General features: G+C 39.5%; 7 protein-coding genes across 15 annotated transcripts; 5 read left to right on the top strand and 2 right to left on the bottom strand.

Moving 5' to 3' along the window:
* The first annotated feature begins 10,714 nt into the window (after positions 1 to 10,714).
* LOC131688443 (protein tamozhennic-like) lies at positions 10,715 to 27,623 on the top strand. Of its 5 annotated transcripts, none has more exons than XM_058972689.1 (8): positions 10,715 to 10,894; positions 11,530 to 11,763; positions 12,358 to 12,436; positions 12,500 to 12,620; positions 12,677 to 12,856; positions 12,924 to 13,011; positions 13,068 to 13,148; positions 25,695 to 27,623. In XM_058972689.1, the coding sequence occupies exons 2-8, from the start codon at positions 11,616 to 11,618 to the stop codon at positions 27,293 to 27,295; spliced, it is 2,298 nt and encodes a 765-aa protein (XP_058828672.1). In that variant the 5' UTR covers positions 10,715 to 10,894; positions 11,530 to 11,615; the 3' UTR covers positions 27,296 to 27,623. The 5 variants fall into 5 exon arrangements, with proteins under 5 accessions (XP_058828672.1, XP_058828668.1, XP_058828669.1 ...); XM_058972685.1 differs by having other exon boundaries at positions 25,254 to 27,623; XM_058972686.1 differs by lacking the exon at positions 10,715 to 10,894 and adding an exon at positions 10,941 to 11,095 and having other exon boundaries at positions 25,254 to 27,623.
* Positions 27,624 to 28,859: 1,236 nt separating this feature from the next.
* Positions 28,860 to 30,040, top strand: LOC131688444 (protein tamozhennic-like). The gene has a single exon (XM_058972691.1). The coding sequence runs from the start codon at positions 29,062 to 29,064 to the stop codon at positions 29,710 to 29,712; it is 651 nt and encodes a 216-aa protein (XP_058828674.1). The 5' UTR covers positions 28,860 to 29,061; the 3' UTR covers positions 29,713 to 30,040.
* A 34,333-nt stretch (positions 30,041 to 64,373) lies between these two features.
* On the bottom strand, positions 64,374 to 67,011 carry LOC131691358 (transmembrane protein 18). 2 transcript variants are annotated; one of them, XM_058977680.1, is made up of 5 exons: positions 66,865 to 67,011; positions 66,608 to 66,814; positions 66,276 to 66,393; positions 66,063 to 66,211; positions 64,374 to 65,998 (listed from the first exon to the last, which is right to left on the bottom strand). In XM_058977680.1, the coding sequence occupies exons 2-5, from the start codon at positions 66,668 to 66,670 to the stop codon at positions 65,882 to 65,884; spliced, it is 447 nt and encodes a 148-aa protein (XP_058833663.1). In that variant the 5' UTR covers positions 66,671 to 66,814; positions 66,865 to 67,011; the 3' UTR covers positions 64,374 to 65,881. The 2 variants fall into 2 exon arrangements, with proteins under 2 accessions (XP_058833663.1, XP_058833662.1); XM_058977679.1 differs by having other exon boundaries at positions 66,608 to 66,886.
* Positions 67,012 to 71,192: 4,181 nt separating this feature from the next.
* LOC131690653 (elongation factor Tu) lies at positions 71,193 to 72,713 on the top strand. The gene has a single exon (XM_058976585.1). The coding sequence runs from the start codon at positions 71,289 to 71,291 to the stop codon at positions 72,660 to 72,662; it is 1,374 nt and encodes a 457-aa protein (XP_058832568.1). The 5' UTR covers positions 71,193 to 71,288; the 3' UTR covers positions 72,663 to 72,713.
* A 70-nt stretch (positions 72,714 to 72,783) lies between these two features.
* On the bottom strand, positions 72,784 to 74,059 carry LOC131690654 (S-methyl-5'-thioadenosine phosphorylase). The gene is made up of 2 exons (XM_058976587.1): positions 73,900 to 74,059; positions 72,784 to 73,844 (listed from the first exon to the last, which is right to left on the bottom strand). Exons 1-2 carry the CDS (start codon positions 73,915 to 73,917, stop codon positions 73,026 to 73,028), a joined length of 837 nt encoding a protein of 278 aa, XP_058832570.1. The 5' UTR covers positions 73,918 to 74,059; the 3' UTR covers positions 72,784 to 73,025.
* A 4,216-nt stretch (positions 74,060 to 78,275) lies between these two features.
* On the top strand, positions 78,276 to 98,021 carry LOC131686696 (RNA-binding protein spenito). 4 transcript variants are annotated; one of them, XM_058970600.1, is made up of 4 exons: positions 78,276 to 78,400; positions 80,838 to 81,183; positions 81,463 to 83,222; positions 95,570 to 98,021. In XM_058970600.1, exons 2-3 carry the CDS (start codon positions 80,905 to 80,907, stop codon positions 83,188 to 83,190), a joined length of 2,007 nt encoding a protein of 668 aa, XP_058826583.1. In that variant the 5' UTR covers positions 78,276 to 78,400; positions 80,838 to 80,904; the 3' UTR covers positions 83,191 to 83,222; positions 95,570 to 98,021. The 4 variants fall into 4 exon arrangements, with proteins under 4 accessions (XP_058826583.1, XP_058826582.1, XP_058826581.1 ...); XM_058970599.1 differs by having other exon boundaries at positions 80,838 to 83,222; positions 95,842 to 98,021; XM_058970598.1 differs by having other exon boundaries at positions 80,838 to 83,222; positions 95,703 to 98,021.
* A 25,029-nt stretch (positions 98,022 to 123,050) lies between these two features.
* Positions 123,051 to 143,709, top strand: LOC131689358 (uncharacterized). Its single transcript, XM_058974387.1, has 5 exons — positions 123,051 to 123,192; positions 141,910 to 141,977; positions 142,047 to 142,247; positions 142,317 to 142,445; positions 142,506 to 143,709. The coding sequence occupies exons 1-5, from the start codon at positions 123,163 to 123,165 to the stop codon at positions 143,239 to 143,241; spliced, it is 1,164 nt and encodes a 387-aa protein (XP_058830370.1). The 5' UTR covers positions 123,051 to 123,162; the 3' UTR covers positions 143,242 to 143,709.
* Positions 143,710 to 144,179: the final 470 nt, after the last annotated feature.

Genomic DNA, 144,179 nt, shown 5'->3' with positions numbered 1-144,179 from the left:
GTATGTGTTATCAAAAACATCGCGAAACATCATGTCCTAAATGTTCTCAAACGATATAATATCCGAAGAGAGTGATAAGTTATAAGAAATGTCTCATCACACTGTTAGGTGGATTAAAAGAGTTTTTACATTGTAACGACATTCAATTAGCTAGAGATTACTGGGTAGGGAAAGTTATGAAAATTGGAGCCATAGTACTCAAGTGAAAGCAAGGATGTGAAGTAAACAGATCGGAAAACTAGAAGCGGCAGGATCATTAGAACAGGCTTAATATCGTACGGGCTTAATTTTTGTCTTCTGCTAAAAGTTAGTTTTATGCTTTCAGTTGAGCTGTTGGACTGAAATCGTAGTCACGGTCAACATCTAAAAAAAAAATGCGTTTTGCGGAAATTGCTATAACTTCAACAATTATTAATAATTGTTCATGTTCTCAAGTAGATTTTGCTAATTGGACATTGTACTACGCTAGACGTATAACAAGTATTTCCTAAAAATATTATTACATTCCTTCGGAAAAATTTCAACTTTTCTCTCTTTTTCCGCATCTCAACATATATAACCCCTTAATAAATTGTACAAACTCATTTAATCAAATTTATTTTTTCATTGTCTCCAATTTTTATTTTTACAGTGTAAATCGATAATATCAATATCTGATTTAAATTCAAACGTGACACAAATGTAAACCTAGGATAGGATTCGCCAAAGAGAATAGGAAAAGAGACGAATAGTGTGAAGCCAAAAATACCTTATTGAGCAGACCAATCGTGCAATGTAAATAAACATTACTCATGCCTGAGTTGGAGGAGATAAGTATTGTAAATCTATCAAAAAAAATTTGAATTTTCGTCAGAATTTAGTGCAATCGTGATTGTAAGGTGCATTCTAGAGTCTATGTATGAGTAAAAACAAGTTTTAGAATCAGTTCATCTCTTTGTTTCGAAATGCACATCGTTTGATAAACAAATCCAACGATCGACAAAAGGTTTGTTTTCAAAATATAATAGGAGTCATTTAAAGTGCTGCCTTTGGAAACGGTTGCCAAATTCTAGTGTTGAAATCATCGTAAAGGGAGTGTTGCCGTTTTGACTGATTTTCACTCTGCGTCTCTTTCACTATTCTCTTTGGGATTCGCCAGCAGGCTTCTTTTTATATTTTACTAATCCCTGTTGAAAACGACATACCCCCACTCGACCAATGTTGCCAAAATATTTGTTTTGTTTCGGTCGTATATTTGTTCTGATTAAAATATTCTATATTATGTACCAATTTCATGCTTCTGGAAAAATCAAAGATTTAGTCTTCATATCCGTCTTCAAACGATCATAACGTTTTTTTTTCCATCGGAATACAGCAAAACAAAATAATATAATCCTATTTACACCGATGATCGATTCAGTTGAAAACTGTAAAATTCAACTGTATAGATAATACCGAAGGAAGAACTAGAAGCGACTTCCGGGATAACTTTCTCCCTGTTTGCTCAGTACTTCCAATTTACTCGGTACTGGAACAAAGACAATTTTTACATGAAGTTCAAAATCTTTTCATACTTACGCTACACAGCCTGTTGATTTCGAAAAGAGGCTGGCTGGCGTATTTCCGCTTTTTTCCGCACATAGAACAGAATACACGATAACCGCGCTACCGGATCTCTCGGGAACTTCAGTTCTGATTAATATGTTTGATTTCGTCTGCCAAATAATGCCTGCACTTCATAATTATAGACGGATGTTATAGAAAGAAAGCGGTATCTCGAGAAAACAAAAAAAAATCAACACAGTTAACAATCGTCGTTTTATGTTTGATATTACAGTATAACATCACTTCCAAGCAGCCCTTTAGTACTTCTAGTTTCCAAGCCGAAGGTTTGCCTATGTCACTTTCGTCCAATCACGAGCTGGTTCAGAATTGGTTCAAAAACAGGGGACAGAGCTGGCGGATCCTATCCTAGATGTAAACTACAGACACTGTACACGCAGAATTTTATTTATGCATCGATAGCATACTTTTCTATCTGCCTCTCGTTTCTTCTGCTGTAAATTTTATGCATTGGACATATTCGGTATATCCACTCATTGAATGCTTATTAGAAGTTTATGCATGAAAATGCATAAAAATCACAGTAGAAGAAAAGAGACGGGAATAGAAAGTATGCTAACTATGCATATTTTTGTTTCTCAGTGTATACACAGACTAGCGAAGTGTCAAAAGTGCAGCCAAACGAACTATCAAAAAGAGCTGCCAAACGAGCATGTGGGTATAGCTACAGACACTTTATGCACAGATTTGGGGAGACACCCGGTCTACTATACTTACACACGATTCCACAATATCCCACATTCGTTGGCTTCATAAAGTACACGAAACAAACAAAATTCAAGAAAGAACATGCCAATTGTTAGAAAAAAACAATTTTAAGATTAAGCCAAACATGAACCACCATGTTTGAAAAGCGCAAAACAACCAAGTCCATTTCAGCCGCCAGAAAATTTGTGTTGAAATTGCCTTTAAATCGCATTCGCAAATTGCATTTGTTCCTAGGGGCAATTAGCACAGGCGAGTTGAGTCAAACGTCAAACTGTTTAAATCGCCTGACCATGCTCGTCCGCATTTTTTTTTGGCATTGGAAAAAGATGCTAACTACAGTCGACTTGTAAAAAAATCACAACGCAAAACATCACATCTACAAAATATTAGCAAAACTTTGATGTACTATATGTGACTTAAGAATAAATTAACATGTAAAGAGTTTTTATTTTTCTCTATTATTTGTGGACGATTGGCGATTCTACGTTGAAACAGCTCACAGATAGCGCAGGAAGCAAAGTGTTGCTGATTTCATTCTGTTCTGTCATAGTGCATATATTTTCTGTAAACATTGGTAAAAAATAACTTTTAAACACCAAATCACCGAACAATTTCTTGATAATTGTTTATGAAAATGAAGGAAAACCATCATTTTATAAGATGAAGAGTAAACATCTTGCGAAAAGAGTGTAAAACATGGTGATTTCTAATATTATTCACAAAGCTATATGTGCGCTGTTCCGAAATGTAATTTGTTGAGCACCGTAGCCGCCGCAACATCATTTTCCGTTCCTCTTAAGTTAAGCTAAACCTTTATGAGATGGTGTAAATTCATGAAACTCTCCAGATCACGCGAGGAAAAATATATCCGGCTAATAGGAGCTTTGTATCATACACAGCCGATCCTTCTCTCTGATAGTCTTCACTGAATCTCCTACGTAGTCCAAAATATGAAGGAGTTTGGCATTGGAACTGATTGGGTCTCGGTTTCGAGTTGGAACTCTATTTACAGAACGATTTTTTATAACCACAATAATACCCCGATTACATTTCGAAGAAATGTATGAGCCAAATAGTTGCAAATGGCTGTTATTTCAGAATAGTTGCAAATAAAACTAACTTTCTTACTCGTTTCATTCATATTTTGGCAGGGGTAAGCTTTTTCCGAAAAGAAAATGAAGTTTTAGTAGTAAGCTACGACTCACTTGCGGGTGAAAAAAAGCAAACTGTATCACTTTGCCAGTTCATGAGCTGAATCATAGGTGTCGCATGACTAATTTTGGTTTTGCCGCAAATCGCCAATAAAGAGTCAATGCTTTTATTTGGCATAATAAACTCAATTTGTTTACATTTGTTAGATATGACGTTTTGAATAAACGGTATAGAAATGGACAATTCGTATTGTTGTTCACAATTCGTGATATTGTGATTCGACAATAAACACGCCTTATTGTAAATTCTTTCCTGGTGTGCGGGATAAGGCATTTTCTGATACAGATAGATTAGTACCGTGAGTTAATATCTCAATCCTTTTTCTGCTTTTAAGCCCGAAACTTTTGAAAAAACATTCTTTAGTTTGTTTGCTTTTAGGACAATAACACATCCAAACATTCGAAACATTAGCATGGGCATCAATACGTACGATACCACATATGGTGGTTACATTACTGGATATTGTTCCTACATAATTTAACCATTCAATTTGTCGTTATTATTAGGGATATTGGTTTTTAACCTTGTTGTTGTGTCTCTGACCCGCTTGTTTGTGATCTGAGATGCTGTCGATTATCGTTAAAAATCATTGTGTGATCGGTCCCTACACTGTGCTTAGTGTCATCTTTCATTAATATTTTTTTTTCTTTTTTTTATTAACGACTTATAGTGAGTCAATCTTTTTTGTTTTTTTATATTGTAACGACATATAATTAGCAAGGGACTGTAAAGTGAAGTATTTTTCAAATATCAAGATCCATAGTACTCAAGGAAGAGCAAGGATTTGAAGTAAGAAAGTTTAGAAAAGCGTGGAGTAGGGTAAAATCAATTTAAATGACTCACGCTATCGGTTCCGACAGCATAAGTCATTAAATTGACTTTACGCTTGTCCGGACATGCCGCAGACTCAGGTGATTCGCATTTAATGCCGAAAGATCCGGACTCCTGCGTTGCAGATGACAAAGAGTTAAGTAGCTGGGAAACTCTAAGCTTGTTCATTGACCCTACTCCACGCTTTTCTAAACTTTCTCACTTCAAATCCTTGCTCTTCCTTGAGTACTATGGTTCTTACTATTTTTTATGCAGTTCGTTTATTTGACAAATGCGTTAGCTTGGCGGTGCCAAATTCTTTTGTTTTTTACATTTCAAATACTTAAAACTAGGAGGTTACAATGTTCAGATATTTTTTTTTATATTGAGAGGAAGAATTCTACAGCTATCTTAAGACTAGAAATACAGTTCTATATACAAGAGTAGGCGCAAACGATTTTTTAATGAAAAATTTTAAAGCAAAAAATCCAGTTTGATATTCAAAAGGGGAGGAATAGTTTTTTACGAAACATTTTACAGCTATCTTAAAACTAAATATACAGTTTGGTATATAAAAGGGGGAACAAATATTTATGAGAAATTTCACAGATATCTTAAAACTAGGGATACAATTCTATTTACTAGATGGGGGACAATATAGTTTCAGTGAAGAATAAAATTAACAGCTATCTTAAAACTAGATATACAATTTACAAATTTGATTTTTTTGAAGGAGACTTATGCTTGGTTAAGATATTCAAAGGGGGTTTATTTCCATCATCGGTGTACAACTAGGGCAGCAGTTGTATCAAGGACAGGGGAGCAGAGCTTGAAAAAGTTGACATCGCTGCGTGAAGTTGAAAGAAAACAAAATTCAATTCATGTCCGCCTCGATGAATGAAATTTTTGATTCGTTTCCCTCGTCATTCGTTCTCCCGACACAGCGCATTCAGGTTCGGACATGTTTGGTTTCAGAAGCAAACTGAATTTTGTTTCTATTCTACCTATGAGAAGGATTATTGAGCAAAATTGCACCAGATAGAGATTACGCAGTTCAATTATGCTCGAAAATGTAGAATATTCCAACTTCTGTCTTCAAACTCTCCACATAATAACAAATGAATGCTTTGGTTGGTGAAGGAATTTATATTTCCTCTGCACTCAAGCATTCGATTCTGCATGAAATTTCAGTCAGTCGGAAAGTAAATGAATGAGGGAGGCGGTGAATCTGAATGTCGGTTTCGGAAGAGGTAAGCAGAAATAGGTAAATGATTTTGAAATTTAGCGGCACTGCAGGGGAGAGAAGGCGTATATGATGACATGGATAGAAGAGCAGAACTTGTAACTTTCGGGCAAAAGGGAGATCAGGGACACACTGCCATGTCAGTAGGTCGTCGAGTACCGGGTTGTCGGGTGGTATTCTTCAGACCCGCGGGGAAGTTATCAGACCATCGGGTCGCTCTCGCTTCAGCTTCCTTCTATGCAGGCGATTCCGATCGCATAGTGGCACTGGTCGGGTCGACAAGGAAGGACAGGGAGCTTCTGGAAACGAGAAATAAGAGAAGGGCTAAAAGCTCTTAATATTTGAAAAATACATCACCCTCCAGTCCCTTGCTAATTATATGTCTTTCATTAATGTTCAAGTGCACTCTTTCCGGATCAAATATTTGCATCATCGGTAGTAGTTGATGAGAAAAATTCGACTTTCTGTCTCGGAAAACGAACGGTTAATATTTGCTACTATTCGACACTACTACATTGATACGGTACTTCAATTAGACGCTACAGAACGTAACTTGCCACCTGCCTAGTATTGTACAAGATGCCGTCGTGCTAGCCGAAGATGTTTTGCTGTAAATGTGCTCTATCTATTGCGCCCGGTGAAGCTACTGTGTCTGTTAATGTGGACACTCAAACAGAAAAACCCAGTGCTGATTTTATGAAAGATGTGGATTTTATGGATCTTTACTGGTTATTCTTCACTCATGTCCAGAGCTTGGAAAACGAATCAGCTGAAAAAGAACGAACACTCTTCATTCGTTCTTCGCTTCACGAACATACACCCTATTGAACCATTCACCACTGAGCTGCGGAGTTGACGGCTTTGGTTCACCACCACCGAGGCTGGTGAATCATTGCTGTTCTATAGTGTAGGTATATGAGCATAGCGTAATAGTACCCGTTGCTCATTCTCTCTCCCATTCGAAGAGATATCAACTGCTATGCATCATTCGTTCTCCATAGCAAGCTGTACATAGGCACCCAGATTCTCTTTGCTTGATGGGTGCGAATGTAGGTACGAAAAATGATGCCGCCCAGCTGCCCCGGAGAACAGCGCTCATAATGAGAATGTGTTTGTTGTCTTTTATTATTTTTTTCGAGATAGGTAGGTACATGTTCTGTGCGCTTTTCATATGCAATATTTTTTAGTTTTGTCTTCAACCTATTGAATCTGTCGAATTGTGAAAATACAAATAGGGTTAAGGGAACATGGGGAGACTTTACCAAGCACGAAATTCAACAATTATTAATAACGTGTTCCATTTGGTACTTAATTTTTTTATATTTTTATATTTGTTTCGATCCCATCAGCTAATTTTTCATCTTCTTCATTTCGTTTTTCATCTTGCTCCCTTATGCTTATATTTGAATCTTTAAACGCGATTATCACGATATTTGCGGTGACTACGAGTGCCGAAAGAGTTTGCAACGCATTTCAAAACTTTATTTTTGCTTGTTCGTAATTTAACTGCCGTGTCCTTGAATGATTCCATTTTTTCGTCAAAATTTTCATATTAATGTTATGGATTTGTTAATATTTTTTTCCAGGTGAAAATGGTGTTTTTTGGAAAAATCGTTCCCGTTTCCAAAAAGAGGAGAAATTCTTTTCAATCAATCGTTCAAGGACACCACAGATAGATACATTAATGATTTTTAGGCTGATTTTGTGACACGTGAACCTGCAATGTAATCAGTGCAGTTAATCCAAAAAAGCAATGCATTAAAAAAATCAAAGCATGAGCTTTAATACAATCGTTTTATATTTTTAACTAATACTAAGAACCTCAACAATATGGGAAGAAAAGATAACAGCATGTTATATGCCATTGGTTTTTGTTCTGATATTTTAAAATTCTCTTGGTTAAGCTCCCCAAGCCTTGGTCAAGGCTCCCGCGGTGGGTAGACTTGACCAGAAAAAACGATCACAGAAAAACTTTTGTAACTTTTTAAAAAGTAAATTATCAATTCTGAAAAAAATCATTAACACGCAGAATACTTTTGCATATTACATTTCAACGAGTTTTGGAAGACATTCAATTATTAAACCAAAAACAATTTGTCTTATGGAATACAATATATTTTTAAATATTCATAAGCCAGTCGTTGTTCAAGTTCAACTCAGGGGTTTTTAGTATTACACAGAACTAGAAAAATCGTAAAAATTTACGTGTTCTGCTCCTGACATATACGAGCATCAAAAATGTTTCAGATTTAATTTTAATTTCACATGACTATGAATTTCGTAAATCATGTTTGATTTAAATGTCAATGAACGCAATTTGTTAAATTGTGTCTAGTTTTTATTAACCAGTTGACAAATTTTGAATGATAGGATAGTAATGTTGATGGAATAGGAAAAAAATATTGTGTGATTTTTTTCATTTACATAAAATTTGAAAACATTTTTGGTTGCCTGGTTGCAATAAAAATCTCGGGTAACTTAGAATTAAGGCATTAAAGTCAACTGTCAAGATTCATTTGGAGGATATTCCGAATAAAACTTTATTCGCCAAGCTCGGAATAATTGCAGCGAACTAATCTGTTCAGATTACTAAAGCATTAAAGCGGGATACTAATTTCTTCCCAAAGATTAAAAGGCATATGTAATTATGCTATTCCTGCTCAACTTTAGACGAAGCTCGAAGTAATTTTTTGATTATTAAATATTCCACAATATGACGTACATTTTAAACGCTCCGTTAGTAGGTATCCAATTTAATCAGGAGTCATAAATCTTGCTCATCGAATTTGTAGTTAATATTATATTTGTTAACATTTAACCTGTCTGTACAACATTTAGGAAAAGAATGTAGTACATCATAGTTGTAAACATATATTATCCTTGTTAAATGCGAATAACTTATAACCAAGCTTGTAACCACTTCGTATTGGTTCACGATTATAAAATTCCAAATATTCGTAAGCTAGAGATATAATGTTAGAAAAAAATGAACCTATATGTGTTGGGCTGAATCATCTGAGGAACCAACATCCAAAAAACTGATAAATGCATATCGATGTTTGAATATCTACGATTTCCCTAAATTTATAATGCTTCGTGAACACAAGTTCAATTTTTTTCCCCTCAAACCTCAGCAGAATCAAATAAGCGGTACCTGTTGCCTAATGTCCGCTCCACAAGCCATATGTTCTTAACTGACGTAGCGAAAGACGCTGAAAACCGCTAATATGGCCAGAAGAGTTTTATATTCAGATTCAGCATTACACAATGAATCTGAATGGTTCAACAGCTTGTATGTTCTTGAACGAATTTCACTAAATAATCAACCAAGCAAAGAGGAACCACTATTCAAGAGAGAAGAGAATACTGATATCCTCTCTCTCAATGATACTCACAACTGTTCATCATTATAATGATACGTGCTTATGCAAGCGTGTGTGGATATATTCGTTCCTGTTTCTGTTTCCTCGTGTTGTTGCTTCGGTATCCATAGCGGTAATTCATTCGGTAGGGGTGAAGGCAAGCGTTTTACTGAACTGTATTGTGGTTCGTTCGGATTGAATTTGAATGAATGGTGAAAGCTCTGCTCATGTCAAAAATACAGCGAATGAAAGAGATATTTCTACCTTGGCCACCGAACTAGGGGTAGATCACTCTAGAAACGTATAACAAATTTTCATCAAATTAGTAAAAATCTCGACAAACATATGATTACGGCTTAAAAGCCAACTGTCAAAATTCACTTTTAAAGGTAATTCTGGACAAACCGTTACCAAATACAAATATGTTAATACGGAATGCTCTGATGATTTTTCGAGGACTTGTTTTACGCTACCCTGTACCTGGAAAGGTACAATGTCAAAGTGACAGTGTGCTTTGATGAATTATCATTGGAACTGGCAACGCAGAACGCCAAGCTGTTTATTATTGTATCCTAGTGATATTTCTGTTATTCGTTTTTTTATATACGTGAATTTGAAGTTTTTCATTCGTCGCGCTGTTATTCGTTTGCATTTTCGACGTGAAATGTACAGATGCACCGAGGTTGAGCTGACATTGGGTTGCCTATTAGCGCTGGTCAGTTCCGGCCTGTGGCTACTGGTAGCAACCTTCTACAATCTGCCGATTTCCGGAACGCATAGCATTGTAGGTTCGACTATCGGTTAAGTCTGGTCGCCGGTGGAATGCAGTGACTCAAATGGAGCACACTCGGAACGATCGTCGGATCGTGGTTCATTTCACCCGTGTTCAGTGTTATGATGAGCGTGATGTTGTTCTGGTTCATTGCCATTGCCATTTCTTATCATTTTTCAGTATTTGTTACTTGTCAAGCAAAATTCATGCATAGGGTTCTTTAAATCTAGTTTTCGGTGAGTCAAAAAACGATGACCCTTTTGTATGGGACCTTGGCGTATTTAATTTGTATTTGCCGTTACTCACCAATCACATATATTGGTAGTAAACAAAAGAGAAAAGTTTTCTCTTTCATTAACTGCTATGAACTGTGTTTAGCCGGTAACGGTTTATCCGGAATTTCCTTTCGAAGAAAATTTTGACAGTTGGCTTTTAAGCCGTAATCACATGTTTGTCGAGAAATGCATTTAATTTCCGTTTTTGTATCAACTTTGCACTCCCTCGCAGAAAAGTTTGTTTAACAAACGTCCTACGCTGATTAACTACTTTGTTCGACGTTTTGTTGAATGTAGGGCTAGTTTTTTGTAGGGTTTTGACGTCTTACACGCAACGCAAAATACATTGCACGCAACGCAAAATACATTATGATTTTTTTTTGATGGAAAGAAATGCATTTAATTTAGCTGATTTTTAAAAATGCATCACAATTGATCTGCCCCTAGTCACCGAATCACCTGGGACAAATGCTGCATTCGTGAAAAAGCTCGTACCTGAATGGAAGGATTAGTCATCGATGCCATACATTTCATTCAAGGTAGGAATCGACGCGAGATTGAAAAAAGACGAAGGAATAAATGAATGCGGATTCCGCTCAAGTGCATTTTCAAGGTATGCTTATTGGCCCTTTTCAAAGAGCAGAAGGAGAGAATTGAGTATCGCTTTAGTGTGTACTCCGACAGTTGTCGTCATTCAAGGATGCGTTTTCTGATTGAAAACGCAAATTTTGACAACGAAAGAATCACGAACTGTTGTACACAAGAAAGTGGAAGAAAAACTAGGAAAAAACTGTAAATGGTGGATCCGAGAATGGATTTACTGCTGTAGTTATACGCAAACATAAAGCAATCCCGTTTCAAACGGCAGAAAACAAGAATCAAGCTACGAACATTACACGCTGGAAGTGAGGTATGGTGAAAATACTCTTGGTAGAATTTCTGCACGAATGTTTCTGTTTGCAACGAGAGATCGCATTCCTGTGATGTAGATTCCCGATATTTATTTTCGCTTGAAATTTCTTCACTCTTGTCGCTGATCATATTGACGGAGTGGCGAAATCATATTCGTAATTGTATTGGGAAGAGGCTGACAGGAATATATAGAGCAGAGGTACTTATGCAAATCTTTTAATAGAACTCATCGTGACTAGCTGTGGTAGTTGATCAGTGAGAAGAGTAAGTTATGATATTTATAGCAGTCACAAGAAAAATGTGCAAATTATAGGGCTCAGTTGATCGATTAGTATTGTGCAGGGCCCCTTGGCTGCGGATCGCTTATAGTGCCATTTAAACCGAGAACAATAATATGTGGTGTGTGTTCAGACTGATAGGGTTCTTCGTTGTTTATGCTTTGTCCTTAACTTGTTCACCTTCGTTTGATGCCAATTAGGCTTGATACGATAGCTCTGTAATGTTTCAGGAATCTGGCTATACAGTCGCAGAGATCATATTCCTAATTCAACAAGTAATACTTTTACCAACAACCCATAATATCAACGTTTTGAAATTTTAAGCGTGTGGTAACGTAATTTCGGGTAATTGCAGAAATCGATGATGAATCGCGCTTCGATTTTGGCAACAGCAAAAGGAAGATAAAAATAACATCGAAGCAATTAATTGGTACACAACCAATGACTGACAATCTGTTGACGATGGCATCTGTTTATGATCAGACCGGTGCCTTCAACAAGCTTTGGAATGATATAATGCACGTGCACTGGAAGTTCCTGGACGCGGACGAATCGATGGAGAAGATTCAACTGAGAAGTAAATTGGAAGGTGAGTGAAGAATCTTGTTTTCTTATTATCTGGACTATAGTCGAGATGACGGACGTCCATTTTTATTATATGATTTTTGGCCATCTGTCCAACCAACTAAAACGTGCAATAATCTACGTTTGTATTTTTTACTTGGGGAATCTTGATATCAGTGAGTTCGCGATGACTCATGATTTGTTTTGCTTCCGCTTGGTCTCTTATCCATCCGATCGTCGCCGACGCCTCGTCATCGAACTACGGAGATGGAGCTCAAAGTGTCTTTCGGGAATTACTGTGTACAATAATAACACTTAAGCGGATACACAATTATTATTAGAGGCTCTTTAAAATTATTGCATTTTTGTGTAAATTAGAAGACAACTTTTCGAAGAAAGGGTAATATTGAGAGTCACATACCAGAAAAATAACAGATTATCAACGGTTGGATTGACATGCGGGTATTTTATCAATATTTGGAACGACGGGCAATTAAGTAAAAGTGTCATCGATACCTGAATTGAAGTTGACACTTTTACAATAGCTATGTCGTTATGAAATTTTTGCTTGTACCCCAATATGATGTCAAAAGTATTAATTTTACTTGTACTATTCCAGATCTAATACTCGAGTACCTATGCATTTTTCCACACTCGCGCAAATTCTTCCATGTGGAAACGGTGCATGTGCTCAAAAGGTAAGCGACGCATATATCAATATTACTACCAGCAATATTAATTGAATTTTGCATGGTGTGCAGTTCGATTGCCAAATTGGAAGATTTTTCCGCGTACAAAGCATCCCTCGGATTTGAAGCTATAAGCCAGTACGCCAACAATCTGTTTACAAAACCATGGCGAAAGGAGTACAAGACAGTTAAGGTATCATTCGTGGAAATGTTTGAAGCAGCAGATTCATCCTGATGTGTTGTTTTTAGATGTACTCCGGATTTTATCGACACGAGATCGCAGCCAATCTGGTGGGCGCTGAGGTACTGTTCGAACAAATGGGCTATCGGGTATTGCCGAACCAAACATTGGTTTTCGAAGGTGCAATCTGCCCGGACCGTGTTACAAACGTTTCGAGAGATGCCATCACGGCGAATGTGGAGTGCCAGGTAATCAATCCTTGTTGCTGTTGTACATTACTCAAGGGATGCTAACAATTATTTTATTTTTTCCTAGATCATGAAAGAAATCTACAACCAGCTGACGGAAATGTCCCTACCAGTCGACTGGAGTGATATTTTCTGTTTTAGAGAAAATAACACGAGTATGAACAAAATCGAAAAGTGTTGCACAATCTAATTCTGCTTTTTTTGGTTGCAGTGAATATTGAATCATCTGTACAACAGATGGCAGCACTGATTAAAGAAAAGCACCAGAAGAACCAACAAGCACGACGAGAAGGTATTTTAAATTTTTATTATACTGATGGTTTTTGTTCATTTCTTTCATATAACCATGTTTGAATGGAATGAATTGTATGTAACGTTGTTGTTTTAGATATTACTCGTGTTAAATTTCTTGAACTAAAAGTAGCAAGTATTTTACAATTGTTTAACATTACTAAATTTTCGCCACATTATTAATTTCCATTTCACATGTTGTAGTATTAGTGGACAATACGATCCTTATAGGTTGTACCTAATAGCTTCTAAGCTACGATCCATCCATCATTTTTTGTGTAATCAACTAATTCCTCATTTTGTTATGCATCGGTAATTAATAAACTAAAAAAAATGATGCTTCTGTTTTGTAAAACAATGGTTTTGTATTTGGTTTCATTATGGTTTGTTTTAGCTTTCATAATGCTCGAGAACTGTAACTGTACTGTGGTTGCCAATTTTGTTGAAAAAAAAACGTTACTAGCGGGATTTTCGATTGATGTGCACCGGTGTAGTGGAGTGCACTGCTTTTGCACTTTCTAGCAGAAGTGTCAATGGAACATACCCAGTTTTCTGCACTTCTGCTAGAAAGTATAAAATGGTGCAGTTCCAATGCACTCCATTACACCGGTGTCAATCAATCGAAAATCCCATAGGTTTTACACCAACCGATATAACCCCATAAAATGAGCCGGATGAACTTCGCTTGTCAATTCTCGGTGGTTTGTTTACATGGACGTCACGTGAGTTCTAATGTAACAGATGAGCGCCCGTTGCACTCGCGCTCATGCAACTGAGTTCTACAAGATGACGACACGAATGAGCACATGGTGAATGAAGTTCATGTTTGACAATTCTCAGCGGTTTGTTTAACTTGTCAGTTGCGTGCAACGGTTGCTCATCTATTACATTCGAACTCACGTAACTTCCATGTAAACAAACCACCGAGAATTGTCAAACATGAACTTCATTCATGATTAGTTCATTCGTGTCGTCATCTTGTAGAACTCAATTCTTGAGCGTTTTTTCAAAACGTCATATCTGCAATGAGTTACTCTCTTTGTTTACTTTCTCTTCTGTTAATAATTCGGTCACTTTAACTTTTATCCCTCAGCTCTTTGCATAATATGCTAGCTAAAACCACCGTCTTTCGATCTGTACTGTAAAATAAGTGAAAAGTGTTATAGTGACGCCGTAAAAATCGAAAGAGAAAGTATAAACAGAGAGTAACTCATTGCAGATATGACGTTTTGAAAAAACGCTCAAGAATTATGATGTGTTTCGATTGGCTAGTCATGTTGATGTTCATCTTTCGTTTCCTGGCAGCCATTGTATACTTTACGGTAATGTCACAAATGAACTCTAGTTTATTTTTAGCAGTTCACTTGTACTGTTCACACGGACTTAGCAAAATGCTTTGCGAACTGCTTCGAGCGAATCTAGTTGTCCACAACATTTTTTTAAGTCGATGAAAACAGTACTAGTAAACTGTCAATAAAAGTAATGGCATTTTCGTTTTTGACAGTGCATTACACCGGTGTAGTCGATGCTACACTCATTCAAACTTGGGTGTAATCAGTATATCTCTTTCTTTGCACTACACCGGTGTAGTACCAAGAAAAACGAAAACGAATTGAGGAATTGAGGCCCTCAGTAGAAGATTGCTATTTTTGCATGCCTGTAGTTTCGTTTCTTGTAGACCTCCGAGCAGGTGAATATTGCATATGTTTCTGTCTGGAAAACTGTAGGCCACTTTCCCATTCATATCACTTCTTCTATTCCTGGTCCGTAGCCTCCCTAGTCAGTCAGCTATCCCATTTGAAAACTATTCCTATAGAATGATACAGTACTTTGAGGCAGCATGGAACCCTATACATTTCATATCTGATACCTTGTTGGCTACAGCGTCATCTCGCCAATACCGGATGTATCGTAGAGCTCCATCTTTGTCGATCTTGAGCGGCGTCTTTCCCGTACTCCCAGCACGTTCAGGGATAACAGGTCCTCTTCCACTGTGTATAGCTAACGTGCTTGTGGCCTCCCACAAAGTCGGCCTGCTCTTCCTGGCTCCCTGCTGAATATTGTTTTCGAAATTCTTTCTTCCGACATTCGTACCACATGATCAGCCCATTGCAGTCTGCCATATTTTATCAATATCCGCAGTTTTGTATACTTCTTACAACTCATGATACATGCGTCTGCGCTACACTTCATTTTGGCATTTCCTGCCGAGTATTGTCCGCTGCACTTTACGCACGAAGACTCCGACTGTTCCCTCAACGTCAACGCTTCGTGGCCATAAAGAGCGACAGGGAGGATCAGTGTCTTGTATAAGGCGATTTTTGTTGACGTTAGCAGATTGAGGGACGTAAGCTGGTTACGTAGACCGTAAACCCTAGCAAACGAAAAGCCCTTAATGCCCCCATGCTCATGTTCCAAATTCATCCCCATTGCATGGCGTTTGTAATGGGTTCAACTATCAAAAACACCATCACCATGGTCCGGAAGATCCTGTTTAAAAACCATATTCTGGTGTCTTTATGAGCTTTCGAGACCATTTCACAGTATTCATAGTAGTTGTAAAAGTTGGCGCGGACCATATACATGGTATTTTTATGGGGTTGTACGGTATTTGAACCCATGAGAATTTGCTCGGGAAAGGCCTTGTTGGCTGCAAGACGCCTTTTTACCTCACATGAAACATCGTTGTCGCAAGTCACAAGCGCACCTCGTTGTCTCCTTCTTAAAAGGCCTCTTCCACTGCTCCACGATCGATTACAATTACATCAATATCATCCGCAAAACCACGATCGTTCCCTTCCTTTGCACGCCAGCTCTCCTGATATCTCCTTGAAGAGCAATATTGAATAGCAAATTTGAAAGTGCATCGCCTTGCTTCCAGACATCAAAGGTCACAAATGAGGTTGAGATCTCATCTGCAATCCGAATACCGTAAACCGGGGTGACATTGATCACTTTTCGCATTAATCATTACATATTTTTAGACGCAACACATTTTTTTCAAGTTTAATATTTTTAAACCATGTACTGATGTGTGGTAACCAAGATTTGATGGTTTTACCTGAAATTGTCCGCTTACAGCTATTTTTTCAAAAATGATTTCAAGTTGAAGTCCGTTTTCGTATTCCGGGGTGACTTTGATAACCTGCATGTTCACCCACATTATGTTATTGATGTCAATGTTTTTCATTCAAATGTTTGTTTAAACTAATTCAAGAAAGATACTCATTGTTAAATAGATGTTGATTGGTATTATACAAAGTATTTCAATGCACTGTAAAATTCGAGTAACAAAAATTCGTAAAATTGTGTCCAACTAGAATAAAAGATTCTGAAAACCTTTAAAACTGCTAAAATTGTTTTATTTCAGTGCTTTATCAAGGTACAAAAAGTTTCATCCATTTTAACATATTGGAATATTGAACAATAAAAAAATGTTGCGAATTTAAGCTTAAAATAATTTAAAATAATTGCCAACTAGTTTCACAAAAAAAATTATTTTAAATTAACAAACTCTAAAAAGTAAATTTGGCACGTCCCACTCTAAAGGAAAATAAAAACTTGTAATTTATTACTCTTGCTCAAATCTGAGATTGATTTGTTTTATAAAAAATAGACACTTTACGAAGCTTCGTAAAAATAAGGTAAAGTCAAATTTCGGTTTATGTAGTTTTTGTACACAAAAACCGAATAATGTACTCAAAAAGTATAACAAATCAGTATTTTATACGTTTAGAGTAAAAATCATTTCAAATTAAAATGATTCGGTAGACTATTCTGGTTTAATAAGCGATCTACGAAAAAAGTTTCGAGTGATCAAAATCAACGCGATGATCAAAGTCACCCCGGTTTACGGTACTTGGTTTTGAACCATCGAACGTCGCACGTATCGGTCTAATCAGTTTCGCCGGAAAACCATGTTCTGACATAATCTGCCACAGCTCATTTCTTTTCACTGAGTCGTACGCCGCCTTAAAATCAATGAGCAGATGGTGGGTCTGCAAGTTGTACTCCCAGAATTTGTCTAGGATCATCCGCAGTCTGAACATCTGATCCGTCGTTGATCAACCCTCTCCAAAAACTAGTCTGGTATTCGCCGATGAAGGGCTCCTTAGCGGTCTCAGTCTGCTAAACAGGATACGCGACAGTACTTTGTATGCCGAGTTTAGGAGATATATCCCTCTAATTAGCGCACTCCAGTCGGTGTAGATGGGGGAAATTAGTCCATCCAGCCAACTAGCATACACATCCCATATCTGACGACCCACGATCTGATATGCTCTGAATTTTAGTTAATTTGGTTTGGTTGGTCTTTTCTTTAGCTTTGGGCCACCACATAATGGAGGAATAAGTTGATCGTGGTCTGGCAATAGTCGTGTAGGGCCAGTAAGCCAATCTCGGTTTGAGAGCCCGTGTTTACCAGGAGAGTTTGCTGCACGCCCACAGAGCTGAAGTTATTTATTAGCGGCGTATGTCAGGTGCAAGTTTCAATTAGTTTTTTTTTGTTAGGATATCACCTAGGTGTTTCGCTTCTTCTTCGTTGTTAATTGTAGTTCCACTGAGAGTTGGGGGAACCTACATCAGTTTCTTCCTATATTCCTATTCCGTTTTTGCAGCGTTCACACTGAGTCCCTCTTTGAAACACCAGGTCATGGCGAAGTTCAGGGCTAGTTGAATCCGATCGCTTAGTACAGATTCATGTTTTCCCCTCACAATAAGAACAATGTCATATGCATATCCAACAATATCGAAACCCATTTCAGTCAGATCATTGAGAAGATCGTCCACCACTAGTGACCAGAGCAGAAGTGATAGCACACCTTCCTGGGGACAGCCTCTATTGGCTGTGTGGGAAGAGTCAAGGTGAAACAAAACGACAGAACAATACTCGAAGAGCGAAATGAATGACGATTTATATTTTTACTTGTCCTTACATGTTTTTACATAACCTCATACCGATGGGTGCGCGCAACTGTTTTCAGGTAGCCCCTTCTTACACCAGAAATCATTGTGTCCTGATGGGGTAATTCGTGTTTTTGAATTTGGAAAATGTATACAGCTATATCCTCTTCACATATGAAGGTAGGTTTGATGCGGTTGATGGAAATCCTCCCCCTCTTTTCGCTTATCAGAATGTCGAAGTACTTGTTGTGCCGCTCGACGATTTTGTATGGTCCAACGGTTGCACTAACGATCCTTTTACAGCATCGAGTCTGATGAAAACATAAGTGCACCCTGCCAGGTTTTTATTGATGAAAAAAAATGGTTTATCGTGATGATGAGTTTCAGTTGGCTTTAGTTTACCCATTGTATCTCGTAGTTGCTTAGCAAATTCAGAACGGTCAAGGTTGTTGGATGCTACGTGCCCGAGCTATTCCGAGCCGTAGACATAGCGTTAAAAAACTTCGCGGAAAGCTGTACGGAGTCCCAGCAGTATCAACAGCAAACGGTCGCTCCAATGTAATGAGTCTACCGACATGATGGCTGCTTTTAAAGTTTTAAAACGTTCCATCGGATCCAAAAGCTATCGACAGCCCACGAAACAGTTCTGACTCAAACTGCTTGCCTTGATCAGAAGTAATAGTTTCAGGTACGCCAAAGCGGGAAATCCAATTTGCGCACAGGGCTGTGGCGACACTAACCGCCGTCATATCCGGTAGAGGTACCGCTTCGGGCCAACGAGTGAATCGATCAACTGTTTTCAAAAAGTAACGATGCCCACCAGACGGTGGCAGAGCTCCTACTAAATCAACATGAATGTGTTGAAAATGCGCACCAGGAACGGAAAACTTTTCAAATGGAGCCTTAGTACGTCGGTGAACGAGTTGTGGACACAGGATACAGTTTCACACATATTTGTTAACATCCTTGTTCATATTTGTCCACGCAAAGCGACTTGCTATTAAACGTCGCGTGGAACGTGTAAAGGGATGTACGGTCTTATCACATTACGCGAAACATTACAGTAAATTAACTTGCGGGCCAATGGGGTTTGGCGGAGGTAAATAGGGAATTTCAATAAGCACTGCAGGTCATCATCACTTACCTGGTCCGAAGCGATTTCGTCGAAATCTATCGGCGAAGGAATACCTACTGCATCTGCTCTCGACGATGGATCCGCAACCATATTTTCCTGTCCGCTTATGTGACTTATATGGTTGGTAAATTGCAAAATATCTTGAAGGTGCCGTTGCTCATGTGGTAACCTGCTGTTTGGGTTCGACATAAGGGCGTGTGTGAGTGGCTTGTGATCGGTGAAAATAACAAACTGCCTACCCTCAAGCATATGTCGAAAATACTGAACCTTCCAGCATATGCCGAAAATACTGAACCAGACACCTTCATTGCAGTGAGCTTTCATCCGTATTTCGCCTGGGTTGGCGAAATTTTGTCTGAATAAAAACCAAGCGGTGCCCAGTGTCCGTTGTCGAATTGCTGAAGTACGGCTCCCGCCGCAGTGTTCGATGCATCCATAATCAATCCCAGCGGCTTCTTTGGATCAGGGTAATGTAGTAAGACTGATTTAGCTAGTGATTGCTTACACCGTTCAAACGCTGCAGTGGATTGAGTTGACCAGGCTAGCTTCCTCACATCGTTCTTTCGGTTATCGGGAACTAATCGTCGCAGTTCAGCTTGGATATCGACAGCTAGAGGGATACAGCATTTGTAGCAGTTGACAAGAGCTAAAAACGTCGTAGTTCTTCAATGGTTGAAGGCAGCGGAAATTCTGTTACAGCTCGGACGCGCTCGGGAAGTGGTAGAATATCTTCTTCGTTTACCAAATAGCCCAGAAACTCGACGCTACGCTCTGCAAATCGACTTTTGCTACGTTGATGATAAGTCTATACGATTGCAATCGTTCGAGAACGGCGCGAACGTACACGTAATGCTCCTCTTCGGAGGTCGACGCGACCCATATATCATCCGAAAAGACAACTACGAAGTCTAGGTCAGCGAACACTTTGTGCATGAACCGTTGGAAGGTCTGACTTGCATTGCACAGAATCTGGTGGTATGCTCTTTCCAGATCCAGAGTTGTGAAGATCGTTTTGCTCAGAAACGCGGAAGTGACAACCGTGATGCTATGTGCAGGAGTATGAATTAAACCACCTCTGGACGACAACTTAGTCGCACTTACATCTGCTACCAGAAAACACCAGTTGAATCTTCGTCGTGATCCCAAATCAGTTGACTGACAGACAACGTTTACCGTAAACTTTTATTTTAGTTCCGTTTGCAGCGTGGAGATTAAATTAAGTAGTCCCTCTTGATCTATTATTATTTGTAGACGGTACGAAGGATGCGTCGAAACCGGTGTCAATAAACAATTTAAAATTGCTCGTGCGGTCATGAAGAAACATGCAGCGAGTTGTAAATGAATCGTTTTGAAGGGTTATACTTGCAGAATTCGCGGCACTAAACACGTCCGCCATACTTGCGATGATACCAGCATATTTCCTCATCCCTTGACGATCTAGACGCCAATCTAGTGCGTTGTGAATCCTTCCGTGATGCTCGTATATGCCGTATCTCGGTCGTGAGAACCGCGATTTGGTTCCGCATATAGTTGTACTCGTTCACGTTGTTGACATCCGTACTACTTGACATAGCAGCAGTATAACTGATTGGAGATTCTAACATTTTATCCGCCACCTCCGCTAGTTTTCCGATTGTATCGTCACTCTGATAGAAAGGATTGCTTTAACGTTAGGTGACATTCTTTGAAAAAAATCATCTTCAACAAGTCGTCTGTTACGTTTAATCCTGCGGCCAGTTCTTGCATCTTTGCAAGTAAGTGAGTCGGTTGCATATCACGAAAGTCACAGGAACCTAGCAGCCGCTCGAGTTTGCTTTGCGCAGACACTTGAAATGTTGCAATGAGACGATTTTCTATTGCGTTACGTAACGGTTACGTGACAGATTACCGAATGTTCGATCTTGGCGATGATGTGGTAAAACTTTGAATGGTCGCGAACGACGAACTGTACTTCCGCCTGGGCGAACTGCATTACCGGATCATTCTTCAAAAAATCTGGAAACTTGACGGCGACACTTGTAGCCTGATTTGCGTTTTCTAATTCACCGGGGCTAGATATTTTGATTTTTATTCTTTTGTATTTTGTTCAATCGTGGTTTTTGTCGGGGTACCCAATGCGGGAAGCGTCGAGGTGAAATAAAACGAACGAACAGTATTCGAAGCGCGAAACGAATGACGTTTTATATTTTCTACTTGTTCTTACATGTTTTCACATAAGCATACCGAAGAGTGCGCGCAACTGTTTTCAGGTAGCACCACCGCAGCTGTTGCTTTCGTGTTTCCCAACGTTGCTGTGATCTCTCGACTCTTGGGCATTGCAAGTATCTAGTCCCCTATCGATTTTTCCACTTGCCTTTTTGCCAGGGCCTTGTGAATGAATATGTAGGAGGTATTATCCAAAGCACTCTCGACGTCAAGGAAAGCGCAGATTGCTATTTCCTTGAAATTGAGGGATTTGTGAATAAGTATCATTAAGGTACGTAGGACTGTTTCCGTAGAATTGCCCTTTTGATATGCAAATGGTATGGTACTTGTTTAGCGGAACTTTCGGTAAGTACTCCGTTCGAATATAGTGGTTCAGCAGTTTTTCCATCAGTTTAAGAAGTGTTGATGTCAAACTAATAGGTCCAAAGGCCTTGGGTAGTGTCAACTTTTTTACCTGTTTTTAAGAAAAAATATTACCCTGACTTCTATTCAGCATAAAGGGGGTGCCCACGCATACGACGAATTATGTCTACCGATTTTTGTTGAAATATTGGAAGCATGTAATCAGGGCCGGGAATTTGTAGGGTTCGAAGGTGCTGACAACCCATTTAATTATAGATGGCGTGAAAAACTCACAGGCCATTTTTAGTGATGTCTCACAAGTCCAGTTAGGATGGAGTCCTTGACCTGTCGAAATCTCGTCTTTCGCAACCGACCCAGGAATGTGGGTGTTCATTAAAACATCCAATGTTTCACTATAGCCAATTGTGAGAGAACAATTGCCTTTTTTCGCTTGCCATTTGTGTGACTATTTGATAGGCTTTTTGAAGGCAAACTGCCTCTGAAAGTTTTTATAAAACTCGCGCATTGATTTTTTTAGCATTTCTCAATTCAGCGTTGTATTTGGTAAGAGCGGCCCTGTGGTTTGACTAGTTACCAGGCGCCTAGCTCCCTTTCTGAATGTTGCTACATTTTCGTTCCACCAAGGAATCTCGCGACATACAGACCTCGTTATCAGAGGGCAACTGTCATTATAGACGGTTATGATCCTCTTTTGTATGTCGCTGGCCGCATTATCTAGATCAGCTGGAGATTAAATTTTACTCTAAGTTCTGTTCGACTGTTCCAGATGTGAGCGGAATACACACTAATTTGTATTCTTCATTTCTTTATGTCTTCGCACTGTGAGTTTATTGGCTTCTATGGCGAACATTATGTGCCTGTGTTCCGACAGGCTAGGTTGGCATCACATCCATTGATAAAGGGCTTGTTTATGCTTCTGCAGTACTTTATGAGGGTATCGATTTCAGAAAGTAGTGCTGTATTCGCATTACCAGGGAAGTAGGAAGATACGATCACAATTTCCTGCTTGCACCTAGCCGTCGATGCCTCCACTGTTGCAACGACGTCTCGTTGAATGAATTGTGTAATAGGAGATAATTTTATTGCTCAGTTTATCAAACCAACTTGGTCTTTACAATATAATAACTTGTGAGATGAGAAATATAAACCAAAGATTTTGTGTTTGTTGGCGCACGACTCCTGTAGAAGAGCTATATCTAGGCAATTTTTAATAAATCTCCGGACAGAGACGCTTGTAGTACCTTTTTGCGTGATGAAGGTTCACTTGAATGCAACGAATGCTGCACATTTTTGGTGTTTTTCTGCCGCCGATTTTTGGGCCAATACTTCGTCCCATTTATTGTGCCGACGACTAATCGCAGGTTGTGTGCCGTTTGACGTTCCAGTGATCTTCTTTGGCTCAGTATTTGTTTCAGCCGTTTGCGAACCTTCGCCTGCAGAAGGTTTTCGATCCTCTCCTTGCGTATCAGTTCATTACCCCATACGGTAGGGTGCTTTTGTATCTAGCTCGTGAGACTATGATCATAATGCCGTCGTGAGGTATTCCGTGTTGGGTCACCCACAGGAGCTTTTTCAGTCCATGCTTACCTACAACTTCCACGTTCGGCGAAGACCGGGGCACCCTACAACTGGCGCATTGTAGCCTTTTCGAATACTTAGTTCAGTTGGTTGTGTTGGTAGGTTATCCGTTTCACAGAAGCCTCATCTACCGCCAACAGGAGCTCTACCGTTTTGAGGACCGTACTTCTCTTCACGACCGTCCAGTGTTCTGTGCAACAATTGTCGTTCTGATTCAGCACCAGGCGGAGGATGTTCCCATTGGACCTGTTGATACTGTCGGAAAAATACTCGATGCAAAGCGCTTCAGCGGCTCTGCTTTGCGCTTCAACGGCTTCCAATAAAGCTCTTTCCCAGGGCTTGATCGCAGCGTGGCATCCTGCAGCCAGTTAGCTACATCTTTGTCTGCACAGGCGAATTCGAGATACCCTTGTTTGTAGGGGCACTTCCTAAACATGGGTTTCTTATTGCTTGAGCTCTAGCCCTTGACACTATCGGCTTAGCCATTTCATTGAAGGTTGGGCACAACTCAGTTTTTAGTGTCTGTCTAAAATCCTGCCCATTGATCTTTTTCGGTTGGGGTTCCTTACTGCAGCCACTATTGTTCGGTGACTCAGCGTCCGTCATACGCTGTCGCTTGGCTGGTGCCTTCCCTATTGGGGACTCTAGCGCTTCAGCGGGTTTGTGGCCCTTTCTCAGCGTATCTTCGATGCTCCGGTTAGGTGACGAGTTCCTCATGTTTTTCTTGTTCTATACTCGGAGCCCTTGCGACCAACTGGTTGCTACACCCAACTGGTCTGTGTCCTCCTTAACTACTGTACGATCCTCGTCTCTAGCTGGAAAATTGAGAAATGACGAAGTGTAGGGCACAATACCCATCTACGAGCCACTATTCAGCAGCTCCCCAAGTTTGCTTTCCGCGCAATCCTTCTCTTCCACCTGTATTGCCACAATCTCCTCCAAACACATGTTGACAGTGTCCTCAGTGTTTTTCGCTCTGTTCCACCAAAAGCTAGGGAAAGAAAGTCACCCTGTCAGAGGCTCGCTTGACAGGGTAAGGGCCATGGTGCCGTACAGGCTCTGTGCGTGGCTTGGTATGTGTCATCACTTCCTAGTCCTAGTTTTACGTAGGGCTGGGGTTCGCAGTGTTGATGCCCCACCCCCTCCGCCATTCATCCCTCTGCACGGACCGCGTCACACCATAAATTTTACGGTACAGGCTTTAAGGTCCGCCCGTTGGCACTCTCTCATTCCGCTAGTACAGCAGAATGCTTATAGCACTTAGCCGACGCCGGTCAAGCGACCAAGTGTCAGCAATAGACTGGCGTGAAGGCATGTGGTAGAAAACTTGTGAGTACTGTGTTATTTCACCATTTGACGGCCAGCGCTTAACTGCTTGGAGTGAATGTTTAAAAAATTCTCGGGTGTCGCGTTGTGGATTTCCCTGACTAGTTTAGGCTCCTTCAGCCTTTTCAAAAAGGGGCTGTGTACTACACTAGAAGTACTTGCTCTAGCTATTTTGTTTGTTAAGAATGCTGTCTCTTTGACTACCGAACGGATTTGTTCATATTTTCGTGGAATCCATGAAAGAATTGGAAGGTTTGTGTTAGGCTCCTGAAAGCTTCACCGAAAGGATAGATCCGAACCGGTTTCAATCATGCGGTTTACTATGAAGGCCTTGGCTTTGATAGACGGCGAGTGTAAGTTTAATCCCCCTAGAAATCTAGGAAGTATTAATGATTCTAAAGCAATTCGGGTAAAATTCTTCCCATAACGCAAAAATGAGCCGATATAAATATTCAAGCGTATTTTTTCTGTTAACAGCGTGAGTAATTATTTTTTGTTGACAGTTAGTGAATCATCTCATCTTTATGTAATGATTTTTATTAATTAATAAGTGTAGTGACTGCAGGTTACGTTTTTATATTTTTTTCTCTATTGTAGAACCGTATGGCAACCTACAAGCACCAGCAGTTAGCTCATGCAACTCTTGCAGTGCCTATCAGTTTCATCCACATATACAACAACAGCAACAGCAGCATACGTCTCTTCCGCTTCCTCTCATGGCTATGCACACACAGCAGCCTCAAGTAATGCAGTACTGCACTCCTCAGCCGTTGTACAATGCCACCCCTTGTAGTATCCATAATCAGACTCCGAATCTACCTTTTGGTTATCACAATCATAACAGCTATCATAACTACCTACCGACATCTCAGTCTCATGTACACACGTTAAATCAGCCCAATGTTATCCCATCTCATGCACCTCCTTCGCTAGGAGCAATGCCCCACTCCAAATCTTTGGAGCACTATCAAGATCCTGCCATGTACAACCTTACTGCTTGCATGCAACGTCACTCGATTGATCAGCCCTTTGCTACAGCTTCATCGGCGTCTCACTATGGAGGTCCGATGGGAGTGGCGCCGCCGACTGGGACATATGATGCCGTCGATAGTTGCAATATGGCCTACAGCAATCATCCTTACAACGTATCGGGTAATCGGTTTCCCATCCCGTATAACATTTCGGCAAACATTGGACCTTGCATCAATGGCATGGCGGGAAAGTCGGGCTTAAACGAGTCTTACTATCATCATCCCAGCATTATGAACTATCCGCAGATACCCCAATATTACCACCACCGTAGCAGCAGCAATGGTCAATTATACGGTCAACAACCCCAGTCACACAGGCATACACCAGACATCTACATTAATCACAACTTCGATAACACTGGAACGCAAACACCTCCATCAATTCTGAGCAAGAGAAAAACTTCCTACGGCGACTATGATGTTCCTTCAGTGAGACATGGCAGTGAGAATAAACATAAAGAAGAGTTGATGTACATGGATACCCGGGAGGAAGCCAAGAAAGAACGAAAGAAATCCGATCGAGGAGTGAAAACTGCGGATTTGCTGGGTGACTATGAATGTGATATGTTACCTGATGCCTTGGTAGAGAGGCATCAACAACACCAGCAACACCACCACCAGGTACAGTCGCAGCATCGTCACCATCACCTACACCATCAAGTATCTAGGAACTCAAGACAATCGGACTTCGATAGCTACGAAGATGAGCAACTGCAGGCGGAAGCCTACCAGCGAGCAAGCAATGTGAACAGGCGCATATCAAGCAAAAATCAAGATGGGATTGGTTCGTACGAGACATGGAATTATGTGTTCCAAAATCTGGAAAAACAGGGCTACAATAAGGATTTGGGCGAACGTGGAGATTTCTTAGTCAACGCCGAAGAGGACGAATTTCCCGAAGGTAACACCAGTCGAGGAAGTACCCTCAAACGAAGCAGCAACGACAAACTGAAAGCAATGAAGGCTAAATCTGCGGATAAGGTAGATGGTATCCGGGTAGCATCGACGAGACAGAGTCTGTTGAGTGCAACGAGACATGATCGGGAAAACGAGCGGAACGAAATGGTTGCAAGGGCTGGACAAAAACCGTCTCTAGTACAAAAACTATCGAAACCTATTAGCAATAATCAGGCAGACAATAACCATAAGGCAAACCACACCAACAATGGCAACAGCACTAACAATAACGAGGCTTCCGGCAGTAGACGAAACTCCATTACACGAAAATATTTGACATCCACTAAGGAGACAGTTACTTCTACGACGAATGCCACCAACAGCAGCAGCACATCCACTGGTGGAGGAATTCTAATCAGCCACAACAGCTCAAACTATCACGATATGCCCGCTGTTTCAAATCGAAAGAAAACGGCCAGTTTCGATACAGCTGCGGCCACTATCATCAATCCACAAGACAACCGTGATCGGATCCGAAACTCGAGCAACGGGGGAACGAAAGTCAGCGAATGGAATTGTAAATTTTGCACATATTTAAATCCCGATAGCGAACGCATATGTGAGATGTGTGCAAAAAGTCGAGACTTCAACAGTAGTGGAGCAAAGGCAACGACAGCGGCGACTAGCAACGGGACTGCGACCTGTGTCTAACAGAACAAAATTGTGATCAGTTGTGAGTAAGAATGGATTGGAAGAGAAATCGACAATGTAATATGGTTATCATTTGAGAAAAATATAATGAATTGACCACACACTACATTGGTCATCCCTAACTAGTCAGAGAATACAATATTTGGAACTTATTAAACATATATTGACATTGTTATACCTTACACTATTTTTTAGATTACACCAGGCAGATGAGAAAGGCTAATGTCTAACATTTGTAGCAATTTCTAAACTATCTAATGTAAGCCCATGTTTCCCAGAGTATGAAAATTTTAATAAAAATAAATTTTCTTTGTTTGCTGTTGACAGATGAGAAGATTTAATTTTCAGTTACTTGCAAAGTATTACATCCCTCAGGTTTTGATTATCTAACCAACGTTGATCTAACCGTTCTATAACGTGGCTTCTTCTGGAAAAACAAATAACAAGCGTCGTATTATTTTCAAATAACCAGTTGTTGTACCCTGCATTTCAGACAGTTGCCCAAAAACACACCTCGTTTTTCCGAACCGTAGTTCAACCAGGATAACACCGCGCACTAGTTTTGCTTTTACTTCATTAGCAATTCGCCATGTTCTTTAGAAATCCTGCCCTCCACTACTGTCATCCCGGTTCAGTTTGAGACCGTATGCTTTCTTGTAACTTAACTGTTTTTGGCCAATAATCAGCTAGACTTTTCCCGCTTGACTAAGAAATTGCTACTACTGTCGAAGTAGTAACGAGTTCACTGGCAGCGCAGCGTGATTTCGAATTTTATCTACGTCAGACCCCTCATTCATATATAACTAATATTACGAAAGGGAATCGAGGGTCTAAAAATTCGGGAACAAACTGAATTGATCGGGAGTTGAACGCAATGTCTTGCCATAATATGCCAGGTTACTTAGTCTCGGATTGCCATTCTCCAGTCACAGCCAGCTAGAGCGGTATATGCTAGAAGTTAACGACCTATTCCAACCACTCCAGCATTTGCGCTACATGTCCAGTCCACTGTAGTCTACTATGTTCCAATATCAACATGTTTGTATACCTGGTACAGCTCGTGGTTCGTGCGTTTGCACGATTCTCCATTTTCTGTTGAGCCGCCGAGTATTGAACAGAGTATTTCTTTCGCAAACACACCGTGTCTTCCATAGTTTTTATCCTTCAACGTACGCGCCGCATGGTTGTGCATAGCAGCAGGGAGTGTCAGTATTATGTATAGGACGATTTTTGTGCGCGTCTGTAGGCTTCGGAGCTTCAACTAACTACGAAAACCACAGGAAGTCCTATTCGCAGCCGCAACAGCCTTTTTATTTCGCGGTTAACATCGCTAACGCACGTTCCTACGATATAGGAATTCGTCGAAAACCTCGTATGGTGCCGTCGCCTAAAAATCGACAAACAGGTAGTGAGTCTGCAAATTGTATTCCGGAAATGTATCCAGGCTTTGAAGTAGTGTAAACATCTGGTCTGTTGTCGATCGTTCTTTTCTAGTATTCGCCGATAAAGGATTCAGCTGACAGTTCTCAAATTTGGAAAGCCGATTGTTTTGAGTTTCGGGGAACTCAACCTTATTTGCACCCGTACACTCTCTTGCTCTTGAGACATGGAATTATGTGTTCCAAAATCTGGAAAAACAGGGCTACAATAAGGATTTGGGCGAACGTGGAGATTTCTTAGTCAACGCCGAAGAGGACGAATTTCCCGAAGGTAACACCAGTCGAGGAAGTACCCTCAAACGAAGCAGCAACGACAAACTGAAAGCAATGAAGGCTAAATCTGCGGATAAGGTAGATGGTATCCGGGTAGCATCGACGAGACAGAGTCTGTTGAGTGCAACGAGACATGATCGGGAAAACGAGCGGAACGAAATGGTTGCAAGGGCTGGACAAAAACCGTCTCTAGTACAAAAACTATCGAAACCTATTAGCAATAATCAGGCAGACAATAACCATAAGGCAAACCACACCAACAATGGCAACAGCACTAACAATAACGAGGCTTCCGGCAGTAGACGAAACTCCATTACACGAAAATATTTGACATCCACTAAGGAGACAGTTACTTCTACGACGAATGCCACCAACAGCAGCAGCACATCCACTGGTGGAGGAATTCTAATCAGCCACAACAGCTCAAACTATCACGATATGCCCGCTGTTTCAAATCGAAAGAAAACGGCCAGTTTCGATACAGCTGCGGCCACTATCATCAATCCACAAGACAACCGTGATCGGATCCGAAACTCGAGCAACGGGGGAACGAAAGTCAGCGAATGGAATTGTAAATTTTGCACATATTTAAATCCCGATAGCGAACGCATATGTGAGATGTGTGCAAAAAGTCGAGACTTCAACAGTAGTGGAGCAAAGGCAACGACAGCGGCGACTAGCAACGGGACTGCGACCTGTGTCTAACAGAACAAAATTGTGATCAGTTGTGAGTAAGAATGGATTGGAAGAGAAATCGACAATGTAATATGGTTATCATTTGAGAAAAATATAATGAATTGACCACACACTACATTGGTCATCCCTAACTAGTCAGAGAATACAATATTTGGAACTTATTAAACATATATTGACATTGTTATACCTTACACTATTTTTTAGATTACACCAGGCAGATGAGAAAGGCTAATGTCTAACATTTGTAGCAATTTCTAAACTATCTAATGTAAGCCCATGTTTCCCAGAGTATGAAAATTTTAATAAAAATAAATTTTCTTTGTTTGCTGTTGACAGATGAGAAGATTTAATTTTCAGTTACTTGCAAAGTATTACATCCCTCAGGTTTTGATTATCTAACCAACGTTGATCTAACCGTTCTATAACGTGGCTTCTTCTGGAAAAACAAATAACAAGCGTCGTATTATTTTCAAATAACCAGTTGTTGTACCCTGCATTTCAGACAGTTGCCCAAAAACACACCTCGTTTTTCCGAACCGTAGTTCAACCAGGATAACACCGCGCACTAGTTTTGCTTTTACTTCATTAGCAATTCGCCATGTTCTTTAGAAATCCTGCCCTCCACTACTGTCATCCCGGTTCAGTTTGAGACCGTATGCTTTCTTGTAACTTAACTGTTTTTGGCCAATAATCAGCTAGACTTTTCCCGCTTGACTAAGAAATTGCTACTACTGTCGAAGTAGTAACGAGTTCACTGGCAGCGCAGCGTGATTTCGAATTTTATCTACGTCAGACCCCTCATTCATATATAACTAATATTACGAAAGGGAATCGAGGGTCTAAAAATTCGGGAACAAACTGAATTGATCGGGAGTTGAACGCAATGTCTTGCCATAATATGCCAGGTTACTTAGTCTCGGATTGCCATTCTCCAGTCACAGCCAGCTAGAGCGGTATATGCTAGAAGTTAACGACCTATTCCAACCACTCCAGCATTTGCGCTACATGTCCAGTCCACTGTAGTCTACTATGTTCCAATATCAACATGTTTGTATACCTGGTACAGCTCGTGGTTCGTGCGTTTGCACGATTCTCCATTTTCTGTTGAGCCGCCGAGTATTGAACAGAGTATTTCTTTCGCAAACACACCGTGTCTTCCATAGTTTTTATCCTTCAACGTACGCGCCGCATGGTTGTGCATAGCAGCAGGGAGTGTCAGTATTATGTATAGGACGATTTTTGTGCGCGTCTGTAGGCTTCGGAGCTTCAACTAACTACGAAAACCACAGGAAGTCCTATTCGCAGCCGCAACAGCCTTTTTATTTCGCGGTTAACATCGCTAACGCACGTTCCTACGATATAGGAATTCGTCGAAAACCTCGTATGGTGCCGTCGCCTAAAAATCGACAAACAGGTAGTGAGTCTGCAAATTGTATTCCGGAAATGTATCCAGGCTTTGAAGTAGTGTAAACATCTGGTCTGTTGTCGATCGTTCTTTTCTAGTATTCGCCGATAAAGGATTCAGCTGACAGTTCTCAAATTTGGAAAGCCGATTGTTTTGAGTTTCGGGGAACTCAACCTTATTTGCACCCGTACACTCTCTTGCTCATTTCGGCGCGTGTCGCAAAGATTTGATTTATTTAGGTACTCGTTCCACATAAAAGATTAAAATCGCGGTTGGCTAATTGATTGCTGCGTATCGAAAATGCTCCCCAATTTACCCAGTCTGAGTATATGTCCTGCCCCACGTATTAAAATAAAACGGTTCTAAGCGTGTTTAAATTAAGCTACAAATAGAACGGTGGTGTATACCAATTTAACTTCAAAACTGTTTTAAATTATGAAACAAACCGCTATCCTGGGGATGTAATTGTTTCAGTGTTAGTTCCACATTGAAACATCTATATAAAATAAAACGCTATAGAACATGCACTAAGCCAATTGTTTTAGTTTCAAATTGGACTGGTTTAATAACACTACCCTCGGCATGATACTGTACCTTGATGTGGTCCGGGGGCTTTTCCACCAAAGCAGTATTACAGTGGTTATATCACAGAAACTTGGGATACAATTATTTTCTTTTTAGTTAAGCTACATTGTGATCAATTTTAGTACTTAACTTGGCGACCTTCATTATCCACTGCCATGGTCAAATAATATACAATGTTTAGGTTTAGGGCCCAATTCTCTCTGCAGGCACCCTTCTTTTGTTGCTATATTTTCAATTAGATCCATGCTAACACTCACTAGCACAAATTGCTTATTCTTTCATATACACTAACAATCTCTCATTCCAAACGTACAAACGTGGCCTACGCGATAACACAAACCTGGTCACAAATACGAACGCCCGCGATCTCGCCAATATTCAAACACCCCGATTGATTAGGTGAATGTTGGAACCTAAGAACCTAAGCTCGCGCAGTCATGAATCGGTCACGTCCGGAAGTCTCCACCCTTGATCCTAGCAGCCCAAATTCACACGCCACACGCTTATAAAAATAATGTGTCCACGCGAAGTTACATACATACTAGCACACGCGACAAAAACGTCCACATACAAACGCTCGAGTCCTTCGCGATCATCCACGCACGACCACACCCACGATCTCGTAAAAGTATAACACCTCGGTGACTAAGTGAATGGTTTAGCACTTATAAATTAACAATCATGGTCTCGAGAGTGAACCTCCAAATGCCCGTGTTCGCGCGATCATGAATCGTTTTCGTCCGGAATCCCCTATTCTCGGCCCTAGTAGCATAAGTCCAATGCCTTCAGGTGGACCAATCAAAAATATAATGCTCATATCCACCAAACTACATAAAAATCGAATGTATACAAACAAAGTCACATACACGCGACAAACAAATATAAAAATGTTCGAGCCCTTCGCGACCATCCACGCAACCTATACCCGCGCTCTTCCAGATATAACATCCCGGTGATAATATGAACGTCTCAGCACTTGGAATCACTCAAACGCAGTCTCAAGCGTGAACCTACAGTCCCCCGCACTCGCGCGATCATGAATCGTTCACGTCCGGAAGTCTCGATCCTCGATTCCAGAAGTCTAGGTCCATGCCTTCAATTGAATCAATTAAAAAGAAAGCTCTCATACTCACTGGACAACACGGTCCATGTCGTCATGGGACCGGGAAATCTAGTGATATGGAGTAACTCAGTCCCTGTCAGAATGTGATCCGTACACCGAAAACTAAACATCAGAATGACGGTCCGTGTGGCACATACACACAAGCACACGCGACAAACACGTCAACAAACGATACTTCAGCTCTTCGCGATCATCTACGCACACCTACATTCGCGATCGCAACACTCCGGTAAAAACGTGAACGTTTTAGTACTTACGAAGTTACAAACGCGGTCTCAAACGCGAACCCATAAACGCGCGCGATCATGAATCGGTCACGTCCGGAAATCTTTATCCTCTATTCTAGTTACTTAGGTCCATACATTCAGTTATACCAATCGAAAAATAAAGCTCATATCCACAAGGTAACACGTTCCTTGGCGACATGACTGAGAACTCTAGTGATATGTAAGAACCCCCTTTTTTCTAGAATCTGAACCGCACATGAAAAATTAAGTATCAGATTCATGGTCCACGCGCGATCATTCTAGAATACACGCGAATATGCGAAAGTAAACGGCGTTTATATAGAATTTATGCACGCGAAGTTACATACACGTTAGCACACGCGACATACAAAGGCACACGCGATCGAACACGTTAACGTACTCGAGCTCTTCGCGATGATACACGCAATCGCGAGGCCCTACGCCCGCATATACCTGAACCGTACAATGAATATCACATTCAGAATCACGGCCCGCTACAATTGGCCTAAAGCAGTGTTTTAGTGGGCTACATTGCCTGTCTTGTTTGCAAATTGTAGTATATGATTCTGACGGGGAGCCCTTCCGAGAACCTAGGTCTACAGCTCCAGTAGGACAACTCTCGAAAAAAAATCGACAGTTTATTAATACTCAATAACAATACTAACTCTTCTCTTTATTTTATTTTTATTTATTTTCGGTCTCATACGTTATATTCTTGTGATGACCTTTTCGAGCTCATACATCCAAGAAGAGCAACATTGCTGCCAACAATGATTCTTCTCTGTCATCAGACGTCGCCAGGTCAGGTTTTAGAACAATCATAGGCGACGCGTGGTTCCACCGTCAACCTGTTCAATATACCACCAAGACCCTTAAAACGTCACAATCGTCTCTATGAGACGTTTCTGTTCAGCTGATTCTTTCGTCGCCGATTTCATCCAACATCTAACGAATAGGACCAATGAAAAATGTTCGTTGACATAAAATTTCGCAGGAGCTGACCAACGCAAATTTGTTGTCAAATCCCACCAGTGAATTGTCCAACAAACTTCTTGTAGAATGCTTAATTTACCGTAGAAAAAGAACAAAAAATATATAACATATCCGAGAAGGTTGCCACTTAATTAGAATTGAAAAAGATTTCTTAACAGTAGCATAAGCAATACAATCATGTATAACCTTCCGACAGTCGCGCTAGTGCACTGAGTGCACGCTGCTCTGAAAATCTAGCGAAATCGTCTTAGAGTAGCTGTGGCTGCTCGTTCAGTGAGCCGTTTGCGCGACTTCCGGAGGGATAAAGAGATTAAAACTTATATATCGTTATATGATTTGAATAAATTTGTAATGTAGAATCTTATTTTCTATACACTGAGAATTATTCGTCATTCTGTTTAAGATAGATTGAAACGCTTGTCAACCGGTTTAAGAAAATACCTTAATTCCTTCAAATTTGATAGAAATTTGAATGTTGTATTTTCCTCGCAACTTATCGTAGCAAACAGGCATTTAACATCCACGCGTTCATGATTAGAACAACCCCTGATTTGAGTTTGTCTGTTTTACACATTCAGTAGATAAATTTTAACATGTGAATGCAAAGATCAAGAGATTTCTTTGGTGCAAAAGTGGACGGTTCATTATTATAATTGAACCAACCAAATACATACGCGCTTGTAACTAGTATGTCCCAGGGGCAGAAACATCTTGTTAGGCTACCCAAGAAAAAAAGCGTTCGACCAACAGCTACGAACGTATGGTGCAAGGTGTTCGAAAATTATAAAGCGCTCTCGTTTTGCACACAGCTCCAACGCCCATATGTACATGGCAGCAATGCACGCTGGTTCAATATTTGATTTGAACCGGTGCAAAAGAGAATAGAAAGAGCCTCGCCCATGACACTCATTCCAGCCGTCGCTCATGCAACTGCTCCCTCTAGAGCATGCGGTGAGAGTACGAGATGCGTGCATGTTTCTGGTTGAACCGGTCATAGGAAAGCACTGCTGGGGACGCTAGGTTGGTTTATCGTTCAGATCAAATTATCGAACTTCAAGGTTCGGAGATTATTACTTTCATTAAAAATAGTTTACGTGCTACTGTTTTAATGTTAACGCAAAATTGGTTTTGGGTCGTCTGATTGTTCCTACCTGTTCAGTGAACAGGTTGAACGTACCGACGCGTCGCCTCTGAGAACAATGGAGATGTATTCTCATACTCGATGGAATCAGATAAGTAGGAATGATCAACAAACTGCAAGTAGTATATTACACATTTCTTATTTTAGCGTATAAAATATTATTCGTATTAAAATATTATTTACAGGCTCCACACATACCTCAACACACACAAATACACAAATGCTTGAAGGGTGACTGGGCCAAGTGCATTCACTCGTAGGATCTATCATTTCGATGATCGCCTCGATTCTACGAAACCAGTGCACAAGTAAGCTGACATAATCTAGTCTCATCTGGTGAATGCATGTAACCTGGAAACCCCAGACACGACAGGATGAGACGGACAGACTGGACTCGACGGGGCCTAGTTCAGAGTTTTTGGGCATTCTTCAATGCACGGTTAGTGACCTAAAAAAAGAAACATTCGGCATGTTATTTTTCCTTTTATTACTATATCTTAAGTTAGGTTCATACTCACACTCACTAACACAATCAATTGCATATTCTCTCATATATACTCACATCCAAAACACCCAAACGCCCCTAACTTTCGCGATAACACAAACCTGGTCAGAACGCGAACTTACATTACAATTTCAATCATTCACACACACCTACGCTAACTCCGCTAGCGAATGACGGATCTCAATAGTGGCATGTCTGTAATGATATACGTACATGGAACTATTGAGAACCAGAGCTACAGGTCCAAAGTCCTGGTAAAGGAGGATGGTTGTGATGATCTGGGCCGAGGTCACCACGTAAAGCAAGGTAGGTCATAACCCCAATTCCAAGGCGTGAAGCGACCCGTGCCGAGGGATGAGTGATCGAGGGGGTGAAAAAGATGCTCGATCGTTAACGGAGCCTGTGGGGTACCTGGGCAACCCCCACAGTAAGCGTCCCTTACCACGCTAATGCGGAGCTCTGCGGTGGCGGACATTTATTTCTCGCGCGACTCGTGGGATTTTACATGGAGTTAACAAAAATAAAAACAAACAAACGGAGGTGCCAAACCCCTTCGCTAGAGGTGGCTTGGCGAGGTCTCCCCCCCTGGGGAGAGTAGTGCAGCGATGAGTGCTGCATCTGAAAGCACCAGTGACCCCCCAGCAGCGGCAGGAAATAGCCCTACCAATGCACCGAAGGGGCCACTATCTGCGATGCGCAAAGTAGCGAAGCAACTCGATTCAATAATCAAGTTCACTAGCGCAAAGCAGAATATAGCCAAGGAGTTGAAGTTGAGCCTCCTGGAGCTCCGGAAAGCTGTTCGTGTCGACAGGACAGGAACAGCAGGCCTATGCTAAGAGGGTGGAATGTCGGGAGAGGCCCGACAGAGAAACCCAGACATTGGCCTCCAATAGGGAGGAAAGAGAGAAGGTCGATAGAGGTTCACAGACAGTGGCCTTCACCTTCTATGGAGCAGCTACGTCGATCGGAGCGGCGACCGAGTTCCCCTCGAAGGGAAAAGGCAAGGGCAATCGCAAGACGGCATCGAACGCGAAGCGCCCTAGGAAGTCGCCAGGCGAGGGTGCCAAAACCGACACCACTCGGCGTGCAACCGTTAAGGCCAAACGCCGTTTGGCCGAGGTAAGCGAGAGCGAGAGTGACCTCGCTGTGCAGAGCGATGGTACCAGCAACCCGGCACGACCGGGGCAGGGGGGCTCAAACCCCTGGATGCTGGTCACCAAGAAAAAGCCGGCACCGACACCGGAAGTACCGCGGCCTGCGAAGAAGGCCAAGGACAGAGGCGAAGCCTTGTGGTTAAAAACCGACAATGACAAATACGCCGATGTCCTAAAATCGATGAAGGCGGCCGAAAGCCTCTCGGCCCTTGGGCAGGATGTGCGTAGCGTAAGACGCACCAACACGGGAGAGATGCTTCTGGTGCTGAAGCGAGGCGCACAAGGCCTTGGCCCAAGGGGTCCTTGGTGAAGGCGCCCAAATCAGGTCGCTAGGTGCGGAAACGACTCTCCAGTGCAAGCACTTGGACGAGTTCACGACCGCAGAAGACGTCGTCGCAGCCGTTAAGGAGCATTGCGACGTCACAATCGAGCGGGCCTCTGTGCGATTGAGAGATGGACCCTTTGGCACCCAAGTAGCCTACCTCAGGCTACTGAAGGCGGATGCCAAAAAGGTAACCGAGAAAGGGAAGCTGAAGATTGGCTGGTCGGTATGCCCTATTAGTATACCCCAGCCGCCTTCAGTGGATAGGTGCTATCGGTGCCTTGAGTCCGGCCACAAAGCATACGAGTGCAAAGGCATAGATAGGAGCAAACTATGTCGTCGCTGCGGCGAGGAGGAACATAAAGAGCGGGGGTGCACTAAGGCACACAAGTGCCTTATCTGCACCGCTAAGAAGCAAGCCCATAAACATGCTATGGGCGGACCTTCGTGTCCCTTCGGTGAGGTAAATAAGAAGAAGCCGTGAACGTCACACAGCTAAATCTTAACCATTGTGCAGCAGCCCAACAGCTGCTGTGGCAGTCGGTCTCGGAGTCGAGGACAGATGTCGCCCTCCTCTCAGACCCATCCCTGCCGGCAACGGCAATTGGGTGTCGGACGGGACGGGAATGGTGGCAACCTGTACAACGGGAAGGTTCCCGGTTCAAGAGGTAATACACTCCTCCGCCGAGGGTGTTGCGATTGCCAAAATCAATGGCGTGTTCTATTGCAGCTGCTACGCCCCACCAAGGTGACCAATAGAACAGTTCAACCAGATGATCGACAGGCTCTCGTCGGACCTAGTGGGCCGGAAACCGGTAGTCATAGCGGGAGACTTTAACGCTTGGGCAGTGGAGTGCGGCAGCCGCTGCACAAACAGCAGCGGTCAAGCGCTAATGGAGGCGCTTGCGAAACTCGATACTGTGCTAGCTAATAATGGCTCCGCTAGTACATTCCGTAGAAACGGGGTGGAGGCGTGGATTTATGTGACCTTTGCCAGCCCGAGTCTGGCTCCAGTCATGGAATGGAGGGTAGACGAAGGCTACATCCATAGCGATCATTTAGCAATCCGCTTTAAGATCAACTATGGTGTGCAGCATTCGAGGGCGGGAGATCCCTGTCAGGTACGCGGGTGGAAGTCCAATCACTTCGACAGCGAAGCTTTCACCGCGGCCCTGGGACTGGAGGCCAACACCGACAGTCTAAGCGGGATGCGCTGGTAGCTGTTCTATCACGCGCGTGCGACGCCACTATGCCGAGAAAAACACTGCCAAGAAACGGTAGATGCCCAGTATACTGGTGGAGTGCCGAGATTGCAGCTCTACGGTCAGCCTGCCTCAGAGCTAGATGTAGGATGCAAAGAGCTCGCACCGAGGATGCAAGAGAGAACCGCCGTGAAGTGTTTCGAGCTGCGAAATTAGCCCTTAACAAGGCTATTAAAAGCAGCAAGAGAGCGTGTTTCGACAACCTGTGTGGGAGTGCCAACGCGAATCCGTGGGGTGACGCCTACCGGATTGTGATGGCCAAGACCAAAGGGGGCTCCTCACCCCCAGAACGGTTTCCGGACCGATTATCGAAGTACTCTTCCCGTCTCGAGCCACAAGCCCCTGGCCACCTGCACTACGAGACAGTGCGGGCACGGTCGAAATGGTGGCTCCAGTGACGAATGAAGAACTACTCGCAGTGGCTAAATCCCTAGCAATGAACAAAGCTCCAGGGCCGGATGGAGTTCCAAACAACGCTCTCAAGGCAGCGACCATAGCGAACCCGAACATGTTCAGGCTAGCTATGCAGAGATGCCTTGACGAGTGCCATTTCCCCGATAGATGGAAAAGGCAGAAACTGGTGCTGTTGCCGAAGCCCGGGAAGCCGCCAGGCGACACATCGGCGTACAGACCAATCTGTCTGATAGACACGACTGGCAAACTGCTTGAGAGGATCATCCTCAACAGGCTCACCCCGTACGCGGAAGGTACGGACGGTCTGTCAAGCAACCAGTTTGGCTTTCGGAAGGGTAAGTCCACAGTGGACGCTCTCAACTCAGTGATAAATACTGCCGAGATAGCGATCCAACGAAAAAGGCGAGGTATTCGATACTGTGCGTTAGTGACACTTGACGTGAAGAACGCATTCAACAGCGCAAGCTGGGATCCCATCGCGCTCTCGTTACACCGGCTTAGCCTACCGGTGGGTCTGTACCGGATCCGGGAAAGTTACTTCCAAAACCGCGTACTGCTATACGAGACCGATGCCGGTCAGAAAAGGGTTCCGATTACCGCCGGAGTCCCGCAGGGCTCGATCCTAGGCCCGGTGCTATGGAACCTCATGTATGACGGGGTTCTGAGACTGAAGTTCCCTCCTGGGGTCAAGATCGTCGGCTTTGCCGACGACGTAACCTTGGAGGTCTACGGGGAGTCAATTCCTGAGGTAGAACTAACCGCAGAACACGCGATTAGCACGGTGGAGGAATGGATGAGCGCGAGAGGCCTGGAGCTCGCTCATCATAAGACGGAGGTAGTTATCGTCAACAACCGCAAGTCGGCACAACATTCAGCTATCCATGTGGGAGAAGTCGCGATCACTTCACAGCGAAGTCTGAAGTCTCTCGGAGTCATTATAGACGACAAGCTGACCTTCGGCAGCCATGTCGACTATACGTGCAAGAGAGCGTCGACTGCTGTTGCGGCTGTATCGAGAATGATGTCCAACAGCTCAAAGGTGTGCGCCAGTAGACGTAGGTTACTGGCAGGCGTTGCCGTATCTATCCTCAGGTACGGCGGCCCGTCATGGTCAAGAGCACTGAGGGTAACCAGTTACCTACAGAAACTGGAGAGCACCTACCGCGTGATGTGCCTCAGAGTGATATCTGCCTACCGCACGGTATCACACGATGCATCCTGCGTGATAGCGAGCATGATGCCAGTCGGGCTGGTCATTCGGGAAGATGAGGAGTGCTTTGAGCTACGTGGAAATAGGGGAGCCCGCGAGCGCACCAGGGTAACCTCGGTCGCCAGATGGCAGCGTGAGTGGGACAACTCCTCGAAAGGTAGGTGGACCCACCGGCTGATACCTAGCATATCGAGCTGGGTGGAAAGACCCCATGGGGAAGTTCACTTTCACCTGACACAATTCCTGTCAGGCCATGGCTGTTTCCGTCAGTACCTCCACAGGTTTGGGCACGCGGAGGTCCCAGTCTGCCCGGACTGCCCAGGTGTAGATGAAACTGCCGAACACATACTGTTCGTATGTCATCGGTTCGACGTCGAAAGAAGAGCAATGCTTGACGACTGTGGCTGGGACACAACCCCTGATACCCTTATTCAGCGGATGTGTCAATCGGTGGAGAAGTGGAACGCAGTCTCGGCTGCTACCATCCAGATTACCAGTAGGCTACAGGTAATCTGGCGAACCGAGCAACAGACGACGGGCACGGCTAACTAGTGATTGGTAAGCTGGAGCGAAAAAGGCCAAGCGCAAAAAAAGGGAGTGAATGGTCTGTTCATGCCGAGGCAGGTTTGGCGCAGCGAATGGCAACCGCGTAAGGGGTAAACCCAGCCACCCTGAAGCAAGACAGAAGAGTGAGTGTATAGGCGTATAAGTGGACTGCCTCATGCCAAGACGGGAGGGTCGTAGCGTAGTATGTTGGAACTTAGCTATCGATGCCCCATGGCGTGGCAGAGGAGTGAAAGGGTGAGCATCCAAGTCAGTCTCACACGGCATGTTAAGGGTGAGCATAAAAGTCAGCCTCACAGGTATGGTAGAGGCTAGCACAAAAGTCAGCCTAGCAAGGAATGAAAAAGGTGAGCACACAAGTCAGCCTCGCATGGTATGTCAGAAGTGGGGCCTAAGAAAAATGTCCCACATGGGATGCCAGGGGGAGTGACAAAGGTACAATAGAGTGGCACGATTGAGAGTGAATCAGGTGATAGGGTGAGCACCCAAGTCAGCTTCACATGGTATGGGTGGGACGAGCACAAAAGTAAGCCTAGCAAGGAACGAGTAAGGTGAGCACACAAGTCAGCCTCGCATGGAACGTAAAAGGTGAGCACAAAAGTCAGCCTCGCATGGAACGTAAAAGGTGAGCACAAAAGTCAGCCTCATGTGGGAGTGTTTGAGAGTGAATCAAAGTGCGATTGAGAGAGCACCCAAGTAAGCCTCATACAGGATGTATGAACGCGTGAGTGAGAGTGAATGAGTACATTTAGTACAGCCATCCCCCCAGAAGTAATACCGAGAGGTAGTTCCTGGGAGGAATGATGGCGGAGCCCAATGGAGTTTAGTCGGTATTAATGGCTGGTCACCATTCGAGTCCGACACGCCCCCAGTGCACCCCGTGTGGTAGATTGGACCCTACCAATAGCACGTGTACTGGGCTAGGACATAAAGGTCTTCTCCATTGTAAAAAAAAAACACACACACACCTACGCTCGCAATTTCGCCAACATTAAAACACCCCCTTACTTAAGTGAACTTTTCAGCACCTATAACTTTACAACCGCGGTCTCAAGCATTAACCCACCACTCGCGCGATCATAGACCGGCTACGTTCGGAATTCTCTACTCTCGATCAGCCTAGACTCATGCCTTCAGTTGGACCAATCAAGAATGATGCTCATATTCACCAGACAACACGTTCCTCTACCATACACTAAAAATTAATTATCAGATTCACGGTCCGCGCGCAATCGTTCAAGAATACACGTGAATATGCGAATGGCCAATCTAAAATCGAATTTATGCACACAAAGTTAGAGACACGCTAGCATTCAAATGCTCGAGCCTTTAGCGATCACACTATTACACAATTAGTAAACGCCCATGCTAACCCAGACAGATATGCACTCCTGGACTCGAACGCTAAAAATCACGCCTTCCACGCATACACCACCCAGGACTGAACATTAGATTCATACATACAAAGCAACAAGTAATAATTACAGGTATTCGTCTGGCAACCGGGGGAAGTACATCTCAAACGCAGAACTTATCATTTCAATGATGGCCTTGGATCTGCGTTGCCTGTGTTCAAGGTACCATAGCTTTGTCCGTTAGGTCAAGAATGTATGAAACCCACTAGCCACCACCCTCGGCCCTAGCTGCCCATAAAGGGATAAAAAAAAATTGGACCGGTTTAATAACACTACAATTTAACAAATAATTTCATTTTTTTGGCCATTAATCGATTAAATACTTAACCTCAACATAGTTCATTAGTACATTATTGAAAATTAAATTGGAAAATGAAATTTCATATTTCGTAGAAGAATTGGATATTTCTTCCTATTAATTGGTTAATTAAAACAATAGATTAGTATAGTAGAGAGCGTGGTGTTTTACTTCATTTAAAGATTTTATTACTGTTAAATGACCTTCAATAAATTATATTTTAATGGGAAGGATGCATAGCAAATTCAACATATGTATGTAAGTAGAAGAGTAAACTAGAACGCGTGTCAATAATAGTGATCGATTAAAATTCAATCGCGAATTATAATGCACACTACATTTTCAATGTCACCGTGGTCGTGTCCTACACACAACCCTTTTTGGCGTTTTTGCTTGAACTCGAAACTAAGTCAGGTTCTAACCCCAACCGCTATCTGTTCATACATTTTGACAGCAGTTGGGGTTATAAACCAGGGGGTGTCACTCCTTTCATCCGCTATGGAGATATACAGACTTTGACAGTAGTCAACATATGATGGGCCTAGCCGCATCTAGGCCCATGTCGTTCGTGCAATAGCACTGGGTTGTTTTGATTTTAACAAAGGCAGATGTTAGCTAGGACAAAATGGCTGCCTAGCAGGGGACTGTTAGAAACTGACTCAGTTTTGCTTCAAGCAAAAACGGCTTTAGTTTTTCGCCAAGTTGAATATTGTTTAGAGCCGAAGTATCATTCAAAATTCTTTATGAGCGGGGTCTGAAATCTGTAAAAACACTCCTCCAAAAGGGGTTGAGATTAACGTTGGATGCTCCATACACTAGAACACTCTCGCAGGCAGGGTGGTGTGGTGTGGCATATTAAAAGATCTGGCTCAGTCGTATAGGTAGTGCTTTTATGAAGATGATGCGTGGGAGGAATCTGCTGATACTACATCGAAGAACACTGATGAGTCGTTGCTAGTCGAGACTACACTAGCAAGTTCTATTAGTTCGTTGATGTTGTTGACCATGTAGGAGAAAGGAGACGGTATCGTTTCTTATGAACACGGACTTGACGACCTTCTTATGTTTAAGCCTAAGAGCGAGGTTCCGTATACGAAAAATAGGAATTGATATAACTTCCTTCAGAGTGAACCGATAGTCTAGAGGAAGACCATTGTCAAGCATGGATAGTTATGCATCCCTGTGCATCTTGTAATACGAACGAAGAACGGAATTTCTAGTTTCGGTGCTGTTCAGCACGGTGATGATTGTTGGAGTAAGCGATTGATCGGACCATTTTGAAGCTTTAACAGGCAATCTGAAGCAATTGTCAACACATGATGTGAGCTGGGATATCTGGAGGAGTTCGAAGATTTACGCTACGATGTTTTTTAAGATTCTCATCGGATCGGTAAGGAATCTTGTTGGCAGCTATTCTGACGCTGTTGATGTTTCGGGCGGTTATGTTGGTGAGTTTGGCTCCAGATTCGAGTGTCTCAAGTTTTTGCTCGACGTTTGCGAGCAGCTTGTTTTGCGTAGATTGTTTTTTCGTATGCTCTATCCGTTTCTCAAACATAGTTTTGAAGACGTTCGAGCAGTTTCTTGCACCATGAACGAGAGACCTCAGCTTCTTCTCGAAATTTTATCAGCTCTGCAGATAGCTCGTTGATTTGCTATGTTGTGGGAGGTTTTGTCAGGGGGGAGAAGTTGTTGCATTTGGTTTGCAAATAAGATTGCCTCGTAGGCAACATGTCAAGCAAAAATACCAGAAGTTTTTAAGTTCTGGTACGATAAGTTTGTCTATTGAGAGGCATGTTGTGTGAAACCAGTCGCAGCATACCCAGCTGACTGCATCCGGTTTTGCTTGCTGCTTATTCTTCCCCTTTCTTTTCCTTGTAGGTGGACTTTCGGGACCACAGCTGCTACCGATATCTTCGTTGCTCATGTTGATATTAGCACTACCGTACGACGACCTTGACGATTTTCGCTCTAACTAGTGTTACATCATAAAGCAACACAGGACAGGGCCATACCTTTCGCGAATTAGGTCTTACACCAACCGACATAACCCCACAATATGAGCCGGATGAACTCCGCTTGACAATTCTCGGTGGTTTGTTTACATAGGAGTTACGTGAGCTCGAATGTGATAGATGAGCACCTGTTGCACTCGAACTCACGCAACTGACAAAGTAAACAAACCACCGAGAATTGTCAAACGTGTACTTCATTCATCATGAGTTCATTCGTGTTGTCATCTTGTAGAACTCAATAAGCGGTACACACCAGCAGACAAACTAATTCGTGTAAATTACTGCGGTAGCTCTGCTGACTGCCTCCATAAACGACGCCGCCTGAAAACCGACGTCTCTAATTGCAGATACCGGAGCCGCGCCAAGCGTACTCGGAACTCGCACTGAAGCAGATTACTTTACTTTCCCGTAAAACAAAAGCGAACGTATCCGAAAAACACAGGCTTGAAAGTCGGAGGGAAAAAAATCACTGTATTCAGCTACTGGCAGCTCTGCTGACCGCCGACCGAAAACCGACGTTTTCATCCTATAGCACACACAGGAGCCGCGCACTCCACCGGACGCGCACTTGGAGCTCGCACTAGAGTAGATTACTTTTGCGCAGAACAAAAACGAGCGCATTCTAAAAAAACAGGCTTTAATGCCGGAAGGAAACAATCACTATTTGTCGTTCGCAGTATTGCGTGAACTTTTAAAAACAAATATTATTGATTATCCGTTGGATCTTGTGCTCGCAACTTTTTATTGCGCGTGCCTATTTTTTCGCGACGGGGAAACATTTGTCTACTTAGGGGAATTGTGGGAAAAACCGACACTTTGAGTAAAACCGACACCCCACAACATTTCCTAGAAATCAAATTGTTATTAATTTCATAATGATACATTATTATTAGTACGTTTATTTAGAGCATTTGAAGAAAAATTGGATTTACGTTAGTACGCCGAATGTCATAAAAATAAACAAAACCTACGACAGCAGCGTTCATACTCGTCTGGATGTTAAATTTCGTTGGTAGATTTTAAGGTTTTAACCGAACAAAAGCTTTTCAAATCACCACATTTTTCAGTACCTATTATTATCGGTCTGTCCTATGATCAACTAGGTGCATTGAAGACGAAATTATTGAGAAATTCAATATTTTTAATTGCTTTTATAAAAAAAAAAATGTGCGCTGTTGGGGTAAAACCGACACCCTATGGTAAGGGTAAAACCGACACGCTGTTAAGATGGTTGTGTATACTTGCGATTCATTTCAAAATACTGGGGATCTTTGTGACACTTCAATTAGCCTATTAGAACACTATAGTATTAGCCGAAATACACAGAAATACTTTTATTTTGTTTATTTCTTGTAAGTCTCTTTAAAAATCAAAAATTGGAATTTTTGCTTATCTGATTCTGTCGAAGCTTTTGCTATTTCTGCAAAAAGCTCATCAAACCGAATTTCTAGTGTTCTCTTGGTTTGTCATAGACGAACTTTATCACAATGAGACAATGATCTTATGTATACCCCAATAGATCGCTGATGATCCGAAAAATCAAATCTGAAAAAGAAAGTTTTACTAAGAAGTGTGTGTGTCACTTATAAGTGAATGAATCCAATTAGCAGAACGTAGAACGCTTGCAAATCTTCTCTTACGAAATAAAATGACACTGGAGGTTGCTATGATGTGCGCAAGGATTATTTGGAAATACTCATATCAATAAATAATCCTATAGCATAAAATACTCTTATTTATAGTACTACGCTTTCGAACTTTCTTCCCCTCACTACATTATGTGCAATAAAAAGCACATATTTGCATCATACATACTCACACTTTATTAATCACGCATATATCTCATTTTTAATAAAGATAAAGATTTTAATAAAGTGGAGAGAAAATAAATTAAAGGGGGTGTCGTTCTTACCCCTATGGGGTGTCGGTTTTACCCGCAGTGCCAACAAAAAGTCACTTTGTTTTCCAAGTTTTACAACCAATAATTTTTAATGAAATTAATTTTTTGAAGCGCTGAAAAAATTAAGTCTTGTTAAGAATTTTCTGAAGAATAATTCTGCATAAAAACTATAATTTTATTGGTTTTATGACAACTTAGAAAAAATGTTAAGCTTAAGGTGTCGGTTTTAACCATAATTCCCCTACTTATCATGGGGGTAATTTAATTCTCTTTTGCCTTTCACGGCAAGATTATCATCGTTAAAGTTGTCTTGGTACCCGCGATCAAATGCTCCTCCCTGCTTATTGCATTTACGGGTGACCAGCGTAAATCCGTCTTCAATTGTTACTAACTTCTTCGCCGATGTTGCTTAGAGTAGATTTTGGGGTGCTGGATGCTGCTTTTACAGTTGTTATCATTGCCTGAACAACTGTTACAGATTTAGCAACCGTTTGTAGTTGGTTGGAATTGGTATAGAAAACTTTTTGGATTGGTTGGTCGTAGAGGAGTTGGCAATCGATTGAGATACATTGTTCTCTGCAATTTCCGTGCAATGTTGTCCGTAGTGTGCTGTCTGATAAAAGTACTTCTACGTATAAGTTTGCCATTCGTGGATACATAACGTAGTTTGTTTAATAGTAGTGCCGTGAGTTTTATAGTCAATTGGGATGGAATTGGTCTTTCGACCGCCTACATCCTCATAACAAGAACACCGCTAGGAAGAAGTTTTTATTGGGACATGCATTTTGCCATTAGCACAGTAGGTGTACGCGGTGGTAGGTCATCTAGTCTTACATCTACATAGTCATTTTCCATATACACAGGTATCTTAATTCCAACATTGTCACTTTCAACCACGTGTTTTATGTTGTTCTACAAAACGAAACGTTCGGCTTGGGCTAATGTAAGCCTATACGCCATTTTTTTCATCTTCAGAAGTTATACTTCACGAAAACTTGGTTGTATAGAATAAAATTTAAAGTCAACGACCGTTGAGTGCTAGGTCATAGTCGAGATTTTTTGTTAACTTTTCTCATGATGTTAAGGATAAATAAAATGATTGCTTTGTCCTCGATACAATGTAAACCAATCGCGAGGCTGTTAGTTGTCGCTTGGAGACTGGTTCAGAATTGAATGTTGCCAAGATCCATTGAGCAGTTTTTGACGCTTTCAATAATTATTTCCAGTGAAGTCATTTCGTTTCCAAAACCAAGAGGAACTGAATATTTAGTTTATCTAGAGAAATTATGATTTCCTTGCTTGAAAGTTTATAAAGGGAGGCTCGGGAGTGGCTCATTCCACGCATCATTCACATGATTCCTCCAAAGGTAAGCCAATAGAAATGACTCAGATGAACAGTAAGTCCTTTACTCCTCATCGAGTGACAATGTATGCAATTTGTATACTTTTTTAAGTATGGTGTCCGTGTAACAACCAACACAGTGAGAACTTGACTCGGTAATAACAACATCAATCTCAACCTCGCGCGTTGAAATGTAAACGGGACACTCTCCCACTAAATGGAAGCTTTGATAGCAGACGTTTAGGCTCGCAATGTATGTAAATACCCACCAATGAAATTTGAAATAAATCAGCCGCCTGAAACACGTTTATAGGTGGCGCAGTGATTGATGCAATGCAGTTTGGGCGCAGCTGTCAAATACGTGTAGCAAACAGTTGCATAGATGGCAATAGTGAAACACTGATTTCCAACACTCAAACAATGTAAACGTTATGCCTATTCATTTTACACATAGATTTCTGCAATTATCGGAGGCATATAGATATTTGCTGGCACATAAACCTAATGTGTGTATTCACAAGAAATATTAATCTTACATTCACATTTCATAACTATAAGGCACATAAAACCCGATTCTATAACAACACGCACATATAACTTATGTGTGTGCATACATAACTTATACAGTTGACACATAGAAGGTATGTGTGCGCGTGATAACATTTGCATTTCTTCATATGGATTTTAAGTAGTTTGAAGCAAACAGAATTAACGTTTGGATTTTTATCAGTGAACGTTTATCAATTTGAAAATTTATACAGGTTTTAAAGAATTTTTTGACATTAAAAATGTCTTACTCCACTATCTGGTGCTAGGTGTCATTCTAAAATCTAAACTATCTCCCATGTAACGAAACTATGTAAGGTTTGCACGCTTATAGCTCCGATATTACTAGATGGATTTTAATCATTCATACACCAACCGATTCAGAAACGCCTAGCTTAAATATTGGTATTAATTTAATATCTCCCCAATAAAAGTAGACTTTTGGAAATTGGTAAAATTAAAAAGTTCACGAAAAACGGGAAAATTACCATTCGTGAGGCAGATTTCTCAGACACAGCTGTCAAGAGAGGGCAGCTTAGTTGCTCAATGAAACACGAAAAGTCATAAATAGAAGCAACGCATGTCCGTTTGAATCAGTTGTTGCTCTTATCCCATACGAGCAAATCGTCTCCGGGCGATGCAATAAGCGCTATCGATTTTCGGTAACGTTGGCATTCGCACACACTCGCACCTAAGTGACTAAACCATATACGGTTAGTTTATAAATAGAGGTGACGCGTACCCGTTTGAATCAGTTTTTGTTCTTATGTCGAACGGGTAAGATCATGGCTGCAGCGTCTGGGCACTACACTAAGCGGTAGACGCTATGCATTTTTGGCAGCGGTGGCCGTGTGTGGATTTTTCGGGTACCAGCACGGTGTCACCAGCCCGGGGACAACTTGACAGCTCCCATATATTGAACTCATAAGCAAATTTTGTGGTGATTTGGTGATGTCATGGCAGCTCAAATGGAACAAAATTTAAAAAAGGCGCATCCCATCTATTATTTTCTATAACTGTAAAAAATGAACAATTTAAGCATTTCACCGAATTTATTCGCTGTTAAAATTAGAAACTGTCCTCGTTCCACCATACCTTAACAGAAACATAGATTCCATTTTGGATCTAAAAAATCCAAGAAAAATAAATCGATTTTTAGAGATACAAGAAGATGGCTTTCAAAATCGAGCCACTTCCACTTATATTGAAATTTCCGAAAATCTTCGGGATCGAACCAACATGAAATCTTCCGGTAGAAGCCGTTCAATTAGTTTTCTGTCGAGCTGGAGCTGAGTAAAATGCGAAATGAATATTGAAGGAATCCGTACCAAAACCATCGCAAAATCTACCGGACAGAATTAGTGCAAAAATCGAACAAAATTCTGGCAAGAGTCGAGCATAATTGTACATTCCTGACAGCATTCTTGCTAAAACCAGGCACTACCGGTTTGCTGCCAGAATTCTGGTAAAAGCGCACAAATTCTATTCAAAGCCAATTTTGCTAACAGTGTAGAAAATTCTACATATCCCAAACAAAATTCTAGAATTCTTGACGTTCTAAATTAATTTGAAACAAGATGTCATAGGTTCACGAATTGTTAGGCTTGGTGATTTGATTTCATTGGCCAAAATGTTTTTCATTCATATTTCTCGGGCAAAAAGCACCAATGATTTAGCGATTACACACTTCACACAATAATAAAACTAAAAAAGATGGGTGGGTAATGTCAGAGACATAACCGGAGTGAAGTAGAATACACTTTAGACCGGTAAATTCTGCTCTGGAATAAGCAATTTCTATGCGACTTTGTCGACTTTAGCACATTCATAGTTGATTTGGAGTATTTTTGGAATTATCAAGTTGACAATTTGCAACATTCTTTGAAAATATTGTTGAACTTTTATGAATGAAGGCACGCAAACGAGCGTTTGACCGTCGTCCTACTACCAGCATCAGAGAAGTAGCAGATCAGCATTTTTCGCTACATGGCCTGTACCAAACAAACCGCTCGTAAGTCCACCGGAGGAAAGGCTCCCCGCAAGCAGTTGGCAACAGCCCCCTGGCAACCCTATACCATCATATGGAGTTTGACAGCGACCGACATATATGGGGTGTTATAGCTATAAAGCCCCAAACAAAGAATTATGTTCGGCACTATGCTCGATATTCAAGCATTCCACACGACGTTTTGCATCTTGTGGGATGATTTAATAATTTAATTTAATTGACATTTTGTAACTAAATACAGCTTCTAATCATTCGGTTCAAAATCAATGTTTTGCCTTTCATGGCAGTGATGATGGCTGTACAGAGACGTCGTCCTTGACAGGGGGCTGGTTGGCAACGAAGGCCGTGTAAAAGTGCCCCAGTCACGGTTGGCGTTAAGAAGCCTCATCGCTACCGAACAGAAACAGTCGCCCTGCGAAAAATTCACAGCTATCAGAAATCGAGCGGGCCTAAATTGTGACCCAAAATAAACCACAAACCAACAAGTTCTTTTCAGGACCAGCCAATTATAAAGTATTATTATTATAAATGAAATTTTCCATTGCCTTACAACCTCCCTCCCCCTTTCCACCCGGCTTGAATAACTATCAATCTTGATGATGCTGTGCGGCGGGGGCACTAGTTTTTATTATAGTGAAAAATTTAGGTTTGCGCGTTTTTCCCAAAAGTTTTTTAGCTGTGCGTTTTCAAGGAAGTTGTAGTTGAATTCAAAATAAAATAGTTTATTTCTATTGTCAGAGATGGACCTTCCAACGAAAACTAGTCTGGCTCGCTTTGAATCGAATTGTATGGACCAACCACTGCTTTCACAAAATCTGTTATTTTCAGTAATTGAACATTCTACACAACTAGTCACAACTATTTCCAATCAGCGCAAAAATCGAAGATTTTCATTCAGTACAATAGCAGATTTTCACTTTTAGAAAAACAGGCAACGTTCTGGCCGAAACGGAGCACCTATATCGAAACGTTAGAAAACGTTCGATTTTTGTAAATTGAATCATTACACTAACCTGTCTACAAATCACACAAATAACTTTTTTATTTTGTGCCATTCTACTTGAAAGCGACGGTATTGTTCACAAGTGGCTCACTTACCATCCAACGCCCTTGGCAAGCCACTTTCTGATGCTTGTAATAACAAAATTTCAATTTCATTCTTTGTCGATAAATTGATGGCCCTGAAAAGGGCCTTTTGTTTGGGCAGTGTTCGGAATTTACTTGGAGCTGGTGTATATGGTAATAGTTTTGGTGCCATCGAAGACGGCGTGATTGGCCAACTCTTCTAGCAGCAGCAAACGGACGACGGTTTGAATTTTGCGGGGATGCTGCAAACGAACTGCTGCATGCTGATGCTGCAAACGAACTGATCGTGAACAACAGCATGCTGAGTTTTTATACCTGACTACAGCACAATGTAAGCTCGTCCTTTTTTGTGTTGTCCTCAATATGTGTTTTTCGTAGCTCCACCCCTTCGTTGGTCGACCACATATTTTTGATAAAGAACAAAATTGAAATTGTGTTTTCAATACGGAGGTTATCGAACACTCAGGGTAAAAAAGTAATGTAATACGGTACCTTGGTAAAATGTTTGAGAATTGAAACCTTTTTTGAATGCACCTAGTAAACACGAAACTGTAAACAAACAAACAAATGATAACTTTTTCTTTTGTGAAATACGTGAAATCGACGATATTGTTCACAAGTAGCTCACTTGCCATCGAACGCTCTTAGCAAGCTACTTTCGGATGCTTGTAATAACAAAACTTCAATTCGATTCTTTGTTGATAAATGGCCCGTACCAAACAAACCGCTCGTAAGTCCACCAGAGGAAAGCCTCCCCGCAAGCAGTAAGCAATGAAGGTCGTGTAAAAGTACCCCAGTCACGGTTGGCGTTAGGAAGCCTCATCACTACTGAACAGAAACTGTCGCCCTGCGAGAAATTCACAGCTATCAGCAATCGAGCAGGCCTAAATTGTGACCCAAAATAAACCACAAACCAACAAGTTCTTTTCAGGACCAGCCAATTATATTCCAGTAAGATATAAATGAAATTTTCGTTTTCCATTGCCTTACAACCTCTTTCCTCCCGGCTTGAATTACTATCAATCTTGATGATGCTGTGCGGCGGGGCACAGGCAGTTTCCATTATAGTGGAAAATTTAGGTCTGCGCGTTTTTCCCAAAAGTTTTTTAGCTGTGCTGTTTTCAAGGAAGTTGTAGTTGAATTCAAAATAAAATAGTTTATTTCTATTGTCAGAGGTGGACCTTCCAACGAAAACTAGTCTGGCTCGCTTAGAATCGAATTGTATGGACCAACCACTGCTTTCACAAAATCCGTTATTTTCAGTAATTGTACATTCTACAGAATTAGTCACAACTATTTCCAATCAGCGCAAAAATCGAAGGTTTTCATTCAATACAACAGCAGATTTTCACGTTTGAAAAAACAGGCAGCATTCTGGCCGAAAATTTTGAAACGGAGCACCTATATCGAAACGTTAGAAAACGTTCGATTTGTGTAAATTGAATCATTACACTAAACTGTCTAAAAATCACAAATAACTTTTGATTTTGTGCCATTCTCGTGAAAGCGACGGTATTGTTCACAAGTGGCTCACTTACCATCCAACGCTCTTGACAAGCTGATGCTTGTAATAACAAAACTTCAATTTCATTCTTTGTCGATAAATTGATGGCCTTGAAAAGGGCCTTTTGTTTGGGCAGTGTTCGAAATTTACTTGGTGCTGGTGTATATGGTAACAGTTTTGGTTTCATCGAAGACGGCGTGCTTGGCCATCTCTTCTGACAGCAGCAAACGGACGGCGGTTTGAATTTTGCGGGCGATGCTGCAAACGAACTGCTGTATGCTGATGCTGGAAACGAACTGAGCGTGAGCAACAGCATGCTGAGTTTTTATACCTGACTACAGCACAATGTAAGCTCGTCCTTTTTTGTGTTGTCCTCAATATGTGTTCTTCGTAGCTCCACACCCTTGTTGGCCGACCACATATTTTTGATAAAGAACAAAATTGAAATTGTGTTTCCACTACGGAGATTATCGAACACTCAGGGTAAAGAGAGTAATGTAATACGGCACCTTGGTAAAATGTTTGAGAATTGAAACCTTTTTTGAATGCGCCTAGTAAAAATGTTTTCCACTTCACACCAGTTTGTTTCTGACCATATCTGCAATTTGCGTACTGAAATAAATCATAATTTAGGGTTTAACATAAATTGCTCTCCAGGGAGAAACAGTCCATGAAACAGAAAATGCAAACTTATTCTTTGAAATGATTTTGGTGGCCCTGAAAAGGGCCTTTTTTATAATGATACAAGTGAGTTCTACCTTTTCAACTTCCAAATCCATACAAAGTGCGTCCCTGCCGCTTCAGAGTATAGACGACATTCATTGCCGTTTTGCGCTTGGCGTGTTCAGTGTAGGTCACGGCATCTCGGATGACATTTTCTTGCACACCATCATCATTCGTAGATTAAATCGAAGATGCATTTTACACCACCACGACGAGCCAGACGCCGAATGACGGATTTGGTGATTCCCTGCATTTTATCACGAAGAACCTTGCGATGACGCTTGGTACGGGAACGCAAACATGATACCGCTCATTGTACCGTCCGGACGAGCATGTTGCTCGTGTGGTAAGCGAGCACCCACTGATACAAAACAAGCTCGCGTGACCTGTATATATAACATTCCCGTATGTAATGAAACGCTTGCATGCTCCTTTTTGACGGCTCTGCGTGGGATATGCTGGCAAATTGCGCATTTTCCTCGCTGTTTTCTGAAAATCCTTGTTTTGGTTTATTTATAGTAGTCACAGTAATTCCGAAATTTAATACGAAATACGTGCACAAATTTCCGATCAGATAGTGCAAAAATATTGCGATTTCGTCCAGTAGAACGGAAAATATTCGCATTTCAAATCTGGGAAAATTTCTCAACTGAAATTTTTGAAACGGGACCCCATATTGAAACGTTAGAAGTATTCTACTTCAAAAAAACAACTTCCAGTTAAATTTATGTACCTTGCTGATAGTTTCCAGTTAGGAATAAATTTATTCTCCAATAATTGTTTTCTTTATCCACATTTTGGAATACGTTTTTTCTAAATGTTGTTCTTGCTGCATTGACGGCGTTTATAACACACGTAACGAAATACGCTTTTCTCTTGAAACTATTTCGTTTCGTTGTTCATGGTACTCGTACAGAGAAGGCATACTAGCGCCACCATCAAAACGGTGGTACATATATGAAACAAGCACTATCTGTCAAGTTGTCCCCGGGCTGGGTGTCACAGAATGGTTGGCAAAGTGGGTGGGCGGGGTGGTTTGGATTTAATTCAATACGGTGTGTGCTGCTTAAGAGTGTTGCGTTTGAAAAAAATATATTTATTTTTATGCATGCGTGTGCGTTGTAACTTGTTAATCCATGTTTACGGCGCTTTGTAGCTGCGTAGGGTAAAGAGCCTATTGGTTTTCATGTTTCATATTTCGGTTATATGTTTTTTATCAGTAAGGCATCTGACAACGTGCTTCTGTAGTTATTGCACTGTTCAGCAGCGTAGTATTTTATATAGGAGAGTACACTCAGGTTTCTTTACGCGGATTTTGAAATTTACGCGGTTTTCATTAACGCGTTTTTTTTTAAATTTACGCGGTTTTCATTTACACGGCCTGTATCCCCTGCGTGAAAAATCTGAGTGTAATTGCATCGGAAACAATCATATTCCCAGCAGAACTTTTTGTTTTCTAATTTCAAACACTTTTGTTTCGTACTGCACACAACGGAAAATTTTAAAACAGAACTTACCGTCCCAGCAGCAGTTGAAGCGGGTGTTCTTTTTAGATTCAAATTCAAGCCATGTCTTAAGCGTTACTGGACTTAAAATTGTTTTCCCAGTTTATCCAGTTAGAATATCTGTCCTACCCTATGTATTTAAAACAAAGTTCTAATTGCGTTTTAAAGTATGCAACAAATAGATCGGTTGGGTATACTAATTTAAATTTTAAAATAAATCTGTTTTAAATTATGAAACAAACCGCTGTACTGAAGATATAATTATGTCAGTCCTATTACCGCATAAAACACCTATATAACATAAACATTTTTTTTTTTTTTTTTTTTTTTTATATAATTTCACATAACATGGCAACACTAGAACAAGCCACAACACGCGTAAAAACCGCTGCAAAACTTTTCCGGAATTCAAGTGAATTACTTTGAAAATCCACTCAAAGTCAATCCTAAAGTGATTATAAGTGGCAGAAGATTAATTTTGTTGTGCTCATGTGTTACTTGCCACATTTTACTTATCAGGAAATAATTTTGTATAATTTAATAAGTGGCCCTAACCTCAACCAGAAGTAAAAATTTTTGTTTCGTGTGCATACGTGTCAATGTCAGTCTAGATCCATATTTCATCAGTGTAGTGCAATTATCACCATGGGGAAAGAAGACACATGTGGTTCCTGCGGATGTGCGACTCCGCCTGCCAAAGGAAAGGCTAAAAAATCGAAGAAAAGTGCAACTATCGGATGGATCTCCTGCGACAGCTGTCTGATCTGGTTTCACTCTGCGTGCGTCAGGATCAGTGAAACACAAATGTCAACCATCCAAGGATTTCTGTATCTCTGTGAGAACTGCTCAATCCGTGGAAACCTCATCCCTAAACCTGCAGAAACCTCCAAACCAGCCTATGACAGGCAAGTTATCGACCAGCTGGAGAAAATGATTCAAGATTTGTCAGCGCAGCTGTCGAAACTGCAAACTGAACTAGAAAGTGCTCGAGTAGCTAGTAAGCGACAGATCGATCTCTTCAATCAAAGCTCAACGACGCAGACCGACTGCAGAACCAATGCAACGCTCACAACGGGATTGTCAACAACATCGGCAAAAAGCTAGAGGCGATCGAAACGGGTGCTAAGCTTGCCAGCACATGTTCACAAGCCGTGAACTCCTGCAGGATTGCAATCAACAAAATCCCGTACAGTAAAGGAGAGAATGTGCGAGCTATAGTCGGGAGTGTTCTCCTTTTTCTGGATATTCCGAATGAATCAGCTCACGTGACTAACTGCTTTCGTCTGCAAATCAAGCCATCAAAATGGACAGATCGCGCGCTTACTCCAACGATAGTGGTGGTCTTCGACAGCCGGGACACAAGAGCAAATGTTCTGCGGAAATACTTCGAGATCCACAAAAAGGCCAAACTATGCAATCTGCAACATGGTCTGGCACTCGAGTATCGATTCACAATAAATGAGATGCTCTCAGCTGATGCCTTCAGGATCCGAAACCTCGCACTGCGTCTGAAGCAGAAGAACCTCGTGCGGTCAGTATTTGTCAGGAACGATAGGATCTCCGTGCGTCTAAACGGACAAGAGCGATACACACATGTCGACAGTACGGACCATCTTCTTCAGCTTTCTGGTCAGGGACCCAGTGCGGATGAGTCATCCGTCTTCTTCGACGCACAGTCGGTAGATCTTTCCACTTCCCCAAACATCTAACCATCTCCACAACAATACTGACGAAATTCAACCACTATGCCTCGAAACAACTTCGCAAACCTACGCATCGGCCACCTCAACGTACGAGGTCTTGAACACCACATAGACGGTGTTAAGCTCCTGCTCGACAGTAACCAATATCATTTCTTTGCCGTTACTGAAACCAAGTCTAAGTCTTCGTCACCTGTTGGACCAGTTCGAATACCCGCCTATAACTACATCAAGCACTCGTTGCCAGCAGGCCGTGGAAGAGGCACTAAATCTTGCGGTGGTGTCGGTTTATATGTACAGAAAGGAATTAAAGCCGTCCCAATCATGAAATCAGAGCTCAACCTCGACCTACCTATCGCATCAAGAGTCGAATACTTAGCAGTTCAAGCCAATATCAACGGACTCAACATCTGCATTGTTGTATTTTACAATCCATCCTGTTCGAATCAGCAGTTTAGCCAGAGCTACGAGAAACTCTTGATAGATTTGCTCGATTTTGGTTTCGACCGGATGTTCTTAGTGGGCGATTTTAATATTAATATAACAGCACTACAACCCTCAGTAAATCTAGCCGCATTAATTCAGCTTAATCGTACGTTCAATTTGACAGTACTTCCCACAGGTGCCACCCGTATCACCGATAACAGTTCTACAACAATTGATCTCCTAATAACCGACTCACCGCAAAATGTTGTCAAGTCCAAAACTGCCAGCGCAAACAACATCTCCGACCACGAGATAATCTACCTCCTCACTAACGTTCGAATACAGAAACCTCCACCACAGTCCATCCGTATAAGAAACTTTCGTAATGTCAACCAACTACAACTACAACCTGATTTTCAAACAACAGATTTTCAACCCATCTACAATACAGAAGATCCTCACACTAAAGCAGATCTTCTCGCTACGGAGCTTAAGAATCTTCTGCAACGGCATGCCCCTGAACGGACAATTACAGTACGTGACAAACGCACACCCTGGATCACGAATGAAATCAAGCAAGCTGCAGCACTTAGAGACCTCGCATTTGTACTGTACTCACGTAACCCAAATAGAGCACGAGGTGATAATCAATGGGATGATTACGTCAGAAAGCGGAACAGAGCCAGATCTCTTATCTTTTCGGCCAAGAAGCGGTACGCTGAGCTACATTTCGACCATAACCTGCCGGCGAAAAAACTTTGGAGCAACCTACGAAGAGAAGGAATCCACAACAACGTAAAAAAGAACACACCAGTCGACCACGTTGATGTTGATGAACTCAATCAGTTTTTCTCGGAGGGACATCTTCAACTTCAAACTACGAGCCCGGAACCAGCAGTAAGTGAACCACACCACCGCTCAGTTGTTGATCGAGGTGCACCCGAGTTCCGTTTTCGACTAACCAACATTGATGAAATATGCCGAAAGATACATGAAATTCAAACAAACGCCGTAGGATCAGATGGCATTCCCATCTCGTTCATCAAGCTGCTCTGTCCGTTCGTTCTCCCGCTGCTGTGCCACCTTTTCAACACAATAATCACCACTAACACCTTTCCAACTACGTGGAAAAAAGCAATCATTACACCAATACCTAAGACCTCTAATCCCATCCAACCTAAGGACTTCCGTCCAATCAGTGTCCTGCCAGCAATATCAAAGATCCTGGAGAAAATCTTGCTTTCTCAAATAACTGAACACCTCGAGAGTACCAACCCACCATTATTAGCAAATCATCAATCTGGGTACAGGAAAGGCTACAGCACGACAACAGCACTGACGAAAGTAACCCACGATATTTTCCGCAGTTTTGACAGCAACCACTGCACCGTCATGGTGCTGGTAGACTTCTCGCTGGCTTTTAACTGCGTGAATCACCGTATACTGAAGGCCAAATTACGCGACGAATTTCATTTCTCGCAAGCTGCCCGCAGCCTTGTTTCATCGTTCCTTGAACAGCGCAGCCAATCGGTTCGCATCGGAAACGTTTCCTCACCTAGCCGCACGATCCCCGATGGAACACCGCAAGGTTCTTGTTTAAGCGCGTTGCTGTTCAGCCTCTATATAAATAGCCTACCAGCAGCACTAAAGTCTAATTACCAACTTTACGCCGATGACCTTCAGATTTATATCTCTGGACCTGTAGCTGAAATAGACAGACTTATAGCCAATATTAATGAAGACCTTGCTACGATAGTCCGCTGGGCTAAAACAAACCGCCTCTCTCCCAACCCGAAAAAGACACAAGCAATCATTTTCAGCAGAACTGGCACTATAACACCGCCGAATGCTATTAAATTTAGTGGAGAAACGATTTCATTATCCAGCAAAGTAATAAACCTCGGTCTACAGATGGACAGCAATCTCTCCTGGTCCAACCAGGTCAACGATGTGGTTCAGAAGGTATACAACACCCTTCGAACTTTCCGAAGATTTGCTCCAGTTCTCTCGCTGCCAACAAGACTTAAGCTGGTACGATCTGTGATAGTTCCAATTTTTACCTACTGCGACGTAGTTTATTTTCCCGGACTGTCAGCATCACTCAAACAACAACTACATCGGTGCTTCAAATCAGCTGTTCGCTTCGTCTATAACCTTCGTCGTCGTGATACAACCGCCGCAGTCAGAAACACGATCCTTGGACACGATTTACCAGCGAACTACCACGAAAGAATTTGCTGTTTCCTGAAGCAAGGCCATAACGGAATGTTACCAAACTACCTCTTACAACACCTACAACGAGGCCAACAAGAGCGGACACGATGCTTCATTATTCCACGACATAGTACATCCAGCGGCAAAAGCTTATTAGTGTATGGAGTATCCTGTTGGAACGCCCTGCCACTAAACATTAAAGAAAAACCCAGTGTTGCATCGTTCAAAAATGCTCTAAAACTTCTGGCTTAACCATTTCATTTCAATTTACAATTAGTTACACTCCTTTTTGTTTTGCTTTTAGTTTGTTTTTTTTTCTTTTTTTTTAACTAGTTTTTTTTCTCCTTTTTTTTTTTTTATCCCTTTATGGGCAGCTAGGGCCGAGGGTGGTGGCTAGCGGGTTTCATACATCCTTGACCTGACGGACAAAGCTATGGTGCCTTGAACACAGGCAACGCAGATCCAAGGCCATCATTGAAATGATAAGTTCTGCGTTTGAGATGTACTTCCCCCGGTTGCCAGACGAATACCTGTAATTATTACTTGTTGCGTTGTATATATGAATCTAATGTTCAGTCCTTGGTGGTGTATGCGTGGAAGGTGTGGTTTTTAGCGTTCGAGTCCAGGAGTGCATATCTGTCTGGGTTAGCGGGGGCGTTTACTAATTGTGTAATAGTGTGATCGCCAAAGGCTCGAGCATTTGAATGCTAGCGTGTCTCTAACTTTGCGTGCATAAATTCGATTTTAAATTCGTGTGGCCATTCGCATATTCACGTGTATTCTTGAACGATCGCGCGCGGACCGTGAATATGATAATTAATTTTTAGTGTATGGTAGAGGAACGTGTTGTCTGGCGAATATGAGCATCTTTTTTGATTGGTCCAACTGAAGGCATGAGTCGAGAGTAGAGAATTCCGAACGTAACCGGTCTATGATCGCGCGAGTGGTGGGTCAGTGCTTGCGACCGCGGTTGTAAAGTTATAGGTGCTGAAAAGTTCACCTAAGTAAGGGGGTGTTTTAATGATGGCGAAATTGCGAGCGTAGGTGTGTGTGAATGATTGAAATTGTAATGTAAGTTCGCGTTCTGACCAGGTTTGTGTTATCGCGAAAGTTAGGGGCGTTTGGGTGTTTTGGATGTGAGTATATATGAGAGAATATGCAATTGATTGTGTTAGTGAGTGTGAGTATGAACCTAACTTAAGATATAGTAATAAAAGGAAAAATAACATGCCGAATGTTTCTTTTTTAGGTCACTAACCGTGCATTGCAGAATGCCCAAAAGCTCTGAACTAGGCCTCGTCGAGTCCAGTCTGTCCGTCTCGTCCTGTCGTGTCTGGGGTTTCCAGGTTGCATGCATTCACCAGATGAGACTAGCTTATGTCAGTTTACTTGTGCACTGGTTTCGTGGAATCGAGGCGATCCTCGAAATGATAGATCCTACGAGTGAATGCACTTGGCCCAGTCACCTGTCAAGCATTTGTGTATTTGTTTGTGTTGAGATATATGTGGAGCCTGTAAATAATATTTTAATACGAATATTATTGTATTTGTTAAAATAAGAAACGTGTACTACTTGCAGTTTGTTGATCGTTCCTACTTATCTGATTCCATCGAGTATGAGAATACATCTCCATTGTTCTAAAACCTGGCGACGTCTGATGGCAGAGAAGAATCATTGTTGGCAGCAATGTTGCTCTTCTTGGATGTATGAGCTCGAAAAGGTCATCACAAGAATATAACGCATGAGACCGAAAATAAATAAAAATAAAATAAAAAGAAGAGTTAGTATTGTTATTGAGTATTAATAATGTGTCGATTTTTTTCGAGAGTTGTCCTACTGGAGCTGTAGAGCTAATTGATTCAATTAAGGCATGACCTAGACTTCTGGAATCGAGGATAGAGACTTCAGGACGTGAACGACTCATGAATGCGCGAGAGCGGGGGACTGTAGGTGCACGCTTAAGACTACATTTGAGTGATTACAAGTGCTGAGACGTTCATATTATCACCGAGATGTTATAATGTCTGGAAGAGCGCGAGTATAGGTTGCGTGGATGGTCGCGAAGGGCTCAAGCATTTTTATATTTGTTTGTCACGTGTATGTGACTTTGTGTGTATACATTCGATTTTTATGTAGTTTAGTGAATATGAGCATTATATTTTTGATTGGTCCACCTGACGTCATTGGACTTATGCTACTAGGGCCTAGAATAGGGGATTCCGGACGAAACCGATTCATGATAGCGCGAACACGGGCATTTGGAGGTTCACTCTCGAGACCGGGATTGTTAATTTATAAGTGCTAAACCATTCACTTAGTCACCGGGGTGTTATACTTTTTACGAGATCGTGAGTGTGGTCGTGCGTGGATGATCGCGAAGGACTCGAGCGTTTGTATGTGGACGTTTTTGTCGCGTGTGCTAGTATGTAACTTCGCGTGGGCACATTATTTTTGTAAGCGTGTGGCCATTCGCATGTTCGCGTATTCTTCAATGACCGCGCGTGGGCGTCTTATCTAGTTTTTATTTCTATTGGTCCAACTAAAGGCATGAATTTGGGCTGCTAGGATCAAGGGCGGAGACTTCCGGACGTAACCGATTCATGATTACGCGAGCTTAGGTTCTTAGGTTCCAACGTTCACCTAATCAATCGGGATGTTTGAATATTGGCGAGAACGCGGGCGTTCGTATTTGTGACCAGGTTTGTGTTATCGTGTAGGCTACGTTTGTACCTTTGGAATGAGAGATTGATAGTGTATATGAGAGAATAAGAAATTTGCTTGCAGAGAGAATTGGGCCCTAAACCCATATTGTATATTATTTGACCATGGCAGTGGATAATAAAGGTCGCCAAGTTAAGTACTAAAATTGATCACAATGTAACTTAACTAAAAAGAAAATATTCGTATCCCAAGTTTCTGTGATATAATCACTGTAATACTGCTTTGGTGGAAAAGCCCCCGGACCACATCAAGGTACAGTATCATGCCGAGGGAACTAGTTTTTTTTCTCCTTTTTTTTTGTAACTTTATTTGTATCTTATGTATTTACCGCTATCCAAGTAACTTCCTTGACCTGATTCAAAGTCTGTACTAACAGGTTATCGTGCTCAATAAAATTACAAATTACAAATTACAAAACGCTGCAGAATTGGTTTAATAATACAATGTTTGCACTACAGAGTTATAACACGTTTTAATAATTAGCAACAAGAAAAATGTCACCAAGATAGCATAAAAACCCGTTTTAACTGGTAGTGCGAACGTTGCATAACAATGTAATTTATCAAATAATTTCATTTTTTCCACCACTTATCGATCAAGAAATACTTAAACTTAAGATGGTTTACTTAAGTTCATTAGTACATTATTGAAAATTTAAATGGAAAATGAAATTTCATATTTCATGGAGAATCTGTATATTTCCGTTGGCGGGCATGGGCTTCTTCATCACAGCTCTCAATATGGAACTTTTCTTTTGAATATATTTTCTGGACAAACCAGCTTATTTTTACTAGATGGATCAGCCAAATAATGCCAATCACCTAGTGAGATACTTGATTAATTAATAGATTACCGTTGAAAGACCTTCAATAAATTATGTTTTGATGGGGAGGGTATATAGCAAATTGTAACATATGAAAACAGGCGAGTGAACAAGAACGTGAGTCGATATGTGTGATAGATGAAATTCATTTGCACGCTCTTGAAAAAAGCTACATTTTTAATGTCACCGTGGTCGTGTCCTGTACACAACCCTTTAATTTTTTTCGAACCTTATTGTCCGTTATCTGCGGGTGTACATTGCAAAGTTTAATACGCATGGTTATATTAACCATAGTAACCTATTAAAGCTGCTTCACAAAAATAGAAGATAAAAAAATTGTGTGCTTCTATTAGTAGAATCTTGCAGATTATTTGTCATCAAGGTAAAATATTTGGGAAAATTAAAAGTGGGGAGAGATGACTCCAGCATCTGAACCCTAGATATCGGCCCATAAGCTCGCGGATCGCGGCCACCGGCTGGCTTTACACCCCTTTTACCTCAGAAAAGCTTCTCGGCTGGGATTGAACCAACGACACTTACCATATTGCTAACGGCTTGTTTTGTTCTCACATATTTTTTTCACTGCGTAACCAGGGGTTGCACCAATAACAACGAAAAAATAACAGTTTTCGTCAATGTTGCTAGTTTCATACATTTTCATATCAAATGTCAAATTTGACTTTTCCAGTTACCTGAGTCACTGAGGGGTAGTCATATTTATGATACAGTTTTGAAATGCAAGTGTCTAGTCGTGTCGTTGATTGAACCCAGATCCACTGGTGTGAGAAGCGGCCACGCTTGCCACTCAGCCACTGGCACCGTCTGAGCTCGTCGCTTTACAAGCCTTATATCGTGGATAATAAACCAGTGTACTGTTACCCGGCAGTTTCTCACGACTAGTATATAAAGTTCATCATAGACCAATTTAAATAATTCGCTCGATGCAGTCTGTTGTCTATAGTTGCATATGTTTATTTTACGTTGATTTATACCGACATTTAGTCGCTTATCTCTAAATATCTACTTGTACGCGACTAACATCACACAATAAATTGTGATCGGCAACATATTTTTGGGTAATTATTTTAGCAAATGAGGTGCACATAAAAAAACTATCCGATTGACATATGTCTGACTGTCTGATTGTTACATAATAAAATTCATAACATTTTTCAATCACACCATTAAGCCATTATTATTGGCTTCGCTGTCGGCAGCAAAAAGAAATAATTGTATTTTATTTACATCTGTACAGTTCTTATAACGTCGCTGTTGTGCTATCTTATGATAAACGCCATTTTGAGGTAAACTTAGTTAGATATGGGACCATTCATAAATTACGTAACACAAAAATTGCCCAAAATTGACTCCCATGTAACAAAGTGTCATAAATTTCTCCATCCCCCCTCCCATACTACGTAACAAATTCCTTGAATTTTTTTTTCGTCGGTGAAAACATGTTATGTTACGATCTATCTTACTCCCCCTCCCCCCTATGTCACAACTTGTCGTACCCCCTCCCCCCCTAAAAGCTTTACGTAATTTATGAATGGTCCCTATGCCAAATTACTTGTCTAAAAAATATCTATAAAGTGGCGTTTACAGAATTTTGACATTCTGCTTGGTTACTGAAACATAGCGAGAAACGTGCTGAGAAATTGTTTTTTGCTTCAAATGACGGTGTCAGGGGATTGGTTCAAGTCTCGACAAACATTTAATTACGGCTTAAAAGCCAACTGTCAAAATTCTCTTTGAAAGGAAATTCCGGACATACCGTTACTCGCCAATCACAGATGTTGGTAGTAAACAAAAGAAAAGATTGCTCTTTCATTAATTGCTATGAACTGTGTTTAGCCAGTAACGGTTTGTCCGGAATTTCCTTAAAAAGAGAATTTTGACAGTTGGCTTTTAAGCCGTAATCATATGTTTATCGAGAAGTTATCATGATGTGTTAGATGTTTTCTGTGTAAAAGTACACTCAGGTTTTTCCAAGCGGGGGATACAGGCCGCGTAAATAAAAACCGCTTAAATTTCAAAATCCGCGTAACTGAAAACCGCGTAAATTTCAAAATCCGCGTAAAAAATACCGCGTAAAAAACCTGAGTGTTTTTGAGAATCGCAATGGCATAATCGTTTTCAAAATAAAAATACACGAAAGGTGAGAAAATGCAGCTTAAGTTTCAAATTGGAAATATAGCATATTTGGCAACACCGAAATTACTATTTTTCTAGAATCCTTGACTTATTTCCTTCATAATGCAGCTCACCGATTGTTTATAGACCAAATTATATGAATAAAAGGTAATAATTCATGCTTTATTGGTATGGATAATTTCCCATGCACGATTATGACCCCATTCAAATTTTGTCGTCGAAACACGCCTATGACACGTGGGAGTGCGACTTTTGTTTCTATGTAAAAACTCGCAATATATCTTCGTGGTATTTGGGAGACAAATACAGAATAAATAGAAGCATCAATTGTCTTTTCTGAATTGTATCTACCATTTATAACTCTCAAAATATTCAACCTCAAACTTTAAAATCGTTTTTCTCGAAATGTGCTAAATGGTGCTTCTCATAAGATAGCACAACGACGATTAGTCTACATTTCGTATTGAACGGATTGAACGCCAAATTAAAGTTCTGAACTGTCGCAAAGCAATCCCATTGAGCAATATTCCTAACAAAGCGATGGTGTATGATTTATTAACTTAGCGTTCAAAACTCTATAAGACAAACCTATGTTTGATGACACTAGACCCCGAAAAATTGAACGTCGTTAACTTCTTACCTTTATAAATTATTTTCAACACATTCTCAGTTAAGAATCTGTGATGAAAAGCAAAATAGCTGGTTATTCCTTCATCGCCTAAAATGTGTGGCTGTGTGTATTTTATAAGGTGATGTTTGAAGTTCTGCTATTTTATCCTTGTAGAATAACGCCCAACAATAATAGGTACTACAACACACCGACAAAACTTTAGTGCACGATTGATTGGGAATAGCACAAATTTGGGGTAAATTTTCATTCTTCCTTGTCTTGTTTTATCCTATGACGACTATTCGATTGACGAATCTGCTGCCGCAACTGAGCCGTTTTAAGACGAGTCATTAACTGGGTGGATTGATACAGCCAACTTCCCTACAATGTTATAAGATAATTGCAAAACGCTTTCTTAGTACTTTGGCACAAATTTGATACATACCACCATTAGCATACAGTTGAGAAGAATTGGCACCGAAAATACTATTGATATGAATAGTCCTTTATCGTCAAAATATTGTTGTTTTGAAAATATTCTCCAATTGATAGCAGCATACTCATTAATACTTTCAGAAAAATATACTAACAACACTAAAAATAACGTGATGTATTGTACATCAATCTAACAATGATATGATTTGTTATGCTCACTTACACAAAACTAGGAACAAGAACACTTGAAAGTTGCCGCAATTTCTAGTTAGCAATGCCGTTGATGTAATGCAAATGTGAAATGCTATCAACCCGATGAGCCAGGGATCAAACCAATCGATCTGCAAAAAAGTTAAATCCAGATTTAATTTTTTTTATCCATATTGGATTTTGGAGAGATTGATAAAATACTGATATATTTTCTATCAGCTAGAACGTAAAACTAGCTATTTTCTGATACGTTATACACCCACGCGACTGCTCATTTGTTACAAAACAAATCACGCCAAATATTAAATTTATCATAATTAATACTAGATGTAAATCAATACTTACATTCTGTAGAAAAGTGACAAAACCTTTAATTTCATTAATTTCAACAAAAGTAGGGTCAGTCATCTTGGACCAGATTGCTCAATTCCACTGCTGGTTTTCTTTATCAAATCGCCGTGAAAATCCTTGAATTGCAAGTTTTAACTTTTTGCGTCCTACTGTTAATTGTTACGAATTATTGATAAAAATAGGCCAATATTATTACTTCTCCTGTAAAACTAATTTTTAGTAACAAATAATAATTGTTAAGAAGTGTTTACGTTTTCCTTCCCAGCAATTTGGTGCGGCTGAAGTTTGACAATTATGTATATAATATACACGCTACCAAAAACTTAGCAGGTGTCCCCTGTCGTATTGATTCGAATTGAAACTCGTCGAACTCGAGGTAGAAATAATAGTGCAGTCTCGACGACAATACTTCAAATCTGAGACGAGACATGGAAATAGCAAAAAATCGAACGTCAAATGCAACCATGGGGTACTGCCAAATGCAGCTTTAATAATTTAGTGCAGTACATTTAAACTATGTGAGGCAAAAAGAGAGGCTATGTGAGACTAACGATAGAATAAACAGGAAACAATTTACAGCGCAAATTCGTTAGTTGGGTCACGACTGCGCCACAACTAGCGAATCGTATCTGTTAATTGGGGCAACTGACAACTGGCAAAAATTACCCGAGGAAAACGCTGATTGTTGTTTTTTATATAAAAAATAAACAAAAACATTTGCGGTTCACGAAAGTTGGTTGTTTCCTTCCAGTTTAAAGTTGATTTTTGTGACAAAGTATGTCATTAGTGTTCTTTTTGTCGTTCATTTTTTTTGATAACTTCGTTCACATAAAACAGAAAATGGATACACCACTGGAAAAAAAAGCCGATAAAGCGCACGCATACTACGTTGCCAGTAACTAAAAAATCATTACATAATGTGATTGAATACATCAGAGATTACCTTCAAAAATTCGTAAACTAACCTCTTTGCGACACAAACTAATTAATGCTAAATGGAAGAAGCGCTACATTTAACACATTTATTTCACTAAAAACATTCCGGAATATGAATTGGATCATTAAATGAAGAAACACAATCTTTTTTCACCCAAAATGCAAAAAACTATATGCATTGCATGGTGTTTATGTCAAATAAAAATAACCCTGCGGGAAAACCGGAAAAACATGTATTCATTTTTTCTGACAGGGCATCATTTGTCGTGAAATTCGATATGTCAAATGTTTCTGATAATGTCAAATCAAGACTGTCAACATATATCTTTATTTTAAATTTAAATTTTATTTTCACGTTGCCTGAGTTGGAAAAAAACATTGTTGTAATCACGAAAATCAGCTTTATCGATGTATGTAATAAAAAAAGATTTTTTTTCTCATTTAATGACCCAATACTCAACTGCATATCATGCCTTCCATTTGAGACTTAGTTTGAGAAAATCGGTTCAGTCATCACCGAAGAATGTGATTTTAATTGTGCAATATACCCGGAATCCGGGACTTCTGGAATTGTCGATATATTCGATGAATGTTTGGTTGGCAATCAGTGATCTAGACCTGCGAATCGAAATAATTTGGTGACCAGATCAATAGATTTTAGCCTCTGAGGCTAGGGGCAGATCACTCTAGGAATATAACAAATTTGCATCAACTTAGAAAAAATGCATTTAATTTCCAATTTTGCATCAACTTTGCACTCCCTCGCAGAAAAGATTACTTAACAATCGTCCTACGCTGATCCACTTTGTTCGATGTTTTGTTGAATCTAGGGCTGTTATTTTGTACACTGAAAAAACTAGACACGTTAACATTACGTGGAAAACACTTGAATTGATTCAATTGTAAACCACATGAAAAGGATAAGTTTCACTTGTTTTTGGGGCTGTGCCAACGTAAGGACTCGATTCGCACTCACAAAAACGCGACGCGAGACAGGACACAACACTTATTGTCCTTACTAACTTTAAAAAAGGATTAAAAATTAGCTTTTTGTCGACCGGTTTCGGGCTCGATGTTGCCCATCTACAGGACGATGTCCGACTGATTACTGGATGACAAATACAATCATACTGCGTGCAGTACTCGTCGAGAAGAGAATTGGGTCATTAAATGAGAAAAAAAAAGTCGTTTTTATTACTTACATCGATAAAGCTGATTTTCGTGATTGCAACAATGTTTTTTTCCAACTCAGGAAACGTGAAAATAATATTAAAATTTAAAATAAAGAAATATGTTGACAGTCTGGATTTGACACTATAGGAAGAATTTGACATATCGAATTTCACGACAAATGATGCCCTGTCAGAAAAAATTAGGGCATGTTTTCTCGGTTTTCCCAGAGGGTTATTGTTATTTGACATAAACACCATCCATTGCATATAGTTTTTTTTTTTTCATTTTGGGTGTTGTCCTGATAGGAGATGTAAACAACCGCGGTTTTCCTATGTATGGTTGCCAAGTTTACATAAGATTTATTTTAAAAAACAAAAAAAATCGTTTTTACGTATTACAACGATTTTTTTTTTGAAATAATGTTATATTATGTATATTGGACCTAAAATTTATCGAATGGAATGGAAAACTATATATAGCTTAATGACCCAATTAAAAAAACACAAAAAAATTCACTGAATTTTCAGGTTTGTCAAGTGGAAAAGGTGTGATGATATTGGCGCGTCGTCCTCGTTCATAAGCGCGTGTTCAGCAGCTATGTACATTGATTCCCATGCGTTCAGGTGTGCAGCTTTCCGTACAGTTTTCACGAGTTTCGCACTGTCCCAGTCTATTGTGTGATTGTGGGCTATAGTGTGTGCTGCCACACTGGAGTCGTTGCCTCTTTCGTGGTCGACAGCATGTTTATGTTCTCGAATGCGGACTTTGAACTTTCGGTGAGTTTGTCCAATACACACTACGGGGCAATCTTTACAGAGGATTTGGTTTTGTCTTTTATGGCGATTTCGCTTGAACCTGAAACTGAGTCAGGTTCTAACCCCAACCGCTGTCAGTTCATACATTTTGACAGCAGTTGGGGTTAGGAACTGACTCAGTTTCGCCTCAAACGAAAACCACATTAGATTACACAAGAGGTCTTTCAAGGTGTTACCACTTTTGTATGCGACTTAGTAACCATGCTGTTTTAGGACGGTTTGAACGGGGTTAGTAACCGATAACCAGGAAAGCGGACAACAAACTAAAATTCGGGATCTACCGAGCCCGAAACCGGTCGATAAAAAGGTAATTTTTTATTCCTTTTTTAAAGTTAGTAAGGACAATAAGTGTTGTGTCCTGTCTCGCGTCGCGTTTTTGTGAGGATACGTTTGCCATTTGAATATCTAGTAAAGTGTGGGCAATGTGATTTTCAAGTGGAATTCTTGCGAACATTATGTGAAAATCACATAAACATCATAAGAAATACCATTGACTAAGATTTCCAAATGAATTACACGTGAATATCGATTAGTTTTACCTATAGATGTAATGGGTAGAAGAATCGACGAAATCAATTGTTTTACATTACATATGCACTATATGTTTTCCACATGTTACGTGGAAAGTTGATACAATGCGACTCAACAGCATGGCAACCAAAATTCAACGGTAAAGCGTAACGTATTCATGTGAAAGTAGTATGAATATAATTTGAAATTGCACATGAACTGCGTTTTAATAGATTTTCATGTGAAATTCGAAGGGAAATCATTTGATTTGCTTTTCAACATGCAAGTGCACTTGAAAATGATGTTAAATTTCCTTTGGTTTTATATAGAAAAACTCTAGAAAGAGAACTGCGGAGACTCCATTTTGGATTCGCGTTTAGCTGTCAAAAAACGAATCCAATCGAACATTGTCTATCCTTATAACATTGGACGTGTTGCCATACAATGCCGAGGCATACGTTGCCAAAAATGCTGTGTTTCTCTCCGCAGTTCTCTTACTATGAGTTTTTCTAGTTTCATACTGTGTTTTTTTGTCAGTCAAAATGCATTACGAATATCTATTTTGATGGAAAGAAATGCATTTAATTTCGCTGAGTTTCTAAAGTTCCTTTTATTTCAGCCTGATGCAACTTGCACCAACTGTCTTCACTGGGTGGACACTCAACATGTCCGACGCATTCTTTCTTCCGTACGATAATTTCATCCCAAAAAAACAAGAAACCATTCACAGACGCTCACATATACGTAAACCGTCAAGAATGGACCGGCGACTTCTTTAAACAATAATTTTTCCATAGACAAGTGCCATCGTGGTGCGCCGCGCTTAGCAATGAAAGTTAATGAAAGAGAAAACTTTTCTCTTTTGTTTACTACCAACATATGTGATTGGCGAGTATCGGTTTGTCTGGAATTTCCTTTAAAAGAGAATTTTGACAGTTGACTTTTAGGCCGTAATCATATGTTTGTCGAGAGTTTATAAATAGATAGAATTAACGTTCGGATTTTTATCAGTGTATGTGTATCGAGATATTTTTACTTCAAAATGTGCTAAATTTTTCTGTGCGTGCATTCGACGAGTTTTGAGTCGAGCCAAGCATCAAGTCCTTATTTTTGTATCACTGTTTTGTGTCATCTTCGTACCTCCGCGCTTTTGACAAGTAATAATACTAACGTTCATTATTTAATTTATTAGCAATTTTTAACACTCGAAAAATTATGTAAAATTTTGTTATTTCAGAAAAATGGGTCTTTCTTGTGTGTACAACAGTTTCAACTCAAAGTTATTTACAGCAGCCGTGAGGCATTTACGTAGGCAACCGATTGCTGATATAATACCAAATCGAACTGTTATTGGACACATTAAACATCCTTCTAGCTGTCGATTGCTTTCATCGGAGGCAAAGCCGGCTGAACATTGCAATGTTGGGACAATAGGACACGTTGATCATGGGAAAACAACTTTAACGGCCGCCATCACAAAGGTACTGTCGAAGGACGGGCACACAAATTACGTCTCCTATGAGCAGATTGACCGAGCTCCAGAGGAAAAGGCACGAGGAATTACGATCAATGCGGCGCATATTGGTTACAGTACCAAGAAGAGACATTACGCCCACACTGATTGTCCAGGACATGCCGATTATGTTAAAAACATGATATCCGGAGCATCACAAATGGACGGTGCAATACTAGTAGTAGCGGCGACGGACGGACAAATGCCTCAAACGAGAGAGCATTTACTACTAGCGCGACAAGTTGGAGTTGAAAAAATTGTTGTATTCATCAACAAGGCCGATCAGGCGGATGAAGAAGTGATTGAATTGGTTGAAATAGAGTTACGAGAGCTGTTGAGCGATTTCGGGTTCGATGGCATCAATAGTCCGGTGGTGGTCGGTTCTGCACTTCTTGCTCTACAAGGAGATCAGTCAGCGATGGGAGAACCATCGATACAACGGCTTTTGGATACTATTGATAATTACTTTCCTATTCCCTCGAGAGATTTTGTGTCCCCCTTCCTGTTACCCATTGATAATGCTTTTACGGTACCTGGAAGAGGAACAGTTGTTGTGGGAACCCTCGCGAAAGGAACTCTACGCAAAAATGACGAGGCAGAACTGCTAGGATTTGATGAACATATTAAAACTACTATCGGTGGACTTCAAGTATTCCAAAAAGATGTCGGCAGCGCAAAAGCTGGTGACAATATTGGCGCCTTGCTGAGAAATGTCAAAATCTCCACAGTACAACGAGGTATGCTTCTTTGTGCTGCTGGAAGTGCACGCATTTCAAATCATTTTGATGGCACTATGTACCTGCTGGCGAAAAACGAAGGCGGTCGCTCGAAACCACTGACATCAAAGTATATTCAACAATTGTTCAGCAAAACGTGGAATGTGCCATGCAGGGTGGATCTTGTCGGTCAAGAAATGCTTTTGCCAGGAGATCATGGAGCAATCAGGCTAACTTTACTGCGAAAAATGGTCATGACTTGCGGACAGACCTTTACGATTCGAGAGAATGGTAAAACGGTTGCTACCGGAATAGTTACGAATGTTTTAGATTCGGTAGATCTGCCACAAAAGAAGCTAATCAAGCTGCACCTGGACGGGTTATGAACTGTCGGAAAACGAGTCATTAATTAAATGAAGATAGGTTATACAAATTAACGTGAGATATGTACATACATTGAATTAGTACCCGAAAATCCGGATTGAATACAGAAGGGCCTATTTAGCATAAGTTTCCATGAATGTTTTTATTTCGTCCATCTGAATTGATATAGGTTTTGGGATCAATTTAAAATCTTATAGGTTTGGTTTACAAATTATACACCCTTCCCGAATTGACTAGGTTCAAATGAATATGACACCATAGTTATTCTAATAGTTGTTTGTCTTATTGACACATTAAGTTTCAAATGCAAGTTGAAAAGTGGAAAATTTTTGCGCTTAAAGCTAACAGTGAAAAAAAAATCCTATTTATTCAGAGTGCGGTAGCATGATACTTCCGTTGACGACGTTTTTCAGATCTTCAATCGTTTCAGTCCAATCGATAGCAGCAATCTTTGGAATGACTGTTGTAATCAACTCCGTGACCTTTGTGACATTTTTCTTGAAAGTGGACATCACATCTGCCACATTAACAATTTCACCACTGTCCCTCCAGCAATCATAATCAGTGGCCATAGCAATAGCGGCATAGCATAATCCAGCTTCCTTCGCAAGTACAACTTCTGGAACCAATGTCATATTTACCAGATCGGCGCCCCACTGACGGAACAGATTACTTTCGCCTTTGCTCGAAAATCGTGGTCCTTCGATAGTCACAACGGTACCTTTATCGTGTACCCCAATACCCAGTTCCTTAGCCGTCTCAATTAGTATCTCACGAGTACGACTACAAAACGCCGGTTCCATCGGTATGTGACAAACTCCAACAAGCAGTTCATTTCCGTCGTAAAATGTTTGAGTTCGCTTTGTTGTGCGGTCAATAAAATTATCCGGTATGACAATGTCACCCGGGCATATTTTTTCCTGCAATGAACCGGTTGCTGTAGATACGATTAAATGCGTACAGCCTAGCGATTTCATAGCCCAAATATTCGCGCGATAGTTAACGTTTGAGGGCATAATTGAATGGTTCCGGCCATGTCTTGACAAGAGAACGCAATCAACTCCAGCTATTTTGCCTTCAATCAGGACATCTGATGGGTTCCCAAAATATGTGGTTACCACTTTTTCCGACCGAGCTTCGATTATTTGACTGTCATCCAATCCAGAACCACCGATTATTCCGATCTAAAATGTAAAGGTAGTTCGTAGAGCATGATTGATGAAATATGGTTACCCTTACCTTTATTGGAGTACTCATTGCTTCTAAATATCAGCGAATTAATATTATAATGTAATATATGCGTTAATAAAACACAATTTAAAAGTAAACGCAATCAGTTGTTAGCTGTTACTGTCCGGCTACCAATAAAAATGTACAAAATGACTACGACGGTGCGGTGTGATCTCTGATGGTGTAAATATGACACCGAATAAGTCACTCATCTATGAGAGAGAGGTCACGTCCAAAGACGATACTTTAAATATAAAGACACGCGGAAAGAAAAACCGTAAATTTAGCTACAAGGTTTACCCCGTTAAACTCATTCCGGAACCGGTTCGGATTTCTGAATGGAGTCATTATGGATTCCAAATCAAATGCAACAACCGATTCCGACTCAGAATCGGTTGTTGCATTTGATTTGGAATCCATACTGACTCCATTCAGGATTCCGAATCAAATTCCGAATGGTTTGACCGGGACCAAGTTATTTTGTCTGCTCGTTTGGGCAACCATGATTTTTGTGTAAACAGCGAGTTACTTGCCGCATAGTTAAAAACCATTTGTCACATAGTCCAAACAATAAACCTATATTATGGGATATATTAACCATTAGAGCTGATACTTTTGTATTGTTCCTACAATTTGGACTTTGATTTTATTCAATGAATATAACAATAGTTCTACAATCTCCCCAATAGTAACGACGCATTGAATGGTTAAAATATAAAAGAACAATTCCAATACTGTAACCATATGTGATATTGTACATGTTGATGGTCATGTTAATGGTTCGAATGTTAAACAAACAATATCTGAAATGGTTTCGCTTATTAACAATTCTGTAAATAGATCTTATGTGAAATTGTTGCAATATATTCCAATGTGTTAGGAACCCTTCTCTTGTAAATATTTAGAACATAAATTTATTATTTCTATTGCAACCTTTTGCATAAGTACTCTTAAAAATTTACAATATCAGATAATAGTTCAATCCCAGGTAATGTGTAATTCACTCAATTTACAAAAATATTTCGGCCAACCTTATGTCAATGATAGCTATAGGGCGCTTGCAGAACGCATGTGTATTGGTGAGCCGTTGGGCAGGCAAAAATGACAGCTGCATATAATGTATACGGATCGACGAGATTATTTTGTTTAAAATAATGAATTCATATTATTTCGAGCAAGTAAGGAAATATCCAATGCTATATACAATGCACAACTATACATTCTTCATGTAACGTAATATTTGCAAGCGAAGTAACTAGTTCAAAGTTACGCGGATTAAATAAAAATTTAGTCAAAGTTATGCTTCACAGCCAAATATTCCAAACGAGTTTTTCCAAAAAATGCATCTTATTTCAAAATTGTGAAATATCTTGTAGGTCGAGAAAGTTCATGCATACAAGAAAGGTCCAAGAATGATTTTAATCCCTATAAAACTTAATCTTTGGTTTTGGAAATATTGAATTTGGATTTATTATCATAGATAGTGGGGTCAAATATTTCTCCATCCCAATATTTGTAAAATACAATTTGTAAAAAATTTAAGTTTTATTTCTAAGGGTAAACACATTATATTTGAAACCTGGATGCCGGTAGATTCCACAGGAATAACTCAACATAATTGGATTTAGAGAAGTATGCTTAGATACCAAGTCGGTCTACTTCAGTTCATTTGGTAATGTGCATTGCCATATAATTGACCAGAACTGCTGCTCTCCACTCGTTCTGGATAATTATTTTTTCAATATGTAACTTAAAAATCTGAACGAATATCCCCGTGTGGAAAGCGAAACAATTCTTCACTACCACGGTCGTTCATGTTGCCACCATAAACTACAGACGTTCTAAGCAGGTTTATGTATAAAAATGTTTAAATAATCCTTTTTGTATAGAGTTATATAGTCCCAGATTATTATTATGAAACTGGAAGGAATTATTATCGAAAAGAATATTATTTTAATTTAAATCGTCTTAATCCATCAAATGTAAACATGCAATGTGTGCCCAACAGATGCTTTGACTGTGTGTGTAGCAAGAGCCCTATAGAAATAATAAGCTTTTTTTCTCTCTTTTTGGCACAGACCAGGTTGATCCATATAGCCAAGTGTTGTCAAGTTTCATTAGTCAAGTGACATAACGAACCCGTTTGAAAGCAGAGTGATTTTTACTTAGTTGTCGCGATTCAAGCAATACCGAACCACATCGAATTATGTAAAGTTTTGGTACATTTTCACTCCTGCTATGACTCAAACATTTATTTTTATTTCTTCTAGGTATTTGGCAATTTGTTTGTACTCATTATAAGGCTTTGTTCTTGCTATTTTAATAATATCTGAACTATTGTTAAGTACCGGATATTTACGACGGGATGAATTGTAGTTCGTGCATTCGAAGAGGACATGGGATAGGTCCTCCGCCGTATTACAGGTTTCGCATAATGGTTTTCGTATCAGACCCCAGTTGTGTAGTCTCTTTTTTGTGGCAGTATGTAATGACCTTATTCTAGAAAGTCTTATGGTGTCAACTGTTTTAAAGGGCAATAATTAGGTTTTACACCAACCGACATAACCCCACAAAATGAGCTGGATGAACTTCGTTTGACAATTCTCGGTGGTTTGTTTACATGGTAGTTACGTAAGTTCGAATGTAACAGATGAGCACCCGTTGCACTCGCACTCACGCGACTGACAAAGTAACAAACCACCGAGAATTCTTGAGCGTTTTTTCAAAACGTCATATCTGCAATGAGTTACTCTCTTTGTTTACTTTCTCTTTCGATTTTTACGGCGTCACTATAACACTTTTCACTTATTTTACAGTACAGATCGAAAGACGGTGGTTTTAACTAGCATTTTATGCAAAGAGCTGAGGGATAAATGTTAAAGTGACCAAATTCTTAACAGAACAGAAAGTAAATAAAGAGAGTAACTCATTGCAGATATGACGTTTTGAAAAAACGCTCAAGAATTGTCAAATATGAACTTCATTCATCGTGAGTTCATTCGTGTCGTCATCTCATAGAACTCAATAAGCTTTATGTTCTAAACTCGATGTAAACAGTACAAGCGAACTGTCAAAAATGAACACTCAGTTCATTTGTAACGTCACTGTAAAGTATTCAATGGAATTTGTGTGCACTGATAAAATAAAGTACCCATTAATGTGTAGAAAACTACGCATTTTCAATAAAAGTGGAATAACTGATTAAATGGGTGAAGAGTTTGTACCTTGTACCACACAGAACAGACATCCATGATCGAACAAAAATATTTAAAAAACGTGTGTAAACATTTGATTTAATATACTAAAACACTAGCGCCGCCACACCAACCTATCCCAACTATCCGTCAAATCGATTCCGCAACCGGTTCGAAATCCTGGATGGATTCTGCATGGAATCTAGCTCAAAGAAAACAACCGATTCCGACTCTATCGGTTGACGCATTTGAGCTGGAATTCATGCTGGAAGTCCGAATCGGTTCCGGACTAGTTTGACTGGGTAGATGAATAACCGCTGTCAATTCTGTCGCACTCAGCCACAAAAAAACATGACAACAGTAGCGCACCTGGTTTAGATATCCAAACTACCTTCGAAACCGTTAGAGATTTTACACAAGTTGAATGCTGAAGATGGACGTCTGTTCTCTGTGCTTGTACGTCAACCTGGGTATGTTTTACCCATTATTTTTCGCAGAACTGTAACAAAAAAATGCGTAAAAACACCCATTCATGAAAATTGCGCCAGAATGAAAATAGAATTATTTCTGAATTAAAAAAAAACATAAAATAATATTCATCTCACTGTATTGTCTCCTTATAATAGTATAGGAATCTAGATAGAGATCCTATTCCAAAAGTCATTAACAAAATAAAACCACCAATTCTCGAGTACTTTTTCAAATGGACGTAAGTAACATTGAGAGCCTCTCTTTGTTTACTTTCTCTTTCGTTTATTACGACGTCATTACAACACTTTGTACTAATTTTCCAGTACATATCGAAAGCCGACGGTTTTTACTACAATATTATGCAAAGAGTAGAGTAGTAAATGTTGAAATGGCCGAGTAATGAACAGAAGAGAAAGACCTCAAAGAGAATCTCTCATTGTTACTTACGTCCATTTGAAAAAGTACTCGAGAATTGGATATATTTTTGATGGCAAACAAAAACATACCCATTTTTTGACAGCTCGAATAACTTCCGAAAATGGGCAATTTGAATACATAAAATGGGTAAAGTTTTTTTTACCGTGTGTAACGTATAAGATAATTATTTTGGTTTCGTGTATGCGATAGAACTTTTTCACAGATTTCATCGAGAAGATTATTGTTTACCGGCGACACTGCCGATGAGTGCCTTTCTTTTTGTGGAGTTCATTCAGAGGTTCATCCTATTCGATTTTTATTCCAACGTCATTCGTTTTTCAGCCTTCTTGTGAAGTGCAGGTGTTCTCATTGAGTTGTGACCGAAATTTGTGAAAAGTAGTTAAATTTAATTCAATATACTTTACTAGGTAAGTGCAAGTGATTTAGGAAGGACTATCAATAAATGCGTACGCCGTGTTTTATGCCTTTGATGTGTTTCATGGCTTCAATGTGTTAGGGCGTCAGAAATAAAATGTGCATCGTTTGTCAGTTTTCGAGTTTTGTATGGTAGGATAATAGTTTCGAACGTCAAATGATCTCATAAATAGCAATATTATTGAATTTCGCAAGTGGTTTTGTTGATTTTTTAGATGAAAAGTTCCATAAAAGATTTTTTTATGGTTTTCAAGAATAGGGACGCCATTTTGTTCAACGATTACTAACTCCCGGTGTAACGCGTGAATTGAGAGCTGTGTTCACGAAGTACTGTCAAAGGATGAACCTCTGCACACACTTGACCAGAACCATGTTAAGGAGGAACGGAGAATGGTTCGAAATAAAAAAAAACCATTCTCTATTCAACCATGTAATTGAATGTCAACACTTTTTTTTTGTAAAAAGGGCGATGCTTGTAAATGTAAACAAAGTGAATCTTCTATACGTGCGAATGAAAGCTCCGAAACAAAAAATCACCTAAAATTTTTATATACTAGTGAAAGCTGTACATTTTAATGTATTTTTTGTCATTGATGTATTTTTGCCTTAAATCGAGCGGCAGCAAAGTCGGACATCTCGCAAAAAGCGATGAGGCGTAGCCACATTAGGTTGTAATATTTTATTTAATATTTCATAAACAAAATATTGCAGCTATCTCTTATGTGTGCTGTCGCTCAGTCAGCTTGGAACTAACCATAGCCCCTATGTTTGAGTAGATCGGGTAAACGAGGGGATCACAGGTTTGTTTACACTTCCGACGGCGGCATTGTCTACTCCTCGTCGGCTTAGTACCGATCCTAGCTTTGCTGCCTAACATCACTGACCGAGCACTGTTTTTGTTACAAGCACGATTACTGCTTTTTCCAGTTTAACCAGCTTTAGTCAAACCTTTTCAATTTTCGTTCTTGGATTCGATTTGCTTAGGCCAAGATACACAAATTTATCTTACAATTGTTTACAAAACGAACCTCTTGCTAAAGTCTCTAAACTTGACATTTACCATATTTTTTCGCTGTTTTTATGATTATCACGCTGATATCTGCTCTAATTGGCAACATCCACTGCATTAAAAACAAAATGTCACTGCTAGTATCGCCCTTTTCAAGAAAAAGCGTTGATAATAATATTACGGTAGCCTGGTCAAGGAAAGTTAGTTATGTCGTTTATGCTTGACCCCAAAACTGAATCAAGTCGAAGCCCCATCCGCTATCAGTTCATACTTTTTGACAGCAGTTAGAGCTTGTCTCAGTTTCGCATCATGCCAAAAAGGCATTAAGTTTAAAGTGTGCATTGAAAAATTAATGTAGCAATAGTAGTTGTAGTCTGGTCTAGTCAAATAATAGGTTTGCATTTTACTAATGAACAACAAATCACTCCGCAAATCAGCAAGTTACTCTTGCCGTAACTGGATGATAAATCGTGGAGCATTGATCATTTTCAGTTAGGTTCTTTACTGACACAGTTAACCTTACTTTTTTGATAGTTCGCTTGTAATGTTTACAAGAACTTGAAAAAATTTGTGGACGACTAGCATGTACTGTTTACATGGACTTAGAAAAATTTGTGGACGACTAAATTCGCTCGTAGCAAATCGTAAAGAATTTTTCTAAGTCCATGTAAACAGTACAAGCGAACTGTCAAGAAAAGTGAGGCTAACTGTGCCAGTAAAGAACCTAATCTGCCGCTAGAAGCATAATTGTCCCATGTGTATAGGGATTCCCATAGCACATGGGACAGTTATGCTTCTAGCGGCAGTAATGCTCTAATAAAATAATATAGATGGTTATGATGGATCAGGAATCAGTAGTGACTGGCTCGAATGGCACGACTTCGTATCATCAGAATCCGACACTAACTTAGCGACAGGACAAAGTTAGCCCGGCGTCAACCCGGCGCCAGCACAAAAAAAAATCATTAGTTTCTCATTGGCTTAAAATAAGCTCCTTTTCTTGCGGGACATCACGCTTGACAAATTGTGTCTCGGTTTTTTTCAGCGCTAGCTTGGTCCTCTCACTAAGTTAGCGTCGGATTCTGAGGCGACGAAGTCGAAACACAAATTCCATAACTCATTTAGTTATAGGTTTTGTGCTCTTCGCGCGCAATTTTTTTTTTTAAACAATTTTCTCCTTAAAAGAACATTTTGAGAAAAAATTGTTTTTATCAAAATTGCTCTCCACTGCAGAGAAATATAGCATAGAGTAATATAAGTGTAAATCAATCTTATTGTAAATTTAAAATCAGGCTTATTGTATTGTAGAACAGGACTGCTAGAGCCTGGTAAATTTTTTAATGCCAAAAATAGAAATATTATTTTTGCTAGTAGCAAAAAACGGCGAAAATTATTGATTTTGAATTTAATTTTTTTTTCAGATTTCGTCTGTTTTCGGAATTTCTCACAGAACCCGCTGGAGTTGGCCAGGTTTAATGAGGACGGCTGATGAGTAGCATCCGGTCAGGCGACAGAGATCGTATTACTGTGAAGATACGTAACATGAAACGTAGTGTCTCGCGTGATTCTCCACCAAGATCAAAGAGACGCGGAAGTATTGGACGTTACGAAGGCAGCTCAGACGAACGCATCACCCCCGATAGAATGCGGCGACGTGTGGCAAGATCACCAAGCCCCCGCGTGGCAAGCGCTCGCTATGCCTCTCCTCATCGCGAGGAATACACTCGCAGTACACGCGAAAGTGCGAATGAACGTTATTCATACAAGGTATTATGCGTAAGTGCACTGCATCCGAAAGCATCGGATGAGGTTATTAAAGAAACATTGTATCGCGAATACAAGAAATTTGGAGACTTTAGCATTCGCATTTCGCATGATTTGGACGAACGTGTAGCGTATGTTTGCTTCCGTACGTCGGAAGATGCCCGAGACGCGAAACATGCCAAGTCTCGGATCGTCTTGTATGATAAAGTAGCTCTGGTCGAGCCAGTCTATGAGTCGGCAAAGACCGAATCATATCGCAGACCACGTTCTTCCTCGCCACAGGAATATGATCGTCATTACTATGCGCGCTCACCCGGAGTGCCACCACCTGAGCGAAGACGTCCAGAGCATCATCCATACGATGGGTATGGTCCTCCGCCAGGTCGTATGCACCATCCAGAGTTTCGTCCTCCAATGCATCATGAGTATATGCCACGCGGACCGCCTATGCATCACCATGGGCCTCCACATATGCATCCTGGACCACCGCATCATCACTATATACCTCGTCCGTATATGCCACGTCCACGAGTACCTTTTGAAAAACCAGACCACAAGAAGGACAAATTTCCCAACTATCTACACCACGTTCAACCGGAAGATGATCCTTTGGCTACCAGAACACTATTCGCTGGTAATTTGGAAATAAATATATCAGATGATGAGCTTCGCCGTATCTTTGGAAAGTACGGTATTGTAGAAGATATCGACATTAAGCGGCCACCGCCAGGAACCGGAAATGCGTTTGCATTCGTGCGATATCAAACCTTGGATATGGCACATCGCGCAAAGGTGGAGCTATCTGGTCAATATATTGGAAAGTTCCAGTGCAAAATTGGATATGGTAAAGCTACACCGACTACTAGAATTTGGGTTGGAGGGCTCGGCGCGTGGACCTCAGTCACACAATTGGAGCGAGAGTTTGACCGATTTGGGGCAATCAAGAAAATCGAATACAGCAAGGGAGATACTCAGGCATTTCTTCTATACGATTCGATCGATGCTGCAACTGCTGCTGTCAAAGAAATGCGTGGTTTTCCGCTTGGTGCTCCGGATCGCAGAATTCGAATTGATTTTGCTGATAACGGTACGACGCCACCGTTCCCGAAACGGGGAGCAGGATTTGATGAAGGTGGTGAGTATCGCCGTGGTCCAGAATTTGACTTCGCTGAAGGAGCACCGTCATACGATGATGCACCTAGTTACGGAGGATATGGTGGACGACCTTTCCGCGGTCGTGGTGGATTCCGTGGTCGGGGAGGTTTCCGCGGTGGTTTTCATCATAGGGATGGTCCCCCGCATCATCATCACGGAGAAGCAGACGAATGGCGTCGCCCTGCTGGCGATGGAGATTATGAGACGCGTCGTCGATCAGGTTCTCGCGAGCCGGGAATAGACAGATCTCGTTCCCGTTCACCGCGTCGTCGCAGCCCTGCTGATTCAGATTCGGATTCTTCTACCCGTAGAACTGGAATGTTATCTAACGCAAGAACTCTTCCGGAAGTTGCACGGAAATCGACTACAGTTTGGCAAGGTGCTCTTATCTTGAAAAGTTCACTGTTTCCGGCTAAATTCCATCTAACAGACGGAGATAATGATATTGTGGAGAGCCTAATGAAAGACGAAGAAGGCAAACATCACCTTCGAATTACTCAGCGTCTCCGTTTGGATCAACCCAAGCTGGAAGATGTGCAAAAACGTATCTCGACATCATCGTCGCATGCAATCTTCCTTGGTCTACCGGGTTCAACCTCTTCCGTGGCATCGTCCGATGATGCTAGCGTTCAGACGCGTCCCTTGCGCAATTTAGTTTCCTATTTGAAACAGAAGGAAGCAGCAGGAGTAATATCTCTACTGAATAAGGAAACTGAAGCTACCGGTGTATTGTACTCATTCCCACCGTGTGATTTCTCGACAGAATTACTGAAACGCACGTGTCACAATTTGACGGAGGAAGGACTTAAAGAAGATCATCTGGTCATCGTGGTGGTTCGAGGTGGAACGGCCTGAGTGGTTGATGAAGCCAACAACTAGTGCGTAAGGTAAGGATTCTTCTACTCATTTGCACGTTAGCTATTGTAACTTGTTGCATGAGCATCTATATCCTGAGGAAACGGTACGCTGGAGCTTAATACATCCATTAGTCGGTTTATTATAAGAATTAGTTTATTTTGTTCCCGTTTAATAATTTCTTTCCAGCTTTAGTTTCCATTGTGTTTAGTTGGAATAACATCCGAAATATGTATTAACTGTATTTACCCTGTACCGTCCGTGTACGCACCAGACTCTGTGCAGTTAGAAAAATTCTTAGTTTGTTTCATTGTAAAATATAGTGCTAATGTTATTTATTCCGGGAGCGGGCCATTTGGGATAAAGTCATTTAGCATGAGGTCATTTGGCATAATGGATATTTGACATGGCGGTTATTTGGCATAAATTGGAGAATTGATCACACTGAAAGTCATTTGGCATAACGGTTATTTGGCATAATGGTCATTTGCAATAATTATTAGCATTGATCACACTGAAGGTCATTTGGCCATTTGGAATAACGGACATTTGGCATATTTTTGCTAATTGATCTCACTGTAAGTCATTTGGCATTACATATGGATATGTAGTTTATCAGGTGAATGATGCATAAGGTTAAAGCTGCACTAAGCAATAATATTAATGTGTTGTTATCCATTACCTAATATTGATTACATTTCGAGTGAATTTATATCTGATTTTCCCTTCTTTTAAATATGAGCAGTTCTTTTGAGTTTCATTTTTGAAACTTGCTTGTTCATTGTTGCCCGTGGGCTTGGCGGAGGACTCAAGACTAAAATTCTTTATGCTTAGAGATTTGTAGCTTGGAGATTTTGGATTCTAGTGGTCTCTAGAATCTAATAGCAATTAAATATTCGATTTGCACCATGTTTTAAAACCTAAGTGAATTAGCCAAAGTATTGGGTTCACACCAATTCAAACCCAAATCTAAAGTAAACATCATTCAATTGCACAATGTATTAAATTAAAATTTAAGTGAGCTATCCAAACTATTGGGATCATATTATTTCAAATGTTCAAAATCTGCCTAGTAATCTTGAAAAACCATCATCCACGCGAACCAAACCTTCAAATAAAGTGGCTATGTTACCAAATACAGTGAAGACCCGTTTTTATCAGTCCCTTGGTGAATTTTAGTCTGATAAATCAGGGACATTGACAAAATCGGGACATATATTTTTATTTCTTTTTAAGAAACCGAAGCTCTTAAAAGATTCTTTTTTAGTCCCTGGATATAGCCTTTTAACCCTTTCCGATTATTTAGTTTAAATTTCCCTAAAGGAGGTGTGACAGGACAAATTACTAAAACTAATGAAATTTTTATTTTTGCATTTTTCTGATCTCTAAGATATGAAAAATATGCTCAAGAAAAGATTTACTCGAATTCAACATGGTTCGTCTGCTAGAGCTCGTCAAACTATCAATTATCAATTTTCATATGAAGCTGACGAAATCGGGGGCTTATAAAATCGGGTCTTAACTGTATAAGCAACTTCAAATGCATCCCTCCCGTTTTTCTTCTATTTCATTGGTTTTTTCTTCTATTTCATTGGTCTACCAAAAAGCATGAGTCAATTTAAACGCTTCTATTTAAGCTCTTTTCGCGATAACACAAACCTGGTTACAAACGCGTGCCCTTCGCGATCACACTATTACACAATTAGTAAACACCCACGCCAACCCAGACAGATATACACCCCTGAACTCGAACGCTAAAACTCATACCTTCCACGCACCTACCACCATAGGACACACGATTAGATTCATACATACAAAGTCACAAGCAATAATTACAGGCAATAATTACAATAATTCTGGCAACCGGGGGAAGTGCATCTCAAACGCAGAACTTATCATTTCAATGATGGCCTTGGATATGCGTTGCCTGTGTTCAAGGCACCGTAGCTTCGTCCGTCAGGTCAAGGATGTATGAAACCCGCTAGCCACCACCTTCGGCCCTGCCCATAAAGGGATAAAAAAAGAAGCACTTCTTCATCAATGTAACTTATTACCATTTGTATTCTATTGCGATTTAAAATTAAAAAAGGGAACGCATATTGCACGACGCACAAACATGACATGGTTCTCCGCGGCATTTGTGGAACCATGCAGCACAAGTTGCACATTCGTTCCATCCGTCTCCGATATTGGAGAAACTACAATACCCACAGGCGTTACAAAGCGAATCGTTAACGTTTTAAAGTTCTGTGAGAAAGCGTGCCCGAATAAAACTCCAACTTCGTTAGCGATGACCACTTTACAAGGGTTAGTTTCGATGCTCTCCGAGAAGTATGTTTTAGGAGCCCCATGAAACTTATAACCAGCGGTTATGGCTACAGTGAGGCGAGAAACTAATAACAATGACATTATTCTTCCTTTCCCTATCTAAAAAAAGCCAAATTCTGAGTATGCGATACGTGAGCATCAAATAAAAGTAATACCGGGTTATCTAGTGCAGGCTTCAAAAAGTCATCACTTGTCATCCGATCTGAGGAGTTGCAAATGAACAAAATGTCTGGTGGAGCTCCTTTTTTCAACTGTTCGGTTAGCCCAACCCGGGGAAAGATCAACATTAGCAGTACAAAGTGCTCCGTAACTGACATACAGATGCATGCTGTGGACAGAACACGTCGTTCGGATGATGTGAGCCCTCCTACTTGCAGTCGTCCCCGCAGTGCCACAATTTTAAATTTAGTTTGAACCTGTAATAGGAAATTCAATAAAGCATTGGAACGATGAGATAACCTTTTTACCGAAACAATCGATGTTTCATTAACATTATAAATCTGGCTGGGCGAAAATTTTCTTAAAGAGAATACTTTTTTCAATGGAAAAAGTTATTTACAGAAACTTCGTTGAATCTTTGGGCTCGCGCTGTCGATGTCGCTTCCGAAGAGCGCATCATTGACAATTCCGGATATCGTTTACGGAATCTGTAGACCCAGCCCAACCCAGTCAATTGACTGGAAAAATCAAAAAGATGTTTGATGCCATTTCGCTCGGCTAGCTGATATGCGAGACCTCGGGTTTCGCGCGATGTGATGCCGTAAAACCGCTCTCCATACTTAAGATATGTTTCACTAACTTCTGCTTCTGCTGTACCATGAAAACTTTTTTCGTCATTTTTTTAGATATCGCCCTAACGTTTGGCGTGGAACACAATATTCGATAGCAGCACGGTTCATCAAAAAACAACCAATTCTAACTGGCCGCTTTCAAACTTGTTTTGGTCCAGGTTTGAACTACGCTTATAATTACGAAACATTTTTCTTCAGCCAAAAAACGCAATGTTTACAAATTAGACGGCGTAAAATAGGGGTTATGTTTGGTGAGAGACTGCACTGCAAAAAATTCACACATAAAATTCACCTGAAATCAAACGTAGATATTTTGCACCATACTTTTCAGGTGAATCTTACATGTTTTGACAAATAAATGCAGTCTCAAGTGAGTCAGATAAAAGCTATATGATGTTCACGTAAACTTCATCCCATATATCAATGATCTTCAAATTGAAATTTCTTAAAAATCACAAGAATTTTCACGTAAATATAACTGGATGCTCACGTAACCTTTAAATTTATTTGTGGTAGATTTTGTATGTAATTTTCTTTCCAAGAATTCATAATGTTTTTTCTAAAAGCGTTTTTTTTATTAAAATCAATCACTCAATACAATTTTAAATGCACTTATTTCCGATACACAATGATTCAGACTCAATATGACTCATTTCAAGGGGTACACAGCCTACTGTTCTTGTAGTCCCGATTCCTGGATCGGTTGATTCATTGACAAGTGCAAGTAATAAGCCTCGCTGCTCTCTTTCAAGTGCATGTGTATTCGACACGATGTTGACGCTTCCACTCAACTCATAGGGTTCGTTTGCTCCTCCGTTTCCGGGAAGTGTGTTGCTGCTTAATGCACTGCGGATCGCCGATTTCTATAAATGATTAAATGCAAATATGGCAATAATTGTCGACCATAAAATGTCAAACTATTACAAAACATAAAATGTCTTTTGGCCAGGAACTTATGGTTTCAAAAATAATATCAATTTTCAAAACAGCATCCGTTATTATTACGAATAATCAGATCCCGCGCCCTGAAAATTGAATTTTTTTTATAGACAAGGGTTCACTTATTTGAATATCAATCAATCTTACGCTCGAAAACATCCAGTAGATTTTCAGGTAATCCTGAATCATCCAACAGTAATGAACTTGTATATCCAGTTGCCGTCATCTTGAGTTTATAAAACATTAGTAATTTTCGCACTGTGACCTCTAGTAAAAGGTATGTGAATTTCACGTACATTACACATTACACATAACCTTCACTAAAAAAACTAATAGGTCAATAGGTTATTATCAAGTTGTTAAATTTTATGTGCATCACATAAAATTTAAAGGATTCCTATTTTTTAACATTATCTAAATTTTCTGGTAAGATACGTTTCTTGTTTGTTCAGTGTACAAAGTAATTCTAGCGAAAATTTAGAATAGGACGTAAGTAACAATGAGAGATTCTCTTTGGGGTCTTTCTCTTCTGTGCATTACTCAGTCATTTCAATATTCTAGTCAAAACCGTCGGATTTCGATATGGATTGCAAAATTGTTATAAGTGACGTCGTAATAATCGAAACAGAAAGTAAACAAAGAGAGGCTTTCAACGTTACTTACGTCCTATGCTAATCTTTTTACTGATTTATTCGATACAAAAGAATAAAAAAGAGTGACTTATTCGCAAATATATTAGAAATAAAGTTCTAATATTCGAAAATAACAAAAAAAAAATAAAATGGTTTCAAACATCAATAGTCCAATCCACGATTTCAACTTCCCGGCCGTTTTGACGTTTGCTGCGGGTGGAATGACAGCTGTTGTTTTTGCTTGGGGTACATTTTACACTGCGACCAACGTTTTGTTCGATTGTTTACATTTGGCTAATACGATTTGTAGTAATTTTTCGTAATTTAATAAAATTTTGAAATCTTATTAAATGCGACAATCTGCTAATTTGCACTGAATATCAGGTCAACGAAGAGTAGCTTTGGTTAGAGTTTTTATTTAGAGCATTTTGTTATTTGTGGGTGAAATTAATATTACGGTTCTTTATCCTCCGATGTGTAAAATCTAACAATAGCTAACCAGAAGTTTATTTATCGATTGATACATCATGGTACATCAATAAAATAAAAGTTATTAGAAACATTGATCCATACTATGTTGTATTTCGACTATGCGAGCTATCAGCATCCGTGACGACTAACTTGTTGTTGACTTTTTGAACTTTCGTCGTATACTGGCAATATAATAAAAAACGTAGTTTGGATCGCTACAATAAAAATTAAACTGGTTTGTACATACAGTCGAAGACATGATAGTAGAGTAAAATAGGTGGTTGTGGGAAAAGTAAGTTTAACCAATAAAATAGTTTCACTTGCTAGTTCTATAGTTTTAGAAAACATTCGAAAATTCTTTGTTCAAGCGATCTATTCAATGCGGATGAACGAGAAAATGTCCCGACCTCACACTGCCATGGTGTTGCTTGCTCCCATTTGAATGCCATAATCTGCTCGGCAAATTTGCATGCACAGTCGACGGACAGACGGATTTGAAAAAAATTAGTTATAAATGTCACTTATCGTTCAATGGGTTCAAAGTTCAATGGCACCCGGTGATCGGAATCATGAATGAGTCCTGTATGGTTTTTAGCTACATTGCAACAATCTAAACCTTACTAGTAAAATGGTTTGACTTGACGCGAGAATGAACATTTTGGAAGATAGTGTCTCCGGAAAGTTGTGTCCAGTAAGTCAAGGTTTTCTGGATAGTGAAAAAAGAACCTCTGAATTGCCCTACCAATAAACATTTCATGTATTTTCTTGAGGATTTATCCCAGTTTCGGAGTTTATTGTTACATTTGAGCTCGATGCCATACTGAATCCATTTTGGATTCTGAATCAAATTCCGAATGGTTTGATCTGGAGCTTCATAGTATTTCCCAGTAATTTATACCGAAAAATGAACCTGTTTCTAAATAGTATTCCGGCACCAGGGACACTGGAGTCGGAGTGCGAATTAGAAACAGGTAGGATTCCGGCTAAACTTTACTGGGTTGTTATCGAAACGTATTTGCTACACTTATGGGATTTTCGATTGATTGACACTGGTGTAATGGAGTGCACTGGTTTTGCACCATTTTTGCACAGTGCACTCCACTACACCGTTGCACATCAATCAAAAATCCCATTAGAAATCTTCAACGCTTTATTGCGATGGTAATGTTCAAGGAAAAAAGAAATAACTAAAATACAAGCCAAATATACAATCAAATCAACGGCATTAATTCCATCTCCAAGAGTCAACTTGAATTGTTCCTTTAAGAGAAGTAAATTTGAATTTCAGAACACCAATTATTCACGTGAACTCTAAGCGACGTGATTCGTTTACCTCTATCAATATTTAACGAATTTCATTTAGTCCCTTTACTAAGGAAGTAGTTTCTTTAGATGTGACTATATTGGGGATATCAAATCCTTTGTCAGCAAGAACTAGCATTCGAGAATATCGAAAAATTCGGACTTTTTTGATTATGAACTGATCAGAGCATCGTCCCGTATAAGCAACAGATGAACACAAGCGTTCCATTTGCTGCCGGGCCGATTAGAAATTTTTGTAGTTTGCATAAGTTTGTAAGCGCTTTGATGATCTTTAGCTTTAGGATTCGACCGTCTCTCTGAACTAATCTCTAAACTGCCAATAATAAATATCTTTCTATCCCCATACTGTTATTTGAACGATCGCGGCGTATGCTTATCGATTGTATCTTTTGATACAATTTCGATTGCATACTTTAAGCACTCGTACATTGCGAATACTGTTCGGTAAAAATGCTTCGAAATTGTTGTAGCGCACAATGAGTAATATTCATCAAATGAAACGTTACTTAGAAGATTTTGCAATATCATTACGAAGACTTCATTCTTTGTCATTACACAGTAAGGTTTGGCTACTTTCTACAAAATTGTAAATACGTTGAATATTTGCTAATGACAGTCATTTTTCAGCCAATAAACCGTCGTTTTAATTATCGTAGCATCGTTTCTAGAAAGTCAACACGTTGTTGCAACCGTGCCAATTGCAAACGATATCGTGGTTTTAACAATCGACGCTCGCGATTTTCATCGGAATGGACTCGGAATGATCCGTTTTTGAATTCTCTACATTTGGTGTTTCATCTGAAATGAAAACAAATCTTGTTAAACATACTCAGATTCTTGCCTGAGAATAATTACTCAAAAATAGTGACTAAATAAACTAAGGTCCGATTTCTTTACCCACGCATTATTTTTAAAAGTTCAGTGTGGGTGAAGAAATCGGCACCAAATCAGTTACTTTTCATATTTCCACTGTAAGGATATACTAGAAATTTTCATACAGGTACAACTATTTACATGAAGAAGAAAAGCGCCCGGATGCAGTCGACCGCATCGGGAATCTGTCTGAACTAATTTTTTGATAATTTGGTGGAGAGTTGCGATTTTCATGCATCACGATGTACCTTTTTTCTAGTTCGATGATTTTTTCAGATCTTCGAAAAAGCCCCTATCAGAATAATAATGTGTACTGCTCTTAGAGCTGGCATTATCATGAAATCCGCTTTTTTCTATCGCTACAATCTTCTACAAAAAGATTGTACATTTTCATGTTTTCAGGGACATCGTTGCTCTCAGAATCTAAACAACTTATGTGAGAGTACCCAATCGATGTGTATCACAGTTCCGCTGCTTTACCTACAGCAGGAATTAACACAAACGAACTTCCAACGTCTTTTCAGTCGACTTACAGTTACCTACTACACAGTCATGAGTCATTTTAAATAAAAATCACAACTATCCAAATACAGTTTGGTAAACAAAAGCAGTGATTGTCAATTTTCAAATAAAAATAAACACAACACAAGAAGAAAAACATCGAACACAGTTCCACCCGCAGCTACTGTCAAAGTTAAAACTGATGACGTCATCGTGGATTAGACTAGTCTAATCCACGATGACGTCATCAGTTTTAACTTTGACAGTAGCTGCGGGTGGAACTGTGTTCGATGTTTTTCTTCTTGTGTTGTGTTTATTTTTATTTGAAAATTGACAATCACTGCTTTTGTTTACCAAACTGTATTTGGATAGTTGTGATTTTTATTTAAAATGACTCATGACTGTGTAGTACACTGAAAAAAATCCAAACGTTAATTCTATTTGCTTCAAACCGCTTAAAATTGATGTGAAGAAGAAATGCTATTGTTATCTCGCGCACACATACCTTCTATGTGTCAACTGTATAAACTATGTATGCACACACATAAGTTATATGTGCATATGGTTATAGAATGGGGTTTTATGTGCCTAATAGTTATGAAATGTGAATGTAAGATTAATATTTCTTGTAAATACACACATTAGGTTTATGTGTCAGCAAATAGTGTCTATATGCCTCCGTTAATTGCAAAAATCTATGTGTAAAATCAATAGGCATAACGTTTACTTTTTTTTGAGTGTAGGTAACTGTAAGTCGACTGAAAAGACGTTGGAAGTTCGTTTGTGTTAATTCCTGCTGTAGGTAAAGCAGCGGAACTGTGATACACATCGATTGGGTACTCTCACATAAGTTGTTTAGATTCTGAGAGCAACGATGTCCCTGAAAACATGAAAATGTACAATCTTTTTGTAGAAGATTGTAGCGATAGAAAAAAGCGGATTTCATGATAATGCCAGCTCTAAGAGCAGTACACATTATTATTCTGATAGGGGCTTTTTCGAAGATCTGAAAAAATCATCGAACTAGAAAAAAGGTACATCGTGATGCATGAAAATCGCAACTCTCCACCAAATTATCAAAAAATTAGTTCAGACAGATTCCCGATGCGGTCGACTGCATCCGGGCGCTTTTCTTCTTCATGTAAATAGTTGTACCTGTATGAAAATTTCTAGTATATCCTTACAGTGGAAATATGAAAAGTAACTGATTTGGTGCCGATTTCTTCACCCACACTGAACTTTTAAAAATAATGCGTGGGTAAAGAAATCGGACCTTAGTTTATTTAGTCACTATTTTTGAGTAATTATTCTCAGGCAAGAATCTGAGTATGTTTAACAAGATTTGTTTTCATTTCAGATGAAACACCAAATGTAGAGAATTCAAAAACGGATCATTCCGAGTCAATTCCGATGAAAATCGCGAGCGTCGATTGTTAAAACCACGATATCGTTTGCAATTGGCACGGTTGCAACAACGTGTTGACTTTCTAGAAACGATGCTACGATAATTAAAACGACGGTTTATTGGCTGAAAAATGACTGTCATTAGCAAATATTCAACGTATTTACAATTTTGTAGAAAGTAGCCAAACCTTACTGTGTAATGACAAAGAATGAAGTCTTCGTAATGATATTGCAAAATCTTCTAAGTAACGTTTCATTTGATGAATATTACTCATTGTGCGCTACAACAATTTCGAAGCATTTTTACCGAACAGTATTCGCAATGTACGAGTGCTTAAAGTATGCAATCGAAATTGTATCAAAAGATACAATCGATAAGCATACGCCGCGATCGTTCAAATAACAGTATGGGGATAGAAAGATATTTATTATTGGCAGTTTAGAGATTAGTTCAGAGAGACGGTCGAATCCTAAAGCTAAAGATCATCAAAGCGCTTACAAACTTATGCAAACTACAAAAATTTCTAATCGGCCCGGCAGCAAATGGAACGCTTGTGTTCATCTGTTGCTTATACGGGACGATGCTCTGATCAGTTCATAATCAAAAAAGTCCGAATTTTTCGATATTCTCGAATGCTAGTTCTTGCTGACAAAGGATTTGATATCCCCAATATAGTCACATCTAAAGAAACTACTTCCTTAGTAAAGGGACTAAATGAAATTCGTTAAATATTGATAGAGGTAAACGAATCACGTCGCTTAGAGTTCACGTGAATAATTGGTGTTCTGAAATTCAAATTTACTTCTCTTAAAGGAACAATTCAAGTTGACTCTTGGAGATGGAATTAATGCCGTTGATTTGATTGTATATTTGGCTTGTATTTTAGTTATTTCTTTTTTCCTTGAACATTACCATCGCAATAAAGCGTTGAAGATTTCTAATGGGATTTTTGATTGATGTGCAACGGTGTAGTGGAGTGCACTGTGCAAAAATGGTGCAAAACCAGTGCACTCCATTACACCAGTGTCAATCAATCGAAAATCCCATAAGTGTAGCAAATACGTTTCGATAACAACCCAGTAAAGTTTAGCCGGAATCCTACCTGTTTCTAATTCGCACTCCGACTCCAGTGTCCCTGGTGCCGGAATACTATTTAGAAACAGGTTCATTTTTCGGTATAAATTACTGGGAAATACTATGAAGCTCCAGATCAAACCATTCGGAATTTGATTCAGAATCCAAAATGGATTCAGTATGGCATCGAGCTCAAATGTAACAATAAACTCCGAAACTGGGATAAATCCTCAAGAAAATACATGAAATGTTTATTGGTAGGGCAATTCAGAGGTTCTTTTTTCACTATCCAGAAAACCTTGACTTACTGGACACAACTTTCCGGAGACACTATCTTCCAAAATGTTCATTCTCGCGTCAAGTCAAACCATTTTACTAGTAAGGTTTAGATTGTTGCAATGTAGCTAAAAACCATACAGGACTCATTCATGATTCCGATCACCGGGTGCCATTGAACTTTGAACCCATTGAACGATAAGTGACATTTATAACTAATTTTTTTCAAATCCGTCTGTCCGTCGACTGTGCATGCAAATTTGCCGAGCAGATTATGGCATTCAAATGGGAGCAAGCAACACCATGGCAGTGTGAGGTCGGGACATTTTCTCGTTCATCCGCATTGAATAGATCGCTTGAACAAAGAATTTTCGAATGTTTTCTAAAACTATAGAACTAGCAAGTGAAACTATTTTATTGGTTAAACTTACTTTTCCCACAACCACCTATTTTACTCTACTATCATGTCTTCGACTGTATGTACAAACCAGTTTAATTTTTATTGTAGCGATCCAAACTACGTTTTTTATTATATTGCCAGTATACGACGAAAGTTCAAAAAGTCAACAACAAGTTAGTCGTCACGGATGCTGATAGCTCGCATAGTCGAAATACAACATAGTATGGATCAATGTTTCTAATAACTTTTATTTTATTGATGTACCATGATGTATCAATCGATAAATAAACTTCTGGTTAGCTATTGTTAGATTTTACACATCGGAGGATAAAGAACCGTAATATTAATTTCACCCACAAATAACAAAATGCTCTAAATAAAAACTCTAACCAAAGCTACTCTTCGTTGACCTGATATTCAGTGCAAATTAGCAGATTGTCGCATTTAATAAGATTTCAAAATTTTATTAAATTACGAAAAATTACTACAAATCGTATTAGCCAAATGTAAACAATCGAACAAAACGTTGGTCGCAGTGTAAAATGTACCCCAAGCAAAAACAACAGCTGTCATTCCACCCGCAGCAAACGTCAAAACGGCCGGGAAGTTGAAATCGTGGATTGGACTATAGTGAGTAACTCGGAGCCAAAAATGATTTCAGCGTGTATTGTTCAGTTTTACTAGATGCAAGGGTGGTCAACTCGCCCCACATGGCGATATTGCCTCACTTTCCCCGACGCAATAGAAAAATGTCAGATCGATAAAATCCATTGACGAAAACTCCATTAGTGCAGCACCTTTGGATTCATTCTAGAATGTTTTCCAAAAGTCCATTAGTAAACTGTTATAATTCTGTTCCTGTGCATTGTTATAAAGCAGGGGCATGGTTTTCATGGTTTTTGCGCAAAGTCGGTCCATGTGCCGCCACGAAGGAACGAAAACTATCCAAGCAACTCAAAGTTCGGATAACACCTAAAGTTTAGAGGGACTATTTAACGATTTTTTTTTCTTAAAAGAACGAGTTTTCTGTTGATGATATGCGTCGTATTTCGCTTAAAAGCTAGTATGTTAGTTTAACCTATTTGTGTAATTGTTTGTCTCACTTTCTCTATATATCTTTATATCTGCAGTATAGTTTTGATGTTCTAGTTTTTTTAGTACTGACTTTCGTGTATACGTATTTTGTTATGCTTCAGTAAAGGATGACGACTTTCAATCACATTTTTGTTGCTCTTTGTTTAAAAATATAATGTTCGATTTAATCCGTTAGAGTTCACAATGCACGTTTTTGTCCGTTATTAATTGTAGTCTAGATTGCACATTTTGTTTTAGTTACATTGCAACTAACGGGTTCCATTAATTTCAGGTACATGTTTACTTTTTTTAAGATCAAACTATTCATAACAAACACGTAATCGAACACCCAAACCCAATCAATCATCATTAAACACCCATTGGATACAAATGACCTGCTCTCATGATTGTTTCCCCTCCATCAGCGCACAAAAGAATCTCGCAGCAGAAAAACAATAATAACAGAACAAAGAAGATCGCGCGAAACTTCCGGTTGCCCTCTTTGCACCGCTGCTCGATGGAAAGCGTTGTAAACGTGATATTGTAATCGAATCCGATTTACAGATGCACCGGCTATGTTGGTTTCTTCTCGGAAGTGGTGTTGATGATTATGATGAAGACGATGATGATCATGATGATAATAAGTGGTGGAGAGCGTCTGTGAGAATTTTGTGTGTATTGAAGTGATGATCAGCGGTACAGTGCCAAGTGCTTGTGGATATTCGGACACAAAGAGAAAGAAACGGGGATTGTTAGCAGATATACATGACGTGCACACAGGCAGACGCCGAACCGGAGCCCCGACAATTGTGTGCATCGAGTGATTAGTGGAAGTGTAACACCTAACGGCACATTGTAGTTTTCAGTAGTAGGATATATGCTAAACCAATTTTGTAGCAGCTCGTCACTACTAGCGTGAGAGAGCCATCTCCCCTTCCCAGACATTTTGCGAAATGTATAATTATTACATTGAATTTTTCTGTCGCAAGCCTTTTCTCCTGATATTTTATTCATTCATTCTTTTATTTACTAGTTTTTTGTGGCTCGAGAGAAAAGATGGTTCTTTCTCATGTTCCCATTTCAGACATCAACGATGAAAGTGATTGTATAATTTGACGTATACATTTAACATGTTTGAAAGCGCAAAGTAAATGAATATGAAGATGACAAAGATTTTAAACGAAGAAAATGTGAGACTAATTCGCCAATTCTCGTTAATGTATTACGCAACACTAGTGTTTAACGGTGTACTATCTTTCAACAACAGAAAAAAACGAAACAAATATTACTACATGCTTAGACTAAAATTGTATGGAACCACATAAAGTAATATATTTAATAGTTTTGTGAAATAATTGAAAAAAGTATCTAGAAGCTAGAAAATCTGTGCTGAGTGAATAGCCACGGAAAGTGGATACAGCATACAAACGTTAAGGTTTATTGTTTATTCAGAGTGATGAAATGAGTCTCGACCAACGTTCAGTTTTTGTCCTATGTTGTGATAAGTTTCCCACCCTTATAACATTTGATAGAACCGTTTTGTGCATGTTTTTAGTAGAAAAATAACATTGCTTGGGAAATTGGTGAAAAAGTGGCCATTATACTGGCAATTTTATGGGAATTTTCACTCAGTAAGAAAGTTTCCTACATTTGTGCGGTGTAATCTACCTCGATGCACAATTAAATCAAGTGGGGTAGCAGAGTGATTTCATATTTTTCTCCCTTAAGTTGGTGGTGCCAGTTGTGAGCTGAGTTTAGTAGTCTTGTGTTTGTGCTTTAGTTGTGTTTCCTCTTCAAGTTGAATGAATATTGAAAGTTTTTTTTGTGTTTCGAAGCTCTTCTGCCCTTTCGTGTACCAGGCAAACTGTGCTCTCTGCTGATACAAGCGTTTCAATCCTGTAAAGTGACTGTTTGTAGTTCAGTTCAAGATTGACTCTTGCTCCAGTGTGGTTTAGTGCGGGAATGAAACGTATCTTCTGGACTTTCTCAAATATCCAGTGCTTTTCGTTGTGATATAAATTGTGAACTTCATTAAATGGTTTCCTATCTTTCGAGGAAAAGTGTTCAAAGTGGGATCAAGATAACCTCCAGCTTTATGTCTGTGCGTGCGTGTCTGCTAGCACTGACCAGCTGATGGAATATACAAAGCGCTTACAATAGAATGTAGCATTTGTTGTTAAAATTCTGATTTTGAAATTGGTTTTACAAATGTTACTTTGTATTAAAAGGCGCTCTTTCACAAACGGCAGATCGATGCTTTCTATTTTTCACCTGTTATCAATAAAGTGAAGAACACAGGAATGATACAGTTTTCGGTTAGTTTTGTTCAATTCAGTTTGGTTCGAAATCTGAAGTACGAAATGAAGATCAGTAGTTGTGACAGTGGCTTTGAGTGGTATCGATAATTGAAACATATTTCGGAAAACTACTGTTCATATGATGGATGACAGAATATTATAAATACTATTTCTGCTAAATACAAACAGTTACTCTTAATAAAAATTCAAATGTACCCAGGAAAAAACAAATAAAATGCGTGCTTCAAATAACATGTGCGTTTTGCTGAAACGGTTCGTGAGAAATTGGTGTAATATTGTGATTCTTGAAAGTTGTCTTGGTGTTGACTGTTTTTCGGATCGAGTGAGTGAACGAATTTTATCTGGTTGCGATAACAATGAAGACAAAAATGTGGTTGAATGTGTCGTGCTTGGTTCGTACATATAAAATATCACATATTGAGTACAGTACACAATCTATTCTTAATCCGAAATCCTTTCTAAAAAAATCGCTATTTATTATTACAGGCAAACCCTTGTATCAGTGTTGACTTCCGGGACACTATGACGCACAACGGGTGCGTCATAACGTCAGAAAATAAATGTATGTCTTAAAGTTCGTAATCCTTGTGTCGCAACGTCCGAAATTTCCACTGCTTTATAATATCCGGGATTACATGGCTCAAACGATATTGGGATGTTATGATGCACAGGCACTCATGAAGTCCAGGATTCAATGACGCACTCATAGTTTCGGATATCATGACGCATAAGAACTACGTCATAATGTTCCAGGTCATACTGATCCAAAGAAGGGCGCGTCATAATGTTTGGGACATTATGACGCACCAGGCTGCAATAATATCTGAAAACGGGTATGCGTCATACCGTTCTTTGTGACGCACCTCTTATGTCGCAGTGGATTTCACTTTGACGCACTTATTGTTTCGGATATTATGACGCATAAGAACTGCGTTATGTCTCAATGCTGTATGACCTGGGACGTCATGACACAGTACCTGAGCGCCAAAATACTCGAAGCAATGAGTGCGTCATATTATCCCGGATTTTATGACGCAATACTTCAGTGTACGTCATAAGATCGCGGACATTATGACGCAGGATCACTTTCTTAATTTATGACACAAGAAAGGCTCATCTTAAGACACTCTTGTACACCATAATGTCCCGGACGTTATGACGCTCATTATGCAGTATCTGTTCGTTATAATATCCGATACCATGAGTACGTCACAGTTTCCAAGATGTTGCCACGTAAAATCCGAAAACGATAGTGCGTCATGACGTCCGGGACATTATGACACTCCATGGGAGCCTTAACATCATAAGGTCTTGAACTTTATGACGCACACTTATTGTTGGGTTCTATGACGTATCCCTTGTGTGTCACAATGTCCCAAACGCACCTCCTTTTAGGAGCATATCATATGGAAGGTTACGATGCAGTGCGTTATATAATCCCAGATCTTATGACGTAATACGTCTACGTATTACTACGACTTCGGACGTTTTGACACGGTGTCGCTAATGAATACACTTGAGCCTTCAGCAAAGGTAGGAGGAATGGATTTATCTCGAAAGAGTTTATAACAGTGCAACGATGCAGGCGTAATCGATAGCAGCTCGCGCAACATTGCGTATTTGGTTGCGCATGTATCGCCCGCGATAATATACAATCCGTGCGTCATAATATTTCGCTAGGCTTAATGTGATGTCCGAAAAGAAAACAAAATCTGCGACGCCCTTACTGCCGTTATAAGCATATTTTCCCATGTTTGGGATTCCCTGTATGCATGGGACAATTATGCGTTAAACGGCAGCTTAGCACCAATATGTAAAATACATTAGAACATTGCTGGATCCAGTTAATTAGGTAGGGTAAACAGGTCTAATACGCCCCCCCCCCTTAAGGAAAAATAGCTATATTTCACCATTCGACGCTATTATCTTCTCACTAACGACTCTAATTTATTGTTATATTAGTTAGAAATTAGTACCCGTTTCATTTTTTATTAAAAACATCCTGATACAAGTACTATTACACATTTTTCAAAGATGCCTAAATTCTAGTTTTTTATTTCACCCAGGGCAAAATGCCCCCGGTGAAAGTGTAATATGCCCCACAACAAGAGGACGGTATGCCCCACAGCAATCGGTGAGTATGCCCCACAACAATGGGTGGGGCGTTTTGGCCGGTGATGAGCTGTTGTGAATACAGGAATAATTCTACACACACACATAGTTTTAAGCCAAACTAAAAACTAAGATAGTAACTATAATATTCTAGTAAGCTACTTGAAATAGTTCTATCGAATCCGACTATTTCTAATTGGTTGTAATGCTATTGGAAAAAGTGGAAGCTTACATAAAAGTAGCTCTTTTGAAACTTTTGTGTATATTGTTGTTTTGCAACATATTAAAAATACCAAACTAACTTAGTACGTTGATTTCGTGAAACGATACTGTTATCAGTCATTTTTACTTTTTAGATAATTCAGGAATCCTGGGAATCGAAGAGGGGCATTTAGCCCCGGTGGGGCGTATTATACCCTTTTACCCTAAAGGGTGTTTTTTAAGTACCTAACAGACTTCAAGTAGGCATAAAAGCAGAGGGTGGCATCCCTATGGTAATGTACACACGTGGCCAGTAGCCGCTTCTAGGCCCATGTCGCCCATGCATTGGATTGTTTTGATTTTAACAAAGGCGGATTTTGGCTTGAAGAAAAAAGACTACACTGGATCACAAGATGGCGGCTGTGTTGCATTTTTCCGTAGACACCTCTTTTCGGAAAGTGCCCACGGCCGGAAACTTATCTCCCGTAATTTTTAACCTAGAGCTTAAAACTAAGGTTTTTCTGATTTCTTATAATAATAACAAGCGACGTTCATAGAATTTTTTCGATATTTTGATTTTTCGATTATTCTTTTTAGTGGAAAAACGCTAAAAATGTCATAAAAATCGACATAAAACGGTTGGTTTAAAAAAATTAATAATCAAAAAAATAAAATCTCACGTACGTCGCTGGAGAAATTAGTTCTAAATATACAGTAAACGTTTCAAAGCGATAGAAAATCATTAGTTCGAGTTACCTTTCCGGCCAGCTCCAAAAATTTGATTTCGAGAAAAACGCAATTAAAGTTTTCAGTGCACTCGGGGTTTACATAAGAGGCGTTGCGGTAGAATTGTAGAACATTTAGGAGTTATTGTCGCCTTCGATTTTTTGTTATATCATTTTCAAGACTCTAAAGCACATTTTGGACAAATAAAAAAAAATCAATCTTTTAAAATGCTGCAGTCTAAGGGAGAGAAATGCAGAGTGCACCCACCTACGCGACCGGTGCCTCATGAGCCTGATATCGCCGCGTCGTTACGCAGGCTCAGACGTCACTCTTTGCTGTTCCAATCTTCTTTACAACTCGGCTGGGTTGGCAGCACTGATGCACCCTCCTTTGGACCCGGTGGATCCGCGTCCTCCTCGGTGAACACGACCACGAAACACTTCGCTGATGGCTTTTCCCGGTCCCCCCCGCAGCTCACCTGGGTTAGATTCCTAGCTCCGCACATAGGGTTAGAGATTTTTCCAAAAGAGCTCTGACACGAAAAGAGGCGAATGGCCCCAAACCTCTACAATCAAAATTAAAAAAAAAAACATTTCAATTACACGTTTACTGTAACAATGGTTCAGGACCAATGATTTGTTTCGTGGACGCAGCTTTACAGAATGTGAAGTGAGAAAAATGCTCGGGAGATTTTTGCTCATGTAACATTCGAAGCATCATAGCACGCTACAAAGACAATGTAAGTTGTATGAGTGACTGTAAAACTACCATAAAACCTCAATTGTTGCTATAGTGACAACCTATAGCTCTCAGAAAGATGAAATATTGGCGACTGGAGTACAGCAGGCATGTCCAAACACGCCACGGCACCGCGTGCTGCATTTTAACACCGCAACCGAGTGTATTGAAATGAGCACCCCAAGCCAGTGCTCGATGAGAAGCACCGATACACGATGAACGAAGCACCTGTGTCGGTGGCGGTGTTATACTTTCGACCCGGTGCTTCGATGCTTCGGAAAACACTCGTGCCGGGTGCTTTAAAATTTCTGAAGCACCGGAGCCGAGCGCTTTCAACTTCGGATAACACCTCGGAAACTCTTTGACTTTGCACCCGTATCAAAGCGAGAATGTTTAAGCCCGCTAGCATATGCACAAAAAGAAAGAAAAAAAAGATTTTTCGGTGCGACGGAATAAAAGAGAATAGCAAATATACTTCTATAATCACGGCAGTTTGATTTTTAGTTAGATATGTAATTATCACGGCTTACATATACTAGGCTAGCTCGTTAGAGGGTAACATTTGACGAGTGCGCGTCATAGAAATCGTCGGTGAAAACAATTAGATGAAATTCATTTATTGTTTGCTGCTAACGAATGATCGGCACTTGATAGATCACAAGGAAGCTATGCCGACGTCCAAAACCTTTTCTGGTAACAGGAAATTACGATGAGATATGTTTTCTATTGCATGCAGCAGAATTCCTGATTTTCGCTAATAATCACAAAGATGCACTGATTATCCACTGGGTCTAGAGTAATTATGGCGTAATTTAAGTCATGAATCCGTTGCATATTATTTTTTTCACCGAAATAGCTCAAATATTGTCAATTAACATCATTCGAGAAATCCATTTGTTTATCTCAACGATTTCTCTGACGTCACCGACAACTGTGAATTCGCGGAGTAGCAAGCCTCGTTTCTGTGAGCCGTGTGTAATTATAAAATATCCAAAGTCGATGCAAGTATAGATCGCGGATAGTGGATTTTTTTAATTTTGCGTCTTGGAAATACTAGTCAACGAAAATTCTATTTCTTTATCTTCTTGCAAATGTATATCTAATTGAAAGCAAAAGATATGAACTTTGCCATCGATAAACATCTTTTTATTTTTTTTATGATCCCAATCTATACGAATAACGCACATATGGTGCTTAACTTCAATTTGAATCTATTCCTATTGCCGCCATTTAGTTGGTCTTTCTATACAACTCAATCTTATTATGGCGTTAGAATTGGGCACACGTTTCGAATTTTCGATCAATCAATCACGAGTATTTCACAGTATTTGGATAATTTTTATTATACGAAACTTTGGTACCAATTTTTAGATAATCTATCTATTGCTGGTCGTAATAATAAAGTATTGAGTCATTTCATGTCGCAAACTCTATTACAATATTTAGCTAAAATAGTGATGAACTGCCTCATAGTGCTTTTTAGGCTGACAAAATGGAGACACTGAAAAAATCAGTTTATCCGGTGATGCTATTACCTGTAAGTCGATTATTCTTGGAAAGTGAACGGGTTACCAGGTTGTTTTGAAAAAAATGAATTAATTTCAATTAGAATGTCAAATTACAGTACTAATTTTATCATTGCGGTCAATAAAACGTATTTTCAGAGGAGCTAATCTCATATAAAATTGTGGCCCTTCGCTAAAACAAGGTCATGTATAAGGTGATCATGTTTCTCAAATATTTTATATTCATTCGAAGCACTCCGGCCTGGTAAGTTAAAAAGGAGGGAGGCTTTGCTTTACTCTAATGGAACTGGTATTGTTAATATCATTTGTAGCAAGTTACCTACTGCAGAGAACTTCAGTTTTCAAAATTATTTGAAACACGTTATCTTATGTAAAGGCGTTAGGGCACAATCGAGGTGCGCCCATACGATTTATTTCCGCATTATACGTCATTACCAGTGCCATTACAAAACTTCTAACATAGCACAATGCATAGAAATGAATTTTGGCCGGACTTCATTACTTTTCTGGCACATAAATATCGCTAGCTAGTGTCCTAGTCCTTATCAGTTCTTCGATAGTTATACTATATAAGCTATATTCATTATTCCGCATGTAAACTCAATAAAACAAAGACAAATTTAGTTGACAAGATGGTAAGTGATCACCCAAACCACATTCTGGTGTTGCAGTTTGAAATCTGAATACTAGATTTTTGTCTTGCTATATTCTGCATTTGTAATAATTGATCCGATACCATGTCCTTTTTATATCTATTCTGCTTATAGGTATAAAAAAGCCAGCTTCAAATAGGTTTTTTACAATTTGATCGGCAAAATTTAATTTCTGCATGCATTTTAGATACATAAAATTTCATTTGACTGTCTAACGAGATTTCAATTCTTGCACAGTAGACTTACCAGTCATAGAGAGTATAACTGTACTGGAAAAAGTGATCGATGTAAGGATATGCGATGATTTTTGCTGAAACGGTCGGGCTTTTATCATCGACATAACTTTTTATAGTCCGTCGGAGATGGCAAACATGAGTTGAAGAGTTTGTGAAAACTAAAAGCTAACAACATTCTTAAGAAATGATACTTGAATTTGGCTTGGTTCGTCAATAGACCATCGGTATAAATTGTGTTGAGTTTGTGTAAGTCATAGAAATTTAAACGCGTATGTAAATGATATGTTCCCACGCGAGTTGACTTTATTCGCTTGCATATTATCATATGATAAGTTGTTTCTTTTTACTTTTACTGTAAATTTTGACAAATGAACAGTATATTTGATTGAATTTATTAGAATGACAAAATAGGATCAGATGTAATCGGGAGTTGGTCTGATTTGTATTGAATTCTAAAAATTGCAATACAATCTAGTTGGATCCACTCACATTTTCTCGAAAGGTAGACTGAAAATATTGGTCCTAAAGTTTTTGTTTAACTCATACACGGCACTCATGAAGTCATTTGATGTTAGCTGAAGCCGCCACTTTAGAAATTTTACTAAAATACTACAATTTCATGTTCGATTTTGCCTATGCGGAAACAAAAGAGAATTTCCATAGATTTTAAATAATGATCTTGCTACCTAGAGTTAAAAACTAAAATGTTCACTTTCCAGACTGATGGCTGGAAACATAATTTCTTTTTGAAGTTATGACTAAAGCTGAATACTTTACAGGATACTTAACGACCTGGACTTATACTATTTTTTCAGAAATCATATTTTTATTAATTTTATAATGACGGGACATTATTTTGAGCATTTCGAGACAAATGAAAAATATGTACAACCGTCAAACTGGGAACTTGCAACACTTCTGATTTCCTCTATTAATGTACATTTGGCAACGGTAATAATAATTTTAACAATTTGGAGTCAAAAGTCTTAAAATTATACAAAACATATGAAAGGTGTTGACCGAATAAAAATATTTAAAATCAACATTTTTTCTACAACGCATTCCTATTTGCTTTTCAATTTAATTTAGGCGCATATGTATTTCCATACCTGAATAAAATTTTCAAACTGAGCTATCTAGTACTAAGTAGCGGAAAACTTTGACACTTTAGTCTTTCAATGATACTTTTAGTAATACAAATGTCGAGGTTACAATCCAATCGCTATTAATCGTTAAATAGTTAGTCTCAATATTAATTTTTTTAGTTTTTAGAAGAGAATTTTCTCTTATTTTTAAAGAATACAAATGACCGGACGATATTTAAATTTCGAAGTGCAGAAAAATCTTTTTAATTTTGATACTGAATAAAGGTCGGTTATGGTTTTCAAACGTAATACTCGGCCTAAAGTTGTTTGATGTAAGAGTTGGCTAAGATGTACAATTCGACTCCAGTACCAACGCCAATTTAAATCCATTCATTCATCCATTTATAATTCCTACTTGCATACCTACTTAATCCTTTCTTGCTGTAAAGTGCATTACAGATTCTTCAAAGTACCAAGCTCGTTCATGCATATGAACGCACCAAATTGCTTTGAGCCACTTACCAAGCGACAGCAATAGCGCGGCGATAATCGCTACCGAAATATAAGCTGCCGTGTTTTACGAATTTAAAAACACTCGGTACGGTGCCTGCCGATGTCAGAAACACCTCGGTTGCGGTGCCTGCCGAAGTCAGAAACACTCGGGTCGGTGCTTTGCCGAAGCAACGAGCACGGTGGTTAAATATCATGCGCTGGCAGCGACACCGGTGCCTTGGTATCACCGACCGGTGTCTGCTGTTGAGCACCGGTACGGCGTGCCAACTTCAATGCTCTTGGTGGCGTGTTTATTGGTAGAAGTGCCCACCATGCAGCACCGTTCGGTGCTTTTGCCATGCCTGTACATGATTGTGTGAATGAAGATGCTGCCGTTGACCTTGACTACTGCTTGACTGCGTTGAAACATCTGTGCCTTAATGTCAACCTCCTAAGAACCCCCCTTGGTCTAACGCCATGGTTCGGAGCCTAAAACATAATCATGTCAAAGCTCTACGTGCGTACACAAATCGACGATGTCTTTTTCTCAAGCGCTTCTTTGCAATAGCCATAGTAATGAGTACTGCAGTTACAATAAACTGCTGTACAAAGGATATGTGAACTGCATTCAACAAAACTTACGATGAAATCTGGAGAGCTTCTGGTCTTTTGTTAACACGAAAAGAAAAGCAACTGGCTCTCCATTTAGGAAGGTTTACAATAACTAAATAGCGAACACGATTAATACTAATGCTCACTATTTGCCAGTTACTTCTCGAGTGTTTTCACGACTTATGTGCCATTTGCTATCGAGCTTGAAAACGCGACTTGTGATGTTCCCGTTGACGCTGTCGACATGGATGTATTCACAATTTCAGAACAATCGGTTCTCTCTGTAATTCGGAAAACAATATCGTCTTTTGCTCCAGGGTTAAGTGCTATGCCCTCAGCTGTTCTAAATTTTTTTCCGATATATTAACGATCCCACTGGCACACTTTTTCAATATGTCACTTCAGCAGCAAAAATTTCCTGATGATTGGAAGAGTTCGGTGATGTTACCATTGTACAAAAAAGGAGAAAAATGCAACATCGAAAACTATCGTGGAATAACTTCATTGCGCGTCGAGTCGAAGGTTTTCGAATCGTTCATCAACAATGCACTGTTCTTAGCTTACCGACACTACATTCCACTTGCAAGCACGGTTTTTTCTCCGATCGATCGGTGGAGATGAACATGGTCTCTTTCAAGTCCTTCTGCACAGAACAAATGTCCAAACAGGAAAAATGTTCTTCGCCGACGATTTCAAAATATTTCTTGTTATAAAGAAACAAGCCGATTTCCGTGAGCTACATTATGATACCTTTTATAGTTGGTGTGAAAGATGATTGTTCTTAGTCTTAGTGTAGAAATGCTTTGTTATCAGTTTTCATCGTACGAGCTGGAACTCAGTTGCAATGTGGTGACCATGTAAAAGATTTGGGCGGCATCCTAGATGCAAGGCCAACGTACACCCATCACTTCTCAGCGATCATTGACAAAGCAAATCATCTACTTGGTTTTATGTTCAAAATATCCTGCGAATTCCGGGATCCTTCATGTTTCAAAGCGTTATATTGTTCACTGGTGCGCTCACAGTTGGAATTCGCAAACGTCGTCTGGTGCCCCTACCATGTAACTTGGAGTCAATTGAAACCGTCCAGCGCAGATTCATACGGTACGCGTTACGTCAATTGCCTTGGAATGATCCGCTGAACCTGCCACCATACGAAGACCGTTGTCGATTATTAGGACTACACACCTTAGAAGATCGCAAGCTACCTTCGGGTCTAAGCTTTTTCTGGCTGTACTCTACGCACCAACCCGTGTCCTTTGTCCTCGAACACTGCTGCAGACTGAAATGGGCAACACTAACTATGCTGCCAACAGCACGATATTAGCAATGATTCGTCGGTTCAACGATTTTACCAACATCTTCGATTTCGTCATTCGTGTTGCACAGTTTCCTTACCCGTTTGTTACCCCTTTTGGGTTAATTATTTGTAGTTTAGTTCATTAAGACCGAATGTCAATTGAACTTAAATTATAAAATACATATAGTGAAATATTAAGAATTAATATTGAATTATGAGATACAAGATATTGATCATAAGTTCAAAAGCATTCTCAAAGCTGGTTGATGATATTAGCGGAATTTGGTGTACGTAATTTTCAACCGATTTTGTTTATTGAGCTGTCATTCTATGGAGATTTTTTAATGCATTCGAATTTTCATATTTTGCGCGAAGTTCCACTATTTTGAATTGAATTATAATTTGAATTAAATTATTATAATTTATTTGATTTTATTGGAATTTTGCATTTTTTCGCTTTTTTCCTTATATGAACTATTTTAGAACTACTAAAATTAATATGAAATTGCATATATATTTTTTTTATTGACGCAAGAAACTAATTACAAAATTTAAATTTTGCGCGGAGTCGTCAACATCACCCAGCCGCTTCTAGGCCCATGCCTCCCATGCTCTTGCATCGGTTTCTTTTAATTTTAACAAAGGGAGATGTTTATTGTTATTTACAGTTTATTTGTTGTACCTTCACCAACAGACCCTTTGGCCCCAAAGACGGTTGCTTAAACTAATTGAATTTCTGAATAGATAATGTTTTAGTCGAATTCCTCGTCTGATTGAAGTCAAAGGCCAACATTATCAAAAGTCGCCAAATTGTTAAAAATACGCTGGAGTCCGGTAACAGCGTTCTGGTGGCCATAGTTGGTTTTCCTGATTGGAGCTCGCAGAAGAGAATTATTGCGTAAAGCTCGAACGCGGGCTCAAAGATCTAGGCACCCGAGGATTGTAGGGAAACCCATCCTGGCAGAACAGAAAATTCGAGACGACCTCGAGCAATTGCTCAGATGTAAATGGGAATATCTTTACGTGCTACGGCTCGTGATTTTGACATTCCAAGATTGACATTGAATTCCATTTTCTTCATTTTCCAATTCAATAACATAACATTCATTGATTTATCATTGAAAAAGTTTTCAAAGTTTTAGCGAATCCTATACATTTCTTTTGTAAGAAATGTAAAACCATAAAATTTGGGTAATATCTGTACTAAATCAACCAAAAACATAGGCGGTCGGGTTTACCCCACCATTTTTGGAAACTGCAAAAATTAACTTTTTCGTAAAACGCACAAGCACAATCTCAACATTTTCCCAAGATGCGAATAAAATGCTATACGCAGAAAGTTGCCCAGAACTCTTAATTTGGTATATAAAACGACTTAATCCGATGTAAAATGAGCATTTTACAGCCAAAACCATTTACTAGGTCGTATTTGCCCCATCTTACCCTATACGTCGGATTTGCCCCATCTTACCCTATTTGTTATTCGGAAGAACCCAAGATGAAGTGTCTTGATGCCTTATCCACGATGCACGAAGTATGTGGTTAGTGCCGAATCCATGATGACGCCGAGATTCTTGACGTGAGTGTATTTTGGAATGCTCGGGTCGAAGAAATTGTAGTTAAACTAAGTCGGATAAGCATTTACTCGGGTTTAAAGCGATTCCGTCTTCGAAGCATCGATTTTATGCCGCATTTGTCGAAATTTTTCATGTCGATGAAAGAAAGGCGGGGTTGTTGTAATGTTATATTGAGGTCATTAAAGTAGAGGAGGAACATTACTAGACCGAAATGACTTTCTTGTGGGATGTCGGATGTTGTGAAGAAAGTCCTTAATGCTGATGTGTAGGTGCCTTCCATTGAGGTAGGAACGAAACCAGCGCAGGAGTTGTCCATGAATACCGAGTTTGTCCAGCTTCGCTATTGCGATATCATGGTTGATTTTGTCGAAGGCCGCAGATGGATCCATGTAAATAGCATCGGTTTGCAATCCGTCAGCGAATACGTCAAGTACATATGTTGTGAACGAGAGCAGGTAGGTCGTTGTCGATCGTTTCGACAATAAACAATCAGCTCGAATAGTTTTGATTTGTTTCCTTTTTTATGAACTGGAAACATATGTACCGCTTCCAGCAGGGAGGGAATGTTCCAGTAGTGAGTGATATCTCGAAGACTCGCCGAAGTGGTTCAAGAAGCCCTCTAATGCACTTTTTAACAAAAAACTAAGGAAACGCCATCAGAGCCCGGGAAACTAGATGCTTTCAGCAAATTCAGCTACAAGAATAACAGCATTATCGATGCACGGTTGATGGTTCGTCCTAGAGAAGAGTTTGAAGGATTTCCATTCTTTGTAACCAACTTCATGCAATTAGTTTAGGAACAGCCTCCTGCTAGGCGGCCATTTTTTCAAGCCAACACCTCCTTTTGTTAAAATTAAAACAACCCAATAAGTATGGGAGGCATGAGCCTAGAAGCGGCTGGGCCGACCATGTGTTGACTACTGTCAACGTCTGTCCATCAACATAGGAATTATCGATCTCGCGCGAAACTTGAATTTTGTAAATTGTTTCTCGCATCAATAAAACATTATATGTGCAATTTTATATTATTTTATTGATTTTAAAATAATTCATGTAAGTAAAAAGCGAAATAAATGCAAAATTGCAATAAAATTGCCTATGGTTCGCTTCAATTCATTTTTGGGTCTATTAATTTTTCTTGCATCGGTTTCAAATTTTAGAGGTGTTTTTGTTAGGTTGCTCGTTGATATACCATCCAACATGTACCTCACGGCTGAACGCAAAGCTTAATCCAAGGTGTAAATACATGAATTCTGGAAAAAAAAATTCACTTCGAAGTGAAATTATACATTATTTTGTATTTGTAGAAAACTTATATATTAATATTTGAGAAATAGTGTCAATATGATTATTAATTTTTTTTTCGCGGATCCCACGTGGATTTGGTTTTGCATTGCCAAGTACTACCAAAAATTATATCTTCCATCGAAACTGCGATATCACCTAATTTCGGTGGCCCACTGATTAGTGTTAAAAAACTGGCGTACCTGTCACTGCTGATATTTTGAAACGTGCTTTTATTTCGAGAACATAAATGTATTCTATATTAACAGTGCTATTTCCAGGTACACATTGTTAAAAGTCATGCTGAAAAAGAAAATCAATGTGTAAACCAGACGCCCTGACCCTGTGCGTTCTATTCCGATTTATTCCCAATAAATGGCGTTGTTCTCAAATGTGAAGTGGATAAAAGAATAAATTTTGCGAGTTGCCCGGCACAAAAAATGTACTATAGTTCATTCTTTAAAACAGGATTCTTTCTTCAGGGACATTGTAATATACACAACTTCCTGGTTGCATTTTCTTACCGACACTTAACGCTCTGCTGCCCAATCCCGTCGTTTGTTGGGGTTCAGCAGAATCGCTGCAAATGTACAATACACGATTTTGTGTTGTCAACCCGACCAAAACCTATTCAAAACATTCCCACCTATCATACAAATATAATAACAGCTTGTTGAAATCTTTATATAAAATTATTTGAGTTGATATTTGGAAATAGAGAAACGAGAAAAAAAGTTATTTTGCGTGGGGTAGTACAATTCTATTGGAAACTTATCACACATCTTGAAGTTTAAAAATAAAATAAAAATTATTAGTAAGTTACTTTACAGCAGTACTTTACTGTAGAATTGAAATTTGGTCGTGTACTAACTTAAAATTACACTTACGAACTAAAGAACCTACCTCGCCAAAAGGTGGTGTTGGTTAGCTGGGCGAAAAAAATGCGTCTTCAAAGTACTTGTCACTTATCACAAATTTATATGTTTATTTGGTTCTAGTTTTCTGAATTTGCCACCGATTTCAACTAAACCATTTGAAAATAATTGGGAATTTATTCAAGTTTATTAACTATACTTGTTGGTCAAAACACTGGTTCTGGTTTTACAAAGAAATCGCGTGGGATCTTCAAAGGGTCGTGGAAATACTGCATATTTGGCAACACTGTGACGAAAATTACTATTTTTATAAATCTAATTTAATAATCTTTGACCCATTTTCTTTAAAATGTATGTTACTGATTGTTTCTAGATTAAATTAAAAAAGACACGAATAAAAATTATTAATAACACGTTATACAAATTTTGCCAAGTGTGAGTGCGACTTTTGATTACATTTTTAGCAAAAACTCTCAATATAGTCAACCGATCTTGTCAATATTTGTGAAATAAATATAAAAAAGATAGAGGCATCAATTGTTTTCTCTGAATTGCATCTGTCATTTATAAGTTTCAAGATATGTAATCTCACAATATGCAATATGCACAACAGTGACGATGTGTTAGGGATCATTCATTAATTACGTAACGCAAATTGTCGGCACCGTGTCATATCGTCCGAAGGGTGGTGCGTCATAACGTACTGGGACTGGGACATTCTGGGAACTGGGACATTCTAAACCAATAATGTGTCAAAAGATCCGAAAACATACTTGTGCCACAACGCCCGTAACAGGGGCTGCGTCTTAAAGCCCGGGGCATTGTGACGCACAGGGGTTGCGTTATAAGATCCGAAAACAAATGTGCGTTATAACGTCCGGGAACAGACGTACGTACACCCGTTTTCGGATATTATGACGCACCTTCCTGCGTCACTATGTCCCGCTTTCTGAAAATCACTCGGGTTCTAGCGTGCCATCGAGTACAATACGTTCGAGCACTCCGTCGTTTCTTGAACAAAGCATAACAGCCATGCCATCGTCGAGATTACACCTACAAACTCACACTGCGCTGCGTAGTACTGCGTTATACAGTACTACGGAAGCCCCCGAGCTCTCTGACGCAGATGTATTTATCAGCCCTCCTGCTTATCCATCGCAACAGTACCTTGAAACATTACCAACGTAAACTATCAACCTACCTCGTCCTAACGTAAATGATGCCGATGTATTCAGCGCTCTGTCCAGCGTTGATCCGTTGAAAGGGCCTGGTCTAAATTGCTTGTCTCCTGCGTTTAAAAAAAAATCTCGCTGCTGAACTGTCTACCTAAAGTTCTGGAAAAGTTTATCTACAATGCGATGTTCGCTGCTTCTTCCAACATAATCGACGAACGTCAACACGGATTTGTAACAAAACGTTCCGCCACTTCGAATTTGATGATGTACACAAGTTTTCTGGTTACATTTGTCGAGAAGCGTCAACAAGTGGACCCAATATATTTTGATTCCGCAAAAGCATTCGACAAGGTGCCCCACAACATTGCTGTTTTGAAGCTGGGGCGATTAGGTTCTCCTTGATGGATAACCAGATGGCTACATTCCTACCTCTCCGAGCGATCCGCTTTCGTTAGAATCGGTACCACACGTTCAGGCACGTTCGAAACGCCAACCGGTGTGCCTCAAAGAAGTCACCTAGGGCCACTTATCTTCCTCTTATTAATCAACGATCTCTGCACCCGCATCAAGTCTGGAAAACTACTCTACGCTGATGATCTGAAAATCTTTCGCTAAATTGCCTCAGGACTCGACTCTGCTGTGCTTCAAGATGATATAGACAATATAGAGGAATGATGCTTACTAAACGGCATGCAGATCAACGTCGTTAAATGTAAGATGATAAGTTTCGGGCGCTCGCCAATTGTAAGGTATTGCGAATATACCCTTCAAGCCTGTGTCATCAAGAGGGTGGATTCTATCCGTGACTTGGGAGTGTTGTTCGACAGAAAACTTCGTTTAGCCGACCACTAGGATAATTTGTTTGTTCCTCCTCGTGGTATAAGGAATCGTCCGCCTTTGTGGATTCCTAGACGTCGTACAGCTTATAGCCAGAATAATCCGGTGGACAGATGTTGTAGCAAATTCAACGAAACTGGTCTAGTTTACGACCTCCATGCCACTAAATATAAGTTAGCAATAATTTTTATTAATATTGACGTTAACAATTGTATTAAGAGTTATCTGTACGGTATATGCCGAAGTCGAAATAAATAAAAATATACTTATGTAAGTTAATTTTTGTGTTTTCCATTGCTTTAAACAAGAATTACGAGCTGTAACAGTAACGAGATGCTTCACTAAATAATCGCAAACTTCGCCAACTTGTAAAAAAAATTTTAACAATAATTTTTATTTAATCCTTAACAATTTTTATTTAAGCATTTCAAATACCTAAATGTTTTCCCTTTCAAAAAATATAGCGAAAATAGCTTCTTTTTGCCTCCGAAACAGGTAAACACTATCATTTTCAAGATGTACGAACTGTTCAGTCTGGATTTTTTACTCATTATAAAGCACATTGTTTGGAATTGGAATACGTTTGGTCAAACGAAGGGAAATAATTTTTTTCTTAAATTTTTCTGAGGCGCCAATGCTTCTGGTGGTACCAGTGCAAATTTAACATAGCTCACATGGGCAGTGTGAGAGATAGTTCAAACTTGTGTCACTTACGGAGCTCAGAGATTTTTCTAACCCGAAAAAAGAAGCGATTGACCCAAGTGTATATCCAATTTGTAAAAGAAGCTTTAGCCCAAGACGATTTTAAAGTCATGGTAATTGCTAAACCGATACTATATGTATACTACCTACCTACATGTGTGATCGGGTCTCTGCTGCTTCGAACTCATTTGTAGGCCATGAATTCCAAACACATGATCAAAGTAGCAACAGTTAGTTAAATATTCACATACTTACTCAAAATTATAATTAGATTAGTATTGAATAAAGCCACCAACCGGAAATCAATATGGGCAGCACCGCATATCTTTCTACGTGTGTTTGCATTTAAATTAAAACCTCGACGGTCGCTACAGGGACTGAGACAGAATAGAAAGTTTCTCAACACCCGCTCAGTATTCGAGGTGAAGGTCGAACGTCAGAAAAATTCTTTTGAAGAAATTTCTCTTCTGAACCGGTTTAGTTGATGATCCCATCTCGTCATGGATGCTGTCGATGATAATTGGCTGGAAGTTTTGAGAGCTCATCTTATCGTTCTCATTTCTTAGCGCTTTCTAAAAGGTATATACTGTTTCACCACAACCTGAGCCTCGATTCGTTTCGGCTTGAAGAATACTTGCGCGAATGACTGCTTGATGGGCATGCTGCTCTTAACAGATGCTATGCATTGGTCGTGCGGTTTCACTGAATGGCTGTTGTGGCACACACAATGGAATCATTAGAGAAGAAAATCACACTATCCAGATGCCAGCAAGTGCGGACACTCTATCGTCGTATTATACGGTTGATCAGCTAGTTTTATGGTCGTCTTTAAATGTGATCATTATCGAAAATATGGATGCCTATGTGTTATTTTTAATGTGACTTAAACATCGTAGGATAGTTGGGTAGCAGTGAACAAAACATCAGCTTAACTCAATTTTCAATGGATTTGAAACTTTTCAGAACACGATCGGATATATTGTGAACCAACAAAAATGTCTGAGTATTACAATAATTGAGTCTGAAAGGTAGCGGTACGATGAACCTCATTTTTAGTCTGGAATTGATTTTTCCAAGCTACTTGTAGATAAATTTGTGTGCCTCTTTTTTGTTTCTAGAACACAACCCATTTTGAGCTCTTCGTTACCGCGGCGATAGGCTATTAATCCGAGATTAATATAATGATAGAAGTGTGCGAAAATATTGCGGCACGATTTCTCATTGTTTGCTTTGCACGAAATAACCTTAGCCACCAAGTGCAGCTATCTAATCATCCCACGTTTCGACATGATGCGCTGTAGCTGTTTCGTTGATTAATAAATGGCCCATGTCTGTATACTTCCAACCAGAACTGGCTAAGCAGTTCGCGAAATAATACTTGTTTTCTTAGAACGATCAGTATTTTTACCACCTTAATAGTTTGAATGTCTTCGATAGAGTTTAAAAACTGTGGACCTTGTCTTGGAAAATTATGGCCAACAATATTTTTTGTATCAGGATACACCTTTGGTTTTAATTGATTAAAAAATGGAGCTCTATTCTCACAGCCACGTCACCTAGTGAAAAAAGGAAATTTTGTTCTAGTCACTAGGCGACGTGACTGTGAGAATAGTACCCATGATGAAATTATTACTTCTCCGAAACATAAAATTATCGTTACGTTTTATTTCAGTGACTAACATTTTTTATTCAATTCGTTTATTTGAAAAGGGGCGACTGCGTTAGCTTAAAGGTACTATTTTTTTTTTATTTTACATTGTGAATACATATATACATATATATATATATATATATATATATATATATATATATATATATATATATATATATATATATATATATATATATATATATATATATATATATATATATATATATATATATATATATATATATATATATATATATATATATATATATATATATATATATATATATATATATATATATATATATATATATATATATATATATATATATATATATATATATATATATATATATATATATATATATATATATATATATATATATATATATATATATATATATATATATATATATATATATATATATAGAATTTTTAGCAGGGAGATTATTGGAGCAATTAATCATTAACTAAGCGGATCATTTTACAACTAAATTAAAAGTTGGAATAACTGGGGGAGTGATTCCATTTTATTACGATTAGGGAGGGGGGGGGGTGTTAAATAGAGTTTTTCTATGAGTAGTAGTACTGTTGGTCATTTCTTAACGAGATTATATATTAAATAAGTAAAAAAGGGCAGGGGACAAATAAGTTTTAAATGAATATTCTGGAGCATGGGGAGGGGGGTGAATTCCTACATTAGAGAGTATCAGAGGCAGGTGAGAGAGGCTGGATAAAGCTGACAGGAGGAAAAAGATAGTAACATTCAGTTTCCGGCGCCGAGTGGTCCTCCTCGAGCAGGCAATGGTTTCACGAAATGATTTCGTACTACGGCTCAGATGTGGATCGGCAACACACAGACTTGTTCGTGTAATGTTTGTGCTGTAGGTCCCGTGTTTGCTGTTCGACAGAGATGTTTCGTGTAAGCTTGAAGTCGCCTCAAACCGTCGTTGGTGTACGGTACCGGCGGAAGACGGCAGTTCTGAGAATGATAAGAAAAATAACAGGGCCGGTTTTTAGGAAGCTGTGTACGAGGGACATATAGAGGAGTCCGCTTTTTCACTACCAGAGATGGAGCAATACGAGGGATTGTGCTTTATAGGTTTTATCGAACGGAGACCTTCTATTGAGCTGAGGTTATTCAAAACAATAAAGTAATGATCGGTATCAATAATCCAAAGGGTATACTGAATAGCAGAGAGTTCACGGGACCATGCTGGTGCAGCTTCTCAGAGAGAATTTTGATAGAAACATCCAAAATCCTCCTTAATATTTAAGAAAAATGATGCCAACGCAAGACAATCGTTCGTCCCTTTGCCTTTGCGGATACCACATTGTGTATTCGACAGTAAACTATTTGCTTTAACCCAGTTGTCGAGGCGAATAAGATCATTTTCTCGAAAAACTTTCGGATATAGGACAGCATTCCAATCGGTCGATAAGAATTGTGATCGGAGGCTGGTTTTCCTGGTTTTTGGATGGCGATCACCTTCACTTGGCTCCAGTCATGAGGGACAATGTTACCCTCAAGAAACTTATTAAATAAATTCAACAAACGTCTCTTGGCAAAGTCTAGCAGATTCTTTAATAAATTAAATTGAATTTTGTCTGGCGCTGGGACTTTATTATTACGTGATAAGAGAGCAAGAGAGAACTCCACCATCGAAAACGGTGTTTCGTTCGCGTTATCGTGGGGAGACGCGGCGCGGTAGATCTTCTGTGTCGGGGCGGACTCCGGACAAACCTTCTTGACAAAATCGAATAACCAACGGTGTTGGTGTCGCTACCACCATAAGGGATGAAGACATATTCGGGTGCAACGGGAACGGTCAGTTGGCACTTCACATCGATGAATTCCCCTGGCGCCGCTTCTTCATACGACGAGAGAATCCAGATACCACCTTCCAACACTGGGTAAATTCCCTTAGCGCCGCTTCCACAGTGCGACGAGAGAATTCTAGCTGGATGGAGACAAAACCAGGCGGAACAGGAACGTTCGGGATCCAACTAGTCCAATGAACAGTTTGTGACTTTTACACTATTTTATTACTTTCACTTACATTTACACTTTTCTTTACAAAGGTTGGAAACTGAATGAATCATTGAGAACAGGACGCTTGTATTTATACCTGAACTGCTGCTTCGGCGAACTGAATGGCTGACGCTGATTGGCCCACCAATCAACGCTCAGGATTGCGTCATCGGTGTGTGGCGTGCTGCGGCATGTTGGCGCGTGCGCATCCTTTTTTTCCCCCTAGTTCGTGGCGTCGCTAGCAAATTGCGCAGTTTGCTGGGTTCGAGATGTTTCGCTGAGCGGTGTGACGGGCTGGTCAGAGAATGTTCTGGTCGGAGAACATTCTGGTTGAAGCAAATCTTCGCTATCGCGAACAAACGGTATGAACATTCCACGCTCTCGTTGTTACTGTTTCGGAAGCGCCGGGCCGTGTCGCAAAGAGTGCTCATCGATGTTTCTCTCGTTAGCCCATCGACGAACCGGCGCCAGTAGCTACGTTTTTTGACTTCCATCAAACTCTTCATGCGCGTTTCTGCCATCACTTACTATCGGTAGCTGGATGGTAACCCGTCATCTCGGAAGGTCTTATACACGGCGATCTTCTCCGCGTACACGTTTGAACACTCTTTGTTTCACCATGGGTTGGGAGGACGTCAGCGAGAGTTCGCGTCTGGTACGCGTTTAGTCTGAGGTTGAATCTCGGTAACGAGAATCAAGCCAACCAGGAATCCGTACTCTTCCTTCGGAGGAAGCTTTTGTGTCGATTCTACTTTTTCGGATATCGCGGACGCGTAGCTCTTGCAATCAATATTTCGTGTGAGGTCATACGAAACATTGATTGTATTCAGTGGCCCTGAATCGTTAGCAATATTAATTACGATTGAGGGACAGGTCTAAGGCGCTCGGACGCACTGAAGGAGCCGAAATCCGTGTCATTTCACCCGTGTTCAAAATGGTCATATTGAAGTTGTCGCAAAGCTCAATGGAGTGAGGTAGATCGATTAACAGAAGCTAGCCTCGGTGCGGGGAGGAGTTCCGCAATATCGCCAAGCCGTCGGTGGCCAACTGAGGTTCTATGGGAGATATAGGTGGAAACAATGCAAAGGTCTTCGCCTTTAATTCTAGTTTGGCCAGCGACAACTTCAAGCCTGGTGTCGAGGGAAGGTCTATTTGATTGAAAGAATAGTACTTTTTGATCCCCAAAAGTACTCCTTCGTAAGAGTTCTCGATCCAAGCGAATAATATTAAAATCGTGGAAGTGGCATATTTCTGAAGTAAGCCATGTTTCGCATAGTGCACATGCATCGCATTTCAAGTTATTTAGTAAGATTTTAAAAGTATCGATGGGATAATGCTTCTGCGATTCCACTGTAGAACAGCGATTAAATCCGTGACTTCGTTCGATAAATTAGCCATCGAAGGATACAATCGCTGAAAGGCGGAGCCATTTTGCAGTGAACTGCATCGAAAATGTTTTTACTGCGGGGAGAAAGCTTATAAAGATGCTTTTAAGAGGGTCAGAAATATTTAAAACTATAAAAATACGGTCCACAATGTCAGAAAAATTTATTAAGCCAGCGCTGGTTTCTTTCTCTGGCTGACATATGGGGGCACTTGGGGTTTTTGATGTCCCTGGGAGTGCTGGGATCTTCATTTCTGAGCTCAGGTTTCTGATACCGGGAGCGACTTGCTTCGGTTTTGAACCAGTACTTTCTTGAGTAGCTATTTTTTGGAAGCCTTGAAGAGACACCTTCTGGCCTTTAAGAAGAAGTTTGTGAGAGGATATGCACCTCCTTTTTCTGTTCCTTCTAGGCACAGCAGAAGGAACAGAAAAAGGAGGTGCATATCCCCTTCTGGGGTTCATCACAGTCGCCTTCGTAAGTAGATAAATTGGTATAGATGTTCGTAAAGACAGGTGGCGTAGCGATCTTTAGCCTTTCTGCAAAAGCTAAAGGGAACGCTTAAGATTCTCCTCGCGCTGTTTGTACGCGGGACATGCCGGGAGATCATGTGGGTCTCCCCCACAGTAGAGACACTTCTCGACATCCCTTCCACAGGAATCATCCCCATGATTACCACAACGGGCACAAAGAGGCGAACAGGTAGACGAACCTTGTCAAAGAGGCGGTAGTTATGTTGAATAGAACCGGCGAATGTCAACCGATAAGAGTCTGCGGTGACGTATGGTTTCTTCCCGTCAGCTGCGACTGCGGCTGCTTAATGGAAACATTTGCACTCCAGTATCTTCACTGGCTTAAGCATGGGGTCTTTGAAACAGCCAATCCCATGTTTCAGCAGATCCTCGCAACTCAGATTCGATTCGGAAATGACTCCATAGACTTCAACCTTGTTAGCTGGTATATGCAATCTGTACTCCTTCGTAAAAGGCCCGCTGCCAGCAATATCATTTGCCTGATTTAAACTGTTTATCACCACCCAAAGCTTTTCAAGGCGATTTTCGATATTTCTGTCACGGCCGAATACCGCTTAGTCAGAACTCGAGAAATCTGCAATAGATTCCAACACTTTTTGTCTTTGGTCCGGAAGAAGATCACGAAGGGTCCGGTGGCCGAGCTTGGATATTCTTTAAGCCGGGGAGCCGATTTTATTTCGATATCCATCTCACATTGAGATGATGCGCAAGATAACCTTGTCAGCAGATTAGCACATTCTTTTTACGTTAAACTGCACGGACGGGAAAGATAAACCGATCGGTCCGAGTGTCGATGAACGAGTGAGACCCTTAACATTCCTCGAAGAGTCTCTACTCCACATCTCTTTAAGTTCTACCGCTGGTTTGGAAAGATGAGGCGGGATAGAGGTGAGGATTTATCGATAGTAATGGATCGAAAATATATTACTAATATAAACGGTAAAGTATTTACGAAACTGATAAGAAATCGTAGCAGGCGATTCAGTGAAATGAGACCAATAGTTGCTTATAAAGTTTGACAAAAAGGTCCGAAATTATGTTAAAACTACAATTTTCACACTGATCTCAAATGAACGATCGGACGCGGTCGGATGAGTATCCGCCGGTGATGGACTGACAATATCCTATAGTTTCGTATGATTTGAGCTTTTTATCTTAATTTGATTTAATTCGTTAACAGGTGAAAGTCAATTGTTCACGTGCCGTTATACAATTAATAGCTCTTCAGGATCGGGCATAGATCGAGGACCCTAATTCTGTACAGCGCTGCGGCGATGGCCCCTCAACCGGCGCTGTTAAACGCGTATGGGTATATATGTGGATATATGGATATGTGCACATAGGTGTGTGCGAATATATGTGTGTGAATGTGTGCATGAGTGTGTATGTATACATGTATACATGCGTCTTCTCATATGTATGTATGCAGGCATGCATACATGTGTGCATGTGTGTATATATGTGCATACACTGGATATTTGAAAGTAGATCTCCATCGGTGGTCCGGCGAAACTTTGCCTTAGACGTTGGAGGTACATAGGTGCAGCCCGCGGGGGCTATGACTCGATATGAGGAAAGACTAAGTCATGGCTTGATTTGAAAGTGCATATTAAAAATACTCTTATCTTGTGTTACTATGCTTTAATTGCCGCAAGGTTCTACGGTATCGATTTTGTTGGCTATTTTCGGCAAATTTGAGACTAAGAGAAACGAAAGCAATGAAATTGAAAGACAGGTATTCTAGAGCGAATCAGTTATAAACTTAGAACGGAAAACTAGGACTAGGCAGGCTCATATGGACATGATCGAAAGGAAATGTGAAGAATTCTTTGCCTTCTGCTAAGTAGGAGTTGTGTCATTAATTGCTATCAGCCATCCGTGTGTGTAGAACGAAAAAATCAAAAAGTAGTTCAATCACAATAAGATCGGTGCGACACCGATAGCTTGGTGTCGATTGAATGCATACGTTACGGCTTGATGCTAGCAGAAAGGGAGAAGAATGATCGCATGGTCATTCTAGGCGAGGATTTGTGAAGAATTGTTTCCCGGCGTCGGCGGTAAAACATGATGATGAGTTATGTTCTACCATAGACCATGCGGTAGACTTGGGTGCAACGCCCAACTGCTACTTAGCAGAAGGCAAAGAATTCTTTACATTTCCTTTCGATCATGTCCATATGAGCCTGCCTAGTCCTAGTTTTCCGTTCTAAGTTTATAACTGATTCGCTCTAGAATACCTATCCGTCTTTCAATTTCATTGCTTTCGTTTCTCTTAGTCTCAAATTTGCCGAAAATAGCCAACAAAATCGATACAGCACTCTTGTGTTCCTACTACCCAATTCTCAAACGAATATTGATATCAGACTAGCTCGCACTTTTAGCAATACTCCTACGGCCGGTTTAAATTTTTTCCCTATTTTGTACAGCCTTTTGTTCTAGCCACTCCATAGTGCAACGATCCGTTATTTATAAACAATGAGACTGATCATCTACATGTGTATTCTAATAACGCGTACGATTCCGTGGCACAACACAAATCACGGTAGATTACTAGAATAGAAGTATTTATTGTCTATTTCCACAAACTGAACTGTGATGATGCGCTGTACGTTCATACTGGAAATAAAGTATTCGTCCAGAAAACCCGATATGTTGTCTTTCGCAATTTTTTTACAACACCTGGAAGAGCACCAACGCATTGTATTATAATCACCATCAGCAGATTAGAAAAACTGGACCTGGGACATGCCCATAACTTTAACCCCACGGTATGCGAAGAAATAAATCCATTTCCATAGAGATTCACTAGTTAGAGATAGAGCAAAGCCCATAATACTCCGACCGTGGCTAAACATAAGTCCCTTTAGTCAAACTCGGCTTTCGGCACGAAGAGATACCCCATCTCAGGGACGCCCCGTATTGTTAGTCGCCTCTTACGACATGGTAGCAGTGGATCTATATTCTTTGCTCGAATACTTCGAGAGATTTCAGTTCGCCGGATACCGCACGGCTTAATGCTGTATGTACCATTTTCATATGTCATTAATAGGACATTAAATGTCTTGAAGCAATTTGTTAAAGAACTATTTGATTTTGTTATGTTATCCGTTATATAAATGTTAGGGATATGAGTGTGCCAATTCTGTGTCCACCAGTGTATAAACATTGTCCCAATTCTACGTGCTAAATTGATTAGTGATTATAAGTATATAAGACTCGGCCTTCCTTGCCTCGGACAAAGTTTTGAAAGATTGAGTGAATTCTATGCATTTCTCACATAAAAATGTAAAACTTTTTTTTCTGAAAGAACAGTTATGTTGCTCCACCCTAATGATTATTTCATTTGCAGTTCGAATAATGTTCAATAACTTTGGATAGATCAAATTTAGAGTGCTTCGGGTGAGTTGATTTTTGAATATGTTTCACCGATTTGTTACGAGTAGCAAAGATGATTATGTTGAGTTTAAGAATTTACTAAAACCCAACATAATAATGTGGTTGCACAGACGGTACCCGATATCCCAAAACGAATCTCAATTGTATAATCCATTGGTAGTTCCGGCAACGCGCCATCCGGCCAGGTGGCCACATTCAGCAGCCTGAGTTTTTTAGGAGTGCGCGAGAAAGAGAGCCTCAAAGAAAGGTGAACAGCCTACGAGAAATTTCTTCTTCTGCCATCTGTTTCTGGTGTCCGTCGTGCGCTAGAAAAACAGTGCTCTTTCAGATTCCGAGCCGAACACAACTGGCTGCGCGTTGATCGTGTGTTGTTTCGCGGGAAAACCTTTTTCCCAGAAGTGTAGTCAAGTTGCATCTTTAGATAATTAGCACAACTAAGGATTAAATGGATAAAATGAATTATTTAGTTTTCCTGGTAAGCACAGTGACCTAGAAGAATGGTTGTGTAAAGTATTTATCGCTCGTTTCATGATTCTGAAGTACAACGGTATTGGTCATGCGACAGTTATCTAGAGCCATCAAATATCTTTTTCAAATAGATATGCAAATAACGTTCCACTTTCATCAGAGACTGTGAAAATGATGTTACAGAGCTTCCCCTAGGTTTGTTTTGCAAAATACTTATGTCAAGAGTGAGAAACAGTACGGACTACACGGAACTGACGACGATAAGTGAAATGTGTTTCTAGGTCATGGCAAGTGAGAAACTGTTATTTTATTTGAATCGACTTTGTTGTATCGTGGAAGGCAAAAACACTGATTCACCGATCAACCAATAAAGTTGCCAACCTGTGCCTAAATTAATCCCATTGGTGAACGTCATGCACGAGGAATGCCAGAAATAAATTCGGAAAAGTGAAATTTAATTCATTCCTGTCGTTTTTTAGCCGCATTTCAAACCAGTTTGTCTGGGTTCGTCACTTACAGATTGAAATCTTTCGTTGCAAATCGAGGGATAAGTACTGTGACGGTTAATGAAAGCGGTTCGCATGCTGGCTTGTTGTCGGTATGCGAAATGATCACTAAGACTTATGACAGGTTATACATAGCAGGCCTGAGAGGAGTGCTTTTAAAACGCGCACTTTCTCTTAGCTTGGAACAAGGCCTAGGTGAGCCGCGAACTGGATTAGTGATCCTGTTTATGTTTCATGTACGGATGATTCGGCTTTACTGTTGAGTGTTGCATTTTGGGAAGTAAAGCATTACAAATTGATTTTTTTAACTAAACAGCATGCGGACATGGTGTAGAAATGAAAACATGCGTTCGTTAGATTAAATATTTATAACTCGCTTAATCAGTTTATGATATCTACTAATAATTTTAAAAAATCAACATTTATTACTGTGGCTGAAATTTACTTGTTTCAGCAAAACGAAAATTGACTAACCCAAATTTAACCCAAATTTGTTCTAAGTGTCACGGCCACTACTTCTAAGAAAAATCTGACAGTCTAAAAAACAATGTTGGCACTTCACTTGCTGTATTTGGGAAAATGCCTTTAATTGAAAAATCTGGAAGAATGATACGTTTCATTTTTGTCCGAAAGTTGTAAAAACATTCTTTACTTGATTCATTTGACCTATTGACAACCGTGGGTCTCTAGACGCTTCTAGTTAGCTAATTATCTTTAACGTAACATCAAATTTGTTATAAATTAACAAACAATAATTCACGAAATGCTGAGATATGATGACTATGTTTAACATTTATTTTTACATGAAAGATGCACTTTGTATGCGTACATGCCATACAATCACACTTGTCATTTTAAACAAACACCATTGTGGAGTGAAATTACGCGATATACGAAATTTAACGTCATCTAAAATTAAAATCCAACGTAAAAGTATGTCATTTTCAATGGTCGTATATGTTAGGGTCAGGACATGTGCATTTAGCGGGTTTTTTCGATGGGTGTAGAGATTGAAGGATAATATTAGAAATATGGTGAAAATAGACACAACGCCCTCTTTGATATCACTAAGAACTGAAATGCGTAGAACTCATATGTGTTAAGTTCTGCGAAAGACATCCGCTAATTATGGAGATTTTAACCCTTAGTGCTTGTGCGACCACCCCTGGTTGCTACTCCGTTATCGATCGGGACTAGCTGAAGTTGCACAGGGAATCAGTAGATAATTATGCTTGGGAGTAGCGAAACATCTTTCAATGTGCAACTCCTGGTAATTCTACAGTATTTTTAGATCAATACCGGCGCCGGCCAGGCCGGAACGTAGATCGCGGAAGGAAAGGGAAGGAATGGTTAGTCCGATACTTGCTTTTGCTAGAGGCCGTATATACTACTGCGCACTCCACAACTATCACGGGAGGTGTTAGTAAGAGTATAGAAGTTGGATCTACTTCTTCTTTACCGACGCCAGAGAAGCGATTCCACTACCTGAACTAGATATCGATCCACCAATTTCATGGACGGGGGACCAACGGCTTTACTTCCCTACCGAAGGAAGACGTGACCACAGATTTTTTCACCTCAGAAAAATCTCAACGACCTCGGCTGGAATTGAACCCAGGCCAACTGGAATGAGTGACGGTCACGCTTACCACTCACTTAGTGCTTACTTTAGTACACTAAATGACGTTGGCACGACTTTGGAAGAATCGATCATACTTATGAAGTAACACTTTCCATTCAATCACCTTGACCTTATTTTCTTTGGATGGGTTAACTTCCAACGAAACTAACCCCTGTGGTGGAAAATATTGTCGAAAAAGACCGATAGTGTTCAACTAGGATCTGTTTACAAAATCGAAGAAATCGTTTTAAGAGTTGGCCAATATATTGTTACACTAAGAAATTTGAGCTGTATCGAAGTACATGGCGAATAGCGAATCAAAGATTCTTGGAATTGTCGCACATAAGTTAAGCAGCTGGGAAGTGATGATCATGTTTCCTTTTTTCATGTAGAAAGGTTATGCGATCACTAGAAAATTTCGTCTTTTTAATCGAGGCCCGGAGGGCCGAGTCTTTTGTACCAATCGACTCAGTTCGTCGAAATCGAAAAATTCAGTATGTGTGTGTATGTATGTATGTAGGTGTCAAATAAACTCGCCCATTTTTCTCAGACATGGCTGAGACGATTTTAATAACATTATATTCAAATGAAAGGTGTAGCATCGCCATAGGTTGCTATTGCATTTCATTTGGATTGGAGTTCTGGTTCTGGAGGTACGATATAAATTGGTACCACCATGATGGGCAAATGATACAATACATATTAAAAAGACAGTCCCACATTTCCATAAACTGATATTGAATTTTATTCAAATCTGACTTTTGGTTCCGAAGTTATAGGGTGGTTAGTACGGTCACATAAGAATTTCGCATATAAACTGTTGCAATCGTACTAACTCAGAGGTTAAAAATCTTTTGAAATGGACATCAAATTACTTTGCTTCGCAGATCTAGATCACTGATGGCCAATTAAAGCTTCTTTGAAGTTATTATCCATAATTGACAATTTCGGAACTTCCGGGCCTTGGCTGTATTCCAGAAATGAAGTCACATCGGTTATTTGGTGTTGCCTGAACCGATTTTCACAAACCAAGTGTCAAATGGTCGGTGTTATGTCAGATCGGACTAAGTCGCAAAACATAAAAAAATAAGATAACGATAACACCGGATAAAGAATTTTTTCAGCTACATTCGACTTTTGCCAGATTTGAAATATGTAACCATAAACAAAAATTATTGCAAAAAATAAATCTCAATTATAACGTAGAGGATGCTACGATTCAAACTTTAAACCCGTTTTTCTCGAAATCAATATTTTGTCACTTAGTCCGGTCTGACTTAACACCGACCAAATGGAAGGTGTAGCACGTGGTTCTTTGTTCATCAAACCCTCCTTCCCCTTTTTTTCCAAAGGTGTCATTGGTCACATTGACCACCACGACTGTCCCGGCCTAGTTTCCCGATTAACAAACTCACATCAGTTTCTCGAATGAAAGGGATTTTATCCCCATAGACTGCTATAAAATTTCTAAGGTGTCGTTCGTTTGATTCCGGAAATATAGACTGCCTCGTCCGGTCACATATGAAATTGCCATATAAGCCGGAACATTTTTTAATGGGGAGTCCACATGAAATTGTATTTTTGATGCCAAATATCTTCAACCCTCAAAAAGGCAGGGGGCTCAGATGCCCGGCTAATAACAGTTCTGTAGTTTCAATTAACTTATAATTTGAAAAATAAACGATCAAGAGTTTTTGGGCTTCCGATTCTCTCACTGATAAAATGACAAAAAAGCGACTGTTGATTTCATTGGGTCGTAGGAGCGATGCTTCTTGAAATCACAATTTTAGCTTGCCTTTTTGAGGGTTAAAATGCATTAAACGTCGAGATTTGATGTTAACTCAAACAAAAAAATTGAGCGTAGATCAACTTTTTGGGGGGCTGATTTTGCACCTTTTTTGTCTTTCTCATATATACGAAGGCTATGCAATCATTTCAAAAATCGACTTTCCAACAGGACCAAGCGTCGTATACCATTCGATTTAATTCGTCGAGATCGTAAAATGTCTGTGTGTGTATGTATGTGTGTGTGTCAAATTATATAACTAATTTTTAACAGATATGGCTGAACCGATTTGCACAAACTTAGATTCAAATGAATGGTGTAACGCTCCAATAAGCTGCTATTGAATTTTTAGTTGATCGGCTCCCGGTTACGGAGTTATGGAATGAAGCTGAAGAGTGTGGTCACACAGCAAATTCTCATATAAACTGGTATCACTATGATGCCTGAATGATGTAATACATATTCAAAAGGTTTCAACATTCCTTGGATTTGCGGGTTTAGACCACTAATGACCAATCAAATTAGTTTTGTCCACATTGGCAACCTATGACGGTTCTTGATTCCCCCGGGGGAGTTCCTAAGCTAATTCGGTGATGACTGGACCAATTTTCACTAACCTAGTCTCAAAGTGATGATATAATATGCAGTTGGGGATTGCACACCCCATCAACTCTTCCCCTTCCTTTCTCTCACCACCTCCCACTCTCTCCGCCCCATACTTTCTCACTCCCCCCTCTCAGACCAACCTAACACTCGCATTTCCTTCTCTCACCCCGTATACCAAAATAAATTCGGTGGTTCTGGACGCATGCTCCCTCTTCCTCTAATCATCCTCCCCCTCCCCCTTCCCCACAATCCCGAGCTTCAAAATACATTAGCAACAACAGAACATTGAACTCACGCTGATTAAGCTAATATTTATGTTTATTTCAAATGTGTCAGCGTCGACATGTAGCTCATCAGATTCGTGGCTGTCGTGCACTTATATATACTTACCGAGTGTAATAAAAACATAATTGACATTTCCACAATGTTATATTGAACGTACCCAGCTTTTAAATCATACTTTTGGATAAATGAGAAAGGAACAATTGTACCACAAGTAGATTAAAGCAGATTTTTCTGCGTGAAAACACTCATGTTGGGGGTATCGCTATTACGAAATTTTAGGAGCGATTGGTTGCTCCCCGGATTATTGCATTTTGTGTAATGTTTGGAAATTAGTGCGGAAAAATGTACTTTCACGTCTCTGTTCATACAGATGAATATGTCACTAAAATTAAAAACCAATGCAATAAAACAGTAGTCAAGAATGTTATCAATAAGTTTACCGAAAACTGTACGTTGGTGGATTTTTTTTACATAAAAATGTTATTACAGTGGAGACCTGATTTTATCAGCGCCCTATTTTATCAGCCCCAGATTTTATCTACCCCCGATTTTATCAGCTTTTTGATCCGATTTTATAAGCTTCGTATGACAATTGATAGTTTGATGGGCTCTAGCAGACGAACCAAGTTCAATTCGAGTAAATCCTTTCTTGGGCATATATTTCTTATCTTAGAGATCCGGAAAATGCAAAAATTAAAAATATTTTTTTTAAATTTTGCACAGTCAGACCCCCTTAAGGGGAACTTAAAGTATATAATCAGAAAAGGTGCAAGGCTATATCTAAGGAACAAAGAAGAATATTTTAAGGGTTCCGGTTTATTAAAAAGACAGAAAAATATATGTCCTGATTTTATCAATGTCCCTGCTTTATCAGCTTAAAATTCGCCAAAGGGCTGATAAAAACGGGTCTTTACTGTATCATTATAAGATGGAAGGGTTAAATTAATCTCAGTAGTTTATTGTTTCTGTCAACACTGCTGCAAATGAGCCACCACCACCTACGTTTCACTCTTGATTGTCTCAGAACATGGTCATCGCAGAAACTTAGAACTAGGTAAGTTGTTAGGAAGTCAAAAATTCACCCCACAGTGAGATTGAACCATTCTGATATTATTCATACCGTCGTGTGGGGTATCTTTGCGCACTTTTCATCAATTTTTCAATTTGGCGAATTATAACTCCTTTAATAATCAATGGATTTGTATCATATCAGCACAGATTTATAGTCATCGTGTATGTATTATTTATGCCAAATATGAGCAGAATTGGTTCACACATAAAAAAGTTGTTCATACAGCAATCAAAAATATTTTTTGTGGACTAGCTGGGGGCTACTTTGCACACTTCTTGAATTCGATATAAAATAAAAATTAACCAGTTTTATTTACTTTCATTGAAATATCATTAATTTATACTGATATCAGAGGCATCACGCATTTATCGCATTTTCTAAAATAAAAGATTCATTTTAATTTAACATTTACAACGTTACTTGTCAGAAAAACTTGAGTGGGTAGAGACTGCAAATTGTTTTTCGTATAGAAAAAAGGAAAAGGATGAAAATTAGCAATATCAGTTTATTTCTAGTATGTCAGAATAGGTTTTTATGATCATTTAAAGATTTTTTGAATTATCGATTATAAAAATAGCAATTATAAAAAAAGTGAAATAAGGGGCTATTTATGACGTATATTTGAGTGCTAAATTGATAGCGTAATTAGTACACAAGGCCACGTTCTCAAGTTATGCACTTTTTTGTCAAGAATTCTGAAATAAAGGTTCGAAACAGTTTTTTCACGGCCAAGATCACATTATTTCGCAACCACCAACTTTGGAGGTTCAATGTCTTCAAAGAAATTATGCAACATAACACAGAGCATCTCTTGAAAAATAAAACAATTTTGATATTTACATAATTACTGAGAATAAATTCAAAACATTATTTAGAGGCTTGGTATCTTCGGTAAAGTTGTTGATAATGATATTAAAAACAACTTTTTAAAGACACAAAAATCTTGAAATGCTCATAAAAACCGATCCTTACATACTAAAAACAAACAAAGAACGCCATTTTTCATCACACAAAAACCTTCAAATGCTCATAAAAACCGATCTTGACGTACTAGAAACAAACGGAAAACGCCATTTTTCATTTTTTTCTTCTTCTTTCTGAAAAACAGTATGTGGTCTCGGTACACTTAAGATTTTCTGTTTTGTTGAGCAGTCTTATTTTACGAGCCTCCAATCACTTTTATCGACCCTTGAAGTGTTGTGTTTGTTTTGGTAAACAGTGTTAAGAAAAATGACAAAATGCATATGCAACATGTTTAAAAGACATGGCTCTACAAATGAGCGACCGAAAATAAAAGTCGCAAGAATAGAACATGCTTCGCGAAACCCGTTTCAAACATATTAAAATATAAAAATCGAAAATAAACTTCAAGCATAAAAATCGGACAGAAATCCTTCAGCATAAGAATCACTTAAAAAGTTTTCACCCATAAAACTCGTCAAGGATGAACCTCCAGTATAAAAATCACTTTAAAATAAATAAATCGCTCGTAGGAGCATCCGTATATCTTGATGTTCAAGATTAAAAGTCGGCTAACAAAAACTACTTTGTAAGAATCGGATATATTTCTTTCCGGGTTTTTTACTGAAGGTTTTTTATCCGACTATTACCAAGAAATGTCCCAGTCCGATTTTTATGCTTGAAGTTTATATCCGGTTTTTATATTCTAATATATTTGAAACGGGTTTTACGAAGCATGTTCTGCCCGAATAGAAATGTACACTAACAAAACCATGCTTTTCACTGTGACAGTACAGTAATTTTACAATAATTTACAGTAAGTTTTAGTGTTATGCTACAATACAAAAACAATAAACTTTAACGTTTTTACAGTAAATTTTAATGTAAAATAGACTTTTACAGTGAAAAAGGGGGGTGGTTATGTATCTTAACATTAAAAAAATCAATTTTTCTCCATGCATTTTTTTCTCGAAAACAGTAAAATTTAATGTGAATGCACTGTATCAGTTTTTTGCTGAACAGTGAAATTTATAGTTACATGAAATTTTATTGTAAATCTACTGTAATAACTTGGCATCGAACAATGTTGAAACAGTAATAACTATAATATTTAATGTTTTATGATTGTTTGTAGGGTAAATGCTATTGTAAAATTCTCTCCGGGTGTCCTTGCGACTTTTATTTTCGGTCGCTCAAATGTCAAAGGTATAATAAAACTAATAAAAGCGCGTCTGTTAGTAAATATTGAAAAACTAAAGTGTGCAAAGTAGCCCCACATATCCAAAATAGCCCCGCACGACGGTAACATATTTGATTTTGTTCAATCAATTGGTCTCAATTAGTACAATTCTCATAAATAAATCGTCGTTCATTCGAGATATTATCAGGAATTACTATTAGACTTGTTTTTTGGGGCTGTGCCAACGTAAGGAGTGAATTATTATTAGCATTAGTGAAAGCATTGTTTCAACTTTGTAATGGCCCAAAGTTTGTTTGGAATCATTCTGCGAAGTAAGCATGTTACGCGATTACTGATTATGTTACTGATAATACTTTCTGATTTGGATTCTAACAAATGAAGGCCTATTTATGTGTGTTGTACCACCAGACCATGGTGATTGAGCATATGCAAACATAGAACTATCCGTGACCTATATCTGAACAAAAAGTCCCAATAATCTAGAGGAAAGTTAGAGAATGTATTGCAAGAACAGGAAAAAGAGATTTCACACTACCTAAGGCCAGTTAGATATCAATACTTCTGAAATTGATGGAAAAACTACTAGACCACTATATTTGAACGGAGCACTTATCGAAAGATCCGTTAAACAAGAACCAGTTTGCATTAGAGCACTCCAGGTAGAAGCTTGGCGTATCGAAACTAGCGAAAATTTGATGTATCCAAGCGAGCAGAGCTTCTTGTTTTGGAACTACGAGAACGAAGTATTATGATCTTAGTTTATTTTATTTATGAAATTTTTGCAAGCAGTTGTGATCACTAGACTAATATTCTGATTCAAAAGAAATTGTGGTAGCTATTATTTAAAATTAAAAGTATATTCATAACCAGTCAATCCACAAGATAGTACACATTGTTGTTCTCAGATTTAAACCCCATTGAAAGAATTAGAAAAATCAAACACATTAGCACATTGCTGACTAAAGCACTTCTATTTTCACCAGCTCCGATAAAAGATAGAAAACATTACAAGGCGATTTGTTTTTCATTTTAAAAAATACACTTGAGAGCTTCAACATTTTCAAGCGATGCCGAACTTTCTTCTTTGCTGGCATTGGTTGCCAATTTATCTAATATTCTCTTGTCGAGACTCTACCTAAAGAGCTCTAGTTTGCATGTCAAAAGGGCAAATCTACGAAAACAGTCCTACATACCTTAGTGTGACATTTATTGAGAAATCCCTCGATTACAAAGAAATAGCAGTTTGCGCTTTTCTTGACGTCGAGAATGCTTTTGATAATACGCTCTACATAGCAATTCACAAGATTCGGGCAAAAAGGGAAGTGGAAAAATCGATAGGAGACTGGATTTTTGCAGTGCTCAAGAGTCGAGAGATCACAGCCACGGTGGGAGAAACGAAAGCAACTATAGGTCTGTTCCAGTACCAGGAGAAACTGGAAGTACTCCGGAGAAAATCGTTCCTGTACTCTAGTCTTCTCTTTTTTCTTCTTCTGGTAGCAAACAGGAGTAAAAAGGAGCAAAGATTTTTTGCTCCTGTTTACTCCGGAGTGACTTCCGTGTACTGGAACAAACCTTATGTATAACAGCCAATAGAGGTTGTCCCCAGGAAGGGGTGCTATCACGCCTGCTCTGGTCACTAGTGGTGGACGATCTTCTCAATGCTCTGACTGAAATGGGTTTCGAAACTGTTTGATATGCAGATGACATTGGAAAACATGAATCTATACTAAGCGATCGGATTCAAGTGTCTCTGAATTTCATCATGACATGCTGTTCCAAAGAGGGATTCGACGTGAACCCTGCAAAAATGGTCATTGTACCGTTTTCTAATAGGAACAAAACTGAAGTTGGTTCCCCCAACTCTCAGTGAATATACAATTAATTACGCAGAAGAAGCGACACACCAAAGTGTTACCCTAGACAAAAAAATGAGTGAGCTGACTAGCTCGGAAATTTACGGACCAAGAATTAAAGAAGCGGTATCAATGGGAAAGTGATCTATGTATATAATAAAAAATATATACACCTGCTCGAAGGTGTGCATGAAATGAAACTATAAACATGGAAAAATCGCAATCTCAGGGGGCAATAAGATTGTCGAAATGTGAGTCCAAACTTGTTTGGGAATGCATCACATCTTTACGACAACTGGCAACTAGAAATAAAGTAATGATGTGCTGGGTATCAGGCCACCATATAATCGTCGGTAACGACGTGGCCAACGAATTAGCCAGGCATGGTTCATCAAACATGTTGGTTGGGCCAGAACTATTTCTAGGCATATCTACCTGTGCCATCAAACTAGAACTTTCAGCTTTGGTAAGAGACCGACTACTAAACGACTGGCGTAACGTAGTCGGTGATCGACAAGCTAAGAAATTCCTATATCCAGATACAACGAAACGAGACAAAGACCCGCGCGCAAGGCGGTTTGGGTGCTGAATTACTTTTAAAAATTTATCAACTTCCTGCTCAGGAAAAAAAATCATACTCGAGCTGTGTTGGCACATAAAATGTCATTTCAGTTCGATTACTCTAGGAACAAGTCATTGAAGAAACTAAGGAAGAAAGCTTGCGAGAGGGGCTGGAAAGGGATGTAAGTCAAGTTGGTCGGCATCTCTAGATCGGTTTACGTTTCGACAAGTTTCGCTCTTAGCAACAGTCGGGAGTAGAGCAGTTACACAGTAAACGTCGGTCAGCGAGCTAGCAACGGGAGCTAAAGTGGAAAATCGGGATATCATTGCCTGGAGAAATTTCACCGCCAATGATCTCTCCGTCGGAGTGGTAGACTGGACAGCTATATAGCTCGCGAAAATGGGCATCGGTATCGGGCAAATTACCGCCGCTGAGGAATTATCCACACCATCAAGCAGATAAATAGGAATGAATAGCTCCAAGAAGGGTAAGAAACCCTGCGAGAATGTTTGTTAAGAGATGTAAATCAATGTCTTAACAAACACCTTGTAAATGTCTACACCTCCAGTAGATACAGAACACTAGATTAAAGGGCGAACACGAAATTATTGCGATACCGAAAATGTCATGCCAATTTTCTTATAATGTTTAAAATCAAACCAAAATTTTAGGGTAGTTTTATAGATATATTTACTTCAAAAATCAAAAGAAAAGTTAATCGATGGAGCCTTGAGTGTAAAATTGTACGCATTTTCGCTTGATGCCCTCCATCAAAGTCTTTACAGTGTCATCCGGTACCAGTTTCTCAGTTTCTTTTTCCATTTTCTTAACATGTCCTTCTCGTATTTGACTGTCTTCTTGCTCTTCCGAAGTTCCCGCTTCATCATTGCCCAGTACTGCTCCACTGGACGCAGCTCCGGACAGTTTGGCGGATTCATGTCCTTTGGAACAAAATGGACAGAATTGGCCTCATATCACTCCAGGACACTTTTAGAATAGTGGCATAATGCCAAATCTGGCCAAAATAGCGGAGCTTCGTCGTGCTGCTGCAAGAACGGCAAAAGGCGCTTAACGAGGCACTCAGATTTGTAGATCTCGCCATTTACTGTGCCCTTTGTGACGAAAGGCTCACTCCTCAGTCCGCACTAGCAGATGGCCTGTCAAATGAGATATTTGGAGGCGAATTTCGACATTCTCTGCTTCTTAAATTTGTCGTCCACATAGAACTTGCTCTTGCCGGTGAAAAACTCCAACCCTGGAATTTGCTTAAAATCGGCTTTTATATACGTTTCGTCGTCCATCACACAGCAGCCATATTTTGTCAGCATCTTCTCGTAGAGCTTCCGTGCCCGAGTTTTAGCCGTCGATTGCTGCCGCTCATCGCGGTTTGGGAAGTTCTGTACCTTGTATGTATGTAGTCCAGCTCTCTTCTTTGCATTCTGGACGTAGCTCTGCGACATGCCGATCTTTTTAGCCAAATCACGGCTTGAGACGTTGGGATTAGCTTTATTCAACCGCTTCACCTTTCCCTCCGTCTTTTTGTTCTCCGGTCCCGGTTTTCTTCCAGCTCCTTTGCCGTGGTCCAACGTCAACCGCTCCTGGAACCGCTTCAACACTCTGGAGACGGTTGAATGGTGAATGTTCAACATTTTTCCCAACTGCCGGTGCGACAGGTCAGGAAATTTCAGGTGTTTGGAAAGAATTTGTTCTCTCGACTCGCGTTGGTTCACCTCCATTTTCGTTGAATCGAAAAACACGACTTCGAGTTTGACAGCATGTAAACAATACACATCAAAGAGAAAGTGTGCAAAATTTGGTTGATTTTTACCCAATGGTAAAAAAGTTATGCCTTGTTGAATGTGTCGCAATAATTTCGTGTTCGCCCTTTAGGATTGTCGCTGGCATCAGTGGTAGGAACATTATTGTTTTGATTCCGGGATATACCTGTCAAATCGGCCAAATAAAAAAAAATAGCAAAAAAAACAATCCTCTATCGTCGTTCCATAGCGACTAATCATTTTTGTTTATTTTGGCCAGCAACACAATGGCCATTCTTGGCTGATGTATTTACACTAAATGCACAAATTATCTAAACCTGTACTGAATTTTAATTAATTTTCATGTCCCTGTGCGGTATATACAAACTCTTTCAATTCATAACAATAACAGTCGAAAATTTACACCGAAAAAATCGTTATATTGAATATATCCATTTCACACATAACTTTTTTGCAATTTGTAGTACCACATAAAAATTATCTGTCACGCATAAATATCATATGAAAACTAATGAAATCAGAATAGTATGCCACATAGAAATTTGTTTCATAGTAGATATCACATCATTTTTCTGTTTACCTATCGTTTATTCTACTGTAAATTTAATGCATTGGACATCTTCGGTGTTGAATGCATAAAAATCACAGCAGAATTAGCGAGACTGAAATGAAAAAGGTAAACTCTGCATTTTACTAATTTGAAGTTCAACTAACCGGTTTGTGGTTATAAGCAGGCCATATTTTTCTGCGTGTACCAAAAGTGCGGACCAAAGACTTTTGCTAGAGAGACTTTCGATACTTTGACAGATATATACCGAAAGCAAAACAAACATGTTCCGAGACGAAAACAATGGGAACGCCAGCGACAATCCTAATCTAGCGTTCTGTATCTACTTCCGGATTTAACGAAACATGCCCATCTGATTATTTCCCACCTTTCATCGATCTCATAAGGTCTGTTCCAGTCAGAGATGCCAGGTTTGCAGACAAGTCTGCAAATTGGCAGACTTTTAATTTAAGCTGCAGATTTTTTCGATGATGCAGATATTTGCAGATTTTTTAGTTTGGTTGCAGATATTTGCAGATTTTTTAGTTTGGTTGCAGATATTTGCAGATTTTTGGATATAAAGGCTTTTGGTTACACTAGGTTTCCTGACATTTTTTGTTCTTCCCAGACTTTTAAAATTATTATCGCAGACATTTGAAAAAAGTACCTGGCATCTCTGGTTCCAGTACCAGGAGAAACTGGAAGTACTCCGGAGAAAACCGTTCCTGTACTCTCTTCTTCTCTTTTTTCTTCTTCTGGTAGCAAACCGGAGTAAAAAGGAGCAAAGATTTTTTGCTCCTGTTTACTCCGGAGTGACTTCCGTGTCCTGGAACAAACCTATATATTAATGGATGTTTCTTGCATGCAACAGTTCGAGAACTTTCCATACACGCAGAAGAATCAGGTTTTTGTTTCTTCAAACTTGTTTGTTCGGTTAAACCTCGCCAAACATATGATTACGGCTTAAATGCCAACTGTCAAAATTCTCTTTGAAAGGAAATTCCGAACAAACCGTTTCTCGCCCATCACAGATGTTGGTAGTAAACAAAAGAGAAAAGTTTTCTCTTTCATTAACTGCTATGAACTGTGTTTAGCCAGTTAATGAGAGAATTTTGACAGTTGGCTTTTAAGCCGTAATCATATGTTTGTCGAGAAACTTATCATGATTTTTTTGTTTCAAACGAAATATTCGTTGAAACTACTGAAAAGCCAACAAATGAATTAGTTGGTAATTTCAACCAAACAGTATTGATTGAATCAAACCTGAATCTTGTTTGTCACTATATTAAACGGGAAAATAGTTATTTAAAACCAAAATTTGTTTATTTTTACAAATTTTTTTTTCGCGTGTAGTGTTGGCCTGAGTTTTTTCGTCGACCTTGTATGCAACGAAGCACTTTTTGTCGAGTACACTTTTTCCACTTAATTCGTACACTGCGTTCGATAATTTTGACACAAAATCACTAATTTGTTATCAGACAACTTCTTTTTCGACCACAATTCACTTGCACTAATTCCCCAATCAAAACAACTATTAAAAAACTATTCTTAGGAATCGAATGTATTCAAAAAATCGAAGGTACAGAAGGAAAAATACAAGCACGTCTATCGAAATAGGTGTGCCGCTGTATTTTATAATCCAAAAACTTTCTGCCGTGTAGGGTATGGTTCGTGTTATTTTATTTGCAATGAATCGATGCTAACGTACTCGAACCGCTCCGACATACGCGTTTGGTTCTAAAACTGTGAAAAGCGCAACATAGTGCCTTATACGGCATAGTTCGTTAAAAACAAATCGATGCAAACGAAAACTGAAAAAATACATTTCGATACCAGTAGAGAGAAGTGAAACGAAATTCGGAAAAAACGGATTTTAACTCCCGTGAAGATTCATCTCGCAGAAAGTAACTGGCCACTCGTTTGTCTGAACTCATTTGAACTTTTCGATGAGGCTGAACAATGAACAATGAATTTCACCGGAGAGACCGCGAGCGCGTGTAAACCGCGGCTATATTAGCAAGGCAAATCAACCAGCAAAAATAAGGTTTTGAGGGAGTCGGACATCACCGACCGCAGCAGAAAGTCTGGCCAGCAGTTAGGAGTCGGGCAAACAAGCTGCGCTTCTTTCGTTCCTGTATTAAAGTTTTTCCGATGCGATCTGCACACATATGCAGTGGTGAGCAGTCATGCCGATGGAATGGGTGAAATCTAACCACGAGTCAGTCGTAGGAAAAAATGGGCCAGTAATATTAAATGCCCACATCCTCTTGGATCAGGTGTGCACCAGCGGTTTTTGCTCAGAAACAGCCAAGTCAGGTTGAATGCTTCAACCAGAGCACACTCCTCAGCGGTCAGTAGTGTGCAGGCGGATATTCATACCGTAACCTGATATGCGCTATATAACCGGGATGCGTGTTTATGAGAGAAGCATTTTGCACATATGATAGCTTCGTGTATTGGCTTCGGCTGGTTGCATGTTTCTCTTTTTACCGTTTGAACTAGATCCAATATCTACACCGACTGGTTCCTCCTTGATATACTTTGTTAGATTGAAGACAGTTGCAGCTGTCTGCAGATTTACAAATATAGGGCAAGAGTTGCGGATTATTTTGAATGGTATCCTTCAAAGTTTAGCTAGTTATGAACACATAATCTTTTTTCGGAGCATACTCACTTTACTTATAGGAATACGGTCGTCAGACTATGAAGTGCATGACGAATGTAACTAGTAACTTTTCCCAAAACAGAAACCTTTTGCATCATTTGCAAGAGCAATTTATTGCAATTGGGTCATTTGGCCATATGATGTTTTTGTTATTTTTTTCCGATGCAGCTAACATCAAAGATACATACCCAGGTAACCAATAAGCATTAGTGTATGCAGTAAAGTAGCGTAAAATTTGCATTTCGGATGCTTCTTGCCGTATGTTAGAATTCGTTATGCATAACTGTTGTTAATCAGCATTCGAAAAACTGTTTAAAAACTTCTTGCCACTAAGCAGCATTCTGAATGCACAACAGCAGTAAAAAAGCATTTTCATGGCACAGCAGTAATTTAGCCGTATATTTTGCCAAAAGCGACTTTTAAATAGCATTTAATATGAATTAAGTACTTATCATGTAGTCGTTAAGATGCATTTAGCATGCTTATTGGTTACTTGGGTAGCCAAATTTTAACGAATAAAAAGTATTTTTTATGGTGAATTACTTCGGTCACACCTTTCGTTGAACTACATCGAAAAATAAAAAAATGTTAAATATTCTCCGACCGGAATTATCTTGTGGAGATTTTTTAAAACTCGTGACGCTTTCCGCGATTGAGTAAACACTTCGGGAATCTTGATTTTGATGTAAACTTTTTTTCATCACGGAACATCAAAAATGAATTGCTTATTTGAAATCTTTGGCGAACAAAATCCCGCGATCAACTTCCCGATGCATTTAATTACAAAACCATTGACTATGCGCCGAAATCACGTATCTATAGCAGAGAGCGATACCGACCGCTTCCACTAGGAGAAATTTCGCCCCGACACCTTGAAAAGGTCAACGATCGCAATGAAAACGAGTTTGTGTTCGTCGGCAATCTTCCGACATCGCGTGCGGATATTGATCTTGATGGATTAATCGAACAATTAATAGTATACATACTTACTTGATGAAAGCATGGGCTTTTTTGACAGCGTGCAGCATCGCGGTAAATGGATTGGATGAAAATAAGAGTTGGATGTTGCCTGAAGCGGTTGATTACTACACCTTGCACTCATTGTAGACCACAAAATGTTGTTTGTCATGTAATACATGGATTAACTCTCAATTTTCATCATCATGTTGTGTTTACGTTTCATGTGAAAATTTGAGCTTTTCTCTTTCCATTGTTGGACACAAAGGAGGAGGTTAATATAACATTCAATTTCAATAGACTTTTGGATTTAAAAAAAAGCTATTTTAGTCCGCCTAATGGTTTAATCATGCTACTTGATGCCTATTGGTAAACTCAATAAAACAATTGATGACGAATTGTCATTTCGACCGTGAGCTCGATACCCTCTCATGGTTTATAACCAATAGGAATCTTCAGGGGAATAAAGTTTTCGAATGTAGATTTTTATTGTGAGTTAATAATTCTCGAGTACATTTTCAAATAGATCTATTGTGCGTCTACTCTCTAACTGAAAACGGTCGGTTAAAACTGGGATGGGAATCGCGGATACGAAAAAACTTAACGTCAAATGTAGCCAGAGAGAACCATCAGACTGTGACGTTGTGCAAAACTAGATGGAAGCTGTTAAACGAAAAGCCCGGAAATTCGCGTTCGCTACAAAGCAAGCTTTAGTGAATATTTTTTCTTTATTCCTTATGAATTGAACTTGTAAAAGAAATATAATTTGATTTTTTTAATAATAAGTCTTTTTAATTTACACACTATTACTATTCTTGTTTGACTAATTTTTGATTGTAGCACCCTGTAATTTCGAGAATCGCGTTTTACTAAATAGCGTCATCTTTGAAATTACTTAACCGATAAAATGCTCATTTTTGGAGTGTATTTATAATATGAAAGGAACTGACAATAATAAATTCGGCTTAGTTCAAAGATTTTATTATTATTTACATAAGCTGTTTCACAAACTTTTAATTTTTCACTCGCCTGACTGGTAAAGAAGAGGTTTCACTTTTACTTTTTTGCGGCTCTTTTTATTTCTTCGTCCTGGAGACCTTGGAAATTTCTTTTGTTCTTCATCCTCGTTGATTTCGGCCGCCCTCCCTGGAATTTATGCAGGGAAATGTATGTTTCGCCGTCTCGTCAGTTACTAGTACCAATTTGGAGCGAATGTATCTATCTCTATTTTTCTATCTAGTATCCAAATTAGCACTAGTGAGACACTGAATTCAAACATTCATACGTCAAATGTGAACGCCTAAAGCAACTGCCTAGTCCCGGGCAATGTTCCGGGAAGCAAAGACAAAAGCTTTAGTTTAATGATGAGAAAGTGAAAAAACAACTGTTGTTTTTTGGTTAGGGAATAGTGCCCGGCGTTTGATTCACATGTAACGTGTGACTGTTTGGATTTAATGTCTAACTAGTGCTAATTTCGGTACTAGTTTAGTTTCTGACGAGACACAAAAATCCAACTTAATCGTGGGTTTGCATAACAGTTTTCTATGAGAAATATTTTTAGAATGTTACAGAAGTAACTTTCATTCATCAGCTTATGAGGGTTGTAGTTTTTTGCTACATCTCATTTCGTACCATCAGATCATCCAATGGAGTTCCTACATTTATAATAACATTGCATTAGATTTTCTCATAATATCGCCATTTGTCATTTCGTGTGGTACAGGAGGGATTTATTTTTATTAAATTATGTTTATAAGTCAATTTTAGATAGATTAGGTCAATTACTATTGTTTTTGGCGTGAATGAGAAAATCTTCTCCATTGGAAATCGTCCATCACTTGTCGAACAATGGTGAAGATTAGATCAAATAAGTTTATTTGGAGGATCGCTTGAAATACCAAATGACGATACTATACCAATATTAATTCTTCAAAAGGGCTAATAAGATTTTTGTAAACAAACTTATTTCGCTCATTATTCCTCTGCCAAGTTGAATTTCATACAAAATGCACATGAATCAACATATTTACCCTTTGTAGAATCAATTTCAGATGTTTTCTGTGTTGAAATTATAACCAGTTAAGAGAAATAGGCAAAACAAAAGTTTGTTTACAAATCTTATTAGCCCTATTCAAAAGTTGATATGGATATGCAAAAAGACATATGTAAATGTAGGAAGTCTTTTGGATCCAATACGATTTGCAACAGATTTTTTTTCAGACAAATGAGAAATGATTTCTTCCTCGTATAGATGTTTGTAGATAGAATAATTGATTTGTCTCGATACACATATAACAGACTACTGTTTGCTTACTATAATTACAGTTACTGTTTGGATGCCATCTTTTCGCCAGAGCAGATGATCTGCTCGATTCAGAGGAACCACCTGAGGGGTAATAAGTTCATTCAACTACACACATTCCAACTGTCTTTTATTTAAAGATCGGCTTACATATCCATAGGTACTATGCCTTCATAGAATCGCCTTCTGCTGTTCCTCCGAAAGTTCGATCACCACCGTACACCCACATCAATATGGATTGTAAAGATGCCACTAATGCGAAGCCCTATGTATCTGCCAATAACCTATGCGGTGATTTGAACAAGGGCAAAATCCCACGGAATCCCATGCGGCAAAGTGTTCTCGGGGAACCTTATCCATTGTAAAGCATAACTATCAGCATACATAAGTGTATCTTTTAATGATGTTCTATTTCTGGTTTGTTTCTCAGTGAGCTCATAAGAAACCAGACACTGAAGTTTTTGTCAAAAACTCTACCAGTTCTAAAGGCTGATGATACACTCCCTAAGGTCACCCAGATATTACCGGAGGATCCCGTGGATCAATTTGACAACAATGGGTGATAAAAGATAAATATAGTGTACTGTTTCCGTTAATCAATGATTTTTTTCTGTTACAGCATTGGTCGCCGAATGGGGAAAGTCATGCGTGTGAACGAGGAGCGCAAAGATGAAGAAGAGCCTCGTATAGCTAGAAAGTTCTGTGATGGAGGGGGTGTCTTTTGTGCCCTGTATCGAGCTATTCAAGGAGAGCCTCTTAGCAGTAAACTGGTTGCAGAACGCCGCGAGGAAATTTCTAGTGCTTATCCGCCTCCTCCTCGATTCGAGGGACCTCCGACTCCATGCCCGGCCAAGGTAGAGTACGCAACGCCGGTATTCGCTAAGAACTATCAGGGTTCCTGGCGCTATGTTGTTCAAATTCCGTATGAAGGATACTTCACCCAAACTGTCGAAGTGACCCGTTGTCTCCAGGCTCGTTGCCATTACCTGGATGGTGGCTGTTTGTCTTCGCCACGTTGGGTTAGTTTGTTGGTTGCTGAAATTTTTTATCCTAACGCCGAAGATTCAACTTCCACATCCACGACTACGGCCCCATCAATTCAAGACTTCCAGGCGTACCAACAGTATCTGCAAAAACGAGCTGGTCTTCCGACGGCTTCCGAGGGGGGATCTTATGAAAATACCAGCAATCACGCTCCCCGGAAACAAGACCAGCACTGTGACGGTCATGATGAAATTGGATGCTTCCAGGTGCGACTGTACTACGATTGGTTCCTGATACCTGGTTCGTGTAAATGTTGGAGACCCGACTACTTTGCGAAGTATGTACGAAAGCGACCTACTCCTGAGTTGTAGAGAGCCGTTTTCGGTGCCCCTCAAGGAGCTGTTGTGAACGAGTGTTGAATGGACTGCAAATTTATTTATTTATTTATTAATTTGTATTAGCTGTATAAATGCTAGAGCGTAAAGCGATACTCAAGTTGGAGCTTTTTCGGGTATAGTTTTGGAAGGCACACATTCGGCACACTGCCACCTGACGTGCGCTGGAGTGTGTTTATCCTCTTTGTTTCTACGCAGCAACATCTCTGTCCTATCGCAATCTACTTTACTGGTTTTGGTTTTACGGGAAAAGCAATCATCACAGGGCGTTTTCGCAAGCACCCCATTGAGCCGGATTTATTTTCAGTTCTGAAGTGATCTGGGAGTATTACTGGCCACTGATCTGAAACAAGTTATGCGCTCTTTATAAGATGGTATAGAATAAGCTACGCTAGTTTATTTTGGAATGTGCTCTAGGGAGTATCTAGAATGAGTATGATTGAAAAGCAATAAAATTAATTTGTAAATACATATTTTTAACATATACTTCATTGTATTCTTTTCTAATCGGATGTATATGATGATTTCCGTGGTATATTTTATTACCGTTTTTGGTACTTTTAATACAAAAACCGATTTAATCTTCCTTAAAGTGAAATGAGACATTTCTTAACATATCACTGTTGGATCATTCATTGGTTTGCAAAACTCATGCGAAGTATGTTGAACACAGGTTCTAGTCCTGCACGAATGAAACCTTCAATGAAATGAATAAATTATAGAGAAACAATAAAACTGTTGAAAGTTAAAAAAATATGAACCAAAAAAATGAAAACGAAATTATCGATTTCATGAAATGTGTAGTATGATTAATACAAATCAAATTAATACAATTAATAAATCAAATTAGTCCAGCTCATTGAATGAAAAATTAGTAAATTTCAAGTAAAATTAACAAATTGGATCACAGTTCG

This window comes from Topomyia yanbarensis, chromosome 3 (assembly GCF_030247195.1).
Source record: "Topomyia yanbarensis strain Yona2022 chromosome 3, ASM3024719v1, whole genome shotgun sequence".
Taxonomy (NCBI): Eukaryota; Metazoa; Arthropoda; class Insecta; order Diptera; family Culicidae; genus Topomyia; species Topomyia yanbarensis.
The sequence above is the reverse complement of the archived record's forward strand: the minus strand, read 5'-3'. Positions and strand labels throughout refer to the sequence as shown.

What these genes read in the sequence shown, in the direction of transcription:
- LOC131688444 (XM_058972691.1), top strand. Translation starts at nt 29,062, where the DNA reads ATGAAGGCTAAATCTGCGGATAAGGTAGATGGTATCCGGGTAGCATCG.
- LOC131691358 (XM_058977680.1), bottom strand. Translation starts at nt 66,670, where the DNA reads ATGACTGACCCTACTTTTGTTGAAATTAATGAAATTAAAGGTTTTGTC. An exon ending in TTGTCACTTTTCTACAGAAT is followed by an intron (nt 66,394 to 66,607) that starts GTAAGTATTGAT and finishes ACTTTTTTGCAG; the next exon opens with ATCGATTGGTTTGATCCCTG. An exon ending in GTTCTTGTTCCTAGTTTTGT is followed by an intron (nt 66,212 to 66,275) that starts GTAAGTGAGCAT and finishes CGTTATTTTTAG; the next exon opens with TGTTGTTAGTATATTTTTCT.
- LOC131689358 (XM_058974387.1), top strand. Translation starts at nt 123,163, where the DNA reads ATGGATAAAATGAATTATTTAGTTTTCCTG. An exon ending in TCAGAGGAACCACCTGAGGG is followed by an intron (nt 141,978 to 142,046) that starts GTAATAAGTTCA and finishes ACATATCCATAG; the next exon opens with GTACTATGCCTTCATAGAAT. An exon ending in CTCGGGGAACCTTATCCATT is followed by an intron (nt 142,248 to 142,316) that starts GTAAAGCATAAC and finishes TTTGTTTCTCAG; the next exon opens with TGAGCTCATAAGAAACCAGA.
- LOC131688443 (XM_058972685.1), top strand. Translation starts at nt 11,616, where the DNA reads ATGACTGACAATCTGTTGACGATGGCATCTGTTTATGATCAGACCGGT. An exon ending in ACGGTGCATGTGCTCAAAAG is followed by an intron (nt 12,437 to 12,499) that starts GTAAGCGACGCA and finishes CATGGTGTGCAG; the next exon opens with TTCGATTGCCAAATTGGAAG. An exon ending in CCAACAAGCACGACGAGAAG is followed by an intron (nt 13,149 to 25,253) that starts GTATTTTAAATT and finishes TCTCTATTGTAG; the next exon opens with AACCGTATGGCAACCTACAA.
- LOC131686696 (XM_058970599.1), top strand. Translation starts at nt 80,905, where the DNA reads ATGAGTAGCATCCGGTCAGGCGACAGAGATCGTATTACTGTGAAGATA.
- LOC131690653 (XM_058976585.1), top strand. Translation starts at nt 71,289, where the DNA reads ATGGGTCTTTCTTGTGTGTACAACAGTTTCAACTCAAAGTTATTTACA.